Source organism: Pseudophryne corroboree, chromosome 6 (assembly GCF_028390025.1).
Source record: "Pseudophryne corroboree isolate aPseCor3 chromosome 6, aPseCor3.hap2, whole genome shotgun sequence".
Classification (NCBI taxonomy): Eukaryota; Metazoa; Chordata; class Amphibia; order Anura; family Myobatrachidae; genus Pseudophryne; species Pseudophryne corroboree.
In genome coordinates, this window is record NC_086449.1 from 690967412 (window position 1) to 691111590 (window position 144179).

Here is a 144179-nt window from a genome sequence, read left to right on the forward strand (position 1 = left end):
AATAATATGTATGCTAATAACAAGTGGTGGCTGCTGCTCCTGTGCTGTAGAGAAGATCACACATGGATTGGATGGGGGCGGTTAAAATATATAAACATACCTTTAATGTTACATGGAATATGCGTGATGGCGGTCTGTTCCTGGGGATCAGCAGCGCTGTCTTTCCCAGCCGTGGCTGCATTCAGGATGTAGGTATCCGCTTCAGTTCTCTAGCCAATGGGAGTCTGGAGGAGGGCTTATACAGGAAGGATGACTGACGCGGAGTGCTGCCATGGCTGAGAAACACACAGCACTGCTGATCCCCGGGGTCAGGCAGCCATCACACATATTACATGATAACATTAATGGTATGTTGTTTATATGTTTTAGTAGGCCTCCCCCATGCAATGTGTGCAGAGGAAACAGCCGCCACTGATATAAGTTTGATATAAATGATCAGGGTAATGAAATCTTCTACTGAAGGCAGAATGACACAGGGTGACAGAAGATACTGAGTACAAGGATCTACTCGTTATTAGTGTAACATAAATTATGTATTGCTGCATACTAGAGATGAGCGCCTGAAATTTTTCGGGTTTTGTGTTTTGGTTTTGGGTTCGGTTCCGCGGCCGTGTTTTGGGTTCGACCGCGTTTTGGCAAAACCTCACCGAATTTTTTTTGTCGGATTCGGGTGTGTTTTGGATTCGGGTGTTTTTTTAAAAAAACACTAAAAAACAGCTTAAATCATAGAATTTGGGGGTCATTTTGATCCCATATTATTATTAACCTCAAAAACCATAATTTCCACTCATTTTCAGTCTATTCTGAATACCTCACACCTCACAATATTATTTTTAGTCCTAAAATTTGCACCAAGGTCGCTTGATGACTAAGCTAAGCGACACTAGTGGCCGACACAAACACCTGGCCCATCTAGGAGTGGCACTGCAGTGTCACGCAGGATGTCCCTTCCAAAAAACCCTCCCCAATCAGCACATGACGCAAAGAAAAAAAGAGGCGCAATGAGGTAGCTGACTGTGTGAGTAAGATTAGCGACCCTAGTGGCCGACACAAACACCGGGCCCATTTAGGAGTGGCACTGCAGTGTCACGCAGGATGTCCCTTCCAAAAAACCCTCCCCAAACAGCACATGACGCAAAGAAAAATAAAAGAAAAAAGAGGTGCAAGATGGAATTGTCCTTGGGCCCTCCCACCCACCCTTATGTTGTATAAACAAAACAGGACATGCACACTTTAACCAACCCATCATTTCAGTGACAGGGTCTGCCACACGACTGTGACTGATATGACGGGTTGGTTTGGACCCCCCCCCCCCAAAAAAGAAGCAATTAATCTCTCCTTGCACAAACTGGCTCTACAGAGGCAAGATGTCCACCTCATCATCACCCTCCGATATATCACCGTGTACATCCCCCTCCTCACAGATTGTCAATTCGTCCCCACTGGAATCCACCATCTCAGCTCCCTGTGTACTTTGTGGAGGCAATTGCTGCTGGTCAATGTCTCCGCGGAGGAATTGATTATAATTCATTTTAATGAACATCATCTTCTCCACATTTTCTGGATGTAACCTCGTACGCCGATTGCTGACAAGGTGAGCGGCGGCACTAAACACTCTTTCGGAGTACACACTTGTGGGAGGGCAACTTAGGTAGAATAAAGCCAGTTTGTGCAATGGCCTCCAAATTGCCTCTTTTTCCTGCCAGTATAAGTATGGACTGTGTGACGTGCCTACTTGGATGCGGTCACTCATATAATCCTCCACCATTCTTTCAATGGTGAGAGAATCATATGCAGTGACAGTAGACGACATGTCCGTAATCGTTGTCAGGTCCTTCAGTCCGGACCAGATGTCAGCATCAGCAGTCGCTCCAGACTGCCCTGCATCACCGCCAGCGGGTGGGCTCGGAATTCTGAGCCTTTTCCTCGCACCCCCAGTTGCGGGAGAATGTGAAGGAGGAGATGTTGACAGGTCGCGTTCCGCTTGACTTGACAATTTTCAACCCCAGCAGACTTGTGTCTGCCGGAAAGAGAGATCCAAGGTAGGCTTTAAATCTAGGATCGAGCACGGTGGCCAAAATGTAGTGCTCTGATTTCAACAGATTGACCACCCGTGAATCCTTGTTAAGCGAATTAAGGGCTCCATCCACAAGTCCCACATGCCTAGCGGAATCGCTCCGTGTTAGCTCCTCCTTCAATGTCTCCAGCTTCTTCTGCAAAAGCCTGATGAGGGGAATGACCTGACTCAGGCTGGCAGTGTCTGAACTGACTTCACGTGTGGCAAGTTCAAAGGGCATCAGAACCTTGCACAACGTTGAAATCATTCTCCACTGCGCTTGAGACAGGTGCATTCCACCTCCTATATCGTGCTCAATTGTATAGGCTTGAATGGCCTTTTGCTGCTCCTCCAACCTCTGAAGCATATAGAGGGTTGAATTCCACCTCGTTACCACTTCTTGCTTCAGATGATGGCAGGGCAGGTTCAGTAGTTTTTGGTGGTGCTCCAGTCTTCTGTACGTGGTGCCTGTACGCCGAAAGTGTCCCGCAATTTTTCTGGCCACCGACAGCATCTCTTGCACGCCCCTGTCGTTTTTTAAATAATTCTGCACCACCAAATTCAAGGTATGTGCAAAACATGGGACGTGCTGGAATTTGCCCATATTTAATGCACACACAATATTGCTGGCGTTGTCCGATGCCACAAATCCACAGGAGAGTCCAATTGGGGTAAGCCATTCCGCGATGATCTTCCTCAGTTGCCGTAAGAGGTTTTCAGCTGTGTGCGTATTCTGGAAACCGGTGATACAAAGCGTAGCCTGCCTAGGAAAGAGTTGGCGTTTGCGAGATGCTGCTACTGGTGCCGCCGCTGCTGTTCTTGCGGCGGGAGTCCATACATCTACCCAGTGGGCTGTCACAGTCATATAGTCCTGACCCTGCCCTGCTCCACTTGTCCACATGTCCGTGGTTAAGTGGACATTGGGTACAGCTGCATTTTTTAGGACACTGGTGACTCTTTTTCTGAGGTCTGTGTAAATTTTCGGTATCGCCTGCCAAGAGAAATGGAACCTAGATAGTATTTGGTACCGGGGACACAGTACCTCCAACAAGTCTCTAGTTGGCTCTGCAGTAATGATGGATACCGGAACCACGGTTCTCACCACCCAGGATGCCAAGGCCTCAGTTATCCGCTTTGCAGTAGGATGACTGCTGTGATATTTCATCTTCCTCGCAAAGGACTGTTGGACAGTCAATTGCTTGGTGGAAGTAGTAAAAGTGGGCTTACGAGTATGACTTCCCCTCTGGGATGACCATCGACTCTCAGCAGCAACAACAGCAGCGCCAGCAGCAGTAGGCGTTACACGCAAGGATGCATCGGAGGAATCCCAGGCAGGAGAGGACTCGTCAGAATTGCCAGTGACATTGCCTGCAGGACTATTGGCATTCCTGGGGAAGGAGGAAATTGACACTGAGGGAGTTGGTGGGGTGGTTTGCGTGAGCTTGGTTACAAGAGGAAGGGATTTACTGGTCAGTGGACTGCTTCCGCTGTCACCCAAAGTTTTTGAACTTGTCACTGACTTATTATGAATGCGCTGCAGGTGACGTATAAGGGAGGATGTTCCGAGGTGGTTAACGTCCTTACCCCTACTTATTACAGCTTGACAAAGGGAACACACGGCTTGACACCTGTTGTCCGCATTTCTGTTGAAATAGTTCCACACCGAAGAGCTGATTTTTTTGGTATTTTCACCAGGCATGTCAACGGCCATATTCCTCCCACGGACAACAGGTGTCTCCCCGGGTGCCTGACTTAAACAAACCACCTCACCATCAGAATCCTCCTGGTCAATTTCCTCCCCAGCGCCAGCAACACCCATATCCTCCTCATCCTGGTGTACTTCAACACTGACATCTTCAATCTGACTATCAGGAACTGGACTGCGGGTGCTCCTTCCAGCACTTGCAGGGGGCGTGCAAATGGTGGAAGGCGCATGCTCTTCACGTCCAGTGTTGGGAAGGTCAGGCATCGCAACCGACACAATTGGACTCTCCTTGTGGATTTGGGATTTCGAAGAACGCACAGTTCTTTGCGGTGCTACTGCTTTTGCCAGCTTGAGTCTTTTCATTTTTCTAGCGAGAGGCTGAGTGCCTCCATCCTCATGTGAAGCTGAACCACTAGCCATGAACATAGGCCAGGGCCTCAGCCGTTCCTTGCCACTCCGTGTGGTAAATGGCATATTGGCAAGTTTACGCTTCTCCTCCGACAATTTTATTTTAGGTTTTGGAGTCCTTTTTTTACTGATATTTGGTGTTTTGGATTTGACATGCTCTGTACTATGACATTGGGCATCGGCCTTGGCAGACGACGTTGCTGGCATTTCATCGTCTCGGCCATGACTAGTGGCAGCAGCTTCAGCACGAGGTGGAAGTGGATCTTGATCTTTCCCTAATTTTGGAACCTCAACATTTTTGTTCTCCATATTTTAATAGGCACAACTAAAAGGCACCTCAGGTAAACAATGGAGATGGATGGATACTAGTATACAATTATGGACGGACTGCCGAGTGCCGACACAGAGGTAGCTACAGCCGTGAACTACCGTACTGTGTCTGCTGCTAATATAGACTGGTTGATAAAGAGATGTCGTAGTATGTATGTATGAAGAAGAAAGAAAAAAAACCACGGTTAGGTGGTATACAATTATGGACGGACTGCCGAGTGCCGACACAGAGGTAGCCACAGCCGTGAACTACCGTACTGTACTGTGTCTGCTGCTAATATAGACTGGTTGATAAAGAGATGTAGTAGTATGTATGTATAAAGAAGAAAGAAAAAAAAAACCACGGGTAGGTGGTATACAATTATGGACGGACTGCCGAGTGCCGACACAGAGGTAGCCACAGCCGTGAACTACCGTACTGTACTGTGTCTGCTGCTAATATAGACTGGTTGATAAAGAGATGTCGTAGTATGTATGTATGAAGAAGAAAGAAAAAAAACCACGGTTAGGTGGTATACAATTATGGACGGACTGCCGAGTGCCGACACAGAGGTAGCCACAGCCGTGAACTACCGTACTGTACTGTGTCTGCTGCTAATATAGACTGGTTGATAAAGAGATGTCGTAGTATGTATGTATAAAGAAGAAAGAAAAAAAAACCACGGTTAGGTGGTATACAATTATGGACGGACTGCCGAGTGCCGACACAGAGGTAGCCACAGCCGTGAACTACCGTACTGTACTGTGTCTGCTGCTAATATAGACTGGTTGATAAAGAGATGTCGTAGTATGTATGTATGAAGAAGAAAGAAAAAAAAACCACGGTTAGGTGGTATACAATTATGGACGGACTGCCGAGTGCCGACACAGAGGTAGCCACAGCCGTGAACTACCGTACTGTACTGTGTCTGCTGCTAATATAGACTGGTTGATAAAGAGATGTCGTAGTATGTATGTATAAAGAAGAAAGAAAAAAAAACCACGGTTAGGTGGTATACAATTATGGACGGAATGCCGAGTGCCGACACAGAGGTAGCCACAGCCGTGAACTACCGTACTGTACTGTGTCTGCTGCTAATATAGACTGGTTGATAAAGAGATGTAGTAGTATGTATGTATAAAGAAGAAAGAAAGAAAAACCACGGGTAGGTGGTATACAATTATGGATGGACTGCCGAGTGCCGACACAGAGGTAGCTACAGCCGTGAACTACCGTACTGTGTCTGCTGCGACTGGATGATAAATAATGATATAAAAAATATATATATATCACTACTGCAGCCGGACAGGTATATATATTATATAATGACGGACCTGCTGGACACTGTCTGTCAGCAGAATGAGTTTTTTATAGAATAAAAAAAAAAACACCACACAAGTGAAGTCACACGACGAGTGTTTAACTTTTTCAGGCAATCACAATATAGTATACTACTAACTATACTGGTGGTCAGTGTGGTCAGGTCACTGGTCAGTCACACTGGCAGTGGCACTCCTGCAGCAAAAGTGTGCACTGTTTAATTTTAATATAATATGTACTCCTGGCTCCTGCTATAACCTATAACTGGCACTGCAGTGCTCCCCAGTCTCCCCCACAATTATAAGCTGTGTGAGCTGAGCACAGTCAGATATATAATATATACATAGATGATGCAGCACACTGGGCTGAGCAGTGCACACAGATATGGTATGTGACTGTCTTGTACTCCTGGCTCCTGCTATAACCTATAACTGGCACTGCAGTGCTCCCCAGTCTCCCCCACAATTATAAGCTGTGTGAGCTGAGCACAGTCAGATATATAATATATACATAGATGATGCAGGCATGCAGCACACTGGGCTGAGCAGTGCACACAGATATGGTATGTGACTGAGTCACTGTGTGTACCGTTTTTGTTCAGGCAGAGAACGGATATATTAAATAAAACAACTGCACTGTTGGTGGTCACTGTGGTCAGTCACTAAACTCTGCACTCTCTTCTACAGTATCAGCCTCAGGTCAATCTCTCTCTCTCTCTCCTAATCTAAATGGAGAGGACGCCAGCCACGTCCTCTCCCTATCAATCTCAATGCACGTGTGAAAATGGCGGCGACGCGCGGCTCCTTATATAGAATCCGAGTCTCGCGAGAATCCGACAGCGTCACGATGACGTTCGGGCGCGCTCGGGTTAACCGAGCAAGGCGGGAAGATCCGAGTCGCTCGGACCCGTGAAAAAAAACATGAAGTTCGTGCGGGTTCGGATTCAGAGAAACCGAACCCGCTCATCTCTACTGCATACCTCAGTAATGTAGAATGAAGGTGTGCCTGCCTCAATAATTCCAAGGGGAACACCAGCAAGAACCATGTTCCTATGTGGAAGTTGCCAGTGCTCATAGAGATTTGACCTGGAAGTAATCTAGTAAAGGCTGATGACGATATGCGAAAATGTTTGCACTTACAGTAATAAAGAAAAGATATAGCATTTTCCCATCTCCCTTATGGATTCTGCTGTAGCATTATCCCCCACCCATGTAGAATTATTAATCCTCACACCATGTCACCCCACTTGCCATAGATGGGCAGTGTGGATGGTGTAATGGTTAGCATTACTGCCTCACAGCACTGTGTGGAGTTTGTGTATTCTCTCTGTGCTTGAGTGGGTTTCCTCCAGGTACATCGGTTTCCTCCCACAATCCAACTACGTATATACTGGTAGGGTAATTGGCTTCCAACAAAAATTAACCCTAGTGTGTAAGTATGTGTATGTACATGTGCTAGACTAGATGGGCCAAGTAGTTCTAATCTGCTGGCAAATTCTATGTTCCTATGTATTTTTAAGGCACTGTGCCATCCTATATGGGGTTAGCAAGTGACACAAAGCTAGGCTTTTCAATTGACTAATATCCCTGTCTCCACAGAGGTAATTTCTCAGTGCATAACCTCTTCTTAAACGGAGATAAGATATTTGCTAAATGTCAAGTGAAAATTATGGAGATTGGGTTTCTCTTCCAAGAAAAACTATAGCTCTATTTTCTGCACTCTGGTATGGGGCAAAATAGTTTCCAGATATGATAACATAATGGACACGGGGGGTTTTTCAGACCTGATCGCTCGCTAGCAGTTTTTTGCAGTCCAGTGATCAGATAGTCGCCGCCTATAGGGGAGTGTATTTTAGCTTTGCAAGTGTGCGATCGCATGTGCAGCCGAGCGGTACAAAAAAACTTTGTGTAGTTTCTGAGTTGCCCAGAACTTACTCAGCCGCTGCGATCACTTCAGCCTGTCCGGGGCCGGAATTGACATCAGACACCCGCCCTGCAAACTCTTGGGCACGCCTGCATTTTTCCAACCACTCCCAGAAAAAGGTCAGTTGACACCCACAAACACCCTCTTCCTGTCAATCACCTTGCGATTGACTGTGCGAATGGATTCTTCGTAAAACCCATTGCACAGCAAAGATCTGCTATGTACCCGTGCGACGCGCCTGCGCATTGCGGTGCATATGTATGTGCAGTTCTGACCTGATCGCAGCACTGCAAAAAACGCTAGCGAGCGATAAGGTCTGAATTACCCCCACAGTCCAATATGCTGATATAATAATCTGCACTTCCATCTGCAAGGTAGGTTATTTTGGCTCCCTCCTTGGTAAGACAATACTGGAAAGTGGTATAAATACAATAGTGGAGCTTTCTTACAATGATTATTGTAATAAACCCAAAATTAAATGTGCTCTCATTATTGTGTCTGCCTGAGATGAAGAATAATAGGAATCATGTGGCATCTGCTACTCATTACATCTGCTACAACCCACATGAGACCTGTTTATATCAGATGATACCTGTTTATATGGGTGTAGCTAAAGGGCCCTACACATTGATCGATCCGCCGCCGAGCGGGGCCGCGCATCGTTCATCGCTGGTGCCTCCACACTCAAAGATATGAACGGTATCTCATTCATTAATGAACGAGATCGTTCATATCTTTGAGTGATATCGCCCAGTGTGTAGGACCTATAAGACACGGTTCACACAAAGCTCCTTTTCAAGGCCAACACTTGCATGCAACTTACATAGCCAAGAAAGTAAACTAGGGACAACTATATGACATTTCCTCTTACAACCAGAACCACCAAGAACGGCCACAGGCCCAGGTACTGAGGGCAAGTGGTCAGATCCAGGGAGATGTGACCATGCCCCTTCAAAAGTAAAAGAATCATTGCACTGGTGACCACAGTCCTGGGTCCCTCCAACAAGAATTAGCACCCCCCCCCCCCCCCCAATCTCTCCGACCCCGCTTGCAACAGTAGAGTTACAAAATAAATGAATAGCAATAACATCCCAGGTCCTTATGTACTGAAAATCCCTCATCCCCAGGTCATATTTGAAACACTGAAGTTACAGGTGAAATGTTTTGAACTGTGAGGTCCAGGACTACCGTTGCAAGCACCCCTAATTTATTCTACCGCTGGGTATGGACATCTTACAAAGACTGCTTTCTGTAATGAGATGAGATGACATAACGGGGGTCATTCCGAGTTTATCGTAGCTGTGCTAAATTTAGCACAGCTACGATCAGGTACTCAGACATGCGGGGGGACGCCCAGCACAGGGCTAGTCCGCCCTACATGTCAGTGACGGCCCCCTGCAGAAGTGCAAAAGCATCGCACAGCGGCGATGCTTTTGCATTTCAGGAGTTACTCCCGGCCAGCGCAGCTCCTGCGGCTGGCCGGGAGAACCTCTTCGCTGCCCCGGGTCGCAGCGTCTGTGTGTAACATCACGCAGCCGCCGCGGCCCACCCCCAATGGTCCGCCACATCTGCGTTGGCCAGACCGCGCCCCCTAAACAGCGGCTTAACGCCGCCGTCCAGCCCCATCCTGCCCAGCGATCGCCTCTGCCTGTCAATCAGGCAGAGGCATTCGCTACAGTACAATGCCCTTTGAGCGTCCAACATGCGCCGGCGCAGGCGCCGATCTGACCCAATCGCTGCGATAAACTGCAGCGAGCGATTGGGTCAGAATGACCCCCAACATCTTCCTCTGATGCTGTGTGCTTGCTCTTCACTGGGTACAGTGCTGAACTGACTTCTCTCTTCCTAGAAGTCACCTCCACTTGCCTTCCAAGATACTGTACAGTGAGTTTCCCAGTCCTAGCCTGCCTAGTTTGTCCATTTATTACTCTTTGTTGCTGCAAAGGGGATGTAGTTGATTTGCTGGCAGTCAGGATCCCGGTGGTCAGGATACCGACGCCGGAATCCCGACCGCTGACAATGGCGAGAGCCGGAATGTCAGCTAACAGGGTCTGTTCACACTCGTGGGTGTCCACCACACCCATAGAGTGGGAATGGAACCTGTGGCGAGCGCAGCAAACCACGAGCCTGTAAGGGGCTTTGTTGTGCTCGCCCCCCCAGGCCGGCTTTTTGGTGTTGGTATGCGGTCCTCTGGGATTCCAACCGCTGGCATTACATACCCAACCCCTCCAAAGATATGGTAACCAACATTTACTGTACCATTGACATGTCAGTTTCTCCATACCTCTATATTCAATGTATGGCACTGCAGAAGTTATGTGGTGCAGGAGTTAAAGTGGGGGGGGGGGGGGGGGGGGGACGAGGTGGAACTGAGTTCCACCACCTGTAATGGTAGGGGGAACTAATTCCACCACCTCAATTTCCCTGCACAGTAAATCCAACAGAAAAAAACAGCCCCATCACCTACATTAATAGATGATGCAGGCAGGGCTAGTGTTACTGATGAGATGCAGCCACTTCCCCCTTCCTCAGGTCCTGGTGGCTCCATAGTCCTCTTCCATTTACAGCCCACCCCTCCTGGTACTCACACATGCTGTGTCTGTTGTACAGCATTCATCCGCTCCTCAGGTCCCAGTGGATTATTTTTCGGCACGGCATATGTGATGTCATGCTGTCACCGCTGCTGAAGTGAAGATGAGCCATGAAGAGGAGCAGGCTCTGTGCATCTTGAAGACAAGATAAGAGGGGGCTGGGGGGACAAGAGAGGTGGGAAAGCTGCTGCAGGGATACAGGGCATGGAGCTACTAGAGGGACACAGGCAGTGAGCTGCTGGAGTGGCAGAGGCAGAGATGTGAATAAGGGGCACGCTGTGGGAATTATGTCAATAAGCGGCACTATTGTGGTCATTATGTGTAAGGGGCACTTCTATTGTGGGCATCGTGTGTAAGGCATTACTATTGTGGGCATTGTGTGTAAGGGTCATTACTATTGTGGGCATTGTGTGTAAAAGTGGCACTACTGTGGTCATTATATGTAAGGTGACAACTGTGGGCATTATGTGTAAGGGGCAGTACTACTGTGGGAATTGTGTATAAGGGGCACTAGTGTGGACATTTATCTAAGGGGCACTACTGTGTGGCATAACATGCCTAGAGGGAACCATTGTGTAGTGCATATGAATAAAGGGCACTACTGAGTAATGTAACCTGAATAAGGGGCATTACTATGTGGTGTAATATAAATCAGGGGATACTATTATGTGACCATGCTGCTTCTTTGTGAGATCAAAGGCCCTCATTCCGGGTTGTTCGCTCGCTAGCTGCTCTTAGCAGCATTGCAATCGCTAGGCCGCCGCCCTCTGGGAGTGTATCTTAGTTTAGCAGAATAGCGAACGAAAGATTAGCAGAACTGCTACTAAATAATTCCTTGCAGTTTCTGAGTAGCTCCAGACCTACTCCTAGATTGCGATCACCTCAGTCCGTTTAGTTCCTGGTTTGACGTCACAAACTCGCCCTGCGTTTGGCCAGCCACTTGCCCCACTTCTCCAGCCACTCCTGCGTTTTTACCTGGCACGCCTGCGTTTTTTAGCACATTCCCTGAAAACGGCCAGTTTCCGCCCAGAAATACCCACTTGCTGTCAATCACACTACGATCACTCGAGCGATGAAAAAACGTTGCTCGAGCTTGTGCAAATCTCCAAAGTTTTGTGTTAAATTACGGAACGCATGCACGCTGCGTACCATGCACATTTTCCACCTAATTGATCCGTTGCGAAAAACAGCAACGAGCGAACAACTCGGAATGACCACCAATGTCCTTTTATTAAGTATGAGAAGTAGGGCGCTCATTTTTAGTTTGGAGGGGGGTCCTGAAAATACTATCACTGGCCCTGGCTCCAAGGGGGATGGGGGGAAGTAGAAGGTGAGGACCACTTTAAGCCCTGATGTGGTGCTTTAAAAATAAAAGGCATTAATCATGATCTTAGACAGATCAAAGAGCAGGCAGGAGAAAGCCACCTTTGACGTAGGAAATCCTATTAACTCTAATGCACTAACTAGACACTATCTAACTTTCATACCGGAACCAACCAGATTTATAACTGATTGGTGTTTAAAATTTTGCCTTTTCTGCTTTTAGTACAAGTTGAATGTGCAGCTTAGCCTTATCTCAGTGACTTCAATGACAACTTTCAGAATAGCATTAGAGTTAATAGGATTTCCTACGTCAAAGGTGGCTTTCTCTTGCCTGCTCTTTGATCTGTCTAAGATCATGATTAATGGTGTCGGTATGAAAGTTAGATAGTGCTAGACAGTCAATAGATAGACACCATATGTTAAAGACAGAAATTAGATCGACAGGGTCAAAAGGTCGTCATGAAAAAGGTCGACAGGGTCAAAAGGTCGACATGAAAATGGTTGACATGAAAATGTAGACACCATGTTTTCTGCATTTTTGTGGTTTGTGTGGATAGTTTTGTCATCTGGGACCCCCAATTGTAGAAAGGCTTCGCTCGCCACGCTTCGGGCACGGTGGCTCGCTGCGCTCGCCACAAGTTTTATAACCAACTCTATGCCGACATGGATAGAGAAAGTATGAAATAATCCAAAAACATGTTACATAAAAAAAAAACATTTGTCTATCTTTTTTATGTTGACCATTTTCATGTCGACCTTTTGACCATGTCGACCTTTTGTACTGTCTACCTTTTTCATGACGACCTTTGACCCTGTCGACCTAATGTCTGTCTAACATATGGTGTCTATCTATTGACTGTCTAACTAGACACTGTCTATCAAACGGATACCATCTGGTTTTGCCTTATAACTGATTGCAGCTTTAAATCTAGCAGTGAACTTGCCAAAATCACGCGGGTTCCGTATTCTTAGAACTTATTACATAAGCACCATATTATGTCTGTGGATCAATGCCGTCTTCAGGACTTGCAGTAAAATCTGCAATGAAGATGCATTTTTCTTTAGTTTGAGTCAAAAGTAATTCCACGTTATAATGGCTCATGTGTTTAAAAATATAATACTAAAAACAACATTTCGATAGGCCTGTCTGCTATGTGAGTAATTCTGCCACAGTCTCCTTGACAAACATGGATGGCAATGAAAGCAAGCCGTTAAGCTATAAAAACTTGTAGGTGTATTCATCGCCTTTCACGTCTATTGGGAAACATTAATTACACATGATTTTCACCACTGGTTGTCTTCCAAGCTTTACCACATAAATGTTACTAAACTTTGAACATACAGTATAACATACATGGAATAATTGCTACAGTTGATGTGATCACATAAGGTTCAGAAATAAAATGAAGCACTAGAAATGTTTCCACTACACAGGAGATGATTAGAGACTTTCACTTTATGCAAACTGCAAGCAATTTACCTGGTTTCCTTAGTGAACATAACAACCCCCCCACGCTGTGATAATTTAATTTGTTCATGTTTCAAAGAAAAGTGTAAAAAGTATTTTTAAAGTGGATAATTTTACCCCATGCTTTACACATCAGCATACTGTAAGCTCAATTGTAATGCAAACCCTTTTTATTTCATTTACTCCAATGTATTTATAAACAGACTTCATATAGTTGGGCACAATCATTCTCTGACAGAGAAAATATACCTATAGGCAGTGGCGTAGCTACCATAGGTGCAGGGGATGCGGCTGCTATGGGGCCCAGGCTGTCACAGGGGCCTAGGACCCGCCGCTCCACCTGCACCTAGTGAGTCACGCTGCAGCTCTGTGTGTGTATTTACGTTCTGTAGCAGAACGCAGTGTGGAGTATGAGCAGCAGCCGGGAGCGATCAAGGTGACATCGAAGCCAGTGCTGGAGTAGTGTGTGAGGCAGAGGCGGAACTACTGCCAGTGCAACCAGTGCGTTGCACTGGGGCCCGCCACTGTCCAGGGGCCCAAAGCATGTAATGACTCATTATATGCCGCTGTGTGCTGTGGGCAACCGCTGCCCACAGCACACAGCCACCCAGAGAAGAGAGGAGCGCAGCGGACATGAGGGAAAAGGAGGAGGAGGGAGGTGGAGGAGGGAGCCGCAGCAGCGCAGTGTTATAGGTTGAGGCGCTGCTGCTGCTGCTGTCCCTCTTACTGGCGCACACATACCCAGAAACCCCCCCCCCCTTCCTCCGATTAACTTAAAAGATTTTTTTCTGATCGCGGGTCACGATCGTAGCTCCGTCCACTCGTGACATTAGGCTCCGCCCACTTGCGGCATTTTACCCGCGATTCGTGGGCCTGTGGGGAGGGGATGTCATCATTCCAGGCAGGATCCCTAGTGCTGGAGAGAAGATTCAACGGGCTTCCTAGCCCTGCCAATAAGAGCCATAAAAGCAGGTGAATTAATCCATCAAAGCAGCAGTGTACACTGTGGTTGCTAACTTTTGTATGTGTGTGTGTGGGGAGGGGGGTGGGGTGGTAAAATAGGTCTGTGCATTATGGTATAGTTCAGTTATACACCCAGAATACGCACATGTGCACAGATGTTCATTATGCTCAAATCTGCCTATTTGTCCTAGAGCTTGTCACATGGGCCCTGAAACGTTGGTTATTTCATGACACCTCAATATACGATCGATTATTTGCAGGGGGTGCGTGTTGTGGCTGGGGAGGGTCATATATAAAAATACATTTTGGCGCTTCCCCCACGATTATCCACCCCAGCCCACGCGGGGAGCACTTACCCCCCAGATCACAGCGGAGAATCTGATTCAAAACTCCGGCACCGCAGCATGCTGCTCCGTGTCCTCCTGTCCTAGCCAATGCTCAGATGCATTACTAGGAGGAGGCGTGGCCATGCTGAGCCTGCCGGTACATCCCGGCCTCCTCCCAGTAATGCTGTCTGCCGTAATGTGTAAAAAGAGGGACGCTGTCTGCCGTAATGTGTAAAAAGGGAACGCTGTCTGCCGTTATGTGTAAAAAGGGGACACTGTCTGCCGTTATGTGTAAAAAGGGGACGCTGTCTGCCGTTATGTGTAAAAAGGGGGACGCTGTCTGCCGTTATGTGTAAAAAGGGGGATGCTGTCTGCTGTAATGTGTAAAAAGGGGAATCTGTCCGCCGTAAGGTGTAAAAGGGTCTCTACCTGGTGTAGTGGTGCTACTGTGCGACGTAATTTGAATAATGGAGACTACTGTGCACCGTTTTATGAATTGGTATTATTTTGTGGCCACACCCCTTCCCCATGAAGCCACACCCATATGTATTTTTGCGCGAGCCTACGGCGCGCACTGCCCCTGTTTTGAATGCAGGGGTGGGGCTCCGATGCTGTTTCTTGCACACGGTGCTAAAATGTCTAGTTAGTAGTTACGGCACTGTTGCTAGGTATACATTTCTCTGGCCCTGAGCAGGTCCCCCCTCACCAGATCCTCTCCAGGGGTGAGGGGGTGGACTTGGATGGGATGAGGGGGGGGGGGGGGGGGGGGGGCAAAGCATTTTGTAGCTTGCTAGTTCCGCCACTGGTGTGAGGGGCAGTCAGCACCTTGTTTCCATCGCTGCCAGGTGTCTGGCTGCTGGGCGCCGCGCACCCCCTTCCCGGGACACAGTAGCAGCCTCTCCCTGCCATGAGAGTTCCCAGGCCGCCCGTGACACAAAGCAGCAGAGCAGAGACTAGCAGTCAGGAAACAAGCTCCGCCCCCTCTCAGCCAGTCTGCATGTTCCCAGGAGGAGGATGCAGCAACAGCATTGTAGAATGGCGTGTGAGGAACTGTATGAGTCTCAACTGTCAGCACGCCATCCGTTCTGTCCTGCTTCCATTGCAAAGTACTAAGAAGTTTGGTAGCAGAAGCAGAACTCACATGATACAGTCCTCGTACACTACATTAATCACCATTCTAATGAGAGGTGAGTAACCCCTGAATGGTACAGCTAATAATGCTGCTTGAAGCTGCTGGTAGAGAATGGATGGTGATTGTTTTACTGTTTTACATTGTTTATTGTAATGTAAATACACTAAAATAAGCACAGCTCTTGTTGTTACCTACTCTTCTGTGACAGTTCCTGATTGGTTCATTTCAGACCCAAGTAATGCAGCAATGTCATCCAGGGGCGGATCCAGAAAAAAATTACAGGGGGGGCACCATAAGGGACGTGGCTTCGTTGGAATGGGCGTGGCTTCGTTGGAATGGGCGTGGTATTGCAGGAAAAGACTACCTTATACCCCAGTTTTGCAACCTGCACGCCCAGACGTTGGCCACCACAGAAAAGAAAAATAATCCTGATTCATGCCCCTTACATTATTTGTCATTTTTCCTCCTTATAGTAATGCCCAGTATACATTATTCCACATACTGCAATGGCCCTTAGACATTATTCCACACACAATAATGCACATGACACAATATGCACACACTGTAATGCCCCAGACACATTATGCCACACACCGTAATGCCTGTGACACATTATGACAGGAATCGCAATGCCCGTTATACATTATGCTACACACTGCACTGCCCCTGATACATTATAGCACATACAATGTCTGGGACACATTATGCCACACACTGCAATGACCTTGAGACATTATACCACAATGCCCGTGATATAGTATACCATACACCGTAATGCCTGTGACACATACCGCAATGCCCGTTATACCCTATGCCACACACCGCAATGCCCGTTATATATTATGCCACACTGTAATAACCCTGAGACATTATACCACATACCACAATGCCCGTGATATAGTATACCACACACCGTAATGCCTGACACATTATGACACACACCGCAATGTCCGTGATACATTATGCCACACACTGCAATGACCCTGAGACATTATACCACATATCACAATGCCAGCGATAGAGTATACCATACACCGTAATGCCTGCGACACATTATGACACACACCGCAATGTCCGTGATACATTATGCCACACACCGTAATGCCCATTACACATTAAGTCCTACAGTAAGGCTTCTAATTACTTTTCAAATACCTGCTCGTTGTCAGGGGTTTCATGCACTGGGTGTCATGCTCGTTGCCAGGGGTTTCATGCTCTTGGTTCCATGCACGGTGCCAGGGGTTTTCATGCTCAGGGTGTCATGCTCGTTGCCAGGGGTTTCATGCACTGGGTGTCATGCTCGTTGCCAGGGGTTTCATGCACTGGGTGTCATGCTCGTTGCCAGGGGTTTCATGCACTGGGTGTCATGCTCGTTGCCAGGGGTTTCATGCACTGGGTGTCATGCTCGTTGCTAGGAGGTAGTCCTTGTTGCTAGGGCTGTGCTCCCAGTGCCACATATGTCCCCAGTGCCAGATATTCCCCCACGGTGCCAGGTACTCACATGCCCCCAGTGCCAAATATAGCCCCCCCATGTGCCAGGTACACATATACCCCCAGTGCCAGATATTCCCCGACAGTGCCACATATGCCCCCAGTGCTATATATGCCCCCATTGCCACATATGCCCCAGTGCCAGATATCCCCCCCCAGTGCCACATATGCCCCCAGTGCCAGACAATGCCCCAGTGCCAGATATCCCTTCCCTGCCAGTTATTCCCCCCCAGTGCCAGATATCCCCCCCCCCAGTGCCACATATGCCCCCAGTGCCAGATATCCCCCCCCAGTGCCAGATATGCCCCCAGTGCCAGATATTCCCCCCAGTGCCATATATGTCCCCAGTGCCAGATATTCGCCCCCCCCCCCCCTCCCTGCAAATATGCCCCCAGTGCCAGATATTCCCCCCCAGTGCGTCCCCCGTCCCCCCCCTTCCTCCGCCGCCGCCGCTGCTCCCCCCGCTCCCCTGCTGTTAGGAGGGACACGGAGGGCACAGTGCACGCCTCCCTGTGTCCCTCCTGGGTCTCCGGCGGCCGCGGGTCACTGTAATAAAGGAAGTGCTCACGAACGGCACTTCCTTTATGAGACCAGCGGCCGCCGGAGACACAGGAGGGACACAGGAGAGGCGCGCACTGTGCCCTCCGTGTCCCTCCTAACAGCAGGGGACGAAACGAGACCGCAGACTGACATGCGGACACTCGTCCGCATGTCAGTCTGCACTAAAAATGACAGGGGGGGCACGTGCCTTGGTGCCCCCCCCCTAAATCCGCCACTGATGTCATCTGTTTTGTACAACAGCCATGCTTGGCACTGTACTAGCCTAAGTGCTTCCTGCAAAGCTATCTTTGATTCTCCTTATTAAACTACATTTAATATAATATTTAAACTGCTCATTGACACCCCCTGTCTCCATGTCTCACTCCCTGCCAGCCAGTGGTGCAAGTAGAAAAAATGTCTTACAGGTACTGTGTGCGCGCGCCCAGAAAATGGGTGTGGCCACATGCCACATGGGGTGTGGACAATGAAAATGGGGGTGTGATACACAAGGGGGGAGGGGCAGATACACATATGACCCCAATAGTGCCAGATACACGTTACCCCACAGTGCCAGATATACATTGCCCCACAGTGCCAAATATACATTGTCCCACAGTGCCAGATACACATTGCCCAACTGTGCCAGATACACAGGGGCGGATTGGGAAACAAAAGTGGCCCTGGAAAAATTTCTAGAAGCGGCCTCATGTGGGCGGCACCAAGCCAACTTTAGGCGGAGCCAATAGCAAAGTGGGCGGGATTACTTCAAAATGTAATGTAGGCGGAGTTACACCAACAAAAGGCAGAGCATGTCAAATTAGCTGCACCTAACACATTAAAAGTTTAGAAAGTATTATGCTGTATCAGGAGTAGTTAAGAAATTAAAACTGGGGTGACATTTAATCCTCTGCACACTCACTAAATATCTCAGTCCATTTCCTGAAGGCTTCTCCTCTCTCTCAGTCCATCTCCTTCACTTGTCTCTCTGCTTCTTAGGGGTCAATTCAGTTCAACGCGGATTGAATAGCGCTGGGAGGGAACTCCCGGAGCTATTCAATTCAGAGTGATGTTGTCCCTGTCTAGAGGATTTCTTCTTGCAGCCTTCCAGGGGTGCGAGCAGAAATCCAACAAAACTAGGCTCACAATGCTGTTTTGTGACTTAACGCCATGGAAACAGCACCACGGCGAGGCAGTTTAGTCGGAGAATGCCCGTTCTTGTGACTAAACACCTTATTTAGTCCGGGAATACAGGCATTCTCCTACTTAGCATCACGCTGAATTGAATAGCTCCAGAAGCTCCCTCGCGGCGCTATTCAATCCGCATTAAATTGAATTGACCTCTTAGGGTGTGTACACACGGTGGGATCCTTGCTATGGCCGATTTTCACTTGCGATTTCCCTTGAACTCCCTGGAGCCCAAATAGCACAGATTTTGACTACATTTTTTTGAGATATGGACTATGGGGGTAATTCCAAGTTGATCGCAGCAGGATTTTTGTTAGCAATTGGGCAAAACCATGTGCACTGCAGGGGAGGCAGATATAACATGTGCAGAGAGAGTTAGATTTGGGTGGGGTGTGTTCAATCTGCAATCTAATTTGCAGTGTAAAAATAAAGCTGTCAGTATTTACCCTGCACATAAACAAAATAACCCACCCAAATCTTACTCTCTCTACACATGTTATATCTGCCTCTCCTGCAGTGCACATGGGCCCTCATTCCGAGTCGTTCGCTCGGTATTTTTCATCGCATCGCAGTGAAATTCCGCATAGTGCGCATGCGCAATATTCGCACTGCGACTGCGCCAAGTATCTTTGCTATGAAGATAGTATTTTTACTCACGGCTTTTTCCTCGCTCCGGCGATCGTAATGTGATTGACAGGAAATGGGTGTTACTGGGCGGAAACACGGCGTTTTATGGGCGTGTTGGTGAAAACGCTACCGTTTCCGGAAAAAACGCAGGAGTGGCCGGAGAAACGGGGGAGTGGTTGGGCGAACGCTGGGTGTGTTTGTGACGTCAAACCAGGAACGACAAGCACTGAACTGATCGCACAGGCAGAGTAAGTGTGGAGCTACTCTAAAACTGCTAAGTAGTTTGTGATCGCAATATTGCGAATACATCGGTCGCAATTTTAAGATGCTAAGATACACTCCCAGTAGGCGGCGGCTTAGCGTGTGTAACTCTGCTAAATTCGCCTTGCGACCGATCAACTCGGAATGAGGGCCATGGTTTTGCCCAATTGCTATCAAAAATCCTGCTGCGAATACACTTGGAATTACCCCCTATGTGTGCTTATGATTTTGGCTTATGTGAGATGTCATTGACATGTGCGATGAACTAGATAGTACACCGATCTAGCAAGGATTGACTTGCCTGCACAGTCTATCTTTTCTTGCCAGGGGCAAACGCAGGATCTAGCAAGGGGGGTTTCCGTGGGTGGGTGTGTATGTATATGTGCATGTATGTGTAATATATATATATATATATATATATATATACATACATATACATATATATATATATATATACATATCAGGAACGTGCAGTCAGGGGAGGCAGTGCCTCCCCTGTCATCAATGATTCAAATAATACAAAGAAGATACTTATGACACATATTCTGTGCCATAAGTATCTGCTTTAGCCTTTGTATTATGTTAATCATTTTTTACCAACTAAAAAACAGTGTCAATGTGTTTTGGAGGCACTGATCGCGGTGCCTCCCGCTGTCTGTGATGAAGGGCTGGAAGCGGGGGGCAGGGCCAAGCATCGGACAGTCATATACCTGGCACTGTGGGGGCATCTGTATACCTGGCACTGTGTGGACATCTGTATTCCTGGCACTGTGGGGGCACTTGTATACCTGGCACTGTGGGGGCATCTATATACCTGGCACTGTGAGGGGCATTTGTATACCTGGCACTGTGGGGGCAATTGTGGATCTGGCACTGCACTATTGGGGGCATATGTGTATTACGTCCCATTTTAACTGGCCACACCCATTTTTTTGGCGCGCGCGGGGGGTCCCCCGAAGGATTTTATAAATATCCAAATGGCCCTCGGTAGAAAAAAGGTTCCCCACCCCTGACCTATGTCTACCAGCAGGGCCACACTGGTCATCTGACAGTCTGATCCAGTCAAGCAGCAGATACACCTCCTGGCGATGCGCTCTGTGGGTGCGGGTTTTGTACAATTTGTCATGCTGTGTCATGCTGTGTCATGACGTTACTTTGCACAGCAACATATTTGGTAACACACTGGGACGAGAAGCTGAGGAGTTGTGAGTGGCATTACAGCTCTCCTGGTGCTGCCTTCTCCTGCTCTCCCGTCTCCCACTATTCCTCTTCTCTACCTCTCCCACTATTCCTCCTCTCTACCTCTCCCATTAGTCCTCCTCTCTACCTCTCCCATCTCCCACTATTCCTCCTCTCTACCTCTCCCATTTCCCACTATTCCTCCTCTCTACCTCTCCCATCTCCCACTATTCCTCCTCTCTACCTCTCCCATCTCCCACTATTCCTCCTCTCTATCTCTCCCATCTCCCAGTATTCCTCCTCTCTATCTCTCCCACTATTCCTCCTCTCTACCACTATCATCTCCCACTATTCCTCCTCTCTACCTCTCCCATCTCCCACTATTCTTCCTCTCTACCTCTCCCATCTCCCACTATTCCTCCTCTCTACCTCTCCCACTATTCCTCCTCTCTACCACTATCATCTCCCACTATTCTTCCTCTCTACCTCTCCCATCTCCCACTATTCCTCCTCTCTACCTCTCCCACTATTCCTCCTCTCTACCACTATCATCTCCCACTATTCTTCCTCTCTACCTCTCCCATCTCCCACTATTCCTCCTCTCTACCTCTCCCACTATTCCTCCTCTCTACCACTATCATCTCCCACTATTCTTCCTCTCTACCTCTCCCATCTCCCACTATTCTTCCTCTCTACCTCTCCCATCTCCCACTATTCCTCCTCTCTATCTCTCCCACTATTCCTCCTCTCTACCACTATCATCTCCCACTATTCCTCCTCTCTACCTCTCCCATCTCCCACTATTCTTCCTCTCAACCTCTCCCATCTCCCAGTATTCCTCCTCTCTACCTCTCCTATCTCCCTCTATTCCTCCTCTCTACCTCTCCCATCTCCCAGTATTCCTCCTCTCTACCTCTCCCATCTCCCACTATTCCTCCTCTCTCCCGTCTCCACTATTCCTCCTCTCTCCTGTCTTCCGCTATTCCTTCTCTCTACTTTAATTTTACATACCAGCACTTCTATTTACTAACATCAATGACTGATTTACCCCAACTATAAGTGGGGTGTGCATTTGCTATACCATTTGGCATAACAACTTTAGGAGGACATTGTGTGTTTACAGCAGACATGTGGGACTATATCCCTACTCCCCTATCTTGCCGCACCAGCAACTGAGCTTCCCCAGCTGCAGTGCCTCACCAGCCACTGACCTCACCGCACGCCACTGATACATATATACACACACACATACATATATATGGAGACAGAACGGCACTCATAGAGACTGGTAAACCATAGAAAATCGGCACAGGACGCTGTAGCTGTTTGTCGACATTTCAGGGTCTACAGTAACTCTGAAACGTTGTCAAACAGCTACAGTGTCCTGTGCCGATTTTCTATGGTTTACCGGTCTCTATGAGTGCCGTTCTGTCTCCATACATATTATCTGACTCTGCGGTATTAGTCAGGAGTGCCATTCATTATATATATATTATATATATATATATATATATATATATATAGTCCCGGACAATCTGCACTCCATCCATACATTAATAAATACCCAGGTATCGGCTAGAATACAGTTCAGATATGCGGGTGGCACTCTCGGGACGTAATTTACAGCAAAATAAATCCAGTAGACGGCGGTGCTTACTATTTTCAAACTGTTTTCAAAGATACAAAAAGACAACCATACATGTTCTTACCTTTATATGATAACATCCAGTGATCTCTGACGTCATCGAGAGTGGACGGCGTTTGCAGGGACAGCGGCATAGAGATCACTATATGTTATCCTATAGAGGCAGTGGCGGAACTAGCAAGCTCCGCTCAGGTGCGACAAAATGCTTTGGCCCCCCCCCCCATCCCATCCAATTCCACCCCCTCACCCCTGGAAAAGATCTGGTGAGGGGGACCTGCTCAGGGCCAGAGAAATGGCATCGGAGCCCCACCCCTGCATGCAAAATAGGGGCAGTGAGCGCCGTAGGCGCACGCAAAAATACATAGGGGCGTGGCTTCGTGGGGAAGGGGTGTGGCCACAAAATAATACCAATTCATAAAATGGTGCACAGTAGTCTCCATTATTCAAATTACGCCGCACAGTAGCACCACTACACAACGGGTAGAGACCCTTTTACACCTTACGGCGGACAGAATCCTCTTTTTACACATTACGGTAGACAGTGTCCCCTTTTTACACATTACGGCAGATAGCGTGCACTTTTTACACATAACGGCAGACAGCGTCCCCTTTTTACACATAACGGCAGACAGCGTCCCCTTTTTAGACATAACGGCAGACAGCGTTCCCTTGTTACACATAACGGCAGACAGCGTGCCCTTGTTAAACATAGCGGCAGACAGCGTGCCCTTTTTACACATAACGGCAAACAGCGTCCCCTTTTTACACATTACGGCAGACAGCGTGCCCTTGTTACACATTACGGCAGACAGCGTCCCCCTTTTTACACATTACGGCAGGCAAATTCCCCCTTTTTACACATTGCGGCAGGCACATTCCCCCTTTTTACACATCACGTCAGGCAGATTCCCCCTTTTTACACATTGCGGCAAAGATTTCCCCTTTTTACACATTACGGCAAAGATTCCCCCTTTTTACACATTACTTCAGGCAGATTCACCATTTTTACACATTACATCAGGCAGATTCCCCCTTTTTACACATTGCGGCAAGCAAATTCCCCCTTTTTACACATTGCGGCAGGCAGATTCCCCCCTTTTACACATTGCGGTAGGCAGATCCCCCCTTTTTACAGATTGCGGCAGGCAGATTCCCCATTTTTACACATTGCGGCAGGCAGATTCCCCATTTTTACACATTGCGGTAGGCAGATTCCCCGTTTTTACACATTGCGGCAGGCAGATTCCCCCTTTTTACACATTGCGGCAGGCAGATTCCCCATTTTTACACATTGCGGCAGGCAGATTCCCCATTTTTCCACATTGCGGCAGGCAGATTCCCCATTTTTCCACATTGGCCGCTGCAGTGCGCTCCTCTCCTCTCCGGGCGGCTGTGTGCTGCGGGCAGCGGTTGCCCGCAGCACACAGCGGCATGTAATGAGTCAGTTTGACTCATTACATGCTTTGGGCCCCTGGACAGAGGCGGGCCCCAGTGCAATGGTAGCAGTGTCCCTTATACACATGTCCACGGAAGCAGTGCCGCTATTACATATAAGAAATGTCGTCGTCCCCCACCCTACTTGCCTTATCTGTCACTGGTGTCTGATCTCAGTGTGCCACCGGTTCCTTATCCCCTCTGCACCATCGGAAGTGGGCCAAAGGCGTCAGTTACAGTCTAGCGCCGCCTGCCCACCCGTCCATTCTATTTGTGCGGGAGCTGCGGCTACACTACAGTGCTGCATCACAGAATTCTCATGGCTGGGCAAGGTGGGCTGGAGGATATAGAACTGAGCTGCATACTGTTATAACACTCTCCCCCCCAACCCCCCCCCCCCTTCCTCCCGCCTATCCAGATCTCCATGTAACACTGGCACTGCAGCTCTCAGTCTGCAGTGCCTGATAGTGAGTGGTACATGGAGATCTGCCTGACTGCAGCAATCAGGGCAGGCTTCATGTCACCATTTCTCCGGGCTGCGTCCTCCCTCCCTGCAAAAGGCTGTTGTTAGTCTGGTGGTGGAATGGGAGTGCAGTGCAGGCAGAGGTCAGAGTACACTTATGCTCACCTCTCCTGCAGAAAGCGCACCCGCCGCAGCCGCACCATCTCTCCACCCGAGGTCCGCGCCGGTGACATCACTGGTTTGGCGCGCGGACCTCCTCCTGTCAGCTGTGTAGCGCCTGTGCTCCCTATAACGGCAGGGGGCCACGGCGCACACCGCAGTATTTCTGTTAATTAGCCGGCGCGTGATGTGGGGGGGCGGAGCTACATACGAGAGGTGGCCCCGCTGTCCGAACGGCCCACCGGGGAACTGCCCGGTACAGGCAATGGCCAATCCGGCCCTGCAGATACACAAATGTCCCCAGAGTGCCAGATATACATTGCCTCACAGTGCCAGATACACAAATGCCTCCACTGTGTCAGATATACATTGCCCCCCAGTGCCAGAAACAGAAATGCCCCCACAGTGCCTGATATGCCCCCAGTGACAGATATGCCCCCAGTGCCAGATACAGAAATGCCCCCAGTGCCAGGTATGACCCCAGTGCCAGATACACATGTCCCCCCAGTGCTAGATATGCCCCAGTGCCAGACATGCCCCCAGTGCCAGATACAGAAATGTCCCCACAGTGCCAGATATACCCCCAGTGCGATATGCCCCCAGTGCCAAATACAGAAATGTCCCCACAGTGCCAGATATACCGCCAGTGCGATATGCCCCCAGTGCCAAATACAGAAATGCCCCCACAGTGTCAGATATGCTCCTAGTGCCAGATATGCCCCCAGTGCCATATACACATGTCCCCGCAGTGCCTGCCCCCAGTGCCAGATACACATGTCCCCCCAGAGCCAGATATGCCCCCATTGTGAGATACACATGTCCCCCCAGTGCCAGATATGCCCGCAGAGCCAGATATGCCCCCAGTGCCACCACTGCTGCTGTCCCGTGTGTGAGGGGAGGAGAGCGCAGCTTGCGCCTCTCCTGCCCCTCAGTCTCCAGCGGCGATGCAGGTGTCTACCTTCAATTCAGTGCCGATCCGTGAGCCAAGCAAAGCTGGCGGTCCAGCAGCCAATCAGGAGCCTTGGCTGCCGGTCCACAAGCTCTGATTGGCTCACAGGCCGGTGCTGAATTGATGGGAGACACTGAGGGGCAGGAGAGGCGCACGCTGCGCTCTCCTCCCCTCAAGCAGCAGCGGCGGTGAGCAGCAGCATCAGAGAAAGGGAGGGAGGGAGCGACAGGGCCATCTTTTCATATGGGCTCAATGGGCTCTTTCCCAAGGGCCCCAGGAGTATAAGTGCCCTAGGCTGATAGCTGAGGGTCCCCTCTTTCCAGGGGTACCAGATTTCTTAAAATCGGCCCTGGGGAACCAGAGATATCTGACTTGAAAGCAGTGGTCTCCATCCAAGCCTGTTAATTGCTCTTCCCAGCCAGATATCTCGGGTTCTGTCTGACTTAGAGTTTTTCTGAAAGTATAATCCAAAAGTTGTGACTCTCCCCTTTTGGTGGACACTGGCAGCTTGTCTCTATTATGCCCAGAACCAGAGATATCAGCCTTCAAGCAGCTGGTCCCTGCTCCAGCTCCACACGCCTAATATGCAGTTTTAGATTTTCGTTGGTGAATTGCTCTGGCTCCTGGACTCTGACCCCCAAGTCCCCAGAACATTCTGAAAGGTGTGACGCTCTAGTTTTTTTTTTCTAATTCAAAGCTAAGAAATATATTTTTTTATAATGAGAAATAAGCTTGTTTTTTAACAATTTCATTAGGAACACTATTTTACATGTCTAAGCAGTATATTTATATTATTTTAAAGCAGCTTTATGATCAGCTATTTCCCCAACAGGAAGTGATGTCACAATTAATTCCTGATTATCACCACTATAAATTATCATTCAGTCCCACTCCATTTCAACCCCTTGATGAAGTCTATATGACGAAACGCGTTGTAAGACCTGTATTGACCTTATAACCAGATAAGGAAAAACCTTTTTTAATAGTTTTATTGTAGTTTTTTACTCATATTTTAAGTACTTTAGCTCAGCTCTGTTTGTGTCTATTGTCCCATTTTTTACTTGTGTTTTATGTGATATAATTTGTGAATAAATTGTATTTATTTTTATATTAACTTGGTATACTACCTTATTGTTATACACCAGTGGTCGCTATATATCCCTCATCTTTTTTACCCATTTCATTTATTCAGAGAAATTACCATCTCTGTTTATTTGAGGGGAAGAGCTGATGCCTCATAAGTAGCAGTGGGGAGGGTCTGACTATTAACAATTGTAATATACACAACATATCTAATACGTATTTCCCATCACATGTGGCGCAATATTAATCCTATATATATATATATATATAGATAGATAGATAGATAGATAGATAGATAGATGCAGTGTATAAGCGGCACTCACCAGACTGAAGAGTTTAAGGTAAAATGTCCTGTATTGGAATCCTACGTTTCGTGGACAATCCCCCGTCATCAGGGACAGCATGAATCACAACAATGTAACATATACACATATATATACCCATACCAACCAACAATAAGTGATCACAGGAGTACTCATCCGTTTATTTCAGCTGTACTGTTGCTAGGTGACCGTGACTCTTTCCCGGCGGACGCAATCCGATGATGTCACGGTGATGAAACTGAATTCAGACGCGAGCTCTGTGTGGTGTCTTACGGGCGCCGCCGGCCGGGGGAGTACTCCTGTGATCACTTATTGTTGATTGGTATGGGTATATATATATATATATATATATGTGTGTATATGTTACATTGTTGTGATTCATGCTGTCCCTGATGACGGGGGATTGTCCCCGAAACGTAGGATTCCAATAAAGGACATTTTACGTTAAACTCTTCAGTCTGGTGAGTGCCGCTTATACACTGCATCTACAAATAGCTTTTATGGCTTAAGAGGGCACCGCAGCACGTAAAGTTGAATTAACCAGTTGAGTGTCGGACAACTGGACTGTATTGGACTATTTCTTGTGGAGTGCTGGGGGGCCCTTTCAGAATTTTGCTATGGGGCCCACAAAGGTCTAGATACGCCCCAGCCTATAGGGTTCAATCCAATTAGCCATGATTTACTCACGGGTGCGAGTAAGTGAGGCTACATATATGCTCAGTGATGTGCGGTTAGGTAGATAGCTGGGGAGGCACTGGCCAGCATCAAAGCCAGATTTACACACACATATATGAACCTGATAGAGGATCATGTTGGGGAGGGCTGCACTATGATGTACACTGTGCACACTATTGGCATATGCCACAGGGGATGCATCTCTTAGCGCAAGTAACCGCACTACTACTGGTAGGTGCAGTACATACTGGCCAGTGGGCCTAATTCAGACCCAATAGCTGCAACGGCAGCGGTCGCAGCCTGAAGCCCTTTTGGTTGTGCACAGGTGCAGTGGCCGCACTGTGTGTGTGCACACAGTGAGATGCGAAAGCCTGATTTACAGGCAGAGGCGGTCGCGGGGTGGAAGTGGGTGTGCCAACGGCGTTAGAATGCTGTTGAGGGGGTCGCGGTCTGGACAACGCAGGCGTGTCCGGACTATTGCTGCGGCGGCTGCGTGACGTCTCACCCAGCTGCTGCGACCCAGAACATGGCGGGTAGCCGCCTGCTAGAGCAGCTAGGATGCGCAGGCAGGGAGCTATTTGGTGGGTGCGAAAGGGGGGTGGTAGGGCCTGACATGCGGGGCGGACTAGCCCTGTGCTGGGCGTTCCCCTGCATGTCAGAGAATCTGATGGTAGATGTGCTAAATTTAGCACATCTACCATCAGCTCTGAATCACCCCCAGAGTTTGGGGAGCAGTAAAGGTTAGACCATATTGAAGATGCCACTAAAGCCATGTTCTTGCCCACACGAATAAACCAATGTACACCATGCTTTTCACAAACATGCTTCGCATCCATAATTATAATAAGTAATAAAACAAATTAGTCAACACTGGTTAGTGTGCACAGCAACTACATTTTAGGGGTATCCGGTCTCTAGGTCAACCACACTTAGGTCGACAATGTCTAGGTCGACCACTATTGGTCGACAGTAACTAGGTCAACAGGGTTTCTAGGTCAACAGGGTCTCTAGGTCGACAGGTCAAAAGATCCGCATGAGTTTTTAAATTGTTTTCTTTTTTTGAACTTTTTCATTCTTAACGATCCACGTGGACTACAATTGGGAATAGTAACCTGAGCGTAGCGCGCCATGCAAGGGGACATGGTGCACTAATTGGGGTTCCCGGTCACTGTACGGAGAAATTGACACAAAACAAAAAACAAAAAAATTAGGTCTACCTTTTGACCTGTCTACCTAGAACATGTCGACCTAGAATCCCTGTCAACCTAGTTACTATCGACCAATAGTGGTCGACCTAGACACTGTCGACCCAAGTGTGGTCGACCCTCCATACCACACCCCACTTTAGGATACATGCATAAACGAACCAGAATTCTGCATTAAACGAGAACTAAGGCCTAATTATGGATCTCTATTGAGGCTGAGATAGTGATTTTCACAAATCTGCTCTTGCTAAAAATGGCATGTGAAGAGCCACCCAGAAAGGATAAAAGACGCCCACAGATGCATTCTCTCATCTGACCAGACATTTGCAGATTTCCAATGTATACGCAAAAAATGAGCACCATCGACATTAGCGGATGACCCCAGCATACTCAAATCAATAAGAATGCAGTCACACTGGGCACCCTTTTTTTGAACACAGCATTTGCAGATGACTTCAGACACACGCCCCGAAAACGTCCATGATATGCCTACGTTTTCCCAACCACTCACCACAAACACCATGTTAACACTCACAAACGGTCACTTCCTGTCAATCAAAATACGTTCTCTTTACAATTAGGCTGCATGCAGTCGCATTTTGCCCTTTGTAGATGTGCAATGCGTTTGCAGCGCATGCTCAGTCCGCCGATAATCGCTCACTGCGTGCAATCTCACATTTGAAAATGGTAGTAAATCATTCTCCTAGTGGGACCACTGCAGTATGCGTTGTACCACAGCTTATGATTCCACCAAAGCCACAAAGAATGTTCCAGAAGCAGAGCTGCAATATATTCTTCTATGTTGATTAAAATTAACATATTAGCCTTAAATATTGAACATTTGCTTGTGGTTCTCATACAATGATTGTAACAGTGTCATGAAAAAATTTACTTAAAATTCAGAAAAAAATAATAATGAGATACTGTATTCAGATGGAAACAACCATGAAGTTAGTGTTCTGTAAGACTGCCTGAGCCGCTCTCAGTAAAAGCCAGCCGCAGTGCTCTAAGATGTGTTACAGATCATCTCGGTAGTACAAGTGTGACCGCCACCAATTTAGATAGGTGCTGCCTTCCCTGTAATACTGTACCTGTACCCCTGCACAAATTCTTCTCACAGCTAACAACTTCACATCAAGCTGGGATAACACATATGGCAGTGGGTGTCCAAGGCAAAAATAAGACCCATTTAGATTATTTGAGGGGTCTGCACAACGCCATGTAACTGTCACTATAGTCTAGAAATGTCAGTGTCAAATATGGTCCTCACCCCCTCCCCCCCATCACCTCATGCTTTCAGGATTTCTGAGTCACCTTTACATGATTAAAAAAAATCCTGAGATCATGAGCTGTTAGCAAAGACAACAACTTATTTAGACCTCAGATCTCAGGTACTGGACCCTCAGTTGCTGGGGGAGATAAGAGAGAGATGTTGTGAGAGTCCCCAGTTCACTCGATCAGTGGGGAGATCAGGCAGCAGGGAGAGGATGATGGATGATCTTACCATGGCCACGTTCCTGCAGTACAGTAGTACACGTCTCCAGCCCAAGCCAGTGGGAAAGAAGGCTGGTGAGTGGTGAATAGCACCAGTCAGGGGAGGTAGCTATTACTAAGCATCACGGTGGAAGAGGCGTGCCTTGAGGCCTAGGGTGACCATAATATCCCTTTAATCTGGGACGCCTATGATTTACACAGGTTCTGTGGCTGGCTAAACTCTAGACTGAATTTCACCTGGTTTTAGCCAGCCACAGAACCAGTGTAAATCATAGGTGTTCCAGATTAAAGGGATATTATGGTCACCCTACTTGAGCCCCCATCAAGGCACGCATGTCTGAGCTGCCTCTTCTGGCATAGTTACAGCATGAGGTGCGGCTCTGCCCCCAGCTTTAAGCAGTTTCTGGTTACCAGAGGAAGGCAGAGCTATTGCTGCCTCTCCTCTGTCCCTATGTATGAGAAGTGAGCGCGGCAACTTCATACTGCAATGGAAACAGCTGATTTTTACACTGATCTGTATTATAACACAGGTCAGTGGAAAATCAGCTATTTTCATTGTTGTATGACAGGTGAGGCTCTGCCTCCCCTGACTGCACGTCCCTGATATGCAGTACTTAAGGTGCCTACACACTTAGTGCTCATTTTGCCCCTCATGAGCGATATAGTTTATTATATCGCCCAGTGTGTATGCAGCCGACGACGATAGATGTGCGGCCCTGCGGATCATTAACGGCCCTTGGTCTTGGCCGTGCATGCAGCTCAATTTGGACTCATCGTTCAAAGATGCATGCTCCGCTGGCCGTGGCATGATGTCACTGTGCGATATTGCTAGTGATATCGTACAGTATATATGCCAGCCGACGGGCGGCCCGGCCTGGGAGGGGAAACACTAGACAATGTCACTCACTGAGTACAATGCCTAGTGGGTACCCACCTTTATAGTACCACTGGATTGACAGATTTTTGTCCACAGTACAATAAGGCTGCAAACAAAAATCTTAAGAATCTTGGTCGAGATAGGTCCGTTTGGGGGGTATGTTCAGATGCCGTTGTTTACATGCTGACACAGCAGCAACTCCCCTCCCCCCCCCCCCCCCCCCCTCACGTGCGGGTGCGAGTTAATTGGAATAAACCCATAGTAAACTAAATAAATGCAGGATATGTATATAGTGTATGTCAGGCATGCCGAATTTTCAGGATGCTCCCTCTGGGAGGGAGCAGCCAAGTTGGCTGAACAGGGGACAGGGACCTGGAATAGGGGGCAGGCTGGGGTCATGGAACGCGATCGCCACGCTATGCAATGCCCACAATACCAGAATTGCATAGCGTGGGGTGGGGCTACAATGATGTGGTTCACCGTGAATCACGTCATCGCCCTCCCCAGATTGCCCACTTTCAGGGGCGCTGTGTGGGGCTACGGCCGGCTGCAGGAAGCTTGCCTACCTTTCTGGGGGAAGCGGGAACACCACCTGATTTTCTTGAGCCTCCCGGCCTATCTGGGAGCGTAGGCACTATGGTGTATGTTATAATAACAATTTAAGGTCTCTTTGGTGTCAGAAATTGAATCAATACATTGTGTGTCCGATAGTTTTGCTTACTCCAAATATTGTTCATAATATGTTCATACATGTTACCTTAGGTATTTATTTACATTCCTCAATCTTATTAATAAAGAACATTACATTTGTGGAGCATTGTTTATAGTGTTGTTATCACATAAACTCTTTTGAACAAGTTCCTGATCCATCTGTGGATTTAACATTTAGTTTTAATGCAGTTTAGACAATAAGGGCTATATTTACGAAGGAGAAATTTAAAGTGGCACTAACATTAAGTGTAAAGCACACCAAGAAATACACTTAATATTAGTACTGTTTTACATGTCAATTGACCTGCAGATATATCTACAGATGGACCAGGCAATGTGTTGAGCATATGTGATAACTTAGCAACGCCAGGTCCATCCATCTTTTTAAAACGTTGCACAAAAGGCCGTCTCATCACATAAGCAAGCAGTTTATTCACAGTTCAGACAGGGTTATCACAACAGTAACATTTGACTCCTTGTTCTCTTCTCTCCAGCATAATATTCTTATTGGTTACATCAAGTTAGCATTTCCTTTAATTTGCTTCAATGGCCATAACAGCATTAACAATGATGGGACAGCATTACAGTACATACCAGTGCAGTCTCTGGGAATCAGTAGTGTGGCGTCCGCAAACTGAGATTCATTTCGGTGGGTTTTCTCCCAATTTGCTTGGGTATAACTATATCTGCAGTCTGTAAAAATGGGATTTCTCATGGACTCATCACTGGGGGGACTTCTGCCACACGTGGTTTCCAAACACTCACCCAGGTATTCCTTTCCCAAAGATTCACACCTCCCGTCCTGATCCCCTTTGTTTCTTCCACTGATTGCTCATGCTGTTGCTGCTCTCACACTGCAAATATGAAAAGCTCTTGCTCTTCCTAGCAGCACCTACATGCTGTTCCATAATGCCAGGGGCTGTGGAGTACCATGCCTGTTCCACAGCCCTAGGATGGGGATCTCATCCCTGGTCACTTAGCCTGTGTCTTCCATCCTCAGTCCTCAGCTCACAATGAAATCTATCCTGTCCTTTGTTCTTTGTCCTAAAAAAAACCTACACTTCCTTTCCTAACCCCCTACATGTGGCAGGGTCTGTCAGAACTGGTTTTGGGGCCATAAACTCCCCCACTCCCTGATAAGAATCAAATGGCTTTTGGAACTTTCCAATACAGTATCTCTTGTTTCCTAACATTCCAGTATGCCACACATACACACTGCCCTGATCCGTCGGGACTGATGTCACAAACTGGGCGGCCGTTTTCATGCGCTCGCCCAGTTCAGCTGTCAGTCACCGCCGGCATCTGCAGCAAGTGTAAGGGCAGTCGGCTGACCACCCGTACATACAGCTCGATGCGCCAATATGTACATACAGCTTGATGCGCCAATATATCATTAGATATATTGGCCATCTGCTGTGCTGCAGGGCTGACGGAATATGTCTGTGAACGACGACGTTCACAGACATATCGCTCCTACACACTGGCCGATGGACCCGCAATATATCGGCCAGTGTGTACGCACCTTTAGGGGTCCATGAAGACCAAGTGGTCAGGAAAGGTTAAACAACCCATAATTATTATACATAAATAATATCACCAGTAGGAGACAGAAGTGAGCATTCTAAGCACACATTGTCTCTCCTCATGTTAAGTTGCCTGTCTCTTCCTGTTGGCCGCTGCTGTTTGGACTGGTGCGCTGATTGAGTGCTCAGATCCACACACCACAGGCCTGGTGGGTTGAGGATGGCATCCCGGTGGCAGGGATACCGGAGGCCAGTATAATACTGACACCGGGATCCCGGCCATCAGAATGCCATCAGCATGATGAGCGCTAGAAAGCCCCTTGCGGGCTTAGTGCACTCGCCATGCTGCAGGCTCAGTGGCTCACCACAGGTTCTATTCCCACTCTGTGGATGTCACGGACATCCACAAGTGGCAATAGCCCTGGCACAGCTGTTGGCTTTCTCGTGATCGGGATCCCATCATCTGTATTCTGACCGCCGGGATCCCAACCGCTGGGATATTAACTACATCCAGGCCTGGTAGGAGAAGCTGCTGCCACTAGGCATGCACAACTGCTCCATTCTGCCCCTTATATTGCAGGTTGTGGCTGTCGCTCTAGTAAAACCATATGATACTGCTGTTGTGGTCACGATTGGAACCACTGGATGAGCCAGGGATCTGGGAAACTAGAAACCCACTTGCTTTTGCCTATGCCCATATCATAAGTAATTGGAGCACAAGTCAGGATGCTAGTTAATACAGATCACCATCTTCCTCCAACATAAAGGGGGGTACTCAGGGAGCGATATTCTAAGCAATCTGACTAGATTGCTTAGAATTTAAGCAGGATCACTCCGTGTGTACCCCATACAGCGATAGCGATGCGCAGCCCCGCGCATCGCTAACGCTGCTGCATGCAGGCCAATCTAGCGGGTCGCTCACTTCACCCGCTGGGTGAAGTGAGCAGCCCCCCCATCTCCCCCCGCACGCTCAGCACAGATCGCACTGTGCTGAGCGGCGGGAGAGATGTGTGTTGAGCGGTTCGCTCAGCACACATCTCTCTCCTGCATCGGCCCGTCTATATGGGCCTTAACTGTAGTCAGCCCCAATGTCCTTCAGTACACGTGCATCACTTTGAGTATTCCAGGATATGTGAAATATACAGTATTGTTCAATACTACTCCACACATACTGTATATCAACTGCACTTTATCTGTGGATATTATTGAATGACTATATGCTATTCCACTGTTGGACGAGAGTGTTAAAATCTACTGATTGAAATCTGATTTCTCAGAAGCATACACTGGGTCTTTTTTATTGAGAAGAGAACAGTCCTTCACCAGAGAAAGAGCTTTTCTCAACTTATTACCGGTAAATGGTTATTATTTAAGTAGCAGTACTTACCCCCATTGCCCTAGATAGGGGTGCTTTAAGAGTAGAGGAGGCCCGTGTGCTGCCTCCTCCATTCGGGCCTCCTCATCTCTGCCGTCAGGGCTGGAGAGTCTGAGCACTAGAGGGCTCAGACTGTACTACCCATGCGCAGATCACTGGGAAAATGGTGCAGCGGCCATTTTCCCAGTGATTTCTCTACAGCACATGCGCAGAACACTGGGAAAATGGCCACTGCGCCATTTTCACAGTGATTCCACAGCGCTGCTGATGTCGGCGTGGGGACTCCGGAGGGGTAAGTATTAAAAAAATGGGTGCAGCGTGTGTGGTGGGGCCCCCCTCTGGACTCAGAGGCCCGTGTGCACCACACACTGCACTTATTATAGATACGCCAGTGGCCCTAGACCTCTGAGGGAATGGAGGTTTACTACAATTTAGCTTTTCGCCACTGGGTAAAACGATCTTGTTATGGTGTCACCCTATACCCACAAAGGGGCACGTGAAAGCCTAGAGAGGCCTTGCTTCCTCACTGCCAGGTCATACTACTGTGTACATGTGCAGCTGCATTTTACTTAGAGATAGAAAAGCCATGTAGAAGTGCTGGTATTTTGCGATGCAGCTACAATCTGTATGGCTGCAAGGAGCAGCAATACATATTTTTATTTAACGCATCATCTACTTGTTGGTGTGCATATTCCCTTGCGGCCAGGCCATCTTGACAAATAAGCACACTGGGCAGCTACCCAGGGCCCCACAATTCTAGGTTCTTTTCAGCAGGGGTGGGTGGTGGTTATACAATCAGAGCGGCGTGGCAGCATGCTCTACCTGCCTCCCAGCGTGCAGCCAGACTGTGAATGGCTGTCAGCATGCCGATTGGTGGATGGCTGGAGCTATTCACCAGAGTGCTGACAGCCATTCACTGTATAGAAGCATGTGGAGAGACAGCACAGGAACACAGGAGGAGCATGTTATCATTTTTTCAATTGGTTCCCATGAATGGGTGTGTAGGGGCCTCAATCCATTGCTTGCCCAGGATCTACATTGCTATTAAAATGGCCCTGCTTGGGGCTGATATATATTAGTTATGTTGTGTTGCATGGTAACATAAGAACATTAATTAGATTTGTGTATTACTTTACAGTTACACTATATCAGTTACTTTATTCTGGCTGCATCAACTACACAATTTAATTGTTATTCATTTTTAAATTGTGTATTGTAAATTTGTATCAGTTGCCTCCTACAGCTTCAGTCATATTCTTTTGAACAGCTTTGCTCTTTAGAGATGTTTTGCCCCATGCTGATCAGTACAAAGTATAGCGATTGCTTATGCCAATGCTTCATACCGGGGTCCGGTCACGGCTGCTCTACTGCAATGTGGAATCTCCTTAAGCCCACAAGATGGCAGGGTTGCTCCTTTCAATGTAACAGGCTAGAGCTATCTGAAAATGATATTAGCGCATGCACGCAAATACAGTAAATACCATCCACATAGGAATGTACAGTATGGAGGAGGGCCTCTATGAGCACTGGCTACCAGAAAGTAGGAGAGCTATATCTGATATCTCATGCTTTCTATTACATACTAGGGACACTTAATTAGGGGCCTAATTCAGATCTGCAGCTGCAAATTTGTTAGCAAATGGGCAAAACCATGGGGGTCATTCCGAGTTGTTCGCTCGCAAGCTGCTTTTAGCAGCTTTGCACACGCTAAGCCGCCGCCTACTGGGAGTGAATCTTAGCTTAACAAAATTGCGAACGAAAGATTCGCAATATTGTGAAAATACATCTCTGTGCAGTTTCTGAGTAGCTCGAGACTTACTCTGCCAGTGCGATCAGTTCAGTGCTTGTCGTTCCTGGTTTGACGCCACAAACACACCCAGCGTTCGCCCAGACACTCCTCCGTTTCTCCGGCCACTCCCGCGTTTTTCCCAGAAACGGTAGCGTTTTTTCACACACACCCATAAAACGGCCAGTTTCCGCCCAGAAACACCCACTTCCTGTCAATCACACTCCGATCACCAGAACGAAGAAAAAACCTCGTAATGCCGTGAGTAAAATACCTAACTGCATAGCAAATTTACTTGGCGCAGTCGCACTGCGGACATTGCGCATGCGCATTAGCGACTAATCGCTCTGTTGCGAGAAAAAAATAACGAGCGAACAACTCGGAATGACCCCCCATGTGCACTGCAGGGGGGGCAGATATAACATGTGCAGAGAGAGTTAGATTTGGGTGGGGTGTGTTCAAACTGAAATCTAAATTGCAGTGTAAAAATAAAGCAGCCAGTATTTACCCTGCACAGAAACAAAATAACCCACCCAAATCTAACTCTCTCTGCACATGTTATATCTGCCCCACCTGCAGTGCACATGGTTTTGCCCATTTGCTAACACATTTGCTGCTGCAATCAGATCTGAATTAGGCCCTATATCATTAAACATTTGGAAACATATATTTTAAGTTCAGAATTGTTTGAAAAATGGAGCCCCATAAATAGTATCAGAGCCGGATTAAGGGAGGGGCAACAGGGTCCCCACAGAGCAGGGTAATCTGACTTGGCAACTGGGACAATGCCTGCCACTGCTCAGGCTGCATACAGTGCAGAGCAGAGTGGCTCCCCTCATCAGCGGCACATGACAGATCACATCCGCACCGCTGATGAATGGACTGGGGAGCCACTCTGCGCTGCATGCAGCCTTAGCAGCGGCAGGCATTGTCTCAGTTGTTGGGTCACAAAGTACAGGAGGTGAGTAAGGGGTGACACGAGAAGGGAGGGCGAAGGCGTTGGAATAACAGAGGCGCAGATGAGTGGAGGCGCTTTCCTCCGTATCTCTGTGAGCGGCTTCTCCTTTAAAAGTAGTCTGCTGCTGCTGCAGTCTGCTCCCCATGTCCTGTCCTAGGCGGCTGTCTATCTTCACAGATGCATTACTGGGAGGAGGCGTGGCCATGCTGAGCCTGCTGGCACATCTCCGCCTCCTCCCAGTAATGCATCGGTGAAGAGAGACAGCAGCCTAGGACAGGACATGGGGCATAGCAGACTGCTTTTAAAGGATAAGCCGCCCATGGGGACCTGGAGGTAAGTGCTCCGCCGCAATGGAGGGGGCGGTACGCTGGGGAGCACTGTGGCCATATTGGGGGAATGTGTGTGTGTGTGTGGGGGGGGGGGTGGCAGGGCAAGGGATCATATTATTAGAGAGGGTCTGCACAATTTGGTTGTGCTGGGGCCCCCGCACCACTTATTCCAGCCCTGAAAGGTATGAGACATTGATGATTGTTTGACCACTTGGGATTCTGCATTGTAAAGCCACCAGAGACTCACTGGAATGCTGTTTGTATAGTATATCCTTCTCCAAGATATGATTTCTGTGTTTAAATGTCCTTAGAATGTTGTCGGCAGATGCACTTTCAGTGGGCATTTCTGGGTGGTAATTGGGGAGGCTAACCAGATGCGGGTGTGTTGTGGGTAGCGACTGCATCTAAAAACATAGTTGCACTGATACAAGCGGCATTGTTTAGGCAGAGATTCTGCTTCTCCATAGGGCAGGTGCAGTCTTCGATGGTGTGAAAGATGGTGCATCTTTATATGTGATGGATTAGCAATGCAGCCAGTGGCCATCTCACTAGGAAGACCATCGGTTGCGACACTAGCATGAAGATGAAATAGCTGCAGCAAAAGACACAATTTACCACTGCTAATTGACCCCTTCCAAGGCTATTCAATTAGCCCCAGAGCTGGCACTGTCCAGGAAATTTTTTTCACCTGCCTTAGGCAGGTGGAAATAAATTCCCTATAAATAGCCCTGTTTCTCTTACGTCCTAGAGGATGCTGGGGACTCCGTAAGGACCATGGGGTATAGACGGGCTCCGCAGGAGATAGGGCACCTAAAAAGAACTTTGACTATGGGTGTGCACTAACTCCTCCCTCTATGCCCCTCCTCCAGACCTCAGTTAGATCTTGTGCCCAGAGGAGAATGGGTGCACTACAGAGAGCTCTCCAGAGTTTTCTGTGGAAAAAGAATTTTGTTAGGTTTTTTATTTTCAGGGAGTCCTGTTGGCAACAGGCTCCCTGCATCGTGGGACTGAGGAGAGAGAAGCAGAGCTGGCTTGTGAAGTTGGGCACTGCTTCTAGGCTACTGGACACCATTAGCTCCAGAGGGAGTCGGAACACGGGTCTCACCTGGGGTTCGTCCCGGAGCCGCGCCGCCACCGTCCTCCTCACAGATGCAAAGATAGAAGCCGGGTGAGTATTGAGGAAAAGACTTCAGGCGGCAGAAGACATCAGATCTTCATGAGGTAAGCGCGCAGGGGTAAGCTGCGCGCCATTGCTCCCTGTCACACACACAATGCAGGCACTGATGGGTGCAGGGCGCAGGGGGGGGGGGGCGCCCTGGGCAGCAATAAACCTCGTTTTGGCCATAAATAAGGTGGATTAGGCTGGGGGACAGTAAATCTGCGGATCCCCGCCCAGAGCCGGCCCTAGGCATAGGCAAACTAGGCAAATGCCTAGGGCATTTGGTATGCTTAGGGGCACCAGCAGCTTCTGCTGATTAAAATGATATGCGGCATGCCTATATTCTGTGTGCGACTGCGGCTGTATCTGCATACGAAATGCTACGTTGCAGTGTATTACTGGAAATCACTGTAATGTAGCATTTCTTATGCAGATACAGCCACAGTCAAACACAGAATATAGGCATGCTACATATCATTTTAATCAGCAGAAGCTGCTTGTGCATCCTAGCCACATAGTAATGCAAATAATATGATGCATTTTCATAAACAAAAGGCGCCCAACGTTAGCAGAGCTGCCAGCTGACTCATGCCAGGCATCTCCTGCAGAGCTAGCGGCGGTGCTAGGGGGCACCAGCCAAAATCTTGCCTAGGGCATCATATTGGTTAGGGCCGGATCTGCCCCTGCCATTTTATGAATATATGATGAAGGGACCGAAGCCCGCCGTCGGGTGGGCGGGGCTTGATCCTCAGCACTAACCAGCGCCATTTTCTCCACAGAGGCTGCATACGAAAACGCTGGCTCCCTGTTCTCTCCCCTGCTGAGCTTCACAGGTCGGAAAAAGGAGGAGGGGGGCACTTTGGCGACGCAGTGAGTGGAAATTACGATTATAAACATATAAAAGCGCTATCTGGTTGTATATTCCAGTGTTTTTAAGCGCTGGGTGTGTGCTGGCATACTCTATCTCTCTGTCTCTCCTAAGGGCCTGGTTGGGGTTTTGTCCCCTTATAGGTAAATCCCTGTGTGTGTGGGGTGTCGGTACGTGTGTGTCGACATGTCTGAGGCGGAAGGCTTCTCCAAGGAGGAGGTGGAGCAAATGAGTGGTGTGTCCCCGTCGGTTGTGCCAACTCCTGATTAGATGGACATGTGGCATACGTTGCATGCAAGTGTGGCATCTTTACATAAGAGGCTTGATAAGGCTGGTTAGGGGGGACATCAGGCGGCCAATCCTGGACTGGACCGACTCACAGGGCCCGTCGGGGTCTCAAAAGCGTCCCTTAACACAAGACACTACTACCGACACGGATTCTGATTCCAGTGTCGACTATGACGAATAAAATTGCACCCTAGGGTGACTAAAACTATTCAGGGTATGATTGTGGCAATAAGGGATGTCTTGCATATTGTGGATGAACCCTCGGTCCCCAACACAAGGGTACACATGTTTAAGGAAAAGAAACAGATTATTAATTTTCCCACATCTCATAATTTAAATGAGTTATTTGGAAAAGCTTGGGAGACTCCGGATAAGAGACCGCAGATCCCCAAAAGAATTTTTATGGCATACCCTTTCCCTAAGCAGGACAGGGAGATTTGGGAATTACCCCCCACTGTGGACAAGGCCCTGACGCGCTTATCCAAGAAAGTGGCGCTACCGTCTCCTGACACAGCGGCCCTTAAAGACCCAGCAGATCGCAGGCAAGAAACTACCTTAAAGGGTATTTATTCTCATACGGGTGCTGTGCTAAGACCGACGATTGCGTCGGCATGGGTGTGTAGCGCAATTGCAGCTTGGACAGATGAGCTGACAGATCAATTTGATACTATGGATAAGGACACTATATTCCTAACTCTAGCCCATATAAAAGACGCAGTCTTATTTATGAGGGATGCTCAAAGGGACATTGGATTGCTAGCTTCTAGGGCCAATGCCATGGCTATCTCAGCGAGAAGATCCTTATGGACTCGCCAATGGACGGGTGATGCGGATTCCAAGAAACATATGGAAGTACTACCCTATAAGGGGGATGTATTGTTTGGGGATGGGCTGACGGACCTGGTTTCCACAGCTACAGCAGGTAAATCAAATTTTTTACCATATATTCCCCAACAGCAAAAGAAAGTAACACCCTATCAGATGCAGTCCTTTCGGTCGCACAAGTCTAAAAGAGGTTGGGGATCCTCTTTCCTCGCCAGAGGTAAGGGCAGAGGCAAGAGAGCACCTGCTGCAGCAGGTGCCCAGGAACAAAAGTCCTCCCCGGCTGCTTCAAAACCCACAGCATGACGCTGGGGCTCCCCTGAGGGAGTCCGAACCGGTGGGGGCATGTCTTCGACTTTTCAGTCAGGCCTGGGTCAGTTCGGACCTGAATCCCTGGGTGCTGGAAATAGTTTCCCAGGGTTACAAACTGGAATTCGAGGAGGTGCCCCCGCGCCGATTTTTCAAATCGGCCCTACCAGCTTCCACATCGGAAAGGGATGTAGTGTTAGCTGCAATTCAAACGCTGTGTATACAGCAAGTGATAATCAAGGTTCCCCTGCACCAGCAGGGAAGAGGTTACTACTCAACCCTATTTGTGGTCCCGAAACCGGACGGTTCGGTCAGACCGATTTTGAATCTGAAATCCCTAAACCTGTACATAAAAAGATTCAAATTCAAAATGGAATCACTCAGAGCGATAATAGCCAACATGGAGGAGGGGGAGTTTATGGTGTCTCTGGACATAAAGGATGCGTACCTTCATGTCCCCATATATGCCCCCCATCAGGAATACCTGAGATTCGCTGTACAGGATTGTCATTACCAATTTCAGACGTTGCCGTTTGGACTTTCCACGGCCCCGAGGATTTTCACCAAGATAATGGCGGAAATGATGGTGGCCCTGCGCAAGCATGGTGTTACAATTATCCCATACTTGGACGATCTCCTGATAAAAGCAAGATCAAGAGAGATATTGCTGAGCAGTGTGGCGCTCTCTCTGAGAGTGCTCCAGCAACACGGTTGGATTCTAAATCTACCAAAGTCACAGTTGATTCCGGCAACTCGACTGCCGTTCCTAGGTATGATACTGGATACGGAACAAATGAAGGTCTTCCTCCCAATAGAGAAAGCCCAAGACATCCAGAACATGGTCAGAGAACTGCTAAAACCGAAAAGGGTGTCAGTTCACCAATGCACTCGAGTTCTGGGGAAAATGGTGGCGGCCTACGAGGCCATTCCCTTCGGCAGGTTCCATGCAAGGACTTTTCAATGGGACCTTCTGGACAAGTGGTCTGGGTCCCATCTGCACTTACATCGGAAAATAACTCTGTCCCCAGGGACCAGAGTGTCCCTCCTGTGGTGGTTGCAAAGTGCTCACCTCCTGGAGGGTCGCAGGTTCGGAATTCAGGATTGGATCCTGGATACCACGGACGCGAGCCTCCGAGGATGGGGAGCGGTCACACAGGGAAAACATTTTCAGGGTCTGTGGTCAGACCAGGAGTCCTGTCTACACATCAATGTGTTGGAACTCAGGGCCATTTACAACGGCCTTCGACAAGCGGAGAATATTCTTCGAAACCTACCGGTTCTGATTCAATCAGACAATGTCACAGCAGTGGCTCATGTGAACCGCCAAGGCGGGACAAAAAGCAGAGTCGCGATGGCGGAAGCCACAAGGATCCTTTGCTGGGAGGAAAATCATGTAAGCGCTCTGTCAGCTGTCTTCATTCCGAGAGTGGACAACTGGGAAGCAGACATCCTCAGCAGACACGATCTCCATCAGGAGAGTGGGGACTTCATCAAGAAGTCTTTGCAGACGTAACACGTCTTTGGGGAACTCCTCAAATAGACATGATGGCGTCACGTCTCAACAAAAAACTTCAGAGGTACTGCGCCAGGTCTCAGGACCCTCAGGCAATAGCAGTGGACGCTCTGGTAACACCGTGGGTGTTCAAATCGGTCTATGTGTTTCCTCCTCTTCCTCTCATCACGAAAGTGTTGAGGATCATAAGACGAAGAAGAGTACAGACGATACTCATTGTCCCAGACTGGCCTCGAAGGGCTTGGTACTCGGATCTACAAGAGATGCTCACAGGAGACCCCTGGCCTCTTCCTCTGAGGGAAGACCTGTTGCAGCAGGGGCCCTGTGTATTTCAAGACTTACCGCGGTTACGTTTGACGTCATGGCGGTTGAACGCCGAATCCTAGCAAAAAAGAGGATTCCGGAAGAGGTCATCCCTACGTTAATAAAGGCTAGGAAGGAGGTGACGATAAAACATTATCACCGTATCTGGCGAAAGTATGTGTCTTGGTGTGAGACCAAGAATGCACCTACGGAAGATTTTCATCTGGGTCGTCTTCTCCACTTCCTACAGACAGGAGTGGATATGGGCCTGAAATTAGGCTCTGTTAAGGTACAGATTTCGGCCCTCTCGATTTTCTTTCAGAAGGAATTGGCTTCTCTTCCAGAAGTCCAGACGTTTGTAAAGGGAGTGCTGCACATCCAGCCCCCTTTTGTGCCTCCAGTGGCACCATGGGACCTGAACGTGGTGTTGCCGTTCCTAAAATCACACTGGTTTGAACCGCTTAACAAGGTTGAGTTGAAATTTCTTACCTGGAAGGTGGTCATGTTGTTGGCCTTAGCATCAGCAAGGCGAGTGTCAGAGTTGGCGGCTTTGTCACACAAGAGCCCCTACTTGATTTTTCATGTGGATCGAGCTGAATTGAGGACACGTCCGCAATTTTTGCCTAAAGTGGTTTCTTCGTTTCATATGAATCAACCTATTGTGGTGCCTGTGGCTACAAGTGACCTGGAGGATTCCAGAACCCTGGACGTAGTCAGGGCCTTAAAAATGTATGTAGCCAGGACGGCTAGAGTTAGGAAAACAAAGGCTCTGTTTATCCTGTATGCGGCCTATAAGATTGGCGCTCCTGCTTCGAAGCAGACTATTGCTCGCTGGATCTGTAATACGATTCAGCAGGATCACTCTACGGCTGGATTTCCGGTACCAAATTCGGTTAAGGCCCATTCCACTAGGAAGGTGGGCTCTTCTTGGGCGGCTACCCGAGGCGTCTCGGCTTTACAACTTTGCCGAGCGGCGACTTGGTCGGAGTCAAACACTTTTGCTAAATTCTACAAGTTTGATACCCTGGCTGATGAGGACCTAGCGTTTGCTCAGTCGGTGCTGCAGAGTCATACGCACTCTCCCGCCCGATTGGATGCTTTGGTATAAACCCCAGTTTCCTTACGGAGTCCCCAGCATCCTCTAAGACGTAAGAGAAAATAAGATTTTAAACCTACCGGTAAATCTATTTCTCCTAGTCCGTAGAGGATGCTGGGCGCCCGTCCCAGTGCGGAAACTCTGCAAGACTTGTATATAGTTGTTGCTTACATAAGGGTTATGTTAAAGTTGACATCGGTCTTGGACCGTTACTGTTGTTTTGTTCATACGGTTAACTGGTTATGTATGTTCCAGGTTACATGGTATGATTGGTGTGGGCTGGTATGAATCTTGCCCTTGGATTGCTAAATCCTGCCTTGTATTGTCCATCTCCTCTGGGCACAGTTCTCTAAATGAGGTCTGGAGGAGGGGCATAGAGGGAGGAGCCAGTGCACACCCATAGTCAAAGTTCTTTTTAGGTGCCCTATCTCCTGCAGAGCCCGTCTATACCCCATGGTCCTTACGGAGTTCCCAACATCCTCTACGGACTAGGAGAAATAGATTTACCGGTAGGTTTAAAATCTTATTTTTTGGGTTCACCGCTGGAAAAACATATAGGTCCGGGATTTATCCAAAATCCTATGTGTCTTTGCGAGAAAACAGGACATTTTTCGGGAGAACATAAACGAGCTCAAATTGAATTGCCCCCTCCTGATAAACTTTTTGGGGCTAATTGTATTCCCCTCATAGTTTTGCACTCAAATAATAAAAGCTAAAAAAAATAATGGGTCCTCTTTGCCATGCAAATATCCAGCGAAGGAAAAGGAAGCAGTGAAAAAGAGTGGAGAAGTGAGCCAGTGGAGATGTTGACCATGGCTACCAGTCAGCTGCTACATATAATTTTATAGCATGCACTTTGTAAATGTTATCTCAACACTGATTGGTTGCCATTGGCAACTTCTCCACTAGCTAACTTCTCCATTCTTTTTCACTGCTTAATGAATAGACCCCAAAAGCTTCTCATGAGAAACAAAAAGTTTCAGTTCTCTGAAAGTTTGACTCCCTATGGCCCAGATGTGCTAGCCTTGAAAAGTGGAGTGATAAACTACCAGCCAATCAGCTCCTAAATGCCATGTTGCGGGCTGTGTTTGAAAAATGACAGTTAGTAGCTGATTGGTTGGTATTTTATCACTCTCCACTTTATCACTTTTCAAGGCTTAGTACATCTGGCCCACATGTATCTTTATGTCCAGACCACCATTGTTGCTGGGAGACAATCCTTGTTAATAAAATCCCTTTTACACTGACAATTTTATCCCGGGATTTTGCACGTGAATGCGCATCATCCCGGGATTTTTGTCAGTGTAAAAGGGTACACTTACAATTTCCCAGGACAAGCATCCCAGGATTTCAACCCAGGTCTCGACCAGGGTTGAATCCGGGACCATCCCGGGAAGCTGTGCAGTGTGAACGGGTATACCGGGTCAAGGCGACCCGGCACCCGTTCTCTGCATAGGAGGAGGCGGTGCTTGGAGAAGATCATCTCCAAGCACCGCCTTCGGTAGGGTCAGCGGTGATGTCACCGACCTCGGGCCGCTAATGTAAAAGGGTCATTCCCGGGAATATGTCCCGGGAAATATCCCTGGACACATTCCCGGGAATGACCCGAGCCTGCGGATGTAAAAGGGGTATTAGTGATTGCAGTCATCCCATTATATGATCAATATAAAAATCTCTCCCCCAGGCAGCCACCTCACCTGCAGCTACCTCGTTCAGTCCATCGGAGTACAGCAAGACATTTACAATCTGCATATAAATATTCGTCCAGTGGTTATACCCATCAATTTTTGTAACTGCAGGAGCTACTTTATAAGGGGCTTATTGTCACTAGGTTGACATGTCGACCTTGTTCATGTCGACCTAGTGCATGTCGACCAATAGTGGTCGACCTAATGACTGTCAATCTAAATCTTGTCGACCTAATGACCCATACCCTTATAAGGAACAATGGTGCGGGACATTTGAGTTCCAGAGTAAATAACAGGGATTGTCACATATTTGCCCTACCTCAGCAGTCTTTATGCTTTGCTTCTGAATCCCTAATTGCTAAGAGGTTCCCAGTATTGTATTGCCGGTGTGCTGTGTGTGATTCCTAGCACATGTTTATCTTACGCTTTATAAATGAGATTTATACTATTTCAGATTGGGTTATTTCTTCCATGTTGGAATTAATGATTATAGCACAACGCCACCACAACTGCTGAGAGATTATTCCATGGATCTACAGTATCACCCTTGTATGTTATCTTTCCTTTCAATAGTCCTCACTTTCATTTTAAAATGTGTCCCATTGTTCTGAAAAGTCTCTTATTTTTATACTGGCTTCATGAACTCCTGTATGTTAATACTATAGTCTCAGCAAAATGCAAATACTATATGGCAAAATCAGCACTATTGTCACAACTGAGGGCCTGAGCTGACGGAAGGCAGCCTCAGTTGTAGGGGCTGAGATGTACCGGAACCTGGGAGGTTGTATCAGACCCCTGGACATGTAAGTAACATGAAGAGAAACCGCCCGAAGGCGTGACCACGACAACTTGAGTAAAAGTCAATGATATTTATTTATGACAAACTCCATGCATCACAGTAGCAGTAAAAAGTAACATAAAAATCAGCAGAGAAATAATAATACAGTTCCTGGGTACTACAGGGTGGCAGGGGCCACAGAGCTCTGGTGGTATGAGACAGTTCTTATTATCTGCAAGTTGGAAAGTCCTTACCAGGCTCAACTGTAGCAATGAGGAAAGCCCAGGGTCGTACCAGCTGGTGTTCCAGGGAAAGCTGGACTGCTGTAGATAAAATGCTGCTGTGAGTACTGGTTAGAACCAGACAGGTGTTGGCACGGAGTGGATACTGGCTGGAACCAGTTAAATAATAAATAAAGCTTGAGAGCGATGCAATGTAGATGAAATGTAGAATTTGAGAGCGGAGAAATAATAATACCGGTGGAGAGTGGTAAACTGCAGAAAGGACACCGGCCCTTTAAGAGAAGCTGTACACTGCTGGAAGCTAAGCTGGAAGCAGGTGATGTTGTAGCTGGAAACAGGTGAGTCCAGAATGGATCGGAGAGTCAGGCTACACCGCAGATGGAATGCTGGTGCGGGTCTCTATAGCAGAAGTCTGGAGACAGGAGCTGGAACCTGGAAGACATTCACAGAAGAGAGACAAACTGGAACTAGGTTTGACAACCAAAGCACTGACGCCTTCCTTGCTCAGGCACAACCTATTTATACCTGCAGCAAGGAAGGCATTGGCTAGGCAATTATGCAAATTAATAATACTGACAACGGATTGGTAGGAATGATCAGCTGACAGAATCCAAGATGGCTGCGCCCATGCAGACACTTGGAGGGAAGTTTGGATTGTAATCCATGTGGTCTGGAAAACAGCAATGGCGGCGCCGGCCACCGGAGACAGGAGACGCCAGGCTGACAGATGCACATCCGACCACGCGTACACAGCGGAGGCCGCGGCCGACGCAATCGCCACTCTGAATGCAGAAGCTCAGGGACGGCGGCGGAGGCCGCGGGAGACGCCATGCCAGATGTATAAGGCGTTACTGTGACTGCGTCCAGAGAGACAGGAGAGGATGCGGGAATGTGCACATCAGGATAACAGATGGGATCTGGTCCTGGAGCGCTGAGCCAGCCTTAGGAGGCATCTGATAGGTAAGAAATGGCGTCCAGATACCCGGATCGTGACAGCACCCCCCCCTTTAGGAGTGGCCCCAGGACACTTCTTTGGCTTTTGAGGAAACTTGGAATGGAATCTCCGGACCTAGGCAGGAGCATGGACATCAGAAGCATTGGTCCATGAACGTTCCTCAGGGCCATAACCCTTCCAGTCAATAAGATACTGAAGTTGACCGTAACGGTGACGTGAGTCCAGGATCTTGGCCACTTCATACTCAACGCCTCGTTGAGTTTGGACTTTCGGAGTTGGAGGAAGTGAGGAATGAAACCGATTTAAGATTAGCGGTTTCAACAGGGAAACATGGAATGTCCTGGGTATCTTTAAGAAGGGAGGCAACTGGAGTCTGTAAGCAACAGGATTGATGACTTGATCAATTTTAAAAGGACCGATGTAGCGAGGTGCAAACTTCATACTGGGAACTCTTAACCTCAAATTCTTCGTGGATAACCATACACGATCACCCACCTTGAGAGCAGGAACTGCTCGACGCTTCTTATCCGCAAACTTCTTGTACCTGAACGATGCCTTGAGCAGAGCTGATCGTACGCTCTTCCAGATATTGGCAAACTGATGCAAGGTGATATCCACTGCGGGAACAGAAGTTGCTGGAAGCGGTTGGAACTCAGGGACTTTAGGGTGGAATCCAAAGTTGGTGAAGAATGGTGTTGAAGAAGATGAAGAATGATACTGGTTGTTATGACAGAACTCGGCCCAGGGAAGTAATTGAACCCAGTCATCTTGAGAGGAGAACACATAGATGCGGAGGAAGGACTCCAAGTCCTGATTCACCCTCTCAGTTTGACCATTGGTCTGAGGATGGTAAGCCGTGGAAAACTTTAGCTTGACTTGGAGGGCTTGACATAAACTTCGCCAGAATTTGGCTGTGAATTGAACTCCTCGATCTGAGATAATTTCTTCTGGAAGACCGTGGAGTCGAAAGATCTCTTGTATGAATACTTGAGCCAACTTGGAAGCTGACGGAAGACCGGTGAGAGGAATGAAGTGTGCCATCTTGGTGAACCGGTCAACTACCACCCAGATGGTATTAAACTTGTTGCACATGGGCAAATCTGTAATAAAATCCATCGACAAATGGGTCCATGGTCGACGGGGAACAGATAGTGGAACCAGTTGCCCCGCAGGCGACTGGCGGGATACTTTATGTTGAGCACACTTTGGGCAAGATGCAATAAACTCCAAAACGTCCTTTTTCAGAGTTGGCCACCAATAAGACCTAGAGATAAACTCCAGGGTTTTTTGGATACCTGTATGTCCGGCAAAGCGGGAAGCATGGGCCCAATGCATGAGCTTCTTCCTTAGTGTCGGCTTCACAAAACTTTTCCCTGATGGGGGCGTAGAGTCCATCCCTACCGTGGAGAATGCCAACGGATTTATAATAGGATGCTTGTCTGAAGACTCTGACTCATTTTCTTGCTCCCATGAGCGGGAAAGGGCATCGGCCTTGCGATTCTGAGAGCCCGGACAGAACTGGAGTTTAAAGTCGAACCTGGAAAAGAAAAGTGCCCATCTGGCCTGACGAGGGTTGAGACATTGTGCGCCTTTCAGATATAGAAGGTTCTTGTGGTCTGTAAGGATGGTGATTGAATGAGAAGCTCCCTCCAACAGATATCTCCACTCCTCTAGAGCGAGCTTGATGGCTAGCAACTCCTGGTCACCAATGGCATAGTTGCGCTCCGCTGGGGAGAACTTCCGTGAGAAGAAACTGCAAGGATGTAAATGGCCATCTTTAGCCCTCTGAGATAACACCGCTCCTACTCCAACGGAGGAGGCATCCACCTCTAGGATGAAAGGAGAGTCGATGTCAGGCTGTTTCAGGACAGGCGCAGAGATGAACCTCTGTTTTAAAAAAGATGAAAAGCTTGCATGGCTTCTTCAGACCACTTGGACGGGTTAGCACCCTTCTTGGTGAAAGCAGTAATAGGCGCCACAATGGTGGAAAAGTCTCGTATAAACTTTCGGTAATAATTGGCGAACCCTAAGAACCTCTGGACCCCTTTGAGGGTTAAGGGTACCGGCCAATTCTGGATTGCTTGTAGTTTCTCAGGATCCATCTCTAGTCCGGAACCGGACACAATGTACCCTAGAAACGGAATGGACTTGACTTCAAAGACGCATTTCTCTAATTTGCAATAGAGATGATTGACACGGAGACGGGACAGAACCTCCTTTACCCAAAAACGATGTTCCTCTAAATTGTTGGCAAAAATGAGGATATCGTCTAGATAGACCACGACATGACGGTATAGAATGTCTCTGAAGATCTCATTGACGAAATGCTGGAAGACAGCTGGAGCATTGCTCAATCCGAAGGGCATGACGAGGTACTCATAATGTCCGTCACGGGTGTTAAATGCGGTCTTCCACTCGTCACCCTCACGGATCCGGATGAGATTGTATGCACCTCGCAAGTCCAGCTTTGTAAAGATGGTAGCTCCGCTAACTCTGTCAAAGAGCTCAGTAATCAGGGGTAAAGGATAGCGGTTCTTAATGGTAATGTCGTTCAAACCTCTGTAGTCGATGCACGGCCGCAGACCACCATCTTTCTTTTTTACAAAAAAGAAGCCTGCGCCGGCTGGAGAAGAAGAAGGTCGAATGAACCCCTTTGCTAGGTTCTCTTTAATGTATTCCTCCATAGAATGCGTCTCGGGCAGAGACAACGGATAAGTTCGGCCTCGAGGTGGAACCTTCCCTGGAACGAGATCAATCGGGCAGTCCCATTCTCTATGAGGAGGAAGGATATCAGCAGAAGCTTTACTGAACACATCCGTGAAATCTTGATATGGAGGAGGTGGAACATCAGACGACCTGGGGGAGGAAGAACAGACAGGCAACACTTTAAACAAACATGTCTCAGCACAGGAGGGACCCCATGCCAGGATTTGCGTAGTCGTCCAATCAATTGTAGGATTGTGAAGACGAAGCCATGGAAGGCCCAGGACCACAGGATGTGTGGCTCTTGGAATCACTAAAAGTGAAATAAGTTCGGAATGAAGAACTCCCACTCTCAGACGAACTGGTAGAGTCCTTAGAGCAATAACTGTATCAAAAATTTTACTGCCATCCACGGCAGTTAAGGAAAAGGAGGAAGGAAGTCTCTCGGTGGGTAGGGACCACCGTTTAACATAGGCTTCGGTAATAAAGTTCCCAGCTGCTCCGGAATCCAGGAGGGCAATGACGTTCTGATAACGTTGAGCAACTTGAAGCGAGACTGGGAGATTACAATCTTGAGGAGATGGAGAGGAGATCATTACTCCTAGCCGGCCCTCTCCTTGACGAGCTAGGACTTGGAGTCCCGGACGTTTGGGACAGGCATTAATGGTGTGAGACGGAGCTGCACAATAAAGACAGAGAGACTCGGAGAGACGTCTTCGGCGCTCAGCAGGAGTTAAACGGGAACGGCCAATTTGCATGGGTTCATCTTTAGTTGGTGACAGTTGGCGAGGAGGAGGAGCAGAAGATTTTGGAGCAGATGATCTTCCACGCTCAGTTGCTCTCTCTCTGAAACGTAAGTCAACTTTTGTACAAAGTGAGATTAGCTCATCTAACTTGGAGGGTAAGTCTCTGGTAGCTAACTCATCTTTAATACGCTCGGATAAACCATGCCAGAATGCAGCATACAGGGCCTCGTCGTTCCATGCCAGTTCAGATGCCAGGATCTGGAACTGTATAAGATATTGTCCTACAGTATGTGATCCCTGGCGTAAACGGAGAATCTCAGACGAAGCTGAAGTTACCCGACCTAGCTCGTCGAAGATGCGCCTGAATGTTGACACGAATGCAGTGTAAGAAGATAGCAGGGTGTCGGACCTCTCCCATAACGGTGATGCCCAGTCAAGGGCTGAGCCACTGAGAAGTGAGATGATGTAGGCAATTTTTGTACGGTCACTGGGAAAATTGCCAGGTTGTAGCTCAAACTGAATCTCACACTGGTTGAGAAATCCCCTGCAGAATCTTGGAGATCCGTCAAATTTTGCTGGCGTTGGAAGATGAAGACGTGGAGCAGAAACGGGTAAGGTGGGTGGGGTTATAGTTGGAGTCACTGTGGTTGACGCCCCAGATGCGCCTGATCCACGGAGAGTTGTCTGAATCCCATCCAGCCGAGTAGAGAGATCCTGGAGACAGCGGATGATGTGGCCCTGTGCAGCCTCCTGATGTTCAAGTCGGGCTGCCAGTTCTTGCATCGGCCTGGCCGCTTGATCCTGGTCTCCGGCTGGATTCATTTGGTCAGTGCTTACTGTCACAACTGAGGGCCTGAGCTGACGGAAGGCAGCCTCAGTTGTAGGGGCTGAGATGTACCGGAACCTGGGAGGTTGTATCAGACCCCTGGACATGTAAGTAACATGAAGAGAAACCGCCCGAAGGCGTGACCACGACAACTTGAGTAAAAGTCAATGATATTTATTTATGACAAACTCCATGCATCACAGTAGCAGTAAAAAGTAACATAAAAATCAGCAGAGAAATAATAATACAGTTCCTGGGTACTACAGGGTGGCAGGGGCCACAGAGCTCTGGTGGTATGAGACAGTTCTTATTATCTGCAAGTTGGAAAGTCCTTACCAGGCTCAACTGTAGCAATGAGGAAAGCCCAGGGTCGTACCAGCTGGTGTTCCAGGGAAAGCTGGACTGCTGTAGATAAAATGCTGCTGTGGGTACTGGTTAGAACCAGACAGGTGTTGGCACGGAGTGGATAATGGCTGGAACCAGTTAAATAATAAATAAAGCTTGAGAGCGATGCAATGTAGATGAAATGTAGAATTTGAGAGCGGAGAAATAATAATACCGGTGGAGAGTGGTAAACTGCAGAAAGGACACCGGCCCTTTAAGAGAAGCTGTACACTGCTGGAAGCTAAGCTGGAAGCAGGTGATGTTGTAGCTGGAAACAGGTGAGTCCAGAATGGATCGGAGAGTCAGGCTACACCGCAGATGGAATGCTGGTGCGGGTCTCTATAGCAGAAGTCTGGAGACAGGAGCTGGAACCTGGAAGACATTCACAGAAGAGAGACAAACTGGAACTAGGTTTGACAACCAAAGCACTGACGCCTTCCTTGCTCAGGCACAACCTATTTATACCTGCAGCAAGGAAGGCATTGGCTAGGCAATTATGCAAATTAATAATACTGACAACGGATTGGTAGGAATGATCAGCTGACAGAATCCAAGATGGCTGCGCCCATGCAGACACTTGGAGGGAAGTTTGGATTGTAATCCATGTGGTCTGGAAAACAGCAATGGCGGCGCCGGCCACCGGAGACAGGAGACGCCAGGCTGACAGATGCACATCCGACCACGCGGACACAGCGGAGGCCGCGGCCGACGCAATCGCCACTCTGAATGCAGAAGCTCAGGGACGGCGGCGGAGGCCGCGGGAGACGCCATGCCAGATGTATAAGGCGTTACTGTGACTGCGTCCAGAGAGACAGGAGAGGATGCGGGAATGTGCACATCAGGATAACAGATGGGATCCGGTCCTGGAGCGCTGAGCCAGCCTTAGGAGGCATCTGATAGGTAAGAAATGGCGTCCAGATACCCGGATCGTGACAACTATTATATTAGAGATCTCTGGGATATTTTGTAGAACAGGTACAGGAAGGATTTTTTTTTCTTGCTAATACCCCTTTCAGACATCCTCCAAAATCCCGGGTTTTTGCACATGAATGCGCATCAACCCGGGATTTTGGCATGTCTGACCCTGCAATGAACAGGGTTTTTCCTGGGACTAAAGACCCAGGTAGACAACCCGGCTAAGGTCTGAAAGGTGTGACCCGAGAATTTGCTCCCAGGTCTCTCCTGATTGGCGTGTGTACTCGTGGAAGGGGCGGGGCTGCTTGGAGGGGGCTGGAGTGAAGAGGGGGCATGCGCCGGCTACTGTAGTCTGTGCTGCTGTGAGTAGTTGAAGCAGCCAGTGCAGCCTAAAAACAGAGAGGCGGCCTGTTGTGAGTGTGTGTGTGTGTGTGTGTGTGTGTGTGTGTGTGTGTGTGTGTGTGTGTGTGTGTGTGTGTGTGTGTGAATTTGGCATGTGTGTGTATATTACATGTGTAGCCTAATATTAGGTTTAGTTAATAAATGTGTAAATACAAATATGGAATTATTTATTCATATAATTAATGTATAAAGATATATATATATATATATATATATATATATATATATATATATATGGAAAACAAAAGGTGAGAATAGGCGCCTCCTAGTGTAATATTATATATATATAGTGTGACCATCACCCTTGATATCACCCTGTAGAGTGGAACTGTACCGTGTGTGGTGGAATTCCAACCACCTTCAGAATAGCATGAAGTCACAATTTGAACGGCGTCATCAGTGATCTCAGTGATCTCCTGTTAATCTTCCTTTATCTTGTTACTCATTTGGTCAGGAAAAAGAGTAAAAAGGACCAATAGTGTAATACCTTTTACACAAACAATACACATTTATTTGGAACTAGTCCGACAGTAAAAACATTGCCCGTACCATATAATAAATTAAAAACAGCTTATCTGTGCTTTAAGTCGTCCATACGAGTTGAACACTCAACGCGTTTCGTCCTACGCCAATAGCCTGGACTTCCTCAGGAGTGTTATCAAGGGTGATGGTCACACTATATATATAATATTACACTAGGAGGCGCCTATTCTCACCTTTTGTTTTCCAGATCTACCACTGGTGGGCTTGAACAGCTAACCACTGGAGAAAAGGGCTGCCACCCCACGAAATATAATAGTGGGGGAGTGTATTTTTAGACATAAGAAATTGACCATAGACAAAAGGATTAGTCATCCTAAGAAGGGTCTAGCGCCATTTACCACCACCAACTTTCCGCATATATATATATATATATATATATATATATAAATAATTATACACTTGTCTATGTATATGAAATAATATATATGAATATATTTAATTGTGGATGTACTAGAAAGGGGGGTTGTGTTGGTTCAGAAGGAGGGGATATGTATTTCTTGTGTACATTGAAAAATAGAGAGGGAGGGCGCTTAAAGCTAAAATGCTGCTGCCTTTGTTATAAGAGAGGTCCCCGTGCCAGTAAATAGAGCCGTGTGCAGAAGGAGGGGGCTGTGTCCAGAGGAAAGGGACCCGCGCGCTCGTAGTATAGGAGGGTATAGAGTGGAGAGGACCCGCGAGCCGGTAAATGAGTGAGGGAGTCCGCGAGCGTGTAGTTCAAGGGATATAAAAGGCGCTCCCGCTAGTGGAAGCCAGTCTGCTGTTCCCCCGGTTAGTGTGCGCACTCAGTTCTCCAGCGCACCGCTGAAGAGCTGTATGCTGTGAACATACAGCGGTGCCGTTGGGACTGAGTAGCGCTACCCACACCGGGCTTACTTGTGGCGGGGCAGAGGCGAAGGTGTGTGCTCAGTTCTCCAGTGCGCCGCTGAAGAGCTGTATGCTGTAGACATACAGCGGTGCCGCTGGAGCTGGGTAGCGCTACCTTGTCTGGGGTTACCTGTAACAAGGGGCGGAGGCGGAGCGAGAAGCGCTGGTGACAGGAGCATGGAGGCGCCACTGACGGGAGCCTACTGGAGGTGGCAGGAGTTGCTCCGGGTGTCCTGTGCTGAAGGTGGCCAAGGGATGCGTAAATAGCTCCATAGCAACCAAAGGGGGCTGAAGTGAGGTCACCTCCTGTCAAGCCCAGACGGGGTGTTGCAGACCAGAGTACCGCCTGCAGCGGGGGCAGATCGGTTCCATTAAGCCTATCAGAGCATTCAGGGAGGAGTTGGGGGAGCACCATACAGACGCCGCTGAGCAGCATGGAAGGTGTAAGTGAAAACAACTAAATACCTACACCACACTCCGCATCAGACTGCATAAGACACTATGCTTTGATTAGTATGAGGCAGCATATGACAGAGATCTGTGGCAGCTATTGATAAGCTTATAGTGGAATTAACTGGGACTATAGTGGGCATATTGTATTTGAAGCCCAGTGACTGGCCAATGCTATATATACCTATATCGGTAAGAAGGAATATTATGTGGGCCACGCTTTGAGCACTATTTAATATAATGACATTTTATGCTCACTGTCTGACATTAGCTTTGATAAGGGAAAAGATATTAATACTCAAGAGATGGTAAAAGATATAGCATCATTCAAGTCATAACTCTGATTTAACCCCTAAGAGACTAGGGGGGTAATTCCAAGTTGATCGCAGCAGGAAATTTTTTAGCAGTTGGGCAAAACCATGTGCACTACAGGGGAGGCAGATTTAACATGTGCAGAGAGAGTTAGATTTGGGTGTGGTGTGTTCAATCTGCACTCTAATTTAGTGTGTAACAATAAAGCAGCCAGTATTTACCCTAAACAGAAACACTATAACCCACTCAAATCTAACTCTTTCTGCAAATGTTATATCTGCCCCCCCTGCAGTGCACATGGTTTTGCCCAACTGCTAAAAAAAATTCTGCTGCGATCAACTTGGAATTACCCCCTAGAGACTATGAACTGAGATTTAGACAAAGGGGTATATTATTTTCTGCATTATATGAGTTATGACGAAAATCCTATGCAGGCAGCTGTTATAAGAAGAAAAGTGCTGCATTAATGTTTAAAAGCACCACTGCACGCACCTATGGGAAAACTTGATACAGTTAACCTAACGCTGATTTAACCCCTAAGAGACTAGAGACTATGAACTGAGATATAGACAAGGGGTATATTATTAGACGTACTGCTAAAAGCACAGGTGGTGGTTTAAATCTACAAGTAAAAAAAACTAATATCTGTACATTTTGCACAGTTTCAGTTATATGTACAGTGGTATCCCAACCAGCCCTGAATAGATAGATCAACAAAGAGTCTACAGAAAATAATAGACAAAATAGCAGGAGCTGGGCAAGACACTATATGCTAAGGAAATGGAAATAGTAATTACCGTATATACATTTTATATACATAATGGTGATGAGACTGCACCAGCTGGAGAGCAAGACTAATTAATACAGATTGGTTACCTTAAAGCAGAGGTTCTCAAACTCGGTCCTCAGGACCCCACACAGTGCATGTTTTGCAGGTAACCCAGCAGGTGCACAGGTGTATTAATTACTCACTGACACACTTTAAAAGATCCACAGGTGGAGCTAATTATTTCACTTGTGATTCTGTGAGGAGACCTGCAAAACATGCACCGTGTGGGGTCCTGAGGACCGAGTTTGAGAACCTCTGCCTTAAAGGAATAATCCCTGGACACATTTAAAGACTATATATATATATAAATATATGTGTAATTAATAACAAGGGAGATATCAGAGTTTTTCCATTCCTACTGGAGGGTTGCTAGCAGTAAGGAGGCTACATTGTGTCTAGTAAAGATACAATTTATCTGGAAGTATCATTATTGTACAAGCACTGGATACAAAATAATCTAAACTACTTCAGACAGAGGAAGGAGACATAATTCAACATTAATAGCATGGAGAGAGGGATTTCAGACTTAAAGTAAAGAAAAATAACCATGCATACGATTTGGATTACAACTATTGTATTAGGCCCCAACTGCGCATATTTTCCAGGTTAAATAGTACCCTGGTAACTCATTATAAAGTTGTTGTAATACACTGTTCAAGGGTATTTATAGAAGTTATAAGAATATGTTGGAGTGTAGTAATGAGGTTAATGGCTATTTTATGTGAGGCTAATCCAAATGTTTTGACATAAAATTGTATAGAGTAATTATATTAAACTACAACTGATGTACTTACCGCAATTGATGTTGGTTGAAACTTCTTGAAGCCCTGAAAGAGAAAAGAAGAACGGGTAAGAGGTAAATTGCAAAGGTTTACACAAATAGAAGGAGAAAACACTTAACCAGAAAGGTACACTACTTAGATAGGGTTTACCCAGGCAAGCCCTAATTAAACACTGGGTCTGGGTGGAGGCACGTTTCATAGATTAGTAGCCCACATATATATATATTTAGATAACAAATATATATGGTGTATTACGGATGGTGTAATGGTTAGCATTACTGCCTCACAGCACTGAGGTCATGGGTTCGATTCCCAGCATGGCCCTAACTGTGCGGAGTTTGTATATTCTCCCCGTACTTGCGTGGGTTTCCTCCGGGTACTCCGGTTTCCTCCCACAATCCCAAAAATATACTGGCAGGTTAATTGGCTCCCAACAAAATTAACCGTAGCGTGAATGTGTCTGTACATGTGGTAGGGAATATAGATTGTAAGCTCCACTGGGGCAGGGACTGATATGAATGGGCAAATTTTCTCTGTAAAGTGCTGCGGAATATGTGTGCGCTATATAAATAACTGGTAATAAATAAATAACAGATAAAGGAGGGTTACACATGTATGTGTGTGTTTGAGTGTGGTATGTGTAAGACATGTACGGGTGCAGGGCCGGATTAACAAAGCGGCTCCAGGCCCACCTTCAAAATAGGCCCACAGCAACTGCATACTGCTGTGCTGCTGTAAACAGGAAAAAAAATTCCTGCTACAGCAGATTGCCAGTGACGCTGTGGTGTGGTGACCACAGCTGCAGAGCAGAGCCACCCCGCCAGCACCTCTGTTTACTGGCGGCTGCAGGACAAGACGATCTAGCCAGCGGCACTAGGACCCAGCGCTGCTCTGCTGCTGCTGACAGTATCTCCGCAGTGGGGATGAGTGGGAGGGGACAGGGCAGGCCCTACCATTACACCGCTGCGCGCCGAGCAGCATGGACTATGACCCCAGCCTACCAGGAAGCCCTTGCTCTATTCCCGGCTCTGACGGCTCCCGCGTTGTTCTTTTCTCAGCCGCGGCTCCCTCTAGATGCCAGACGTGCCGTCCGCGGCTGTGCCGTGATTGGCGGCCGTGGAAGGCCGGGTGTCCCCCTCACACTGTCCGGTGCAAGTAAGTCAGAAACCCCGGAGCCCCCTCTTATAGCATTACTGGAGCCGCCATCTGCAAGTGACAGGTATTGTAATATACAGAATATATTATATAACCCAAAACTCTGCAGCGCTCATTATACACCTTACACTACACAGCAGCCCTCATTATACACCTTACACTACACAGCAGCCCTCATTATACACCTGAAGCCACACAACAGCCCTCATTATACACCTTACACTACACAGGAGCCCTCATTATACACCTTACACTACACAGCAGCCCTCATTATACACCTTACACTACACAGCAGCCCTCATTATACACCTGAAGCCACACAACAGCCCTCATTATACACCTTACACTACACAGGAGCCCTCATTATACACCTTACACTACACAGCAGCCCTCATTATACACCTTACGCCACACAGCAGCGCTCCTCATACACCTTACGCCACACAGCCTCGCTCATTATACACCTTACACCACACAGCAGCACTCATTATACACCTTACACTACACAGCAGCCCTCATTATACACCTTACGCCACACAGCAGCGCTCCTCATACACCTTACGCCACACAGCCTCGCTCATTATACACCTTACACCACACAGCAGCACTCATTATACACCTTACACTACACAGCAGCCCTCATTATACACCTTACGCCACACAGCAGCGCTCCTCATACACCTTACGCCACACAGCCTCGCTCATTATACACCTTACACCACACAGCAGCACTCATTATACACCTTACACTACACAGCAGCCCTCATTATACACCTTACGCCACACAGCAGCGCTCCTCATACACCTTACGCCACACAGCCTCGCTCATTATACACCTTACACTACACAGCAGTACTCATTTTACACCTTACACCACACAGCAGCACTCATTGTACACCTTACACCACACAGCAGCACTCATTATACACTTTACGCCACACAGCAGCACTCATTATACACCTTACACCACACAGCAGCGCTCATTTTACACCTTACACCACACAGCAGCACTCATTATACACTTTACGCCATACAGCAGCACTCATTATTCACCTTACACCACACAGCAGCGCTCATTATATACCTTACACCACACAGCAGCGCTCTTTTTACACATTACGCCACACAGCAGTGCACCTTAAACACCTTACGCAACACAGCAGCACTCCTTACACACCTTACGCCCCACAGTAGTGCTCCTTACACACCTTACACCATACAGCAGCGCTAATTACAAACCTTACACCACACAGCAGCGCTCCTTATACTTGTAATCCCACACAGCAGCACTATTTATACACGTAAAGTCACACAGCAATGCTTCTTACACATGTCCAGCCACTCAGCAGTGCTTCTTATACACGTAACACCACACAGCAGCGCCCCTTATACACATAATGCCACACAGTAGTATGCCTTATACATGTAACGCCACACACAGTAGTGCTCATTATACACGCCACACAGTAGTGCTACTTATACATGTAACGCCACACACAGTAGTGCTCATTATACACGCCACACAGTAGTGCTCCTTATACATGTAACGCCACACACAGTAGTGCTCATTATACACAATGCCACACAGTAGAGTGCCTTATACACGTTGCGACTCACTGTAGTACTCCTTATACGGGTGTAGTATGGTATGCCGGCGGCCGGGCTCCCGGCGACCAGCATACCGGCGCTGGGAACCTGACCGCCAGCATACCGATGGTGTGGCGAGCGCAAAGTAGCCCCTTGCAAGCTCGCTGCGCACGCCACACTGCGGGCACGGTGGCGCGCTATGCGCGCCACGCTATTTATTCTCCATCCAGGGGGGTCGTGGACCCCCACGAGGGAGAATAGCTGTCGGTATGCCGGGTGTCGGGATCCCGGCGCCGGTATACTGTGCACCGGGATCCCGACATTCGGCATACTGAAGATCACCCACTTATACACGTTATGACACTCAGTATGTGAGTGCACTATTTTTATAGACAGATAGTTAAAAACTGTTTAAAAATTTTTCAAAGTCGCGCGCACACACACACAGCACTGGTCCCACCCCCATACCAGTAGCCACACCCCCACCATGCTGGCCACACCCTTTGCGGCGGCACACAGTAGGCCCTTCATAAATTTCAGCTCCAGGCCCATGAGGACCTTAATCTGGCACTGTACGGGTGTTACATCTGTGTGCGTGTGTGTGTGCGTGCATGTGTGTGTGTGTGACATGAGAGTAGCCTGGTCTGCCCTGGCTGTCAGGACAGACCAGGCTTATGACTGAAAGGGGTCGACCTGGGAATTTCCCAGGTCTCAGGTGTAGTGTGAAAGGGGGTCCCAGCAAAAACCTGGGATTTTTCAAAGGTGAAAAACCCGGGTCTGAGCAGGGAAATTTCCGGGTCATATGTCTGAAAGGGGTATCAGACAGCTGACAAACTACATCCCGCGATCCTAGCCCCACCCCCTCACGACTTTATGCAATGATTCATGGGTCTGTGGGAGAAGGTTGAGCAAATACGATGAGATTCAATGAGATACATGGTCTTTTGGTCACTCCCCCTCACCCCATAGTCAAGGAAATTGTGGCTTATTGTATATACAGTATATGTATATATATATATATATATATATATATATATATATATATAGTGTATATACACAGATGTGTTCTCATATAACTCCTCACAATGTGCCAGTTCCCATGTGACTAGTCTTGTGCCGAGCATTTATTTCGTTTGAATGTGCTTCATAGTTGGCAAGACTACTTAACAGCAGTGGCTGCAGCACCTGGGCTGCAGCGCCAATTACCTAGTGCAGAGGGGTGGGGGGCACTAGGGGTGGGGGACACATTTTATAGATATGTGCTGGCAGTGTTTATCACAGCTGCACAGAGCTCGGCATTAGGCTTCACTCTCCTAAGCCCGCCCCCAGACTCCTGTGTAACTAGCCAATGAGAGGCTAGGGGCAGGTTTAGGAGAGTGAAGCCTAATGCCGAGTACCGGGTTCTGTGCGGTGGCTGTGATATAGAGTGCTGCTGCTGCTCCGGATACACTGCCAGCACATATATTGCAAACATGTATATATGTATGTTTGTATGTAGCGCCCCCCCCCCCCCCCCCCAACTCGCAACAAGGTAGTTGACGCCAGGGCCGTAACTACATGTGTGCTGAGTGTGTGCTGCCACAACGCATAGGCACTGTAGGCGTAACTGACACACTCTCGACTCCCACACTCCACCACCCACCCCCGCCGCCGCTGCCCGCCTCCAGCGCAAAGAAGCCATCACCCTCGCTGCTCCCTACACCCACTCTCTCTGCTTCCCTCACTCACTACTCCCTACACTCACCCTCACTGCTTCCTACACCCACTCTCTCTGCTTCCCTTACTCACTGCTCCCTACACTCACCCTCACTGCTCCCTACACCCACTCTCTCTGCTTCCCTCACTCACTGCTCCCTACATCCTTCCTCACTGCTTCCTACACTTACCTACCCTCACTGCTCCCTACACCCACCCTCACTTCTTGATAACCTCACCCTCACTGCTCCCTACACCTTTCCTCACTTTTCTCTGCACTCAACCTTACTCACTGCTCTCCACAACGACCAGGGCCGTAACTAGGTGTGCTCATTTGCCCTGTGGAGGCACCATCTACAGACACCCCAACTGGCCGCCTATTCCCTCATGTGGTCCGCTGATGGCCACTCCTCCCGCTCCCCTGTGCGGTCTGTCTGCAGCAGAGCATCTGCCGTCTATTGCTCCCAAGCTCCCACTCTCATGCCTACAGTGCGCACTGGCCCAATTTTTATTATGGAGGGGGCGATGTGGTTTCTTGTACACAGCGCAAAAATGTCTTTGTTATGGCACTGGTTGACGCTGCAGCTGCTGCTTAATAAGACTGCACTGATTAATTTGATGTTTAACACTTGTACGTCTGTGTGTGAATGAGTATGAATCTGTACACAATGCTTTTTTCACAGTAAGTTCCGTTGTGCTTCATCTGGGACTTTGTACATATTTAACTACTTCTTGTGCTGTTAAAGTCTCAGCCCAGTGTTTCTGGTAGATTGAGTGGTGTTTTGCTGCGTTCGCAGGGCACTACACTGCTTGGCTCACTTGTCCCGGACGTTGTGTAGAGCTGCTGGAAATGTCTTGGACACTTATTTGTGGTTACCATCTCCATATGTCTGTGTGTAGCGCTGCTGCAAAAGCCTCGGACACTTACAGTGTTTACCATCTCCATATGTCTGTGTGTAGCACTGCTAGAAAAGCCTCGGACACTTACAGTGTTTACCATCTCCATATGTCTGTGTGTAGCACTGCTAGAAAAGCCTCGGACACTTACAGTGTTTACCATCTCCATATGTCTGTGTGTAGCACTGCTGGAAAAGCCTCGGACACTTACGGTGTTTACCATCTCCATATGTCTGTGTGTAGCACTGCTGGAAAAGCCTCGGACACTTACAGTGTTTACCATCTCTATATGTCTATGTGTAGCACTGCTAGAAAAGCCTCGGACACTTATAAGTGTTTACCATCTCCTCCATATGTCTGTGTGTAGCGCTACTGGAAAAGCCTGGGACACTCATACCCCTTTTACACCTACGAGCACGGGTCGCAGCCGGGAGCCTGACACGGGAGCTGCCCCCTGCTGCGACCCGTGCTCGGTCCCTTTCCCATTAGCAGTCACAACCCGGCATATGCCGGGTTGGTGACGCTTCTAGCTACACGGCAGGGGCGGCGCAGGGAGATCACATGATCTCCCAGCGCCGCCCATCCATACAGTGTAAACGGGAGCCGTGTCGCATCGACACGGCTCCCGTTTACACTACACCCTACCCGGATCATTCCCGTGTCCTACCCAGGTAAATAGCCGGGTAGGATTCACGGGTCACTTGATCCGGGTTTACCCTTTTCCACTTGCCAAAAACACGGGTAAATGCGCGCCACCGTGCATTTACCCGTGTTTTTTGAGCTAGTGGAAAAGGGGTATTATTTGTGTTTTCTATTTGAAGCCAGAAAGTCTGATACTTTCAAGTACAACACAAACTCTTTACGCCCTTGAGAGAGTTGAGGAATTATAGCAAAAGCTTTTTAATCTTAAATGACACTTTAATATTACATTGGATCCAGAATCGTGGAAGGAGGCAGCTTTTTATTACTCACATAACATCCTACTTGGTATGGTAATTGTGTTTCCTTTCTTATGTGTAAGGGCCTGAGAACTGATAACCTTTGTCAAGATCCTGCTTTCAGCCCATCCTTGTCAAATGGATTTGTGATCATCAGAACACATACTGTGCAAAATTACTTTGTAGACACTATAACGTTTGAAAGCTTTAACCCTCATTTGTGTTTTATGAGAAATCTTTGAACTGGAAATGCAGCTTAATGAAGCAATGTAGAATTGCAGGAAATCTTTCAGACGAGTAATGTCCTGAGTAACACTTAAAAGAATATAAAAATAATCCAGTAATTAGACTCTATTCCTCTTATTATCTTCCCATTCTGATTAGAATAAATGTATAACAATGAGCATTCTGGGTAAGGGTAAATTAATAGACAGACAATTTATGACCATATGCTGCAGCAGTTATTAAGCACCAAAGACCTTTACTCTCTTTTGTAACCTATCCAGGCTTGGACCGAACCACAGGGGTACAGGGGAAACCACCGGTGGGCCCCACTGCCTGGGGGCCCACCTCCTGCTCTAAGGATCAGGTTCCAGACTGTGCACTTGAATTCTACATTATACATATGTTACATAATACTGGACTATGGTGTATTTTCTACAGTGCATTGCTGTTATTAATCTGGTACATTATCATGCATGCAGCAGCTGAATTTACTGTATATATTTATGAAGGGGCCCAGACGTTGCACTCTCTAATGGTTAGTCAAACCAATGAGGTGGCAGGCCACACCCCCTCTGCAGACTGACCACACCCCTAAACATGGGCCCCTACCACTGCATTCCCCGGTGAGCCCTACATGCCCCAGTCCGACACTGGACCAATCCATTGCAATCTCATTGCATCTGAAGTAGAGACGGGCAGTTCGAATTCAACTCAGTTCTCCCTGCTGAGTGTAGATCTAATAACCAGGTAATACTCATTTTCCAGAAAAGCTTGGACCTCACGTGCTTTGGATCGTCATGTATAAATTATTTGTAATTAAAATCACAGAAGATTCCATCTTTCTTAAAAATGCTGTTTTATCTCAGTTCAGATCCAAACTTGCAACGAAATGTAATGGAATCCGAGATCACTGGAGGGGGATCCGTTTAATTTGCTAGCTGTCTGGATCCCGGCGGTCAGGATACCGACACAGAATCCCGCCAGTCGGCAATGCCGCCAGCTGAAATGCCGGCACTACAGGACTGTGTCCACGACACCCACGATCCCACAGTGTGGCGAGTGTAGCAAGCCAGCAAAGGGACTCTTTGCGCTCGCCATGTTGCTGGCATTTACATATAGGGTAAGCATCCATCGGTGTGTTGATGAAAGAAGGTGAGCACTTTAGGATAGGTCTCCAGCAAATGCATGCTGAAGAACGCATAGGGCAGTGCACCCACAAAGATGCCGCCAACTCTGAGTTCCGCCAATCGCATTTATATTTCCAAACACGCAATGTGGCGCGTCTGCGTCCAACTTGCCTGCAACTCAGAATCAGCCTTACTGTTTTCAAACAAGTAAGAAGAATTGGAGTTACCACAATGTGAAGGTCAGCCCCATTTTCTAATGTTGTGCAATCTTTTCCATGTACAGTTTCCACATGCACAACCCAAGGCTGGTTCCCCTTTATGTCGTCAGTAAGCCGCTTTTTACATTCAGTGCCTTCAGACAAGGAAACCATTAGGTGTTAGGCAGACTAAATGGTAACAAGCCTGATTTATATTCTGTGTATTCTGTGCTTTTGCAGTTTTCTCTTTTGTAGTATACTTTAGCTATCTGACTAATATGTATTTATAGTGTATGAGTTTAGGTTTAAAACACAGATTTTCCTTTGTTATATGGCTGAGTATTGTGCCTGTACTGTGTCCGGCTGGGGTCATACTTGCCTACTCTCCCGGAATGGCCGGGAGGCTCCCGAAAATCGGGTGACCCTCCCGGCCCCCCAGAAGAGCAGGCAAGTCTCCCGATTTGAGGGGTCCCCCCACCCGTCTGCCCACTTAGTGTGTAAAGTGGGCGGTACGGGCAGTCGATGACGCGATTCTTGCTGAATCGCGTCATCATAGCCACGCCCCTTGCAGTGTAATGCCAGTGATCGCGGCATTAGAGAGCGGGGTGTGTGGCTTAAAGGAGGCGTCACCGTAACCCTGCCCCCATCCCACCCTTGCTCCGCCCCGTCCCGCCTCCGGTCCACCCCCTCCTTATGTCACAGCACTCCCCTGCCCGCCTGCTTTGCCGACCTGGCTGCTCTCTCCCGCAGAGAGCAGCCAGAATGTCGGTAAGTATGGCTGGGGTGCCAGTGCTAGTGAGTGGTTCGTATGATGACCAGCTGGGCAAGTGGCTGACTATTGTGCCTGTACTGTGTCTTCAGCCCTCTTTAACGGCTTAGTTATTATTTGCTATCTGCCTATTGACCTCTCCAAAAAATGACAGTTAGGAGCTGATTGGTTGGTACCAGTGCCGTAACTAGGTGTGTGCTGAGGGGGCATTGCACACAGCGCAATCGCGCTGTGGGCGCACCTTCAGCATCCACACTGATTAGCTGCTGCGCTGCCCGCTGTAGTGTACAGTATATTAGTAGCGCTGCGCCCGGCTCCTTCCCCGCCGGAGGCAGCGCTGCTAATATAGATCACAGGCAGAGCAGGCAGCGCTGGGCAATCAGTGTGTGAGAGTCTCTCCGTCCTCCGTGTGCTGCTGGGCTCTGCTCCGCCCCCCCCCTCCTCCTGCTCTCCTGCACTGTACACTGACTTCCGGGTACAGGAGAGATGACGGCTGCAGCTGCTGCTTATCACAGCAAGTGAAGTCTCTCCCTCCGTCCCTCCCACCCCTCGTGCAAGTGCTCCTTATATTGTAGGTATGTGCTGCTAGTTACTACTTATTTCAGTAAAACAACATTAAAAAATACTTTTCTTGTGTTTGGAAATTCTGGACTTTCGGTGACTTATTGTACTGTGTAGTTTATCTAAAATAAAGAAAAAAAGATAAACTACTAGTCCAGAGATTTTGTAAAAAAAACAAACCCCAAAACTGCATATACATTTATGTAATGTCCCCTGTAAATTGAATACATAAGATTGTGTGTAAATATTCTTCTGCTATGGTATAAAACTATATATATATATATATATTTGGAGTATTACTGTCTGGTGTAATGTGACTAATGAACGCTGCCGTGCGGTGTAATGTAACTAATGGACGCTAATGTGCGGTGTAATGTGACTGCAGGCGCTACCGTGCGGTGTAATGTAACTGGCGGACGCTACCATGCGGTGTAATGTAACTGGCGGACACTACTGTGCGGTGTAATGTAACTGGCGGACGCTACTGTGCATGTAATGTAACTGGCAGACACTACCGTGCGGTGTAATGTAACTGGCAGACACTACCGTGTGGTGTAATGTAACTGGCAGACACTACCGTGCGGTGTAATGTAACTGGCAGACACTACCGTGCGGTGTAATGTAACTGGCGGACGATACCGTGCGGTGTAATGTAACTGGCGGACGCTACCGTGCGTGTAATGTAACTGGCAGACGCTACCGTGCGGTGTAATGTAACTGGCAGACACTACCGTGCGGTGTAATGTAACTGGCGGACGCTACCATGCGGTGTAATGTAACTGGCGGACACTACTGTGCGGTGTAATGTAACTGGCGGACGCTACTGTGCATGTAATGTAACTGGCGGACGCTACTGTGCATGTAATGTAACTGGCAGACACTACCGTGCGGTGTAATGTAACTGGCGGACGCTACTGTGCATGTAATGTAACTGGCAGACACTACCGTGCGGTGTAATGTAACTGGCAGACACTACCGTGCGGTGTAATGTAACTGGCAGACACTACCGTGCGGTGTAATGTAACTGGCAGACACTACCGTGCGGTGTAATGTAACTGGCAGACACTACCGTGCGGTGTAATGTAACTGGCGGACGATACCGTGCGGTGTAATGTAACTGGCAGACACTACCGTGCGGTGTAATGTAACTGGCAGACACTACCGTGCGGTGTAATGTAACTTACGGACGATACCGTGCGTGTAATGTAACTGGCGGACGCTACCGTGCGTGTAATGTAACTGGCAGACGCTACTGTGCAGTGTAATGTAACTGGCGGACACTACTGTGCGGTGTAATGTAACTGGCGGACGCTACTGTGCATGTAATGTAACTGGCGGACGCTACTGTGCATGTAATGTAACTGGCGGACACTACTGTGCGGTGTAATGTAACTGGCAGACGCTACCGTGCTGTGTAATGTAACTGGTGGACGCTACCGTGCTGTGTAATGTAACTGGTGGACGCTACCGTGCTGTGTAATGTAACTGGTGGACGCTACCGTGCGGTGTAATGTGACTGCAGGCGCTACCGTGCTGTGTAATGTAACTGGTGGACGCTACCGTGCTGTGTAATGTAACTGGCGGACGCTACCGTGCGTGTAATGTAACTGGCGGATGCTACCGTGCGGTGTAATGTAACTGGCGGATGCTACCGTGCTGTGTAATGTAACTGGCGGACACTACCGTGCTGTGTAATGTAACTGGCGGACACTACCGTGCTGTGTAATGTAACTGGCGGACGCTACCGTGCATGTAATGTAACTGGCAGACACTACCGTGCGGTGTAATGTAACTGGCGGACGCTACCGTGCGGTGTAATGTAACTGGTGGACGCTACCGTGCTGTGTAATGTAACTGGCGGACGCAACCGTGCTGTGTAATGTAACTGGCGGACGCTACCGTGCTGTGTAATGTGACCATGCAGTGTAATGTGGCTAACGGAGGGGGGGCAATTCTCTTTCTGGCAGAGGGCACCAAAATGTCTAGTCGCTCTGGCAGTGGCGTAACTAGCGGTGTGTGAATTATAGGAAGGGATGGGGAGGGGGGAGAGGTAGCATTCATTTCAAAACATGACAGGGGGGGGCGCAGTTGCGGTTACTTGCACACAGCGCTAAAAAGTCTAGTTATGGCACTGGTTGGTACTTTATCACTATGCAATTTATCACTCTCCAAGGCTTGATAAATCTTTATCACTCTCCAAGGCTTGACAGTTATCACTGTCTATTTGCATTACTTAATTTACATTTAATTTGAAGCATCTAGAAAACATGTGACAAACAACTTGATCTTTTAACCCCCTTCTCTCCAGAGGCTTTTCTCACCCCGGTGCTGAGCCTTTGTTTTTTACTTATTACACTGGTCACTTTATAACATCAATATTATTAGTAAGAAACACTTCTGGATAAACATATGTGACAGATCCATAAAAACATCTGTATGATGTTTAAAAAAAATAAAAAATAAAAATCGGTATGTATAAAAAACATAAAAGGAAAATTCTTATTCACACCAAGACACTCAAACTAGATTATTTTGAAGTCATATAACAGTAGTAACACTTCTATATAGCTAACTCAGCATTTATGGGCTGCTTGCCTCTGGACCCCATGTGACGGATTTTATTATGTTTTCCATCATATTCTGCCATAGATTTATTTGAATGACTCTACAACTTTTCTGGAACATTAAGACTAAAGTATCATGAAGGAGAATATCTAGTATTTTGAGCACTGAATGTTTAGTATTATTATTATAGTAACAAAAAAAAGTTAGACATTTTTACTTTGTTGACATTTAAAAAAACGGATTGTTAGATATTTAACCTCTGGAGGCATTATGGTATTTCTAAAAGTGCGTCACTGTAATTTGATGATCAGAAACATCATAATAAGGTATGATTAATTAATTACGTACATAACCCCCTTCATTCTACATAATTTGGGGTTTGGTCTGTTCATAGCTTTTTCATAAAGCGCTTAGGTTAGTGGTTCACCCAGCCTGGGTGCAATGGCACCTACAGAGGTGCCACAGGTTGTGGTCCAGGTTCAAATCAAATTACATATGGTCAAAGTGATAGATAAAACCGGTACTGGTGGCTGCCAATCATAAAATATATGGACAAACAAATGTTCAACCCTGTCCACCACTATATAATTGAACCCATGGACAGAGGCGTAACTAGGGTTTTCGGAGCCCAGGGCAAGATGGAAAATGGCGCCCCCCCCAAAAAAAAACGACAGAAAAAGAAGCATGTGCGCGCGCCGAAATCGCGCGCTGAGGAAAAATGGGAGTGGCCACACACCAGAAGGGGTGTGGCTACGCTCCAGAAGGGGTGTGGCCACTGAAAATGGCCCACAGTGCCAGTTACATTGCCCCACAGTGCCGGATACATGCCCCACAGTGCCAGTTACATTGCCCCACAGTGCCGGATACATGCCCCACGGTGCCGGATACATTGCCCCACAGTGCCGGATACATTGCCCCACAGTGCCAGATACATGCCCCACTCAGTGCCAGATACATGCCCCACTCAGTGCCAGTTACATTGCCCCACAGTGCCAGATACATTGCCCCACAGTGCCAGTTACATTGCCCCACAGTGCCAGATACATGCCCCACAGTGCCAGGCCCCACTTGGTGCCAGATACTTGCCCCCCCGTGCCGCCGGACCCCCCGTGCCGCTGGACCCCCCCATGCTGCCGGACCCCCCCGTGCCGCCGGACCCCGCCCCATCACTCACCGGCCGCTGGCTTGTTGTTATGTGAGGGGAGGAGAGCGCAGCGCAGCGCCTCTCCTTCCCCTCACTGCTCCAGGTCTCCGGCGGCTGTCTGGCGCCGGTTCGCTAGCCAATCAGAGCTCGCGAACTGGCAGCCAATCAGGAGCCGGTCCGCAAGCTCTGATTGGCTAGCGCCGGAGACCGGACACAGCAGTGCTGCTGGCAGCGGCGGTGAGGGGAGGGAGAGACGCTTCGCTCTCCTCCCCTCACATTTAGGGTTGACGGGGGCGAGTGGGGCATGATGCCCTGGACGCCGGCGGCGCCCCCCTCTCCTGGGCCTGCCAAGGCGCCCAGGGCACGTGCCCCACTCGCCCTACCCTAGATACGCCTCTGCCCATGGATGACAGGCAAGCACAATTTACTTCATTTAATGATTTTTTTCAGGAACTTCTGCCCTAGGATTGCTAAGAGATAATGCTGATACTTTGTGATTCATAAAAATTTGGGACCCAATTACCTAAGTGCTTCAACATTGGCCCATTTGTATCTAGCCGCTGACCATGCTGACTGCTTACCGCTAATCTAGTCTGTGTATAATATCACTTAAACCTATGACCAGGGCTGTAATGAAGCCATGTAGCCGGTACTGTCACCCAGGGTGCTGTTTGCCCCAGCTCAGCCTTGCTACTCTGCCTAAATGGTGGCATACAGGTGCTGAACGCCCTATGCTATAACTACGTGAGTGTCCACCACTTGTCTGTCTCTGCTCCCACTTGCTCCCTTACTTCACAGGGATATGAGATGTCATGACTCATCCTCCAAGAAGACTACAAGGAACAGGAACCTGGAACTAACTGACAGTAAAGATGCTGGGAGACCTGAGCTGAACCCAGCTTACTTTAGTCAGTGAGTAAAGCTGTATAGATACAGGGTGTAGAAAATAATTATTTATATAGATAAAGTATACTATATTATACTAGTCACCAGCCCGTTTTAATGATGGAACAATATAATAGTAATGTCAGTGCTGTCAGTTGTGCGTGCCAGAAAGGAGCAACACTTTGCTCTGTTGGTGCGCAACACTTTGCTCTGTTGGTGCCATCTAGTGGCTGCCAGGCGGTGCTGAAAACACTTTAATTCCACCCATAGAAGTGAGGACCAGCGTTAGCCTTTTATTACATAGGATAAAGGGTGGGAGTGGGGGTGAAAATCATTAAACATATAAGGGGTTTGGGTGAGTAAGGAGAGAAGATCATTAACATAAATAAGGGTAGGGTGAGGGGGATCAATAAATATATTATTGTGGGGGTGGGGGTTGGTGAGGGAGAGACCAGTAAATATATATACAAGGGGTGCGAATGAGGGGGTATCATTAAACATATTATATAAGGGGTGATGGGAGTGAGCAGACCATTACATGTATTATGCAGGGAGTGTCTTTCAACCAAGATTCTACAACATCTAGCTACGGCTCTGCCTATGGCAGCTGTTTTATCACTGCAGGATTGGATGACAGGAGTACTGCAGTGCTCATGTTCACCTTTACCAATGCTCTATACTAGAGGAGCAGTCAGCGAATGTGTGGAACACCAAGCTTGCATGACTATTGAGCCGAGGATGGGGCAGGCTGTGAGAAGAGAAACTACTGTATGTTTGTCCAGACAGGCTGCTGACTGATTCAATTACCTGCAAGTTCAAATGATTCCCCTGTAAATGCACACGTCAGGCTGTATTACTATTTGTTTATACATTTGTATATTTTTACTCTACATATTTGTCTGTTACCTTTAAAAAATGGAAAACTCATAATGGTCAGAAAAAAATAAATAGATAAGTAAGTACAGTACTTAGCTGGGGTGAGGATTCTGCCTGGAAACACCACTGATGGAAATGGGGGGGATCTATGGGGGTAATTTCAAGTTGATCGCAGCAGGAAATTTTTTAGCAGTTGGGCAAAACCATGTGCACTGCAGGGGGGGCAGATATAACATGTGCAGAGAGAGTTAGATTTGGGTGTGGTGAGTTCAATCTGAAATCTAAATTGCAGTGTAAAATTAAAGCAGCCAGTATTTACCCTGCACAGAAACAAAATAACCCACCCAAATCTAAATCTCTCTACACATGTTATATCTGCCTCCCTTGCAGTGCACATGGTTTTGCCCAATTGCTATCAAAAATCCTGCTGCGATCAACTTGGAATTACCCCCTATGTGCTGTTGTCGAGAAGACCGAACACCGGAGTTGAAACAAGGGCCCTCATTCCGAGTTGTTCGCTCGCAAGCTGCTTTTAGCAGCTTTGCACACGCTAAGCCACCGCCTACTGGGAGTGAATCTTAGCTTATCAAAATTGCAAACGAAAGATTAGCAGAATTGCGAATAGACACTTCTTAGCAGTTTCTGAGTAGCTCCACACTTACTCGGCATCTGCGATCAGTTCAGTGCTTGTCGTTCCTGGTTTGACGTCACAAACATACCCAGCGTTCGCCCAGACACTCCCCCGTTTCTCCAGCCACTCCCGCGTTTTTCCCAGAAACTGTAGCGTTTTTTCGCACACACCCATAAAACGGCCAGTTTCCGCCCAGAAACACCCACTTCCTGTCAATCACATTACGATCACCAGAACGAAGAAAAAACCTCGTAATGCCGTGAGTAAAATACCTAACTGCATAGCAAATTTACTTGGCGCAGTCGCACTGCGGGCATTGCGCATGCGCATTAGCGACTAATCGCTCCGTTGCGAGAAAAAAATAACGAGCGAACAACTCGGAATGACCCCCAATATTAGAAGCAAATTATACTGGACAGTATAGTTGTTGAAGGACAGGAGCATCTATGTAGGCACTGGAGATACGCAGGTACTGGAGAAGTGCACTTAGCATGCTTATTTATAATCGGCTGATTCTCTGTATGTGTCATCCATGCTTGAGGTTAGTAGCAATACCTGAGACAGTGTAGTTACTGTATGTCATCTCTCTAGCCTGAGGCTGAGACCAGTTCGGTTCTGTTGAGAATTCTGATTAGTGGTAGGCCAGCAATCAGTGACCTGCTGAGTGGTTGAAAGCCAGCTAGTCATGTCCATGGCTGCTGAAACTGATAATGACGTGTTTATTGTAGCAGACTTCTACACATTCTGACCAAAGAAGCTGAATAAGCTACAAATATTGTGGCTTTTACTGCATGCAACTACTCTGTGGTAAACAATTTCATACTTTTACTGCTGTGCAGTATATTGTCTGAAAAATGTGTATTTGTATCTTGTGAAAAGGATCACAAACACTGGATAAAGTACAAGCTGTATTCTTTATTTTCTCACTCAGGTGCACAGCATCAGGTAAACTTCCAGCAGCGCAGCCGTACAATATGGCAGTTCACAGGCCGTAGGCAAGGTGTTCACAGGTTATATCAAACAGTTCATAATTTACAGACATACATAATACATACATATGGCCTCCTATTCCCCCCCCCCCCCCCCCCTCCCGGGCCTATTGTCCAGCTTGCTGGTCCAGCATCTGAAGCAATTTGTCCCTACATCCAGTACCGCAACTAGGCATTTTAGCGCTGTGTGCCAGAAACGGCATTGGCACCCCCATGAAAAATTGGGGCAGTGAGCGCCGCAGGAGCACGCAAAAAATATAAGGGCGTGGCTTCATGGGGAAGGGGTGTGGCCACAAAAATAATACCAATTCATACTACGGTGCACAGTAGTTTCCATTATTCAAATTATGCCGAACAGTAGCGCCACTACACCAGGTAGAGCCCCTTTTAGACATTACGGCAGACAGTCCCCCTTTTTACACAGTACGACAGCCAATCCCCCTTTTACACATTACAGCAGAAAGCGTCCCCCTTTTTACACATTATGGCAGACAGCGTCCCCCTTTTTACACATTACGGCAGACAGTGTCCCCTTTTTACACATTATGGCAGACAGCGTCCCCTTTTTACACATTACGGCAGACAATGTTCCCTTTTTACACATTACGGCAGACAGCGTACCCTTTTTACACAGTACGGCAGACAGTGTCCCCTTTTTACACATTACGGCAGACAGAATAGATAGAAAAACAGACAGATAGATAGACAGACAGACAGACAGATAGATACTTTCCATCTCTCCCCACTGGATCAGGCAGTCAGGCTCCTCGGTGCATGTAGTCAGTCAAGCAGATCCTGGGCAGGGGAGAAGGAGGAGAAGGGAGGGGGACTTGAGAGCCGCAGCAGCGCAGTGTAATTAGTGGTGGCACCGCTGCAGCTGTCCCTCTAATTCTGTATTGGCTGGCCGCCGCCACTGTGAATGCTGGGATGAGGGAAGCGCATCCCAGCATTTACAGCAGCTCCGGCCAGCCAATGCGGATAGAGAGGGACAGCTGCAGCAGCGCCGCTACCAATTACATAGCGCTGCTGCGGCTCCAGTCCCGCTCCCTCCTCCTTCTCCCCTGCCTCCGGAGCTGCTCCTATCCTCTTCTCCTCCAGCGCGGCGCACACAGCACAGTCAATTTGACTCATTACATGCCGCTGACATAGAATGCTGGCCGTTGCGCCCTCAGGGCGACTGCGCTGTGTGCCAGGCACACCTGGCACACAGGTAGTTACGGCTCTGCCTACATCCAACACATACTTCAAGGCAGATGACAAGTGCTGGTAATTAATTAGCCTAGTTACTGGCTAACAACTGATTGAGGAAAACCTGGACTATATTCTTCAGTTCTGCTGCTGCTGCTGCTGCTGTTCTAAACCTGGAAAATCTTGATGTTTCACATTGACCTCATGTGGGACTATGCTGTCTCTGCCACACTATATATATATTTTTAAGTAAAGCTTCGTATATCTCTGATACTTTTACTTGAGCTTTGTATCTCTCTAATAAGTACTGTTTCAATTTGAATGCCCCCATGACTGGCAGCACTAAAGATCTCCCTATTATGTGCTCAGCGTGGTGGGTTCCAATCCAAGTTGTGCATGCGCGTTGGAGTTGGTACACCAGAACCTAAAAAACATGAATGGTGAATGTGAGTGGGAGCTACAGTATGGGAAAACACATATGTCCTGTCACTATGTTCTAATGCGGCCTCTTAACTATTCTTATGCCAATTGTTAAATTAACCGATTTAAGGGTTTGGCCATGAATGAACAACAAACATACAGTACATTTCATTTTTATATATTAGTAGGGATGTATTAGAGAGTATTTGAAGTTTTATTGCAGTAGTATCTTATTTCTCTCTAGCTTTCTTACTGTTATATCCAAGAACCGATGTCAAAACCTTTATGAGAGTAAATTTACGGATTAAAGTGCTTTTATCTTATAAAGAGTAATTCATCTGAGGACTTCCGGTTCTGGCGCCCATGTGAGGAGAAGCTGATTGCTGCAGCTCTCCTGCACCCTCGGTAACCGGAGCACACAGCGCCTCCCGCTCGCGGCTTTTCTCCGCACCTGGCGCACACTACCTGTGGGAAAGTGCTGGGGATTGGATGGAAAGGTTTCTGTCCTCCCCCATGCCCCCTAAAGCCCAGAGATCGAGGTCTGAAAAACGGCCGGGGGAATCCAAGATGGCCGCCGCACCTATCTCGCAAACGAGTCTGCAGGCTGCTGGCAGCATTAACCAGGCTTCTGCATACACATTTCTCCCTCAGGTGAGCCTGACTGTTCCCCTGCCTCTCCAGTGACTTATGCTGATGTAGTAAGAGCTGTTAAGGATGCCATGGAGCCTATTATGGATGCACATGCTGCTAAAATGTAGCAGGCAGTAAAAGATCTAAAATCCCAAATCAAGAAGTTATCTAAGACTGTTCTTACAAATGAACAAAGGCTGGGGGAGACTTTTCAGGATGTTGGGGATCTTAAGCACAGATATGATGAGCTCCAGAAATCTCACTTCCAGCTGCTGAACAAGGTTGATGATCTTGAAAATAGATCGAGGAGATCAAATCTTCGGGTGCTGGGGCTCCCTGAGTCACTGAAAGGTCCTGATTTGACTCTTTTTTTTTACAGACGTCCCACCTTGATTTGTTGCGTATCCAAGATGAATGCACTGGCTTAGTTATCGAGAGAGCCCACAGACTGGGTCCCCCACGTCCTTCACCTAATAGCAGACCACGTGTGGTTATATTTAAATGTCTGAACTTTCTCCATAAGGAGGCAATATGGACGGCATCCAGGAGGCATAGGAATTTACAATGGGAGGGAGCTCGTTTGGCCATTTTCCAGGACTACTCCGCGGAGGTTTCCCGGGCACGTCGGGAATTTACTCCCCTTTGCTCACGTTTGGTAAAGGCGAATAAAAAATTTGCTCTGCTCTTCCCTGCAAGACTACACCTGTTTGATGAAAATTCTTTCCGGGACTTTACAAATCTTGCAGATGCAGAGGCTTATGTTTCTGAGGCATCCAAGGCAGATGACGACTCCTCTCAGGCGGATGACGCCCTGGATCGAGATGGCTGAGTATTGCTCCTGGACTTCTCTGTTTCCGGTTATGTCTGCCAATTTAAATCTGCTGCAGGTGTTTTTTCCCCCAAAGGAGACTTTGGTCTTATACAGCGGGTTGAACCTTTTTGCCTTGTTTTATGTTTTAGATTTTTATTATTCATCTGTTGTCTTTCTGTGGCTATGTAATCTTTCTAGAATGCATATATATGCTTAGCGGAGATATCTCCCCCTTCTTCTTAGGTGACAGGCTGCGTTTTTCTTTCTTTTTCTGTAACATGCTCTGTGTGCTCTGATATTTTCTTGTTATTTTTCCTATGTATATTTTCATTCATTATGTTGCCGAGGGTGGGTAAGGGCGCCCCCTCCCTCATTTTTTCCTCAGGTTTTCATAATTCTGGCTGGCTCATTGGCGGTCTATGACGGCCTCTGTGCTTGCTTGAACCGGTTGTTCTCGTTTTCTGAAGTTATGATTGTCCTTAGCAGGACTTTCTTTCACAATGTTAATGTTATATTTTGTGTGTTTTCTATGTTTCTGTCCCTCTTTTCTTCTCCCCCTCCCCTTCTTCTCCTTATGTGTCCACCCCGGTATGTTTTGTATCCGTTTTTCGGCGGCTGTAGATATTATGGTTACTGCGCAGGTTTTCAGGTTTTCCCAGTTCATTTGATGCATGGCTAGTTTGAGTGTCGGTACGTGGAATGTGGGAGGGATCAACTCCCCAGCTAAACGCAGAAAGATTTTGCTCTATCTTCGGAAGGTGTGGATGGATGTTGTTTTCATTCAGGAATCTCACCTTATGCCAAAAACTGAACACTATGGGTTGGTCTGTGGTAGCCTCTTCCTCCTTCTCTTCTAAGGCTAGGGGAGTGATTATTTTAGCATGGCACACGGTCCCTATCTCTGTCCATGCGATTTTAGATGACACTCCGGGTCGGTATGTACTGGCAGATGTCACATTGTATGCATCCAGGTTCCTACTTTGTAATATTTATGCTCCCAATCATTACTCTAAGCAATTTTATACGAACATTGTCACTAAGCTACTAAGCTACTCTGAAATGCCTATTATCCTGGGTGGAGATTTTAATTTATATTCTTCTCCAACCTTGGATGAATCCCCCCCCCCGCGCTCCCCCCTCGTTACCACGTATTGGTATCCCCTATATTTGCTCGCAGTTGTCCTTAGTGGATGTGTGGCGCGCATGTTACCCATTAGAAAGGGAATTTACATGCCTCTCAGCTGCACACCACACGTTCTCAAGGATTGATTATCTGCTGTTATCTGACTCCTTTTTCTCAAAAGAGGCTGACTCTAAAATTGAGGATATCTGTATTTCGGACCATGCTTTATGCTGGATGAAATTGATGCTCCTCTCAGAAAAATCCCCTTTTCGCTCCTGGCACTTCCCCTCTCATTTAAGTGGCTCTCTGAAATTCCGCTCCTCATTAGATGCAGCGTGGCTGGATTATCATACGCATAATGGAGAAACTCTGCGCGATGATCCTGCTCTTTTCTGGCAGGCGTCAAAATCAGTTATTCGGGGGCACATTATGTCCTATAGTAAAAAAAGGGATTTAGATTTAAACTCACAATATTTGGAAGCCCAGGCAGCTCTTACTCACTCTTTTCAAGAATTTAAATCCTCCCCCTCCCCTTCTACTAGGGAACGGTACCTTACACAAAAAACACTGTTTGATACCCTCCTTTCTCAAATGGAAGCTAAATATTCATTTTCAAGAGACTGGCATTTACAGATATGGCAATAAGTCTGGCAAACTGTTATCTCGTTTGTTAAAAGGCAGACACCCTAAAGTGGTCATTCACTCTCTGCTCACCCAAAGTGGGGACAGTGTTCGGACCTCTGCCGAGATTGCTGAGGTGCTACAGTCTTTTTATACCACTCTTTATGCACGTCCTGTTATTAACCAGACCCACAAGTCTAGCTTTTGGTCTTCTACTGATCTGCCTCAAATGTCAGAGTCGCACTGTACCTCTCTTCTTGCACCTATCACCACTGAGGATGTTTCTTTAGCAATAGCTGGACTGAAGACTGGGAAGACTCCGGGCCCTGACGGTTTCGCCAATGACTACTATAAAATTCTATCTTCTAGACTGTGCGAACCTCTTTCTGTCTTATTTAATTCTTTTATGCAGGGTGCTTCCTTGCCCCAATATTTTAATTCCGCAGTCATAAAGGTTATCCCGAAGCCTGGCCGGGATCCTGAGTCTCCCAGTTCTTATCGTCCGATCTCCCTTCTAAACACGGATTATAAATTGTTCACTAAAATCCTCTCGTATAGACTCAAATTCATAGTTCCTGATATAGTTCATACAGACCAGACTGGATTTGTTTGGGGTCGGCAATCAGTGAGCAATATCCGAAAGGTCTTGACTGTTATGCAGGCCTTTCAGCTTTCCAAACCCACTGACACTAATGTATTATTGTCACTTGATGCTGAAAAGGCATTTGACCTGGTCACCTGGGACCATCTGTATGAAACGCTCCACCGCTTTAGTGCACCTGAGGACTTTGTCTCTCTTATTTCCCGATTATATGAATCTCCCTCCACTCAAGTTTTGGGGAATGGTATCCTCTCTTCCCCTTTTCTCCTTTTCTTATCCAGAGTCACCTTTATTATTTGCCTTAGCTTTAGAAACCCTAGCTGTTTCCCTGAGAAATTCTCCCAGATTTACAGGCATAAAAATAATGGACACCATGGTAAAATTATCACTGTATGCTGACGACATGCTTCTATTTATTTCTCATCCTGATACGTCCATCCCTGCGATTGTCTCCCTGATTGAACAATTTGGTTACTTTGCGGGATACAAAATTAATATATCTAAATCCGAGCTTCTCCTCCTTTCAGGAGACTCTTCCCTCTTTCCATTACACCCGGTCCTGTCCCGATTTCCAGTGGCTCGAGATAGTTTTAGATATTTAGGGGTTCAGATCTCTACTTCCCTCCCGGATCTATATGCGGTTAATTTTGGTCCTATTTTGTCCAAGGTGTCTAAAATCCTTACAGACTGGGCGTCTCTGCCCTTGTCTCTTATGGGTCGCACAGAAGTTATTAAATCTGTTGTTTTTCCCAAGATTGCTTATTTTCTTCTTATGCTCCCTATTGCCCTTGTTGAGAAAGATGTCCTTTTTCTTAAACAGTGTTTCACTAGATTTCTATGGGCAGGTAAACGACCAAGAGTCCCCTACGCTAGGTTGCAGCTATTACGTGAAGAGGGAGGTATGGGAATCCCGCATCCTGTTCTATTTAGTAGAGCAGCGATGTACCGGTATATCACAGACTGGCTTTGGGGCAGATCAGTATTTACGAACTTGCCACTTGAATTGGCTGTATTCCATCCTTTCTCCCCTGCTGCACTCTTACACACCCCAAACTCCTGACTCCCATCTGAGATAAAACACAATATTTTATTTTGGCATACATATCGAGCATGGCAGACCACTCACACTAAAGCCCAGAGAAAACCTGACACCTCTCTTCACACTACGTTTTGGGGCAACCCATGTTTCCTTCCTGGCCTTGATAACGCACATTTTTTGAGTTGGAGAGAAAAGGGGATCGCAGCTATTAGAGACATATACGACCCAGGAGGCAACGCAGTGCTTTCTTTCTCTGATATCGAGATAAAATTTGGTATTTCCCACTGGGAATTTTTTATGTACTTGCAGGCTAGACACTTTGCTCAATCCCAGTCTCACCCAATGATTTCTGAGGCTACCACAGACCCGCTGCACACCTTAATGGTGCTTACTAAAGATTGTCCTTACCATCTTAGTTACTTCAGAAACACCTTTAGGGTCTCATACAGAGACCGGCTCTGGGATTCCGCGTTGTCTTCCTGGTCCAGAGATATCCCCAATATGGGATCGTGCGCTGAAGTGTTAGATAACATTTTACCCACTTTTAGGTTCTTATACTCTGCCTCTTTGCAAGAGGTTCACTTGAAGACGCTCCAAAGGGCATATATAGCGCCTAATCAGAGGGCACACATGGTCCCAGACGACACTGGCTGTTGCATCAAATGTACTGCGCAGAGTGCCACCTTGTACCACAATATGTGGTCTTGCCGGAAAATATCTAAGTTTTGGTACAAGGTGGTCGCTTATCTCAACACAGTATTTAACTTACGGTTAATAAAACGCCCGAAGGCTTGTTTGCTACTTGATTTTAGGGAGTGGTCTCTTGGGCCTGAAGATAGAGATATTGCTCTGGTACTCTCTGTTATCCTGACAATTGCCAAGAAACAAATTCTCAATAATTGGATCAAACCGTCTACCCCTTCTTTGATGGCTGTGAAACACATGACCCTCCGGATTATTTATTTTGAGAGGCGTGCTACTCTTCCTGATATTGAATTGGGGGTCAGGCGGTTTGCCAAGAAGTGGGAGAAGTATATTGATACTCTAGACCCGGATGTACAGTCGTTCATCTATAAACTTTTTGAGACCACAACGTGGTATCTATATAGACAAATCTATAGGGACTCTTGACAACCTAGGCCCATGTACTGTTCCTTTGGGACCTCCTGCTGTTTCCTTAGGAAATGCAATTATATTAATTTTAATACCCCATGCTGTATGTTTAGTCTGATGCCATATGGGTACTGAACCTTCTCTTTAGTTAGAACGGCTAACCATGCCTGAATTACTTCTTTAATAATTTTACTTAGGACTTCTTTGGCCGCTACTCATTCATGATATGATTATACTTGTATTGTTTTCCCCATTTGTTTCTCCCCCACCCCTCCCCTCCTGTCTGTCTTCTTTACTGACCTCTCGGGTATACTGAAGTCCTGTGAATCCTCAGGTAGAATTGTATGCTTAGCCTTAGGTATATGGTGATTTCTTATGCTGTGACGCACGTCGGTAATGTCTTCATCATTTCCTAGACCTCATTTAGGTTAAGATTGTTTATCCTTTACCTCTTACTCAAGCCTACAATTAACGACTATGTATCTGTTGTCTCACTGATGTGGCTTAAAAGCACCTTACGATGGATTATTGTAACTATACCGGTTACTCTCCGGTTTTTGGTATGTCTGTATCATGAAGGTCTTCCCTGTTCTTGTATTTCTATAAAAAATCTAATAAAAATTGTTGAATTAAAAAAACAAGAGTAATTCATCTTTGTTCTTTATTTATTGTCACACACTTAAATGTGTGTTCCCTTGTTTATAAATATCTTTAGAATAATGAGCTAAAATAGAAAATCAAAGTCTAAAAATGTTTTATACAAGACCTAAAACAGTTGGATTTTGCACTCTATAGATCTCTGTACATCTATTTAATTAGCTCTGTTTGCTATGAAGTGTCACATGTCACAAGATTAATTTTCCTATATTTAGCTTTAGTAAAATCCCTCCAGGGTTTTGCACCTTGTTATTAGCACTAATTACAGTTTCCTGGTCTTTATCTTGGTGAAGTGCATGCTTTCCTTTATAGTGTCTATGGGAGATTAACAGATTGAGTGTTGTTAGATTAATACGAGGTCTAATGGAGCTGAAATCATGAATCCATTATCTAGAAGCGTCACAAACGAGGGACGTCCCGGGGGTCAGTGACAGCTACTATACTGTAAAGACCCCTGCTTTGTGGCCCAGCCCTACAGTAGTTTTGATCACTTCTGGGGTTTGCCCAGCATTTCCAGAGATGTTGGGATGGCCTCGGAGACTTGTTGGGCTGCACAGCCGCCTCCTACGCTGTGACAGGAGCCGAGTGCTACACGTAATGTTACAGCACAGCAGCTAGCTACTGTGATGCCAGTGTTACCCTAGGGATGCCAGTGCATAAAGTATACAGAAAACAAATCACTTAGAATTTAGCAGTTTCTAACAAATCTCTTGATTTCACACCATGGGGGTAATTCCAAGTTGATCGCAGCAGGATATTTTTTAGCAGTTGGGCAAAACCATGTGCACTGCAGGGGGGGGCAGATATATCATTTGCAGAGAGAGTTAGATTTGGGTGGGTAATTTTGTTTCTGTGCAGGGTAAATCCTGGCTGCTTTATTTTTACACTGCAATTTAGATTGCAGATTGAACTCACCAAACCCAAATCTAACTCTCTCTGCACATGTTATATCTGCCCCCCCTGCAGTGCACATGGTTTTGCCCAACTGCTAAAAAATTTCCTGCTGCGCTCAACTTGGAATTACCCCCCATGTACAGGTGCATTGCCTGTCAGTGCAGCAGGATAGAATTACAGTAGCGTAGAATTTACAGAAAAAACTAAAATAAAATCAAAATCACCTGTGTATATCTCCCAACAGTTGAAAATCCCCTTTTGGAGCAAATCTATAGTAAGTATTGATCAAAGTACAAATGTATAAATCACATAGATCAAAGAGCCCGTCTAGTGTAATTTGTTCTTTTACACAACCTCCAATTTGTACATGTTGGTGTAAACTGGCCATGCTGAAAGCCTCCATCAATAAGCTCTACTTGTACTTCTAACATTCTGTAGGCAAAGCAGAATATAGTGGTTCTAGAACAGCGTTTCTCAGTCTTGGATAAACTTAGACAAGATTACTTTTCTTACTGCCTCAGTTATTTTTTCTCTGCTGAGGATGAAACCTCTGACAGTGGACTGTATGGGTTGGTGACTTTAGCAGAACAGCTCATGCCCATATGTAGTAATGGAATGTCCTCAGCTGCTTACTTCTTTTCAGGCCTAAACTTTGTTGCCCTTCCTTCACACCTATGGATTTTATTTCTTTACATGGGTGTCTGGATAACCACACTTGTAGCAATGAGATGGGCTAGGGAGCGAAGATCAGAACAGAGGGGCCGGGGATAGAGGTGGGGCAGAGATGGGGGGAGACTGGACTGAAGTGATCCCAAAATACTAGTAGTTAAATAATACATCATGTTTCTTATGGATACTCTAATGTAAACCTATTCTTAATTTGACTAATGGAGCTGTCTGGCAGGGCAGGATTGCCCATCTGGCACTTCTGGTCACACAGAGAGCCGGGAAGGCCGCGCGCAGTGCAGCTTTCAGCTCTCTGTTAGTCCTCCCCGCCGCCCGAAGTGCTGGTTGCTAAGAAATACAGGGGCGTGCAGCGAGGCCATGCCCCCTGACTCACGGCATGTACTGTGAATAGTGACCGCTCGCCCATATCACGTGTGCGCAAGGCAGGGCCCCAGTCCGTCCCTGCTGCCGTATATGATATAGTGTAATATCCCGTGTTTGCCTCATATCTGCGTTCACACTACACACTGTTATAGCTACTTTTACATTGTCTATCTAAATATATTTTGAGTACTTTTACTTTTGTTTTCTTGGAGACATCTCTAAACATTAGCCCAGTGATTCATAGGCATGGGTACTGCATTTCTGTGACACCCTAGAGCTTTAGATTGTCTCTCCGGGAACAGACACCACCACGTCAGACAGGTAAGGGTTCAGGCTGCGGGGGAAGTCGGGTTAGGTTTGGGCGCACCGCAGGGAGGGTTAGGGTTAGGCTGTGTGGAGGGAAGGTCAGGTTTAGACTGTAGGTAGGGGGGTTAGGGATAGGCACCACCGGGGAGGGTTATGGTTAGGCGGTGGGGGGAGGGGGGTGGTTAGGTTTACGCTACGCAAAGGGAGGGTTAAGGTTAGTGGGCAAGGGGGATATCATTGGGATTCCGTGGTCAGTATTCTGACCGCCGGCATTCCGACCGCCGGCGTGTTATACCCAACCCTTCTCTCCTACTGATTTGAATTGGCAGTAATGCAGTTAATGTCCCTCTGCATGATCATAGGAGAGTGTCTTTGACTGACTTTGGTTAGTCTGACAAAGCAGACCAAGCCGAAGAGAGGATCTCCTTCCTGCCACGGAAGGATCCACCAAATAAGCGTACTGTCAGAGATACTGCAGGCTACTCAGAGATAAGTTTTTTTTTAAATATTATGTATATAATATGCCTCTAAATGTAAATGACTGTTTTGCTGATGAGGACGCTGAAATTTACTGAATGGTTAACAATCATTTTACAGTTTTCTGAATATTCATTATTCAAATTATTCATTTTCTGATAAATCATTAATGTGGAAAGGACTCATCTCGCTAGGCTTACACATTTATGTATGCTGGAAACTTTGTAATCATTAGTGCCTCTTACAGAACCATAACGAAGACATTAAACTTGTCATGCATCACGTTGTTGATGCTTTCTAAAGTGGTTGAGTGCGATGTGCGGTAATTGGATATGTGATGTGCACTAGCGGTGTATATTGCTCTTTATACCCTATAGTATATTCATGATGTGTGGTAGTTGGGATATATTGGTTTCTACTGTATAAATCAGTAGTAGAGCTGAGATCTCCACATAAGTGATTGCATATTCTTAGGGAAAAGTGTGTAATATAGTGCAAAATCATCTGCAGCCGCATAAAACAAATTGTTACGCACACCAGTGCTAACAGGAGTATACCGGTGTATGAACAGAGAGGGAAGCGAAGCAAACAAACTCACAGACAGTATAACATAACATACACAGGAGGTGATGGAATAACTAATAAACACAAAGTGAACGGAGAAGCCCAAAGGCTCAGGAATTGGGTGTCTCCCTAGTGTCAGGAATGCTCAGATGGAATAGAGCGGACAATGAAGCGAGGTGTAGTGATTTAACATGTGGAGCACCTGAAATGATGTTGCTAAGAGCAACAGAAAAAAACACAAAGGGTTACCAACGGGTGTGGGAATAAACTCCTTGGTCAGAGATAGAAATATAGACACAAGGAGAGTATCCACAATCCTAACCCCCACTTGCAGGGCACAGGTTCAGCTTACTGCCACTAAACTGACACCTGGACGCCCTGCACAGTAAGGGAGGATTAAGCAAGCAGGTCTGAGAGTACAGCAGCAAACCTGCTGGGTTCACAGAATAGCAAAAGAACCCCAGCAGGTCAAACAACTGACTCCAGTCTTACTGCTAGGTCCGGATTGGCAGAATGAAGTACCGAATCCCAAGGCCTATTCGCAGTAAGCAACAAGTAAATACAAAGTCACACAGTACTAGCTAACTCTCTGGAACTGACTAACAAACAAAGATTCAGCAGCATTTGCCTAGCCTGAGAGGATGGTTTATATAGCAGGTGCTGTCCATGCCCCACTCAGACCTCACAGACTGTGAGCACAAAACCAGCGCCGGATTCCCTGCCGTGCACAGAGCCTGTAACCACTACACAGTAAAAACCCGGACCGGAGTATCAGCTGCGCTCAGGTTACTTCGCTAACACTTGCCTCCCAGTTGCCATGGCGACGTGGCAGCACAGAGCAGGAGATCCTAACACAAATGCGTCCTCCTAACGGGATGTGACGCCGGGATTCCATAGTAACCCCTCCTAACCACTAGAGTGGAGACATTTATTTATTTATTTGTAAACAAGTAGCAACAACTCACAGATTTGGTCACATTATTTAAAGCTCCCTTTATAACAGACAGTTGCACTACGTGCAATTACCAATGCTATATTTTCAATAAATCTGCCAATAACAACTTTTATTGCCGACATGCTGGTTTCGGATATAAAGAAGTAATGATAGCAAATACAAAACAATCTGATTTTGTATCTTCTCCTAGCTAGGATACCCGGCATTGCCCAGGATGAAGATTTTAATTGACCTTGATGTTCACCAGCAGATGTCCTGTCACCATGGATGATCACTCTAATGCACCCTACACACTGGGCAACGGCATCAGTTTGGACGATGAACGATCTGAATGGTGATCGTTATCGTCCAAATTGTTTTAAATTGAAATACAACGGGAAACCAACGATGAATGACCGCGGGGACGCGCATCATTCATCGATGGAGCCTACACACTAAAAGATATGAACGATATATCATTCATTTTTGAGCTATATTGTTCATATCGCCCGTCACCGTCGCCCAGTGTGTAGGGCGCTTTAGATCATCTCATGGCATCTACTAAGCTTTTGATATAGTTATTTGTGGCTTGCAACATTTCCTGCACCTGAAATACTATGTGGAAATCGGGGTTGTGGATCATACGATCTACAGTAAAAAGGTCCATGACAGGGTGAAAAGGTCGACTACAATAGGTAGACAGTGGAAAAGGTCGACAGGGTCAAAATGTTGACATGAAAATGGTCACCACAAAAAAGTCAACCCTTTTTTTGTGTATTGTTTTGTCACTTTTCTGTCACAAAAAAAAATGCCATTAATGCACCACGTCCTCTCACATGACTCGCTTCACTCGCCATACTTCGGGCAATGTTACTGTTCCCAATCATAGTTCATGTGGATGGTAAAGCATAAAAATAGTTAAAAAAATAAAATAAAATAAAAAAAATCCTAAAAAAAACCCACTTTTGTTGACCATATGTGTGTCGGCCATTGTCATGTTGACCATTTGAACCAGTCAATCTTTTGTACCTTTTACATGTTGACCTTGATGTCGACCTAATTCATGTCAACCATTAGTCAACCACGTTAACCTATTGACTGTCGACCTTTTGTCCGGATACAATGGAAATCAATGGCAGGAATATTTTCATATAGTCTTTTTGCTTCTTGGTTCCCATCTCCAATGAAGTAAAGCAGTGAGCCTACTTGATGGTAGGCTTGACCTTGAACTTTAGATTTTCCATACATGTATGGTGAATCATCCACTGGACCTATTGCTCCAAAGGATGTCATTGGAGACAAGAGTTATTTTTTTGTTTAAGCAAAACACTTTTTATTTTGTGTTCCAGCAACCAGAGACATAAGTGGCTCAGGTGAGTCTAAGGGGGTCATTCCGAGTTGATCGCTAACTGATTTTGTTCGCTGCACAGTGATCAGGCAAAAAAATGACACTTCTGGGCATGCGTATGCACCGCAATGCGCACGCACGTCGTACTATTACAATGAACGGTGTAGTTTCACACAAGGTCTAGCGAAGCTTTTCAGTCGCACTGGTTGCCGCAGAGTGATTGGCAGGAAGAGGACGTTTCTGGGTGTCAACTGACCATTTTCAGGGAGTGTTCGAAAAAACGCAGGCGTGCCAGGAAAAACGCAGGCGTGGCTGGGCGAACGCAGGGTGTGTTTGTGACGTCAAAACAGGAACTGAACAGTCTGAAGTGATCGCAAGCGCTGAGTAGGTCTGAAGCTACTCTAAAACTGCACAAAAATATTTTGTAGCCACTCTGTGATCCTTTTGTTCGCACTTATGCTAAGCTAAAATACACTCCCAGTGGATGGAGGCATAGCGTTTGCACGGCTGCTAAAAACTGCTAGCGAGCGAACAACTCGGAATGACCCCCTAAGAGTGGTGATAGTTTCTCCCTGCTCTCACAGCAACACATACCAGGTGCTTCTCTGTCCCATGTCTTAGCATTGCAGTGCATGCATTGCCTGGGCATGTTCCCAAAATTGACCTTAGGCTGTTCAGCGGTTTTTGATATACAGTAATGCTATTTTTATTTATGCCATTTGCTCATTTTACACTTTTAAAATTCAATCTTATGCTGAGCGTTGTCTTCGCAGTAAAAGCAGGAAGGAAACCCTGGACATTCTTCCCAGACTGGTACCTGATTATCTCATCCACTAGTGCCCTGCATCAGACAACAGAAATCAGATACCTCCTGACGTTTATGAAATCAATACTTTTACAGTTATCCGTGTCAGTTTAGCTTTAAGAACCTTTCCAATTGGTAATGTCAATGTATGAAATATCCTGTTTTACAGTATAAAAGTCAGATCCGAATGGAAAATTCATATTTCTATTTTAGTAGTACTGTCGTTTCCTTATTCTGTATGGAGTTTCATCTTTTAGATTGTATAGCATAGTAAACACACCAAATACAGAACAAATGGAATCATGCATTTTTAATTTGTTTTATTCATTTTTAATCTCAATTGCATCGCTTTATCCTAGTAGTAGTCAGTTTGCTAGCTGGGATCCTGATCTAATGGATTTTTATGATCTATTCTTAAAAAAATGAAAATGAGTATCCTGTAGTTAATATTCTGGAATATATTCCTGATTATTTTTTTTACTACTAGAATGCAAATCAAGTATTTGTCCTCTTGACTGCTAAACAGTGATGCTGCATGTGTAAGAGGGCAGCGGTGCGTGTGGTGGTGCCTGCTGCCGTGCAGGTGTAGTTTCGGTACTCACCAGGCGCCGCTCTCTCTCACCTTCAGGTACCGGAACCTTCAACGGACCTGGCAATCTTCAGTCGGATCCGGACACGGCGATTCCCTCTCGGAGCTGACAGACGAACGAGCTGAGAAGAAAATAGTCTACCTTAAGGGGGGTATCAACCCTTCTTCCACCGGAAAAGGGGATACCCCAGGGGTGACGGCGACCTTCACCGGTTGGGTGAAAGGTCATCACTGGCACAAAGCCTCAGCCACCCAGATTTCACACACTCGCACTCTCGCGCGTAGTGTGATGAAGGGGATTCTCACGTCCGTGAGCAATCCCTATTCCGGCGCTCGGGGACAGACAAGGGACAAACGTACACAGATGCTACTCACCGTCAGTTCCGCACTGCGAACGTCTTCTTCTCTTACAGGTCCCTGTAAGGAGACAAACAAACAAGCAAACAGCAGTGCAGGGCCTAACTCTAACCTAGTGTCACACCCCTATACTAACTACAACGGCAGAGCTCTCAAACTAGCTCTGTGGGTGTGGTGCAACAAAACTAAACACACTTAACAAGCTCACACTTTGCCCCGCACGGTAAATACATACATCACGATACACAGTGCAAGCAACTACCACGGTGCTGTCCCTTTAAGAACCCGACTCAGAGCACCAGGTAGTGGGGGCCGCACAGCTCACCCACCTCCCATACTCTGTCTTTCCAGGGGCCCAGGCCGAGCGGGCCTGCCTGCCTAAACACCTTGGGGTGGATTGGGCCTAGTGCCCAGTGCCACCTCTATTCACTTCGAGGGAACCGCTTATTTATTGGGCCTAGCGCCCCCCCTATTTGCGCACGGACCCGAGGCCCGACATTACCCACGGGCCTAGCGCCCGCCTAACTGGTCCCTCGTTGGGCGACCTGGGCCTGGTGCCCAGGGTCACCTTACGTCCCTAAGCCAAAAGGAACTAGGGCCTAATGCCCTCTAATGCTCCCACAGGCCTAATGCCTGAATTGCCCACGGGCCTAATGCCCGCCTATCATGCGCCATGGGCCGGGGGCCCGACTATGTGCCCACGGGCCGGGGGCCCGACAAAGTGCCCATGGGCCGGGAGGGCCCGACTATCTGCCCACAGGCTGGGAGGGCCTGACTGTGCCCACGGGCCTAATGCCCGAACACCCAGTGGTCTAAGGAGGAGAGAGAGGGTACAGGGGCACCTGATAAGGGCCTACCTGACCCGGTGGGAGAGGCACCAGGGGGGAGCTTCATCAGCTCTCTTCCTTCCCACCCCTGGTGGCCTCTCCGGCGCTCCCCTTCACTCTTTGGCCGCTGGCCCGTCCTGGCCAGCGGCGCCGCCGTCGCCTCGCCGCGTCCAGCCGCCGCTGGACATCTTCTTCCCGGAGCCTGGAGTCTTCTGGCCTCTTCTGCGGCCACCGAAGCTCTTCAGTGCTCTTCCGCTCGCCCTCCATCCTCGGCTCCTGCCCGGCGTCTTCTTCTTCCTCTGCGCTCCGATTGGCCGGCGCCCCGCGAGCTGCGATTGGCTCGCGGACGGCGCCGGATTTGAAAAGCCGCGGGCGGCGCTTCTGATTGGCGGCCGGAATGGCGCCAAGTTTAAAGCGCCGCTGCCGCGCCGCTACCCGCCGCCAACGACAGCCTGGTGCAGGGAAACGTCCGATCCCTGCACCAGACACCCGCCGCCGCCGCACACCCAGCGCTGGGGACAGACAAGCTGCCACAGCGCTGTCCACCCTCACGCTCTGCAGGGGACACAGATCCCCTGCACACTGTTGTGGTGATGTGCCCTGGGACACAGGGCACATCTCCACATTTCCCCCCCCTTTTTCCTTTGTAGTCCCTACAAAGGTCTCCACGACGTCCAATGTCCGCGAATCAGGGAAATCCAAGGTCCCAGCCCGGACAGACTGTGACCCCACACCCTTCCCCCTCCAGCTCCCTCTTCTTACGTCCTGACCTCCATCGGCGGATCCTCTGGGGGAGTGGCACCTCCTCACGGTCGCTCGACGTTGGCCACCAAGGGGAATCTTCCTCCACGGGGACAACAGTCACCCACTCTTGACCTCCGATATCGTCCGTGGCTTCGTCCATGTCTTCAGGGTGTGGTACCGACCACCACCCAATAGCGGAATCCTCCGGGGCATCCGTTTCCTCCCGGGCAACAACCACCATCTGTCGCATCTCCTCGTGGGGCATCTCCAAAGGTCCCATGTCTTCCTCTGGAACGGGTCCTCCCACGGCATCACGATCCTCTCCCCGTACGTCCGTCCATTTCGGCACTTCCGGCAGGTGTTCTTGCTCCAGGACTATCTCCTCCTCTTCACGGAGGGCAATCAACTGGGAGCACGACTCCACCCGATCCTGCCAGTCCCACTCGTCGGCACTCCCGATGCCCGAGTCGTCCTCCATCTGCTCTTGGAGGGATTCATCGGCGGACATCTCACCGTAGTCCGAGTCCTCCTCCACTGATACCTGGACTAGGGGATTATTTTCCTCCTCAGCGTACTTGGTCCCTTCCGCTGGCATCTTTACTTCCTCAGCGTACTCCTTCGCTTCCGCTGGCATCTCTTGGTACCCAGGGCACACCTGTTCCACACGTCCTGGTCGTGGACAGTTCCATCGCGGGGAGATTCCGGACGTCCCCGTCACTGGGTCTTCACGCTTTTCTTCGCAGCGTGGTCTCTTCACCTCCCAGTCGTCCACCTCCGCCTTATGCGGGAAAGGATTCTGCCTTACTGGGGTCGCTTTCTTGGGACAGAGTAGGTCCGCGGCATCTTCCCAGGGGCACTCACTCGCCGCATGTCCTGGTCGCCGACACTTCCAACAAGGGAGGGCCACTGCCACCTTCTCCAAGACGGGTTCCTTGGGCACCTCCTTCACTGAGGGATCTTCACCCGTTGGTTCCGGCTCAGAGGAAATGGGCACCTGCGAACTAACTTCAAGCAGGGTCTTCTGCTCCATTTCCCTGGTTTCCTCCTCCCATCTCTGGGCACGACCATCCGCAATCATCCGGTCTTCATTCCACGGACAATCGGGAAGCGCATGTCCCCTCTCCTCGCAGAGCGCACACACGGGCTCTGCAGCCACCCGGTCCCAAAGTTGCTGACGAGACTCCGTCAGCTGCTTCACAGTGGCCTCGTAGTCTGTCCTGTTTTCCGTCCATGGACACTGCAGGAGCTGATGTCGGGGATCTCCACAGCTTTCACACCAGGAATCAACCTCGTCTTTGCTCAACTCTTCATCCCAGGGACAACTGTTATGCTCATGCCCGTAGTTTCCGCAGAGCAAACACCAGGACTCTTTCTTCGCTTGGCCCTTCTGAAGTCTTCGGTCCGCTTCCTGGACCACCTTCTTTGGGGACGTCTCTCGCCAAGTACACTCTTTGTCAAAGTGCCCTATTTGCCGACATTTCTTGCAAGGGCGTCACAGCGGCCTTCTTGCGCCCCTTCTCCCAGCGCTCTTCCTTTTCACTCTGGACCGACCGCTGCACCATCTTCAGGAGGTCTGCCCCAGACACCGTCACCCAGTCGCTCTGGTCTGCACACATCCGGGGGTGGGTCTGTTCCGGAGCCATCCGCAGGGAGGTCTTGGTGACGTTCCACATCGTGTCCGTGATCCTGTATCCTTGATCCTGCCGACTACGCCAAAATGTAAGAGGGCAGCGGTGCGTGTGGTGGTGCCTGCTGCCGTGCAGGTGTAGTTTCGGTACTCACCAGGCGCCGCTCTCTCTCACCTTCAGGTACCGGAACCTTCAACGGACCTGGCAATCTTCAGTCGGATCCGGACACGGCGATTCCCTCTCGGGGCTGACAGACGAACGAGCTGAGGAGAAAATAGTCTACCTTAAGGGGGGTATCAACCCTTCTTCCACCGGAAAAGGGGATACCCCAGGGGTGACGGCGACCTTCACCGGTTGGGTGAAAGGTCATCACTGGCAAAGCCTCAGCCACCCAGATTTCACACACTCGCACGCTCGCGCGTAGTGTGATGAAGGGGATTCTCACGTCCGTGAGCAATCCCTATTCCGGCGCTCGGGGACAGACAAGGGACAAACGTACACAGATGCTACTCACCGTCAGTTCCGCACTGCGAACGTCTTCTTCTCTTACAGGTCCCTGTAAGGAGACAAACAAACAAGCAAACAGCCGTGCAGGGCCTAACTCTAACCTAGTGTCACACCCCTATACTAACTACAACGGCAGAGCCCTCAAACTAGCTCTGTGGGTGTGGTGCAACAAAACTAAACACACTTGACAAGCTCACACTTTGCCCCGCACGGTAACAACATACATCACGATACACAGTGCAAGCATCTACCACGGTGCTGTCCCTTTAAGTACCTGACTCAGAGCACCAGGTAGTGGGGGCCGCACAGCTCACCCACCTCCCGTACTCTGTCTTTCCAGGGGCCCAGACCGAGCGGGTCTGCCTGCCTAAACACCTTGGGGTGGATTGGGCCTAGTGCCCAGTGCCACCTCTATTCACTTCGGGGGAACCGCTTATTTATTGGGCCTAGCGCCCCCCCTATTTGCGCACGGACCCGAGGCCCAACATTACCCACGGGCCTAGCGCCCGCCTAACTGGTCCCTCGTTGGGTGACCTGGGCCTGGTGCCCAGGTTCACCTTCCGTCCCTAAGCCAAAAGGAACTAGGGCCTAATGCCCTCTAATGCTCCCACAGGCCTAATGCCTGAATTGCCCATGGGCCTAATGCCCGCCTATCATGCGCCACGGGCTGGGGGCCCGACTATGTGCCCATGGACGGGGGCCCGACAAAGTGCCCACAGGCCGGGAGGGCCCTACTATCTGCCCACAGGCCAGGAGGGCCTGACTGTGCCCACGGGCCTAATGCCCGAACACCCAGTGGTCTAGGGAGGAGAGAGGGAACAGGGGCACCTGATAAGGGCCTACCTGACCCGGTGGGAGAGGCACCAGGGGGGAGCTTCGTCAGCTCTCTTCCTTCCCACCCCTGGTGGCCTCTCCGGCGCTCCCCTTCACTCTTCGGCCGTTGGCCCGTCCTGGCCAGCGGCGCCGCCGTCGCCTCGCCGCGTCCAGCCGCCGCTGGACATCTTCTTCCTGGAGCCTGGAGTCTTCTGGCCTCTTCCGCGGCCACCGGAGCTCTTCAGCGCTCTTCCGCGTGCCCTCCGTCCTCGGCTCCCGCCCGGCGTCTTCTTCTTCCTCCGCGCTCCCGCGCGCGGTCTTCTTCTCTCGTCCCCGCCCGGCGTCTGACGTCAGACGCCGGGGGCGGGGTCCACCTCCGATTGGCCGGCGCCCCGCGAGCTGCGATTGGCTCGCGGACGGCGCCGGATTTGAAAAGCCGCGGACAGCGCTTCTGATTGGCGGCCGGAATGGCGCCAAGTTTAAAGTGCCGCTGCCGCGCAGCTACCCGCCGCCAACGACAGCCTGGTGCAGGGAAACGTCCAATCCCTGCACCAGACACCCGCCGCCGCCGCACATCCAGCGCTGGGGACAGACAAGCTGCCCCAGCGCTGTCCACCCTCACGCTCTGCAGGGGACACAGATCCCCTGCACACTGTTGTGGTGATGTGCCCTGGGACACAGGGCACATCTCCACACATGAATACCCATTATATAAATTATTTTACTGCATCAGATTACAAATAGAACTGCAGACAGTTCTTTTCTGCAATATGGTGGTCATTCCGAGTTATTCGCTCGGTAATTTTCTTCGCATCGCAGCGATTTTCCGCTAATTGCACATGCGCAATGTTCGCACTGCGACTGCGCCAAGTAAATTTGCTCAGAAGTTTGGTATTTTACTCACGGCATTACAAGGTTTTTTTCTTCGTTCTGGTGATCATAATGTGATTGACAGGAAGTGGGTGTTTATGGGCGGAAACTGGCCGTTTTATGGGAGTGTGTGAAAAAACGCTACAGTTTCTGGGAAAAACGCGGGAGTGGCTGGAGAAATGGAGGAGTGTCTGGGCGAATGCCGGGTGTGTTTGTGACGTCAAACCAGGAACGAAACTGACTGAACTGATCGCAGTGGCAGAGTAAGTCCCGAGCTACTCAGAAACTGCAAAGAAATTTCTATTCGCAATTTTGAGAATCTTTCGTTCGCAATTTTGCTAAGCTAAGATTCACTCCCAGTAGGCGGCGGCTTAGCGTGTGCAATGCTGCTAAAAGCAGCTTGCGAGCGAACAACTCGGAATGACCACCTATGTTTCATAGCTGCTTCTTGTCTGCTAGATAAATTAAAATATATAACTCTTCCTAGATGGTTATTGCTAATTCTTCTTTATGACATAGGACTTAACGGATATACATTTATCAAAACGTAAGGTTCAGTGATTTCAAATCTAACTTACTGTAAGGTAAATGGATATACTGTAGCAGCAAGTTAAACTTGTCTTAGTTGCCCTTTATGGCAGATACTTAGGGGCTGATGTGATTACTGTACCAATTTGTGTAGCGCATTATGCACGAAATCACTGTGTAAAGGCCCAGGAAGCTAATGCGCAACTGCATCAATACAAAATTGCGTAATTCTGACACTTGGGCCAGGAAAATGGATAAGTACACTCCACCACTGAACTTTGACAGATACACGTCTGACCCGTATTACCTTTTGTCCGATTGGTGATTGCCACTGCATCATCTTGTGGAACCAGTATAAGTTCAGTAGTGTTCCTTACAATTATCCATTTTCCTGGCCCAACATAACTGTTGGTCATCATATATAGCAGTTCCTTTTAAGGATATTATTTTTTGGAAGATTTACCTATCCAATTTTAAGTCGATGTTTTTACTGATATTCCATATGGGAAACCCAATGTTTTCAGATTGTTCCAAACCGGCACTTTTAGTGACATTTCTCTGTTCATCATGTGTTCCATAATTATTGATACTTACCCCTGAAGAAGTCATTGGGATGAAACGCGTTGGGTTCTGTGTCTTTTCGATATCCGTATCACTATTTGAACAACTGTTCAGCAAAAAATGTTTGCCTCGTTCAACTGGAACAATTTCTTATGCAATTATATGTCTATATATACAGTATATATTCAAACGTATCATGCACTCTCATCTCATATTTAGTCAGCTTGACGGGTGCTCCCAATAGGCCATTGGGGGTCATTCCGAGTTGTTAGCTCGTTATTTTTTTTCGATACGGAGCGATTAGTCGCATACTGCGCATGCGCATTGTACGCAGCGCACCTGCGCCAAGTAAATTAGCACAAAAGTTTGGTATTTTACTCACTGCGTAACAAAGTTTTTTCATCGCTCTGCTGATCGTAGTGTGATTGACAGGAAGTGGGTGTTTCTCTTGGCGGAAACTGGCCGTTTTATGAGAGTGTGCGGAAAAACGCAGGCCTGCTAGTTGAAAACGCAGGAGTGTCTGCAGAAACGGGGGAGTGGCTGGGCGAACGCTGGGTGTGTTTGTGACGTCAAACTAGGAACGAAAAGGACTGAGCTCGTCACACTGGCAGAGTAAGTCTGGAGCTACTCAGAAACTGCGGGGTAATTGTTACGAGAAAATTAGCGAACCCTTCGTTAGCAAATCTGCTATGCTAAGATACACTCCCAGTAGGCGTAGGCTTAGCGTGTGCAATGCTGCTAAAAGCAGCTAACGAGCGAACAACTCGGAATCACCCCCATTGTCTGGTCCACTTGTATATCACAAATTCCACCAGGTGGAGGGTGCACTTTCGCTTTAAATAACTTCACTTCAGGAGTTTAGTCAATTGTTTATTGTAGTCACAGCCTTATAGTCGACATTTCGGTTCGGTGACAAACCTTTTTCAAGACAGGCAGTACATCAAATTACATAGACACAACTGTCACTCGGGTATATAATACATATATACAGAATATACAATCATGACTATTGCCTCCCAGGCCCCAAAGCGAACCACAAACATAATAGTAAAAAGAACCATCACCAAAGTCTACTAACAGTGTGTGCTGAAATTAGAACAAATACACCATGTAGGTCAAACTACAAAGATGGTATACTCTCAGAACTCACTTGGCAGCCATCATTAATACCCACATCTTCCTTAGATGGAGGAGAATTGGGGGAATTAAAAAATGAATGGCACTACAGGGAACCAAAGCGTGATGAGGTATGTATCAATTAGAGATGAGCGGGTTCGGTTCCCCCGAGATCCAAACCCCCCCGAACTTCACCCATTTTACATGGCTCCGAGGCAGCCTCGGATCTTCCCGCCTTGCTCGGTTAACCCGAACGCGCCCGAACGTCATCATCCCGCTGTCGGATTCTCGCGAGATTCGTATTCTATATAAAGAGCCGCGCGTTGCCGCCATTTTCACTTGTGCATTGGAGATTGAACGGAGAGGACGTGGCTACGTTCTCTCCCTGAAAAGCTCTGTAATCTGTGCTGAGTGTGCTGCAAATATCTGTGCTCAGTGTGCTGCAAATATCTGTGCTCATTGTGCTGAAAATATCTACGTTCTCTGCCTGAAAACGCTCCATATCTGTGCTCAGTGTGCTGCAAATATCTGTGCTCAGTGTGCTTTACTGTGGGGACTGGTGACCACAAGTATATAATTATACTTATAGTAGTACAGTACAGTAGGCCATTGCTGTATCTTGCAGCTCTGTGTCACTGCAAGTATCCATTCCATATCTGTGCAGCATTTTTGTGAGCAGTATATATAGTAATACAGTGCAGCATTTTGGTGACCCAACAGTATATAGTTGTGTACAGTAGGCCATTGCTGTATCTTGCAGCTCTGTGTCACTGCAAGTATCCATTCCATATCTGTGCTGCATTTTTGTGAGCAGTATATATAGTATTACAGTGCAGCATTTTGGTGACCCAATAGCATATAGTTGTGTACAGTAGGCCATTGCTGTATCTTGCAGCTCTGTGTCACTGCAAGTATCCATTCCATATCTGTGCAGCATTTTTGTGAGCAGTATATATAGTATTACAGTGCAGCATTTTGGTGACCCAACAGTATATAGTTGTGTACAGTAGGCCATTGCTGTATCTTGCAGCTCTGTGTCACTACAAGTATCTATTCCATATCTGTGCTGCATTATTGTGAGCAGTATATAGTAGGACAGTGCAGCATTTTGGTGATCAGCAGTATACATATATAGTACAGTACAGTAGGCCATTGCTCTATCTTGCAGCTTCTAGTATCCTGATCAGTGCTCAATAAATGCTGCATTGTTGTGACCAGTATGTATACTGTACTGTGCGACTTGTGTTATACACCTGGTGATTATACATCCTGTAATCTGTACTGAGCGATGTGTGAGATACACCTGGGGATTATACACCCTATATACTGTACTGTGTGATGTGTGAGATACACCTGGGGATTATACACCCTATATTATTATTATTATTATTATTATTATTATTATCCTTTATTTATATGGCGCCACAAGGGTTCTGCAGCGCCCAATTACAGAGTACATAAATAATCAAACAGGAAAACAGCAACTTACAGTTGATGACAGTATAGGACAAGTACAGGGTAAATACACATAGTTATATCAGCAGATGACACTGGAATAAGTATCAGGTGGCAGAAGACTGCTGGATGTGGTACAGTTGAAGATTATTAAAGGGAAGAGGGCCCTGCTCGTGAGAGTTTACAATCTAAAGGGGATGGGTAGACAGACATGGGTGACACAGATGGGGTACATAGAGAACGTGGAACAGAGAGTTAGGATGATATTTGGCTGGGTTTGATAAAGAAGTGGACCCCCAGAAGGCACAAGTCAATACTTAACATTGCAACATTTTACTGGGCTATGCAGGAGAAAATTAAAAATAGGGGGAAAAAAGAATAAAAAAAAAAAAGAATCGATAACTTCTACCACTTTCAAAAAGGTCAATGGAAGCTGAAATAATGGACAACTACCTCATGGAAGCCAGATACAGTATACCAAACAGTACTTAGCAGAGTTAGGAATGAGTGCTTATGAAATACAGTAACATTTTGTCATAATATTTCGGAAACTGCATGGCTGGTCTCTTGCACTCTTTTGCTTTAATACACCACCTGCTTTAGGATTTATATTCAAAAACATTATGTCTCCATAATCCCAAAAACGTCAGTCTTCTTGGAAAGTGGTTTGTTCCTTTGTAAGGGAAAGAGAACAAACGTTCTCAAACAACGGTTTCTCAATTTCTTTTTCCTCTGGGAAGGGATTGTGGATTCGCAGGAATATCTGAGCATTTCTGTAATCAGAAAGCAGCGACTTTCTACAAATGTTTACGAATAATTCCAGTGATTTTGTCATTTTCTTCCAGTGATTTGGACCAATAATACCATTGATTAGAACGAATAATTCCAGTGATTTTGTCATTTTCTTCCAGTGATTTGGACCAATAATACCATTGATTAGAATTAATAATTCATGTGATATTGAGGTGTTTGTGTCGCTTAGCTAGCCGTCCTGCGACCACAGTGCACCTCTTTTTCTCTTTTCTTTGCATCATGTGCTGTTTGGGGCCAATTTTTTGAAGTGCCATCCTGTCTGACACTGCAGTGCCACTCATAGATGGGCCAGGTGTTTGTGCCGCCCTCTTGGGTCGCTTTGCTTAGTCATCCAGCGACCTCGGTGCAAATTTTAGGACTAAAAATAGTATTGTGAGGTGTGAGGTGTTCAGAATAGACTGGAAATGAGTGGAAATTGTGGTTATTGAGGTTAATAATACTATAGGATCAAAATTACCCCCAAATTCTATGATTTAAGCTGTTTTTGAGGGGTTTATGAAAATAAACACCCGAATCCAAAACACACCCTAATCCGACCAAAAAATTTCAGGGAGGTTTTGCCAAAATGCGCCCGAATCCAAAACACGGCCGCGGAACCGAATCCAAAACCAAAACACAAAACCCGAAAAATTTCCGGTGCACATCTCTAGTATCAATACAGACAATCCATTCAATTCAACAGTATAATACTACAGATGGAGCCCTCCTCATCTATCCCTTTAATAGGATTAACTGAGCCAGGGCAGTCATACATAATCCCCTGCTGTAATTACTTAATCCCCTGCTGTATTGTTCTCTTGTATTGCATCTGAGAACAATAGATGAAAGGCTTACGCTGTTGTCCTCAGCCGGACCGGAAGTCCATGTGTTTCACCGGACCGGAAGTGACTGTGCGTGTTTTCCACGCATAGGGAAGCATTCCACTTAACAGGAAACAAACTTCTCTTGCGTTCCAACAGACCCTGTGCCCTACTAACATCATATACAATGGGAAAATGTATTAGATCACTAGAGGCCTGGGAGGAAGATACAAAAGGGATGTTTTGAGACTGAGAAACAACTTAAATTAAATAAAAAATATATCACAAACAAGTACATATACTCAGTACAATAAAATGACTACACAAAAAATGAAATAAATATAGTGCGTGCACATCACAGACCATATCAAAACAATGAATCAAGTCATTTGTAATAGAGTCTTAGGTTGTACCAGTGTGAAAAATGTAATGGATGCAACAAACTTATACTGTTGGTGGTCTTATTATAGGATGGCTGCTAACTCTGTAACATCATATCTCCAGAAGGTTACATAATCGTATAGAAATATCTAAACTCATCTGGTATATACAAGATCTCCTTATAAAATTATATTGAGTGGATTAGCCTCATTTAGCCCCCTAGGAGCCACTGTATTAAGTTTATGAATCCAAAAATATTCACGCTGTTTGAGAGCTGTGGGGGTATCCAGTCAATAAGTTTACATTTAAGACTGGCAACTTCGTGCTTAGCTGTCAAAAAATGTCGGGCAACTCGTTTGTCAGATTGTCCTGCCAACAAAGCTGTATGGATGGTGCCAATGGTTGAAGTAATGAACCTTCGGCTGCTATAATTGGTCTTCCAACCATTGGCACAATTTATCGACAGCATCTTACAACCATTAGTTAACAAGACCAGTAGGTAACTTAGAGACATAGGAGATTTTTTAAAGCATTTGAGTGAAACCCAAACCCCTAATAGTGTCATTTTTCTAGCCACGATGGATGTCTGTTCTTTATATACAGTTATCCTACATCAGGATGGCTTAAACACCCTAAGAAATGTGCTGCAGGGATCGCCCTGTAAGGATTTTCTCAAGGAATTCCTGTTAGAACTAACTGAGTTAGTGTTAAAATTGAACCATTTTCTGTATAAGGACAATTTTTTCCTGCAAGTATCTGGCACAGTGATGGGGTCAAATTTGATCTCATCCTATGTCAATTTATACATGGCATGGTACGTTAATACACATATTCTTCCCCACTATGGTTAAAATATAAGGGTATATTCAATTAAAGTCGGATCCATTCCAACATGTAGTTGTCGGAATGGATCCGACAACCCCTATTCAATCCCATCTAAAATTCGACTTTTTCAAGTCGAATTTAGATGGGACCCAGAGGAGGCGAGGGGGGGCGAGCCACGGGGGGACAGCCGGCGGCATCCAGAGGAGAGCAGCGCTACGGAGTAGCGCTGCAGCTGGATGTCACTCAGCCTCCCGACCTCACGACAGCTTCCACCCGGCTCCAGCAGCGTGCTGGAGCCGGGTGGAAGCTGCAGTGAGGTCGGGCGGGTGACATCCAGCTGCAGCGCTACTGTAGCGCTGATCTCCTCTGGATGCCGCCGGCTGTCTCCCCACGGCTCGCCCCCCCTCGCCTCCTCTGGGTCCATCTCATTCCGACATCATTTTGAAACCTGTCGGATTTGGCCCCGTTTTCGACATCAACACGTGGATCGTCAGCTATTCCGCCGATCCACAAGCTTTTCGACAAGTCGAATGCATCGACTTGTCGAAAAGCTTTGAATAGGTCGAATCACGTTTCGACCTTAAAAAGTCGAAAACTGCCGTCTTTTCGACAGATGGCAGTTTTCGACTTTAATTGAATATACCCCATAAGCTTTTATTGAAGATTTATTGATGATATCTTCCTCCTGTGGCAAGGAACTGAAACTGAATTTAATACTATGGTCACTGAAATAAGTTCTCTTGTTTGCCTGATACAATTCACTAATACGATTTCTGCTACTGAAGTTAACTTTTTGGAGTTACTGTTATTAACACTGGAACAAACCTTGTTGTTTCATAAGCCCACTGATCGAAACATGATGCTACAGGCTAGCAGCCATCACCCTCCTGCTCCTTAATATTTATCGAATTGCAGTGCGATCGCATGTGTTTTTAAAAACACATGCTATATATCGCACTGCGATGTGCGATGGGCACCCGCCGGGGCCGCTCCCACTTGGCGGTGACGTGCCCTTCACGTGATTACCATGTGATCTATTGCATGATCGCATGGTAATCACTTTGGCAGTTCAGGTGCGATTCATCGCACCTGAAGTGCCGGTGCGATGCGCGCGGGGCATCGCACAAGTGTATGGGCACCATTTCACAGACATATTGCTTGTACTCACCTGCAGATCAGCAAAAGATATATTGGACAACCAACTGATTGGCCAATACATCTGCCAGTGTGTACCCAGCATTAGTGTAGTCATAATGTACAGATAGACTGTCAATAAGTTGACACCATCTGGTCGACATGCATTAGGTCAACATGGTCAAAATGTTGACAGATAAAATGTAGGCAGTGCTTAATGTCGACATGTACAAAAGGACGACAGGTACTTTTTTGGCATTTTGTTCACGTTTTTAAACTTTTACTTGATTTAACATCCACATGGATTACGATTGGGAAAAGTAAAATGTTCCGAGCACAGGGAGACATCTTACCCGAAGCGTGGCAAGGGTATTTATTTGCAACAATTGTGGTCACATATGATCAAACAGAAAATAACACCTCAAAAAACTTAAAAGACACGTGTCGACCTTTTTAGTGTCCACTATTTCAATGCCAACATTTTAACCCTGTCAACCTTTTGCACTGTCGACCATTTCTACTGTCTACCTTGTCCATATCAACCTTTTGACCCTGTTGACCTAATGCTTGTCACTCATATGGGGTTGACCTAAGGCCTGTCTATCTAATTACTATAGATCTTTTATACCACACCCAGGGCTGAAGCTACCCGCTTAGCAAAAGGATGCAAAGCAGGTAGGCGCCTGATTGGAGAGGGGCCTTCCTGCTCTGCCTCCCTGTGCTGCACCGCCCTGGGCCTGGCCTGTCCCCCTGCTGCTGCCGCCAGCAAATGCAAACTGACAGGCAGCAGCGCCATCAGTTTAAAGCCCTCCCTCCTTCCCTACTCCCGTGACAGTGGCATGATGTTCGGATGAAAAGTAGGCGGAGCTACATGGTCTAAAAGGGGTGGGGCTACACAAAAGAAAAGGGGCGGTGCTATGTGGGACCCCCAAGCTGAGGCAGATCCCCTCCAGTCAACCAAACTGTGGTACTGTAAGTGGATGGAAAAAAGGTGAGATAAAGTGTGTGTATGTACTGTGTGTATGTATTGTATGTATGTATATGTGTGTATGTATGTATGTATATGTGTGTATGTATGTATATGTGTGTGTGCATGTACATATGTATGTATGTATGTATATGTGTGTATGTATGTATGTATGTATATGTGTTTGTGTGTGTATAAGTTTTACTTCTGCAGGCACTAAGGGTAGATGGCAGAGGTGTAACTTTCGCCGCAGCAGCCAGTGCAATGCATCGGGGCCCACAGCACTTGGGGGGCCCTCAACCAGCGGATCAGTCAGCAGGACTAATAACGGTGCGCTGCTGCTAGCCATATGCCACAAGGAGAAAGTAGGTGGTCTCCTCCCCTCCCTGACCTGCCCCTCCTGTAACACGCTCAGCGAAGGGATGCAAAGCATGGAGCACTGGGCTGGAGAGGCGCTCTCCCTGCTCTGCATCCCTGCTGCTGTAACACTGAAGCATCCTGGCATCGGCTACCTTACTCCCTCTTCTCGTTGCGTCTTCGGCAACGAGAAGCGGCTCTTCTTCACCGGTCCACACGGCTCTCTTCTCTGGTGAGGTCACGGTCTCCCTCCCCTCTCCTCCCCACCTCTTAATTAATTGTTCAACACCGCACTGCATCCGTCCTCTCCTGTGGACGGTATGTATAATGTATGTATAATTATGTATAATGTATGTGTAATGTATGTATGGAAGTTTTTTGTTTTTATTTTACTAATAGCAGTGTGCAGACCATAGGCATCATGGCACCCCCCACTCACAAGCTTGCCGCCGGTTAATGTGTTCCCCCATGCTGCCGATTAATGTCGCCCCCGAGGCGCCCAGTCAGGTCTCGTTCGTGTGCCATGCAGTGTCTCCACGCTTCTCCTGTCGACTCCCCGGTATAAGGCTCCTGGAGCACAGGAGAGCTGCTCTGTTGATGGGACTATTGAGGAGACAGAGGAGCAGGACACGACGGGAGCTCTAGTCACACTTGCTCTGGCTATCTGTCTTAGCGCCGCGGCTCCTGTGTGAGGCTGCTGCCACTGTCCACAGAGGGAACAACGGCGGCCGGGACCCGGGAGCTGTGGGGAGCAGGTGACATTCTTGTTTAACTTAGCGAGCGAGAGCGAATACCTTTCACTACCATCCTGCCCCCCCTGCTCCGCACCACTGCTCCCATCCTGCCCCCCTGCTCTTCACCACTGCTCCCATCCTGCCCCTCCTGCTCTGCACCACTGCTCCCCCCCTGCCCCCCCTGCTCTGCACCACTGCTCCCATCCTGCTCCCCTTGCTCCGCACCGCTGCTCCCATCCTGCCCCCACTCTTCTGCACCACTGCTCCCATCCTGCCCCCCTGCTCTGCACCACTGCTCCCATCCTGCCCCCCCTGCTCTGCACCACTGCTCCCATCCTGCCACCCCTGCTCCACACCACTGCTCCCATACTGCCCCTCCTGCTCCGCACCACTGCTCCCATACTGCCCCTCCTGCTCCGCACCACTGCTCCCATACTGCCCCTCCTGCTCCGCACCACTGCTCCCATACTGCCCCCCTGCTCCGCACCACTGCTCCTAACCTGTCCCCCCATGCTCCACACCACTGCTCCCATTATGCCCCCTCCTGCTCCGCACCACTACTCCCATCCTGCCCCCTCCTGCTCCACACCACTGCTACCATCCTGCCCCCTCCGGCTCTGCATCACTGCTCCTCACCACTGATCTTATCCTGCACCCTCCTGATTGGCTGCAGGTCCACGGCGGATTTGAAATAGTGGTGCTGTGGTCATAGGAGCCGCAGTGCCGCCGACCACAGCTTCCTCCTCCTTGCACCGCCACCGCCCTCTGCTTCCTCCTCTGCTACACCGCCGCCGCCCTCAGTCCTTCTCTGCACTTCCGCACCATGCCAACCACAGCCTCCTAATCCACCGCACCGCAGACCACAGCATCCTCAGCACCGCCGCTGCTAAATAGGTAATCTTACCCTGCTGCCTTTCTCTCTCCCTAGTCCCTATTGTATGCCATTGCTATCCCTCTCTCTGTCACTCTCCCTGTCCCTATGTCCCTGCTGTCACTTTCCCTGTTCCTCTGTCACTCTCCCTGTCCTTATGTCCCTGCTGTCACTCTACCTGAATTTTGTCTCCATGTGGCATAATTAGAATTTTGGCTCATTCTGTGTGCTATAATGTAAAATTTTGGCTCATTCTATGAGCTATAATGTGAATTTCTCATACGTCCTAGAGGATGCTGGGGACACCATTAGAACCATGGGGTATAGACAAGATCCGCAGGAGACATTGGCACTTTAAGACTTTCAAAAAGGGTGTGCACTGGCTCCTCCCTCTATGCCCCTCCTCCAGACTCCAGCTTTAGAATTGTGCCCAGTGAGACTGGACGCACTACAGGGGAGCTCTACTGAGTTTCTCTGGAAAAGACTTATGTTAGGTTTTTTTATGTTCAGGGAGACTGCTGGCAACAGTCTCCCTGCTTCATGGGACTTAGCGGAGAGAAGTATGACCCACTTCCAGTGAGTTCAAGGGCTCTGCTTCTGGCTACAGGACACCATTAGCTCCTGAGGGTGCAGATCGCTGGGTACGCCTAGATGCTCACTCCCGCAGCCTGCCGTCACCCCCTTACAGAGCCAGAAGTCAGAAGACAGGTGAGTAGCAGAAGAAAAGAAGACTTCAGTGACGGCATTTCTGAGGTACCGCGCAGCAAACGGATGCTGCGCGCTAGGCTCCTACACACACACAGCACTACAGGGTGCAGGGCGTGAGGGGCGCCCTGGGCAGCTTGAAAAAGATCTCATCTCCACTGGCAAGAGGGGACATTAGTGCCAAGGCACTGTCCAAACCCCCGCCATTATAATTATTTATTAAAAAAAGCGGGACTGAAGCGCGCCATTAAGGGGGTGGAGCTTCTTCCTCACAGCTCACCCAACGCCATTTCCTCTCCGCATGCTGCAGAGACGCTGGTCCTTCCTCACACTGCTGACAAGTATCAGGGTGCAAAAAGGGGGGGCACAGGATAATTTGGTGCAATATACTTGATATTAAAAGCGCTACATGTCTGGGGCATTTTATTAGTCGATTCAGACCCGTTGATTTGGCGCTGGGTTGTGAGCTGGCAAATTCCCTCTGTGTCTCTCTGACAGACTTTACTGTGGGTCTGTCCCCTATTTGCCCAGTGTGTCTGTGGGTGTTTGGTACACGTGTGTCGACATGTCTGAGGCTGAGTGCTCTTCCCAGAAGGAGGCTGTATTAAAGACACAAAAGGTTGTGGGGGTGACCCTATCGGCACCGCCGACTCCTGATTGGGTAAATGTTTTGAATGCTTTGAATGCTAATGTGGCTCGTATTAGTAAGAGATTAGACAAGTCTGAGTCTCAGACCCAGACATGGAAGAAATCTGTGGAGGATATGTTATTACAAGTCCAGGGCCCCTCGGGCAGAGCTGGATTAAGGCATTGGGGGGCCCGGGGTTCTTAAGACGGGGGGGCCCTAAGGTCTCAAATTATATATATAATAAGATTTTACTTACCGGTAAATCTATTTCTCGTAATCCGTAGTGGATGCTGGGGACTCCGTAAGGACCATGGGGAATAGACGGGCTCCGCAGGAGACAGGGCACTTTAAGAAAGAATTTGGATACTGGTATGCTCTGGCTCCTCCCTCTATGTCCCTCCTCCAGACCTCAGTTAGAGAAACTGTGCCCGGAAGAGCTGACAGTACAAGGAAAGAATTTTGGAATCCAGGGCAAGACTCATACCAGTCACACCAATCCCACCGTATAACTCGTGATAAACTTACCCAGTTAACAGTATGAACAACAACGGAGCATCAGATCAACCCTGATGCAACCAAATATAACCCTTATTTAAGCAATAACTATATACAAGTATTGCAGAAGAAGTCCGCACTTGGGACGGGCGCCCAGCATCCACTACGGACTACGAGAAATAGATTTACCGGTAAGTAAAATCTTATTTTCTCTAACGTCCTAGTGGATGCTGGGGACTCCGTAAGGACCATGGGGATTATACCAAAGCTCCCAAATGGGCGGGAGAGTGCGGATGACTCTGCAGCACCGAATGAGCAAACACAAGGTCCTCCTCAGCCAGGGTATCAAACTTGTAAAACTTTGCAAAAGTGTTCGAACCTGACCAAGTAGCCGCTCGGCAAAGCTGTAATGCCGAGACCCCTCGGGCAGCCGCCCAAGAAGAGCCCACCTTCCTTGTTGAGTGGGCTTTTACTGATTTTGGAAGCGGCAATCCAGCCGCAGAATGAGCCTGCTGAATCGTGTTACAGATCCAGCGAGCAATAGTTTGCTTTGAAGCAGGAGCACCCAGCTTGTTGGATGCATACAGGATAAACAGCGATTCAGTTTTCCTGACTCTAGCCGTTCTGGCTACATAAACCTTCAAAGCCCTGACCACATATAGTAACTCGGAATCCTCCAAGTCACGAGTAGCCACAGGCACCACAATAGGTTGGTTCATATGAAAGGATGACACCACTTTTGGCAGAAATTGTGGACGGGTCCGCAATTCTGCCCTATCCATATGGAAAACCAGATAGGGGCTTTTATGTGACAAAGCCGCTAATTCTGACACACGCCTAGCAGAAGCCAAGGCCAATAGCATGACCACCTTCCACGTGAGAAATTTTAACTCCACGGTTTTGAGTGGTTCAAACCAGTGTGACTTCAGGAAACTCAACACCACATTAAGATCCCAAGGCGCCACTGGAGGCACAAAAGGGGGCTGAATATGCAGCACTCCCTTTACAAACGTCTGGACTTCAGGAAGAGTAGTCAGTTCTTTTTGAAAGAAAATGGATAGAGCCGAAATCTGGACCTTAATGGAACCCAATTTCAGGCCCAAAGTCACTCCCGACTGTAGGGAAGTGAAGGAAACGGCCCAGCTGGAATTCCTCCGTAGGGGCATTCCTGGCCTCACACCAAGCAACATATTTTCGCCATATACGGTGATAATGCTTAGCCGTCACGTCCTTCTTAGCCTTAATCAGCGTAGGAATAACCTCATCCGGATTGCCTTTTTCTGCTAGTATCTGGCGTTCAACCGCCATGCCGTCAAACGCAGCCGCGGTAAGTCTTGGAACAGACAGGGCCCCTGTTGCAACAAGTCCTGTCTTAGAGGCAGAGGCCATGGGTCCTCTGTGAGCATTTCTTGCAGATCCGGATACCAAGTACTTCTTGGCCATTCCGGAACAATGAGTATTGTTCTCACTCCTCTTTTTCTTATGATTCTCAGCACCTTTGGTATGAGAGGAAGGAGGATATACATAAACCGACTGGAACACCGACGGTGTCACTAGTGCATCTACAGCTATCGCCTGAGGGTCTCTTGACCTGGCGCAATATCTCTGTAGCTTTTTGTTGAGGTGGGATGCCATCATGTCCACCTGTGGCAGTTCCCACTGCCTTGCAATCTGCGTGAAGACTTCTTGATGAAGTCCCCACTCCCCCGGGTGGAGGTCGTGCCTGCTGAGGAAGTCTGCTTCCCAGTTGTCCACTCCCGGAATGAACACTGCTGACAGTGCTCTTACGTGATTCTCAGCCCAGCGAAGAATTCTGGTGGCTTCCGCCATCGCCACCCTGCTCCTTGTGCCGCCTTGGCGGTTTACATGAGCCACTGCGGTGATGTTGTCTGACTGAATCAGCACCGATTGGTCGTGAAGCAGGGTCTCCGCTTGACTTAGGGCGTTGTATATGGCCCTTAGTTCCAGGATATTGATGTGAAGGCAAGTCTCCTGACTTGACCACAGACCCTGGAAATTTCTTCCCTGTGTGACTGCCCCCCACCCTCGGAGGCTTGCATCCGTGGTCACCAGGACCCAGTCTTGAATGCCGAATCTGCGGCCCTCTAGAAGGTGAGCACTTTGCAGCCACCACAGGAGAGACACCCTGGCTCTGGGGGATAGGGTGATCAGCCGATGCATCTGTAGATGTGATCCGGACCACTTGTCCAACAGATCCCATTGAAAGGTCCTCGCATGGAACCTGCCGAAGGGAATGGCCTCGTATGATGCCACCATCTTTCCCAGGACTCGCGTGCAGTGATGCACCGACACCTGTTTTGGTTTTAATAGGTCTCTGACCAGTGTCATGAGCTCCTGAGCCTTCTCCATCGGGAGATAGACCCTCTTCTGGTCTGTGTCCAGAATCATGCCCAGGAAGGGCAGACGAGTCGTAGGAATCAACAGCGACTTTGGGATATTTAGAATCCAGCCGTGCTGTTGTAACACTTCCAGAGAGCGTGCTACGCTGATCAGCAACTGCTCTCTGGACCTCGCCTTTATGAGGAGATCGTCCAAGTATGGGATAATTGTGACCCCTTGCTTTCGCAGGAGCACCATCATTTCTGCCATTACCTTTCTGGAATTGGTAATGACAATCCTGCACCACAAATCTGAGGTACGCCTGATGAGGTGGATAAATGGGGACATGAAGGTATGCATCCTTTATGTCCAGAGACACCATAAAATCCCCCCCTTCCAGGCTTGCGATGACCGCTCTGAGCGATTCCATCTTGAACTTGAACCTTTTCAGGTATGTGTTCAGGGATTTTAAATTTAATATGGGTCTGACCGAACTGTCCGGTTTCGGTACCACAAACATGGTCGAATAATAACCCTTTCCTTGTTGAAGGAGGGGAACCTTGACCACCACCTGCTGAAGATACAATTTGTGAATTGCAGCTAACACTATTTCCCTCTCTAAGGGGGAAGCTGGCAGGGCCGATTTGAGGTATCGGTGAGGGGGCATCTCTTCAAATTCCAGCTTGTATCCCTGAGACACAATCTCTATCGCCCAGGGATCCACCTGGGAGTGGACCCACTTGTGGCTGAAATTTCGGAGACGCTCCCCCACCGGGCCTAGCTCCGCCTGTGGAGCCCCAGCGTCATGCGGTGGATTTAGTGGAAGCCGTGGAGGACTTCTGTTCCTGGGAACTAGCTGTGTTGTGCAGCTTCTTTCCTCTGCCCCTGCCTCTGGCAAGAAAGGACGCATCTCGGACTTTCTTGCCTTTTTGTGATCGAAAGGACTGCATTTGGTAATACGGTGCTTTCTTAGGTTGTGAGGGAACATATGGCAAAAAATTTGACTTTCCAGCAGTAGCTGTGGAGACCAGGTCCGAGACACCTTCCCCAAACAACTCCTCACCCTTGTAAGGTAAAACCTCCATGTGCCTTTTTGAGTCGGCATCGCCTGTCCATTGCCGAGTCCACAGGACCCTTCTGGCAGAAATCGACATTGCATTTATTCTAGAGCTCAGAAGGCTAATGTCTCTTTGAGCATCTCTCATATATAGGACAGCGTCTTTTATATGCCCCAGGTTCATTAATATAGTATCCTTGTCCAAGGTATCAAGTTCCTCAGATAAGGTATCCGTCCATGCTGCTACAGCACTACACACCCATGCCGACGCAATTTGCCGGCCTTAGTAAGGTACCTGAATGTATATAAATGGACTTCAGGGTACCCTCTGTCAAAGTCAGAAAAATATCATGCTACATGTTGCCATATAATCACCTCATGCGCGTGCCTGCTGCACGTGCACATTCTCTCCCGTGCGTGCGGATATACGCAGCCGCGTGATGGCGCCCCGGCCATGCGCTCGAGCGCGTGGTATGTGCATTTACGGTAAAGTTTGTGTGCGTCTAGCGGGCGACTCAATCGTTTAATAATAAAACCAAATAGTATGTTTTATAGATAATGTTCCCCTTAATAATGACTGTAAGTTTGGTTAATGTAAATGGTCGCTGGACAGAGGAATTCCTCTTTGTATGGTACGAAGGGTCAGACAGGGTTTGAACAGCTGTGTCTGGTACCTAACTAAAGAACATTTTAATAGCAACAATCCGGTGTTGGTTAGGTAAAGATTAATCGCTCCTGCGTATAGTTATGGCCATTAGTAGATTCTGGACATTTCATATATTTGCGATTCATTACCCATGCGGCGGGAATCTTCAGATTCCCTCCCACTTGAGCAGTTTGATATAGTCACAGCCCACCTGTTCAAACTAACCTATGACCTTTTGTTATGATACGAGGAGACATTCCTGTGTCCAATGAACAATGAGATTATAGGTCCCTTTGTAGTATACTGTACTCAGTGTATATAAGATCAGCCAGCCTGGGCAGCTCTCTCTCACTCCACAAACGGTTTTCATATTGACTAACTCGGAGCTGGTACCAGGCTGCGCAGCGATCGTTCCCAGTGTGTGTAAGTAATTCTCTGCAAACCAACTTATTCTCTGTGTGTATTGGCCATTCCCTTTCTCTCTGTTATAGTATAAGATTGTAACGTTATTGTATATTTCTGTCTAGATAATCTGTTAGAATTATATGTTAGTCTGTAGTGTATGACTTGTGAACTGTTTACCTTTTTCGATATAACTTAAAAGCTTGTTAGTAAAGGTGTTGGAACCTTAGCACGGTATCGTGTGTTCATTACATTGCAGTGGGTAATAGGAGCGTCTCGATCGCTCAAACAGCTTTAGTGTTAATCAGGTTAAGCAGCGTTATATCGCTACAGTGTTTCAGTACAAGGTTTACAGTATAAGAGTATCCTTTCTGTGTGTTACATTCCAGGTTTACTGATTGTCATCTTGTGAGCGTCTGCGCCGCTCGTGATCTCCTCGTGGTCTCGAGCGTCCGCTACGCTGGTAGCGTAGCATTACGGTAGTCGCTCGCCTATAGCGTGCTCGACACCAAGCGTAAGCTGTGAGCGAGCGTGCCGCATGTGCGTCTCGATCACGGCCGAGCGTATGCTACACTAAGTGCGTACCCTTACGGTACCCCATACGCCAATTGCGTATTGAGTCTCTTACCCATTATTGTGAAGGTTATAAGGTAATCAAATCAGCATTATCAATTGGCGGCTCGTCCGTCCTCCACATATCCGCACTAGCGAAAACAAACGTTATCTGTCAGCAAGGGCGGGAAGGCAGTAGCCCTTCGTATCGGGATACAGTAGTGCTGGCTAGATAAGCGTCTGTTTCGCTACGTTGAAGGAGTGCTGGTGGAATCCGGAACCGGAGGTAAGAACAATACGCTAGTGTCTTTTAAAACTGTTTATTTCTGTTTTGCGTACACATGCACGCACACACCTGTATTTCTTTTCACTTGTGTATTTTCACATATCACTTTCCTGGTTGCCATTTCACAATTGATAACGTGCTGAGAAAGATTTGTTGCTATCGGTAGTTAAAGAGTAAAAATAATACGTTAAGGTTTAATTTGTAATACACGCGCACGGCTTGCCTAAGATACAAGGAAGTTTGGTGTGGTGTTCAGTAGATGATTACAGTTAAAGATCATCTATATTGATATAAACGTGTTAAATTGTATTTCTGTGGATATACCTGGCTGGCGTACACGTGTCTCTAACAAAGGGCGGGACTAGGGTACGCGACGCGAGGGCCGACGCATGGAGCGTATATTACGCAACGGAGCGTCTGGGTACGCCCACATAATACAAATCACACGATAGTATTGTTTTAATTAGGCGATAAGGAGGCAACGCGAAAATAGCGCAAATCGATCTCAGTGTCCAAAATTTTAAGCTAATACATCCTTCTCTAGTTGTAACTCCTCGGGATTAGCCTGCGATACTGAATGAAAGGGATTTCTGCGCAGAAACGAAAGTAAAGAGTACATGAGGTGAAAGAGTGTGTATACATATATATATAAGTTTCTAATTTTTGGGGTTTGAACCAAGGAAATCATCAAGTTCTCGTGAAGGTACATACGTGTAAGTGACTGCATGGTGGCTTGGGAGGCATCCCTTGTTAAACATTTAAAAAAGAGCATTAGAGTATAGCAGACCAGGAGGTCTACTGTAGCACAGACCAGGAGGTCCAGACAGACCAGGAGGTCCAGGTACAGCAGAATAAGAAGTCCGCTATAGATAAAAAGTAAAGGAGCACAACACCAGGAAGGGTTGGTGCGGTACCCATCTAGGCCATTAAGCTCAGGCTGAAGGAATTCGCAGCCACAATTTTCGATTCCACTGGTCGCTCCGCACATAAGATTAGTTGCTTATGTGCAGAACGATTGTACCGCACGTAATTGTGTGCATTAGTTAGTAATTTGACCCAGTACCATTTGCGTACGCTAGAGGGGTCATAAACGCTATTTGTACATTCTAACGTGATTTGTGTAATTTTTTTTATTTTAAGGGAAGTTCGCTAGTCACTTGGGAACTATCCAACAACCAATAGTTACTGGAAAGGGTTAAGTGCTCTTCGGATCACACCCACATGTTCCAGTAGATAGAGGTTCAGGTCGCAGGGGCCCTAGGTCGAGTACGCCAGCACTAGTGCAGTGTGTGGGCGTATTGGTCGACGTGGGCGAGTGAGTGGAGTACTCGGTAAACAGCCACCGCCGGCCTACCCCGGACATCTTGGTTTTTGTAAGGGTTCGCTGAAGACCCTGATTTGAAGGTCAGAGGTAGTGAAAGCAACACCTGCAAAGATGGGGGCCAGTTGTTCAGGTAGGGGGCGATCAACCTCGGTTCGGGTTGATTCAGTAAACCGACCAATCGGGTCGGCAAGGTATGTAATGTGTGAGAAATACGGTTCACACACAGAAGTTTTGTGCGATGAATGGGAAAGAATGACTGTGCACGATGGGGAAAAGTTCCCACGGGTAGGCAGTTTTAGTCCCGAGGTGTTACAGAACCTAAGGAGAAGGATATGTCTCATTAAATCTGCAAAGAGACGGATCAAACATTATGATTATTTACAGTTATGGCAACAGGAAGGTGAAATACAAAGAGGATTGGCTCAAGCGGGTGGATCTAACCCTATCAGAAAACTGATAGCCACCGCGCCGCCACCACCACCATACATAACGGGAGAGAGGGTGGTTGCAGAGAATGGCACACTGGTGAATGATAAACATGCACTTAGTAATTGTATAAATGTTAAGCCTAATGTAACCAAGATTGTTGATGCAAATGTTAACCCGTGCAAGCTGTACCCTGTTTTAAACTTTCCCCAGGATTGTGACCAAGAGGATGAACCAGCAACAATATCGGCACTCTCTCTAGCAGCCACCATAGCAGAAACAACAGTGGGCACGGCCCAACCCGTAAGATTAGTATCAAAGGCCCCTAGTGGAGGGACAGGTGAGATCGTATCAGCTGGTAAGTACGGCACCATACAATATACTGAAACCATTTCCCCACATGCTGTAGAATCTACTCAGAATGATGTTATTGGACTTAGGGTAATTGCAGTGCCAAATGGGAAAACTGACACTTCAGGAGTCACTCCTCTCAGACACATTGCCATGCACTGCCCCTTTACCCGAATGGAATTAAGATCAATGGTGTCTGAATTCCCTGATCCTAGGAAAGATCTAGTTGCAAGCCAGGAATACATTAGAGAGCTAGGAAATACTGTAGAGCCCAATAACAAAGACTGGCAGATATTGCTGAGGGCATGTTTACCCTCCAATGTCGACTCAGCGAAATTTTTAGCTGACTGTAAATTAGATGAGGATGTACCCCTTACGGATGTGTACAACCAAGATAATGTAAAGAGAATAAATTTAGTTAAAAGAGTATTTTCCAGCTGTTGTCAGATGGAACAAAATTTTCTCCATCAAACAGAAAGAGGGAGAAACAGCAGCTGATTATTTTCATCGGGCGCTACAGGATATGGCTAAGTATACAGGCATAGAAGACATTAAGACAAATGTGAATCATAGAGAAGTAGCAGTATCTGTGTTAATGGATGGTTTAAAGGAAGTATTGAGGACAAGGGTACAGACCACCCAACCATGTTGGCGAGGTCTGTCGGTGGCTACTTTGAGAGAGGCCGCTGTTGATCATGATCGGAATATCACCAGACACAGGGAGATTCGCAGAGTGATAAGTTAATGGCCGTAAGTATACAGGCCCTGACTACCAGGCAACCTCTGTATAAATCTCCGACCCCTGTGGGTAAGTCAAATGTGGTAACTTGTTATTACTGTCATAAAGAGGGACACTATGCACGAGACTGTAGATCAAAGAATGCACAAAAATCATATCAACCCCCTAGACAACGACAGGACACACGAAATTGGGATCAAGGACCGCAGAGACGGAGTTATGAGCCACACGCAGGGGAAACAAAAAGGTATCCCCCAAAAAGAGACTGGCAAGTCACTGATAGATCCCATTTACTCCCTTCACAGGTAATAGCTGCCAGCGCAATGCAGGGAGGCCACCACGCACCATAGGGGCGAGGCCACACCTGTAATCTGCAGCCAGTGAAATTAATTGCGAACCTTGGAAGTGAACCCGAGGTCACAATTGATGTAGCTGGTAAATCTCCTTGTAGATACGGGAGCGGCCAAGTCAGTGATAAATTCGACCGTGGGCATGAGAACCACTGGTAAAACAATTCCAGCCATGGGAGTAACAGGAGTAGTACAGCACTACCCTTTAAGCAAACCTGCAGAGATTACGATAGGGCCTTTGCATACCAAGCATTCTTTCCTGCTGGCTGCATCGGCTCCGACTAATCTCTTAGGGAGAGATTTACTGTGCAAAATGGGATGCGTCATATACTGTACTCCTGAAGGTGTGTTCTTGGATATACCCGAAAACCACGCTCAGGAAGCGCAGGATATGCTAGACTCCCCAACAAGATTAATCTCACACACTGTTGTTGTAAATAGGTGTCCGTCCAAGGTAGAGGAAATGATTTCCCAGATACCGGAATCACTTTGGACCAAGGATGGACAAGACACTGGATTAATGGCAAACGTAGCCCCAGTAGTTGTGCAAGTAAAAGATGGTAGGATAGCTCCAAAAATCCCACAATATCCTCTGAAGCCAGAGGTGGAGTTAGGAGTTTTCCCTGTAATAGAGCGCTTGCTACAACAGGGCATTCTGGTAAGGACGTCCAGCACTGCAAATAGTCCCATCTTCCCTGTTAAAAAGAGTGGGGGGAGGGGTTACAGATTAGTGCAGGATCTAAGAGGGATCAACAAAATAGTTGAGTCAATTCCCCGTAGTGCCAAATCCAGCTGTCATTCTTATGCAAATCCCTCCCACTGCCAAATTTTTCACTGTGATTGACCTCTGCTCCGCTTTCTTCTCGGTACCTCTGCACCCTGACAGTCAATACTTATTTGCATTCACATACAGAGGAGTTCAATATACATGGACTCGCTTACCACAAGGTTTCATAGACAGTCCAAGTATTTTCTCACAAGCTCTGCATGATTGTTTACAGTCTTTCCAACCAGAGAGTGGATCAGTATTGATCCAGTACGTGGACGATTTACTACTGTGTTCAGATTCACTGGAAGCGTCCCTGAGAGATACGAAACAGCTCCTGTTTCATCTTTCAGACACAGGACACAAGGTTTCCAAAGACAAGTTACAATTATGCCAGACCCGTGTGAAGTATTTGGGACACTGTCTAACACAAGGACTGAGACACCTTACCGCTGATAGAATTCAAGCAATTCGTGACATGACCCTGCCACAAACCCAGCAACAGATTAGAACGTTTTTAGGAATGTGTGGGTATTGCCGTAACTGGATCCCAGGTTTTTCCATACTGGCCTTACCTTTGCAGGAAATGGTCTCATCAAGCAAACCTGATCGGATTTCGCACACAGACGAATCTGAGATGGCATTTGAGAGACTTAAACAGTGCCTAACGCAGGCACCAGCATTAGGTATGCCAGACTATGGGAAACCCTTTGAGCTGTACGGAACAGAGAGTGCTGGGTGCGCAGCAGGTGTCTTAACCCAGAAGCATGGTGATGCCAGCAGGCCGGTAGCTTACTACAGCGCTCAGCTAGATACGGTAGCGCGATCCCTCCCCACATGCTTGCGAAGTGTTGCAGCAATAGCATTGCTAGTCACAAAAAGCGAAGATGTAGTGCTAGGACACAACCTCACAATTCATACACCACATGCAGTGTCAGCCTTACTGACTTCTGCCCAAACCAGACACGTCTCATCAGCGCGGTTTACAAGATGGGAGTTGGCATTGATGGCCCCCGTAAACATCACCATAAGGAGATGCAGCGCATTAAATCCTGCAACGTATCTCCCAGGTGTGCCTGGACAGGCACAAAGGGTGGAGGATGAGAGTGATGGTGAAGGAGGATTTAATACAGGGGATGACACGCATGATTGTATGGAATATTTGACCAAAATTTCACGGCAAGGCCTGACATCAGTGACAACCCACTGGAAGATGTAGATTTTACTTTCTACACTGACGGTAGTTGTCACAGACAGACGGACACGGGAGACTTGTGTACTGGATACGCAGTCGTAGATGACCAAGGTACCATAGAAGCAGAACCGCTAGGCCCACCTCACTCAGCACAAGTTGCTGAACTGGTTGCCCTAACCAGAGCATATGAATTGGCTAAGGGCAAGTCAGCCAATATTTACACAGATTCTAGGTACGCATTCGGAGTAGTCCATGATTTCGGAGCCCTATGGCGCCTCAGAAATTTCATGACGGCAGCTGGCACACCCGTAGCGCATGCAGCCCACATCAAAAGACTTCTAACAGCGATACAGGAACCCGACAGAGTGGCTGTTATCAAGTGTAAAGCTCACACATATAGCCAAGACCCGGTATCACTTGGTAACAGCCGAGCAGACGAAGCTGCTAAATCAGCAGCTGGTAACCCCATACAAACAGATAGTACACGACTGATGGTATTTAATACTGTAAACACACAGAAATTGTGTGAAATGCAAAATTTGTGTTCACCACAGGAAAAGGCAGTCTGGAGGTCAAAAGGATATGGCCAGGAGTCCTCAGGACTCTGGACAGATGGACATGGTAAACCAGTGGCACCCAGAGCATACCTTCCAAGTCTAGCGGAAGCAGCACACGGGCTGACTCATTTAGGCAAAGAAGGGATGTGTAAGCTAGTAAGAGCTTATTGGTGCGCCCCAGGATTTTCTTCCCACGCGGGTAAAAGAGCGATGACATGTCTCACCTGCTTGAGGAAGAATATCGGAAAGGCAATACCGACAGAGCCATCCCATATCCCTCCGACAGATGGTCCTTTCCAGGTAATACAGATTGATTTCATACAATTGCCACCTTGTAGAAATTTAAAGTATGTTTTGGTCTGTATAGATGTGTTTTCAAATTGGGTTGAAGCATTTCCTGCGGCCACAAATACCGCTGTATTTACTGCAAAGAAAATTGTGCAGGAATTTGTGTGTAGGTACGGTATCCCTAGAATAATTGAAAGTGATAGGGGTACCCATTTCACAGGTGAAGTCTTTCAAACAATGTGTAAGTTGATGGGAATTAATAGTAAGCTGCATACTCCGTACCGCCCCCAGGCGAGCGCGAAGGTGGAAAGAGTAAACAGCACTATTAAAAATAAATTGAGCAAGGTAATGACTGAAACAGGACTGTTATGGCCGGAAGCTTTGCCAATTGTATTATACAGCATCAGAACCACCCCCAGGTCCCCTCTTAATCTGTCTCCTTTTGAAATTCTGTTTGGTCGACAACCCCATGTTATGATTAACCCCCAGGATGATTTGAAATGTAACAATGAAGTAACCGTAAAGTACTTGGTTAAGATGAGTAAGCAATTGAGGAATCAGAATGATAATCTAAAGTTGGTGATTCCTGATTTGCCAGACAGTAATTGTCATGACATTGAACCTGGGGATTATGTAATGATACGGAATTTTCTACGCTCAGGTTGCCTTATTGACAGATGGGAAGGACCATATCAAGTCTTGTTGACCAGCACAACTGCTTTGAAGGTTGCAGAGAGAGAGACTTGGGTCCATTCGTCTCATTGTAAAAAGGTCACCGACCCAGAAAGGTCCCGTGATAAAGAACAGACGGTAGAGGTTGTATCACTAGAGTGTCTGTTCAGGGAGGATTGAGACGACACCTGAGCGCTGAGAATAACAAGACCGGAAGCTTGTCGAGCCAGATTTCTTTTTCCCATTTGTTATTTTCTCCAGCTCCCACCTCCCTCCTATTTCCTTTCCCCCTTCTTAGTTTTCTCCTTTTACTCCTCTAAGATGGACTTGCCCCAAGAGACTGTGATCCGGATTTTCCTGTTGACCATGATGTTGACCAGAGCAGTCTGTTTCGGTGAGAGTACCATGGAGGTCGAGAAAGGATCGGGAATGGGTTCTGATGACCAGGATGCAGGCGTAGATTTCCAAGAACAACATAATCTCCGAGTAAAGGCGAGTATCAGAAAACGATCTGGTAGCATTGACAATAGAAGGAATTGTGAAGGATTGTTAGCTGAAGAGAACTGCATCTGTAGGCATTGTGACAATATAGTTGAGGATGGGTGCATAAAGAAATGTCAGTCCAGTTTTAATGTCCACATGGACCGGCATCCATTGAGTGACTATCACTCCTTAGTGGGTAAAGTGTTAAATCAGACAGACTGTTGGGTATGCTCTCAAGTACCTCAAGGCCATAGCAAATCAGGACTAGTACCATTCCCTTTAACGGTAGGAGAGGTACTTGAGCTAAGTGGTTGGAGGCCGGTGGACAAGAGGTTTAATATCTCTAGCCCTCCTAGTTTGAAGCTCCACCAATATCATGTGGATAGGTCCTTAGTGTGCTTTAACATTTCCAATCCCTGAAAGCCGGGAAATTGGGAAGTGTCATGGAGTAATCAAACCATGACATTCTCACATTGAGCCGACAGATTGCCCATAGACACAGAACTTATACGCCAGATAGCCGACCATAGGAAATTCTTTCGGTATAGGTACACCTTAGGAAGTAGGATCATGCGAGTTGGAGAAGTATCACCAGGATACTGTGCACAGGTCGTACAAACTGATACGTGTACTAAACAGATGGGAGAATTAGGGTTAGGAGAGTTCACATGGAAAATTTGTAATATGGTTATGTCACACTCCGTCCCATATGTTCTCCCCGATGATGCATATTTCATATGCGGGAGGAAGGCGTATAAGTGGCTTGCCCCAAATACAGAAGGGTTATGTTATATTGGAAAAGTACTGCCAGAGGTAATGACTGTATCCCACACTAAAATGAAAGATATTCACCGCAGTGCCCAAGCTCCTTATACTCACACTCATTACGAGCACATCGTTAAACGGCAACTGATAGAAAGAACAGAGCATTCGGCCTCTGACCTGATCCATGAATCCACCGGGATTCAATTCCTACTCGCGTTAGATATCACTCGTACCGTCAGAGGAGTGATAAATTACAAATATATATCTGCGCTTGCAAATTTATTAGACAATATCACCGAAATGTATGACGACACATTTAGGTACACTGGGAAAGAGTTACAAGCCTACAAAACAGAACTGGTTCAGCATAAGATGATTCTCAATTACCTCACAGCTGTGACAGGCGGGTATTGTGTTACCCTGGCAACTCAATATGGAATAAAGTGCTGCACGTACATTACAAACAGCACGGAGGACCCAGCCGAGGTCATAGACCAAAAGATGGATGACATCTTACAATTAAAGTGGGAGTTTCGAAGGAAACACAATCTCACACTCGCTGCTGTGGGTAATGAGCTGACCAGTTGGGTGTCATGGTTGAACCCACGAAATTGGTTCTCTGGTTTAGGAGAATGGGCCCAAGGTATTATTATGGATGTAGGGAAATTTCTTTTGTGTATTCTGGGTGTCATCATATTGGTCGGTCTGATATTTAGATGCGTTCGGGTTTTAGCGAAGCGTAAAAGTAATACCAGGGTGATGAGTCTGAGGAGCGAGGACACTGTACTAACAACAACAAATTTGATGTATGACCCAATGATAGAGACAATGTTGTGATGAAAAATGTGATTCCACGGTCCGTTTCTTTCACCCGTTTCTCCTTCGTTTTTCTCCAAGGTACAAAGACTCGCTTGGAAGAAGGATTTGAAGACCACATTTATACAAAGATTTTTTTTATGGACTATGTTGCCGGCCCCCAATATCCCTAGTGACTTTAATGAAAATGCCAGCCCAGAACTTTAGTGATTTAAAATTTTATGGACATTGAAACGGCTTTGCTTGCATTATAGCAAAAGCCCAAAGAGACTACAGTCAACATGTACATAGAGACAAGACACAAGACAAGACCTCAATCAACAAATGTATATTAAACTCACATAGTTTATGACTGCATTTACCATAATTGCTTCTTATCTTCATTTCTACAACCTTCAGGTAATGACACACATAGTCGATAGGGAACATAGGCACAGATATCAGCACTCACATATCCCCCCATTCATGTATCATCAACTAAAATGTGCTCCCCCATTTTGTTACAACAAAAAGCCGAAAAGAGCTCAGTAAAGTTTGACAGCCCATCCACAGGCCCATAATACGGGATAAGAAGGAATTCAAATGTATACTTCGCAATACCTCGAAGCTTGATTTAAAACACGTACGGCACGATGATACATGACCCCTCAAACATGGACTCATACACACATGCTTCTACTATCTCACTAGGTCATACCTTTTTCCCACCTTCCTCTCTTCTCCCTTACCCAATCATAGAAATGTATTTATACATGACATATATTTTTCTCTTTTTGAACTGTTTTAGGAAGTGGCAATTATTGATGACTGCCAAAGGGTGGACTGTCAAAGTCAGAAAAATATCATGCTACACGTTGCCATATATTCACCTCATGCGCGTGCCTGCTGCACCTGCACATTCTCTCCCGTGCGTGCGGATATACGCAGCCGCGTGATGGCGCCCCGGCCATGCGCTCGAGCGCGTGGTATGTGCATTTACGGTAAAGTTTGTGTGCGTCCAGCGGGCGACTCAATCGTTTAATAATAAAACCAAATAGTATGTTTTATAGATAATGTTCCCCTTAATAATGACTGTAAGTTTGGTTAATGTAAATGGTCGCTGGACAGAGGAATTCCTCTTTGTATGGTACGAAGGGTCAGACAGGGTTTGAACAGCTGTGTCTGGTACCTAACTAAAGAACATTTTAATAGCAACAATCCGGTGTTGGTTAGGTAAAGATTAATCGCTCCTGCGTATAGTTATGGCCATTAGTAGATTCTGGACATTTCATATATTTGCGATTCATTACCCATGCGGCGGGAATCTTCAGATTCCCTCCCACTTGAGCAGTTTGATATAGTCACAGCCCACCTGTTCAAACTAACCTATGACCTTTTGTTATGATACGAGGAGACATTCCTGTGTCCAATGAACAATGAGATTATAGGTCCCTTTGTAGTATACTGTACTCAGTGTATATAAGATCAGCCAGCCTGGGCAGCTCTCTCTCACTCCACAAACGGTTTTCATATTGACTAACTCGGAGCTGCGACCAGGCTGCGCAGCGATCGTTCCCAGTGTGTGTAAGTAATTCTCTGCAAACCAACTTATTCTCTGTGTGTATTGGCCATTCCCTTTCTTTCTGTTATAGTATAAGATTGTAACGTTATTGTATATTTCTGTCTAGATAATCTGTTAGAATTATATGTTAGTCTGTAGTGTATGACTTGTGAACTGTTTACCTTTTTCGATATAACTTAAAAGCTTGTTAGTAAAGGTGTTGGAACCTTAGCACGGTATCGTGTGTTCATTACATTGCAGTGGGTAATAGGAGCGTCTCGATCGCTCAAACAGCTTTAGTGTTAATCAGGTTAAGCAGCGTTATATCGCTACAGTGTTTCAGTACAAGGTTTACAGTATAAGAGTATCCTTTCTGTGTGTTACATTCCAGGTTTACTGATTGTCATCTTGTGAGCGTCTGCGCCGCTCGTGATCTCCTCGTGGTCTCGAGCGTCCGCTACGCTGGTAGCGTAGCATTACGGTAGTCGCTCGCCTATAGCGTGCTCGACACCAAGCGTAAGCTGTGAGCGAGCGTGCCGCATGTGCGTCTCGATCATGGCCGAGCGTATGCTACACTAAGTGCGTACCCTTACGGTACCCCATACGCCAATTGCGTATTAAGTCTCTTACCCATTATTGTGAAGGTTATAAGGTAATCAAATCAGCATTCTCACCTCTTGCTTTCTATCCGCAGCATCTTTTAGGGTGGCCGTATCCTGTGACGGCAGGGCTACCCTTTTGGATAAGCGTGTGAGAGCTTTGTCCACCCTAGGGGAGGATTCCCAGCGTAACCTGTCCGTTGGTGGGAAAGGATACGCCATAAGCATCCGTTTGGAAATCTGCTATTTTTTATCTGGAGATTCCCAAGCCTTTTCACATAACTCATTTAGCTCATGTGAAGGGGGAAAGGTCACCACCTGCCTTTTTCCCCCATACATATGAACCCTCTTGTCAGGGACTGGGGTTTCCTCTGTGATGTGCAACACATCCTTTATCGCTATAATCATATAACGGATGGCTTTAGCCAATTTAGGCTGCAACTTTGCATCATCGCCATCGACACTGGAGTCAGAATCCGTGTCGATATCTGTGTCAACAATTTGGGATAGTGGGCGCTTCTGAGACCCTGACGACCTCTGCGACATAGGATCAGGCATGGGCTGAGATCCCGACTTTCCTAAGGTTTCAGCTTTATCCAACCTTTTATGCAAGGAAGTAACATTATCATTTAAAACTTTCCACATATCCATCTAATCAGGTGTCGGCGCCGTCGGCGGCGACCCCACATTCATTTGCTCCCGCTGTGCTTCCACATAGCCTTCCTCGTCAAACATGTCGACACAAGCGTACCGACACACCACACACACACAGGGGATGCTCTTTTTGAAGACAGTTCCCCCACAAGGCCTTTTGGAGAGACAAAGAGAGAGTATGCCAGCACACACCCCAGCGCTATATGTCCCAGGAATCACACAGTAACTTAGTGTTAACCCAGTAGCTGCTGTATATAATGTTTTTGCGCCTAATTTATGTGCCCCCCCTCTCTTTTTACCCTCTTCTACCGTGTTTCTGCAGGGGAGAGCCTGGGGAGCTTCCTCTCAGCGGAGCTGTGGAGAGAAAATGGCGCTGGTGAGTGCTGAGGAAGAAGCCCCGCCCCCTCAGCGGCGGGCTGCTGTCCCGCGTTTCTGTGTAAAATTATGGCGGGGGCTCATGCATATATACAGTGCCCAACTGTATATATGCCCAACTTTTGCCAAGAGGTCTCTAATTGCTGCCCAGGGCGCCCCCCCCCCCCCCCTGCGCCCTGCACCCTACAGTGACCGGAGTATGTGGGTTTAATGTGGGAGCAATGGCGCACAGCTGCAGTGCTGTGCGCTACCTCAGTGAAGACTGGAGTCTTCTGCCGCCGATTTCGAAGTCTTCTTGCTTCATTCACCAGCTTCTGTCTTCCGGCTCTGCGAGGGGGACGGCGCCGCGGCTTCGGGATCGGACGACAAAGGGTGAGATCCTGTGTACGATCCCTCTGGAGCTAATGGTGTCCAGTAGCCTAAGAAGCAGGACCTATCTTCAGTGAGTAGGGCTGCTTCTCTCCCCTCAGTCCCACGCTGCAGAGAGTCTGTTGCCAGCAGATCTCTCTGAAAATAAAAAAACCTAACAAAATAAATTCTTATAGCAAGCTCAGGAGAGCTCACTAAGTAGCACCCAGCTCGTCCGGGCACAGATTCAAACTGAGGTCTGGAGGAGGGACATAGAGGGAGGAGCCAGAGCACACCAGTATCCAAATTCTTTCTTAAAGTGCCCAGTCTCCTGCGGAGCCCGTCTATTCCCCATGGTCCTTACGGAGTCCCCAGCATCCACTAGGACGTTAGAGAAATATATATATATATATATATATATATATATAGTCCCACGGATCCGGCTCTCCTGTGATAGCCTTTCTGCACCGGGTGCCTCCGTAGTTGAAGAGATAGAAACACAGCAGACGCGGCACTCCAAGTGACTTTGAAAATAACAACTCTTAGGCCAGGCAGATAAGTAAAAGACGACGTTTCAATGCCGCTTTATTCAGGCATTTTCCTCAGGTACCTGAGGAAAATGCCTGAATAAAGCGGCATTGAAACGTCGTCTTTTACTTATCTGCCTGGCCTAAGAGTTGTTATTTTCAAAGTCACTTGGAGTGCCGCGTCTGCTGTGTTTCTATATATATATATATATATATATATATATATAAAAAATACACAATGTATCGTTTGAACTAGGGGAGTATCGGGTAGTTTAGATAAATTAGCTATTTTACATCTACACATATATATATATAAATATATACACACACACATATACATATATATATATACATACACACATACATATATATATATATATATATACACACACTCACCACAGCCTAACCCTAACACTCCCACTGCAACCTAAACCTAATCCCCCCCCCCCCCCCCCCCCACCGCATGTTACCTCTCTGTGGGCCTGGCAAACATTTATAGGGGATTCCAGCGGTCAGGGATCCGAACAGTGTCAGGATCTCCACCCTGCTCATATATATATATATATATATATATATATATAATATTACAGAATAAACAGTGGCACTCAGAGTCTTCTGTGTCCAAAATAACTGTATTGAACAAGTCACATACAACTGACGTTTCGAGGCTCGCAGACCCTTTTTCAAGGTGTGAATAAGGGGAAAGAAGGTGCGAGCCTCAAAACGTCGGTTGTATGTGACTTGTTCAATACAGTTTTTTTGGACACAGAAGACCCTGAGTGCCACTGTTTATTCTGTACTATACCTCCACCCCACATTGTAGCACCCGGTAGGAGCCGAAATTCACCTTGTAGCACACTGAATGAGCCGAAATTCACCTTGTAGCACACTGAATGAGCCGAAACTCACATTGTAGCACACTGAATGAGCCGAAATTCACATTGTAGCACACTGAATGAGCCAAAATTCACATTGTAGCACATTGAATGAGCCAAAATTCACATTGTAGCACACTGAATGAGCCAAAATTCACCTTGTAGCAAACTGAATGAGCCGAAATTCACATTGTAGCACACTGAATGAGCCGAAATTCACCTTGTAGCACACTGAATGAGCTGAAATTGTGACAGCAGGGACAGCCAGAGTGACGACAGGGAGAGAGAGTGATGACAGTGATGACAGGGAGAGAAAGTGACGATAGTGACGACAGAGAGAGAGAGTGACGACAGGGAGAGAGAGTGACGACAGTGACGACAGGGAGAGAGAGTGACGACAGGGAGAGAGAGTGATGACAGTGATGACAGGGAGAGAGAGTGATGACAGGGAGAGAGAGTGACGACAGGGTGAGAGAGTGACGACAGGGAGAGAGTGTGACGGCAATGAGAGAGACTGACGACAGTGACGAAAGGGGGAGAGAGTGACGACAGGGTGAGAGAGTGATGACAGGGAGAGAGAGTGACGACAGTGACAAAGAGTGACGACAGTGACAGAGAGTGACGACAGGGAGAGTAACGACAGTGACAGCAGGGAGAGAGTGACGACAGGGAGAGAGAGTGACGACAGGGAGAGAGAGTAATGACAGGGAGAGAGAGTAACGACAGTGACAGCAGGGAGAGAGTGACAGTGGGGACGGTAACGACAGGGAGAGAGGTGACAGCAGGGGAACGTTACCTCATTTGTTGCTGGTGGCTGGCGGCGGTGAGCGGTGGGCTGCTGGCGGCTGTGAGCGGCTGGTGGCTGGCGGCGGTGAACGGTGGGCTGCTGGCGGCTGTGAGCGGCGGGCGGCTGGTGGCGGTGAGCGGTGGGCTGCTGGTGGCGGTGAGTGGCGGGCGGCTGGTGGCTGGCAGCAGTGAGCGGCTGGCAGCGGTGAGTGGCGTGCGGTGGGCGGCTGGCGGCGGTGAGCGGCTGTGAGCTAGTACAGTGCTCTACACAGCCGCCGCGCAGGGACGGGGAGCACCATGTGCAGCAGGATGGCCACTTCCCTCGCCTCCTGCTGCACTTTTAGTTCCTCATTCCCGGGTCAGTGGAAGAAATGGTGGTATACCATACCGCCGTATACCGCCCCACTTCAACCACTGTGTGTATGTATATATATATATATATATATATATATATAAAACAATCTGGCACTCCCTCGTATGCCACAGAAATAACCTGCCAGTGTGCCCTCCTAGGGGCCAGAAAAGCCCATCCATTATGCAAACAGCAGAGGCGGTACTCCCGGACTCAGTACTTGGTGAAAGATAAAGTGCTTTACTGCAACGTTTTGAGGTAATCCCCCCAACCATCACCAGGACACACTTGTCCTGATGACGGGGGAGGGGGGGGGGGGGAAGTATCCCGAAACGTCGAAGTAAAGCACTTTATCTTTCACCAAGTACTGAGTCCGGGAGTACCGCCTCTGCTGTTTGTAACATATATATATATATATATATATATATATATATATATATATAGTGTGTGTATATATATATATATAGATATAATATATATATATATATATAAATTATATATATATATTGTGTGTGTGTGTGTGTGTATATATATATATACACACACAACCCAGAGCCTACGTTTAAATTTAATATATACTTTAAAAAAAAATAAACAACCCATCCTGACCTTACATCAAGGATGGAGCCTGTCTCTAGTCTTCACCCGGCCAGTACACACTCGCTGCCAGGGAGCTTCCTTCTTTCCTGCAGCCTGTGTGCTCAGCCAGTCGCTGAGCAGCAGGCTTGCAGGGTGACACACTATTGGGCAGCTGAGCCGTCACTCAGCAACCAGCCCAGGAAGCGCTCAGCGGCGCCGGCGGCTCTGTGAGCGACGGCTGCTGCTGGGCTGATAGTGGGGATGGGAGCGCAGCGCAGTGCCGCGGATCGGATTACAGATCCGATCTGTGGCGTGTGACGGGGGGCCCTTTCAGACAGGGGGCCCCGGGGTACTTAACCCCGGAGCCCCCCCCCCTTAATCCGGCTCTGCCCTCAGGGTCACAGAAACGTACGTTTACCCAGTTGGCAGACACTGATACCGACACGGACACTGATTCCAGTGTCAACTATAGCGATTCCAGATTAGATCCAAAATTGGCAAAGAGAATTCAGTACATGATTGTGGCGGTTAAAGAGGTATTACATATCACTGAGGATCCTGCTGTTCCTGATAAAAGGGTCTGTATGTATAATGAAAAGAAACCTGAGATAACGTTTCCTCCCTCTCATGAACTGAGCTCTCTATTTGAAAAAGTCTGGGAAAGTCCTGACAGAAAATTTCAGATTCCCAAAAGGTTTCCGGTGGCTTATCCGTTTCCCTCTGGGGATAGGGAAAAGTGGGAGTCACCCCCCATTGTAGACAAGGCCCTATCGCGTTTGTCAAAAAAGGTGGCTCTTCCGTCACCTGGCACGGCAGCCCTTAAGGACCCTGCGGATCGTAAGCAGGAAAGTACGTTAAAATCCATTTATGCAACCACAGGTACGCTACTCAGACCGGTCATTGCATCTGCGTGGGTGAGTAGTGCTATCGAAAAGTTGGCAGATAACTTGTCATCTGATATAGATACCCTAGATAGGGATAGCATCCTCTTGACGCTGGGTTATATCAAGGACGCTGCAGCTTACCTAAAGGAAACTGCGAGGGATATTGGCCTTTTGGGATCAAAGGCCAATGCCATGGTAGTCTCAGCTAAGCAAGCATTGTGGATTCATCAATGGAATGCTGATGCTGATTCCAAGAAAAATATGGAACCTCTACCATATAAAGGTGGTGTCTTGTTTGGTGACGGCCTACCTGATTTGGTATCTACGGCTACCGCGGGTAAGTCATCATTTTTGCCTTATGTGCCTTTACAACAAAAGAAAACACACCACTATCAAATGCAGTCCTTTCGGCCCAATAAATACAAGAAAGGGCGAGGTTCTTCCTTCCTTGCTACTAGAGGAAGGGGAAAGGGTAAAAGATCACCAGCCGTGGCGGGTTCCCAGGAGCAGAAGTCCTCCCCGACTTCTGCCAAATCCAGCGCATGACGCTGGGGCTCCTCTGCGGGAGTCCGCACCTGTGGGGGCACGACTCAAACTCTTCAGTCAGTTCTGGGTTTGTTCGGACCTGGACCCTTGGGTTTTACAAATAGTATCCCAAGGGTACAAACTGGAGTTTCAAGATGTTCCCCCTCAGTGGCAAACGCAGGATTTCTAAAGGGGGGTTTCCAAATGCAATCCACAATCTCCCACTCTGAAGATCATGGAATACAGCATTAATATTTAACACTATAGATGGTCTATATTATAGGCTGTATCAAACATATTTACATAATATAAATAAGTGGCCAGGAAAAGGTTAATTCTAATAAATAAATAAATAAATAAATATACAAATATAATAGAACCAGTACTGCAGTTTCTAAGCACACATTCTCCCACCTCATGGTAAGGCACCTGTCTCTTCTTCCTGGTAGCTACTCTCTGGTCCAGGTCACTGACTGAGGACTCACATCCACACACACCACAATTTTGTAGAAGCTGCTACCACTGGGCACTTGCAGCAACTATGCTCTGTCCCTTAAACTGAATGATGTGGTGGCAGCTCCAGTAATCATATTATATACCATTGCTATTGTTGTCATAATTTGAGTCACTTGCCAAGAGGAGGGGGGTTTCTGGGCAACCGGAAACCCCCCCCCCCCCCCCCCTGCGTTTGCCTATGCCCTTCGCCGATTTTTCAAATCGGCCTTACCAGCTTCTCTTCCGGACAGGGAGGTAGTTTGCGACGCAATACAAAAGTTGTGTCAAAATCAGGTCATCGTCAGGGTTCCCCAGTCACAACAGGGAGAAGGCTTTTATTCAAGCCTGTTTGTGGTTCCGAAGCCGAATGGCTTGGTCAGACCAATCCTAAACCTGAAATCCCTCAATTTCTACCTAAAAAAATTCAAATTCAAGATGGAGTCTCTCCGAGCAGTGATCTCCAGTCTGGAGGAAGGGGATTTTATGGTGTCGGTGGACATAAAGGATGCCTAATTACATGTTCCCATTTATCCTCCGCATCAGGCTTACCTGAGGTTTGCAATTCAAGATTGTCATTACCAATTTCAGACGTTGCCGTTTGGTCTGTCCACGGCTCTGAGGATTTTCACCAAAGTAATGGCGGAAATGATGGTTCTCCTTCGCAAGCAAGGAGTCACGATTATCCCGTACTTGGACAATCTCCTGATAAAGGCGAGATCCAGTGACTAGTTGGTGAGAAACATTGCACTGTCCCTAACAGTTCTTCAAAAACATGGTTGGCTCCTAAACTTGCCGAAATCACAGTAGGTTCCGGCGACGCGGCTGTCGTTTTTAGGAATGATACTGAACACAGAACGACAGAGAGTTTTTCTTCCAGTGGAAAAGGCTCAGGAACTTCAGACTCTGGTCAAATAAATTCTGAAACCAGCAAGTGTGTCAATCCATCAATGCACTCGGTTGCTGGGGAAGATGGTTGCGGCCTACGAGGCCATTCAGTTTGGCAGATTCCATGCCAGAGTGTTTCAGTGGGACCTATTGGACAAGTGGTCCGGATCCCACCTGCACATGCACCGGAGGATAATCCTGTCTTCCAAAACCAGAATATCACTCCTGTGGTGGCTACACAGTTCTCACCTCCTAGAGGGGCGCAGGTTCGGGATCCAGGACTGGATCCTAGTAACCACGGATGCAAGTCTCCGAGGATGGGGAGCAGTCACGCAGGGGGAAAACTTCCAAGGAAGATGGTCAAGCCAGAAAACTTGTCTCCACATAAACGTTCTGGAGTTAAGGGCCATTTACAACGGCCTTGTGTAAGCAGAACATCTTCTTCGCAATCTGCGCGTACTGATCCAGTCAGACAATGTAACAGCAGTAGCGTACATAAACCGCCAGGGCGGAACAATAAGCAGAGCGGCAATGGCAGAAGTCACAAAGGTTCTCCGCTGGGTGGAAAAGCATACAAGCGCACTGTCAGCGATCTTCATTCCAGGAGTGGACAACTGGGAAGCAGACTTACTCAGCAGACACGATCTCCATCCAGGAGAGTGGAGCCTCCACCAGGAGGTCTTCACAGAAGTGACAAGTCATTGGGGAATTCCTCAAATAGACATTATGGCGTCTCGTCTCAACAAGAAGCTTCAGAGATATTGTTCCAGTTCGAGGGACCCTCAAGCAATAGCAGTGGATGCACTGGTGACACCATGGGTGTTTCCGTCGGTGTATGTATTCCCTCCACTGCCTCTCATTCTAAAAGTTCTAAAGATCATAAGAAGAACAAAGGTTCAAGCGATCCTCATTGTCCCGGACTGGCCAAGGAGGGCTTGGTATCCAGATCTTCAGGAATTACTCCTAGGAGATCCCTGGCCTCTTCCTCTACGCAAGGACCTGTTACAGCAGGGGCCATGCGTATACCAAGACTTACCACGGCTGGCGGTTGAACGCCAAATCCTAGCCAGAAAAGGTATTCCCAGTGAAGTCATTCCCACACTTCTTCAGGCCAGGAAAGGAGTAATGTCTAGACATTACCACCGCATTTGGAGAAAATATGTGTCTTGGTGCGAATCCAAGAAGGCTCCTGCGGAAGAGTTTCAGCTAGGACGTTTTCTCCATTTTCTGCAAGCAGGTGTGGAGGCGGGCCTAAAGTTGGGCTCAATTAAGGTGCAGATTTCAGCCATATCGGTTTTCTTTCAAAAACAATTGGCCTCCCTTCCAGAAGTTCAGACTTTCGTGAAAGGTGTGTTGCACATCCAACCTCCATTTGTGCCCCCAGTGGCACCATGGGATCTTAACGTGGTGTTGCAGTCCCTTCAATCACATTGGTTTGAACCTTTACAGAAGGTGGAGTTGAAGTTTCTCACTTGGAAAGTGGTCATCCTGTTGGCTTTGGCATCCGCAAGGCGGGTGTCTGAGTTAGCGGCCTTGTCCCACAAGAGTCCTTATTTAATCTTTCATGAACATAGAGCAGAGTTGAGGACTCGTCAGCATTTTCTGCCGAAGGGGGTTTCATCTTTCCACATGAACCAACCTATTGTGGTGCCAGTGGCTACTGACGCTTTCATTGAGTCAAAGTCTCTGGATGTGGTCAGAGCTCTAAAAATCTATGTCGCCAGAACGGCTCTGGTAAGGAAAACCGAGGCTCTGTTTGTCCTGTATGCTCCCAACAAGATTGGGTGTCCTGCTTCCAAACAGACCATTGCACGCTGGATCTGTAACACGATTCAGCATGCTCATTCTATGGCTGGATTGCCGTTGCCGAAATCGGTGAAGGCCCATTCTACTAGAAAGGTGGGCTCGTCCTGGGCGGCTGCCCGGGGGTTCTCGGCTTTGCAACTTTGCCGAGCGGCTACTTGGTTGGGTTCAAACACTTTTGCAAAGTTTTACAAGTTTGATACCTAGGCCGATGATGACCTCAAGTTTGGTCAATCGGTGCTGCAGAGTCATCCGCACTGTCCCGCCCGTTCTAGAGCTTTGGTATAAACCCCATGGTTCTAATAGTGTCCCCAGCATCCTCTAGGACGTATGAGAAAATAGGATTTTAATACCTACCGGTAAATCCTTTTCTCTTAGTCCGTAGAGGATGCTGAGCGCCGTCCCAGTGCGTACTGTATCTGCAGTTATTAGTGGTGGTTACACTCAGGTTGTGTTACATTTATTGTCAGCCTGTTGCTAAAAATTGTTCATGCCGTTGACTTGTGTTCTGTTGAATGCCACGTTGTGCGGTGTGCTTGAGGTGTGTGCTGGTATGAATCTCACCTTAGTTTACCAATAAATCCTTTCCTCGAAATATGTCCGTCTCGCTGGGCACAATTCCTATAACTGGAGTCTGGAGGAGGGGCATAGAGGGAGGAGCCAGTGCACACCCCTTTTGAAAGTCTTAAAGTGTCCTTGTCTCCTGCGTATCCCGTCTATACCCCATGGTTCTAATGGTGTCCCCAGCATCCTCTACGGACTAAGAGAAAAGGATTTACCGGTAGGTATTAAAATCCTATTTTTTGCTCATTCTGTGGTCTATAATGTAAATATTGGCTCATTCTATGAGCTATAATGTGAATTTCGGCTCATTCTGTGTGCTATAATATGAATTTCTGCTATTTCTGTGTGCTATAATGTGAATTTCGTCTCATTCTGTGTGCTATAATGTAAATTTCGGCTCATTCTGTGTGCTATTATTTGAATTTCGGCTCATACCGTGTGGTATAATGTGAATTTTGGCAATTACCGTGTGCTATAATGTGAATTTCGGCTCATTCTGTGTGCTATAATGTGAATTTTGGCTCTTTCTGTGTGCTATAATATGAATTTCGGCTCATTCTATGTGCAGTGAAATGTGAATAAGATTGTGCTACTGTGTGACATAATTTGAATTGGGGGTACTGCTGTGTGGTCACACCCCGAGGGAAACCATAATCCTTTTTTGCGGCCTTCGGCGCACGCTCTCACTTTATTAACTACAGTATGAGAGGGAGGGCGCAAATTTATAGTTTGCAGGGGGGCGCCGAACACCCTAGCACCGGCCCTGACCACACCTGTGAAAGAAGAACTGTCATAAGGACATTTATCAATTGCTGTAATCAGGGGCGGATTGGGAACAAAAAGCTGCCCTGGAAAAATTTGCACTAGTGGCCCCACATGGGCAGCACCAGCGGTGTAAGGTCTAGCCATGGGCCATGGCAGCAGCACCCTCACCCCAAGTCTTCCCAGATAGTGGGCATGTCCAGCGTCAAGGGGGAAGTTAAAAAGAAATAAAATTAAATATTATGAGCACATTATATGATACACCTTCAGAATTTAGGAAACTATATAATTCTTTAGAAAGATATATTTTATTGCTTATTACACCAACCATATCCCAATCACTTCACTCAATCTTATATGTCAGCCGAGCAGGCAGACAGAGCATACACTAGATCACCTGCAATCACAGGCTAAGTGGCAAAGTCATTTTCATATATGCAAATTATTTTGCATCTTATTCATTATGTCTATAAAAAGGACCACATGTCCTCAAACAAAACAGGCACCACAGGTGCATCGGCCCACCGGGAACCTTCCCTGTAGACCCTATGGCCAATCCGCCTCTGGCTGTAATGATGATACAGTACATGCATTTAATTTATAATCTGCTGGATGGTACCAAGGAAAAAAATACACACTGAGAACTGAGCTATCCCATGATACTAGGCACTGGAAAACTGAGAGTAAGATATAAAACGCCGCAAAATAATTATTTTATGAATACTATATAGGAGTGTTTATAAAGACTGGAAAACTGCATCATCAGCTTCTTTTAATTATATTCAGTGCTTTATTTAAATTCAGAACTTGCTGAAATGAGGATTTGCACAATCTCAGCTGGCTCCTGCAACATTTTGTACAATTTCATCCTTCCCTCATTGAGGGGTTTATTTACCAATTTCCGGCAACAAGAATGATTTTCTGTAGCCACCTACAATACTTCAGCTATAAAAAACCTGTGTAATAAGAAAAGATTTTGGGGAATAGCTGAGCGATATTTAACTGACCCTCTCCTGGAGTGTCTTGGATGGCATACCTCCCAACATGACCCTCTCCAGGTGGGACAGAATGCTCTGCTCCTGGACTTCCCTCTTAATTTATAATTGGCATCACCTGTAGTGAAACACCTTTCTTATCCATTAACCTGTTCAGAACAGGTGCCGGCAATCATAAATTAAGAGGGAAGTCCAGGAGCAGAGCATTCCGTCCCTCCTGGAGATGGTCATGTTGGGAGGTATCGGATGGGAAGATCAATGTCTAATGAGGGGGTAGGTGGCTCTGCGATAATGTCATCACAGTTCTACTCTCCACTGGTAAATTCACTGTATTTTACAGTGGAGCCACTAGTGGAGACACCACAGTGACACGATTCATGCAACCAACTCCTGAGTTGCTTACTTTGTGCATGCAGGAGATGGACCAACACTTTTTGTTGCCTGAGGACCCCCTAAAATTCTAAGTTCTACCAGATATTCCGAGAGTTAATAAGTATGCACTCAGTCAGGGCCACCGTCAGGGTGGTGCTAGGGGCACAACTCTCCTGGGTCCGGGAGAGTGAAGGGCCACCTGCTGCTGCTCGCTGCCGCTACCCGCTGCTAAGAGGGCCTCAGCTGGAAGTATTGTAAATGTCCCTCCCAAAATGACCAGAGGAGACAGTTATTTTAAATGATAGAGGAAGTGGTGGCTATTTTCAGAGGGACATTTTCAAAAGGTTGAAGGGGGCAGGCATGTACAGCAGCTCCTGCCAGGACTGCAGACCCATGGCAGGGGCTGCGGAGGGGTTTCCCTGACAACGAGCAAAACCCCTGACAATGAACAGAAACCCCTTTAGAGCAGGTACTGTGCATTGGGGCATTTTTACTATGTGGGCATAATATGTTGGTGACAGGGGCTATAGTGTGGGGTTATAGTATGGTGAAAGGGGTATTACTGTGGAGGCATAATATGCTGTCAAGGGCATAATAAGTGACAGGGGCATAAAAGTGGGGGTGTAATATGGTGTCTGGCATTCCAGTGGGTGCTTAATATGGTGTCAGGAGAATTACTGTGGGGGGCATAATATAGTGTTGCTGAGAGTATGTGCACAGGAATATATATATATTATATATATAATTTTTTATTGAGTGGGGCTCTCTGCCTATTATATCAGTCCCGGCCGCCACAATTTCTGATGGCAGCCCTGCACTCAGGGGCGTAACCAGTACTTTGTGAGACCCATAGCAACATTTTGAATGGGCCCGTGTCCCACTGCTTCTAGAGAGACACCTCTCTGCAGCCGCTGCTAATAGTACTCAACAGTAGTTAATTTTCTGAGCTATAGTAGTGCCTTAGTTAATGTTATTCCCCATAGTAGTGCCCTAGTTTATTTTATGAAACATAGTAGTACCCTAGTTTACATGATATCACATTTTATGGCTGCCAGTACTCATTATGCCACACACTGCCCCCAGTTCACATTATGACAGTGTCTTCATTTCATATTATGCCGCATTACAGTGCCCCAGTCAGGGGCGGATCTAGACTTTTCTTTTAGTGGGGGTGGTTTAAGAATGAATTCCAGCTCCTCCCCTTCCAGTCCCGCCCCTTCCATTTTCACTCCCAACTAAGTTTATCTGTCAGCATTCTGGGTCTAATTGCAACGTGGTTGTTCTAGCGATTCCTGTTGCTGTCGTTTGTCATTCGCAATTGCGATCATATGCTAATATAGACAGAAGCAAACCTGAGCATAGGGATACCTACTGCTTTTGCATAATTTCTGCAGAAGGCGTACAACTGCTGATACATCGGTACCATCGTCACAAACTGAGTAATGTTGCAGAGACTGAGAGCCCTGAAGATGCGCTGGCTGATATTTTAATCAAGATGTGTAGCATCCTTGACCTTTAAAAACGTTAATACGCCACTTGGAATATATGCTTTTGAAGAATTCTGTGGAGTGCTGCCTTCTACTTTCCCATTGAGCTACCAGGTTCTTTTGAGAGAGAGAGATATAATAAGATTTTACTTACCGGTAAATCTATTTCTCGTAGTCTGTAGTGGATGCTGGGGACTCCATAAGGACCATGGGGAATAGACGGGCTCCGCAGGAGACAGGGCACTTTAAGAAAGAATTTGGATTCTGGTGTGTTCTGGCTCCTCCCTCTATGTCCCTCCTCCAGACCTCAGTTAGAGAAACTGTGCCCGGAAGAGCTGACAGTACAAGGAAAGGATTTTGGAATCCAGGGCAAGACTCATACCAGTCACACCAATCATACCGTATCACTCGTGATAAATTTACCCAGTTAACAGTATGAACAACAACTGAGCATCAGATCAACCCTGATGCAACCAAACATAACCCTTATTTAAGCAATAACTATATACAAGCATTGCAGAAGAAGTCCGCACTTGGGACGGGCGCCCAGCATCCACTACGGACTACGAGAAATAGATTTACCGGTAAGTAAAATCTTATTTTCTCTAACGTCCTAGTGGATGCTGGGGACTCCGTAAGGACCATGGGGATTATACCAAAGCTCCCAAACGGGCGGGAGAGTGCGGATGACTCTGCAGCACCGAATGAGCAAACACAAGGTCCTCCTCAGCCAGGGTATCAAACTTGTAGAACTTTGCAAAAGTGTTTGAACCTGACCAAGTAGCCGCTCGGCAAAGCTGTAATGCCGAGACCCCTCGGGCAGCCGCCCAAGAAGAGCCCACCTTCCTTGTGGAGTGGGCTTTTACTGATTTTGGAAGCGGCAATCCAGCCGCAGAATGAGCCTGCTGAATCGTGTTACAGATCCAGCGAGCAATAGTTTTGCTTTGAAGCAGGAGCACCCAGCTTGTTGGGTGCATACAGGATAAACAGCGACTCAGTTTTCCTGACTCTAGCCGTTCTGGCTACATAAACCTTCAAAGCCCTGACCACATCTAGTAACTCGGAATCCTCCAAGTCACGAGTAGCCACAGGCACCACAATAGGTTGGTTCATATGAAAAGATGACACCACTTTTGGCAGAAATTGTGGACGGGTCCGCAATTCTGCCCTGTCCATATGAAAAACCAGATAGGGGCTTTTATGTGACAAAGCCGCTAATTCTGACACACGCCCAGCCGAAGCCAATGCTAATAGCATGACCACCTTCCACGTGAGATATTTTAACTCCACGGTTTTGAGTGGCTCAAACCAGTGTGACTTCAGGAAACTCAACACCACGTTAAGATCCCAAGGTGCCACTGGAGGCACAAAAGGGGGCTAAATATGCAGCACTCCCTTTACAAACGTCTGAACTTCAGGAAGAGAAGCCAGTGCTTTTTGAAAGAAAATGGATAGGGCTGAAATCTGGACCTTAATGGAACCCAATTTCAGGCCCAAAGACACTCCCAACTGTAGGAAGTGAAGGAAACGGCCCAGCTGGAATTCCTCCGTAGGGGCATTCCTGGCCTCACACCAAGCAACATATTTTTGCCATATACAGTGATAATGTTTAGCCGTCACGTCCTTCCTAGCCTTTATCAGCGTAGGAATAACTTCATCTGGAATGCCTTTTTCTGCTAGTATCTGGCGTTCAACCGCCATGCCGTCAAACGCAGCCGCAGTAAGTCTTGGAACAGACAGGGCCCCTGTTGCAACAAGTCCTGTCTTAGAGGCAGAGGCCACGGGTCCTCTGTGTCACAACTGAGGGCCTGAGCTGACGGGAGGCAGCCTCAGTTGTAGGGGCTGAGATGTACCGGAACCTGGGAGGTTGTATCAGACCCCTGGACATGTAAGTAACATGAATAATAACTGCCCGAAGGCGTGACCACGACAACTTAGATAAAAGTCAATGATGTTTATTATGACAACTCCGCATCACAGCAGCAATAAAAGAAAACGTAAAAGTCAGCAAAGAATAAATACAGTTCCTGAGTACTACAGCATGGCAGGAGCCACAGGGCACTGGTAGTGTGAGATAGTTCTTATGATCTTCTAGATGGAAAGTCCTTACCAGGCCCGGCTGTAGCAATGGAGATAACCCAGGATTATACCAGCTGGTGTTCCAGGAAGAGCTGGGTTGCTGAAGGTAAAACAGCTGCTGTGGATACTGGCTGGAACCAGACTGTTGTTAGCACGGAGTGGATACTGGCTGGAACCAGTTAAATAATAAATGAACTTTGGGAGCGATGAAATGATAATTCCGGTGGAGAGTGGTAAAGTGTAGAAAGGACACCGGCCCTTTAAGGGAAGCTGTACTCTGCTGGAAGCTGAGGCTGGAAGCAGGTAGTGTTGTAGCTGGAAACAGATGAATCCACAATGGATTGGAGAGTCAGGCTACACCGCAGGTGGAATGCTGGTGCGGGTCTCTATGGTGGAAGTCTTGAGACAGGAGCTGGAACCTGGAAGACAATCATAGAAGAGAGACAAACAGGAACTAGGTTTGACAACCAAAGCACTGACGTCTTCCTTGCTCAGGTACAGCTTACTTATACCTGCAGCAAGGAAGGGGTTGGCTAGGCAATTATGCAAATCAACAACACAGACAGCAGATTGGTGGAAATGATCAGATGACAGAATCCAAGATGGCTGCGCCCATGCAGACACTTGGAGGGAAGTTTGGTTTGTAATCCATGTGGTCTGGGAAACAGTAATGGCGGCGCCGGCCACCGGAGACAGGAGACGCCAGGCTGATAGATGCACATTTAACCACGCGGGCACAGCGGAGGCCGCGGCTGATGAAAAGACCACTCTGTATGTGGAAACTCAGGAACAGCGGAATCCGGTCCTGGAACGCTGAGCCCGCCTTAGGAGGCATCTGAAGGGTAAGTAATGGCGTCCAGATACCCGGATCGTGACAGCACCCCCCCCTTTAGGAGTGGCCCCAGGACACTTCTTAGGCTTTAAAGGAAACTTTGCGTGGAAATTTCGGACCAAGGCAGGAGCATGGACGTCAGAGGCATTGGTCCAAGAGCGTTCTTCAGGACCATAGCCCTTCCAGTCAATGAGATACTGAAGTTGACCGTAACGGTGACGTGAGTCCAGGATCTTGGCCACTTCATACTCAACGCCTCGTTGAGTTTGGACTTTCGGAGTTGGTGGAAGTGAGGAATGAAACCGATTCAAGATTAGCGGTTTCAACAGGGAAACATGGAATGTCCTGGGTATTTTTAAGAAGGGAGGTAACTGGAGTCTGTAAGCAACAGGATTGATGACTTGATCAATTTTGAAAGGACCGATGTAGCGAGGTGCAAACTTCATACTGGGAACTCTTAACCTCAAATTCTTCGTGGATAACCATACCCGATCACCCACCTTGAGAGCAGGAACTGCTCGACGCTTCTTATCCGCAAACTTCTTGTACCTGAACGATGCCTTGAGCAGAGCTGATCGTACGCTCTTCCAGATATTGGCAAACTGATGCAAGGTGATATCCACTGCGGGAACAGAAGTTGCTGGAAGCGGTTGGAACTCAGGGACTTTAGGGTGGAATCCAAAGTTGGTGAAGAATGGTGTTGAAGAAGATGAAGAATGATACTGGTTGTTATGACAGAACTCGGCCCAGGGAAGTAATTGAACCCAGTCATCTTGAGAGGAGGACACATAGATGCGGAGGAAGGCCTCCAAGTCCTGATTCACCCTCTCAGTTTGACCATTGGTCTGAGGATGGTAAGCCGTGGAAAACTTTAACTTGACTTGGAGGACTTGACATAAACTTCGCCAGAATTTGGCTGTGAATTGAACTCCTCGATCTGAGATAATTTCTTCTGGAAGACCGTGGAGTCGGAAGATCTCTTGTATGAATACTTGAGCCAACTTGGAAGCTGACGGAAGACCGGTGAGAGGAATGAAGTGTGCCATCTTGGTGAACCGGTCAACTACCACCCAGATGGTATTGAACTTGTTGCACATGGGCAAATCTGTAATAAAATCCATCGACAAATGGGTCCATGGTCGACGGGGAACAGATAGTGGAACCAGTTGCCCCGCAGGCGACTGGCGGGATACTTTATGTTGAGCACACTTTGGGCAAGATGCAATAAACTCCAAAACGTCCTTTTTCAGAGTTGGCCACCAATAGGACCTAGAGATAAACTCCAGGGTTTTTTGGATACCTGTATGTCCGGCAAAACGGGAAGCATGGGCCCAATGCATGAGCTTCTTCCTTAGTGTCGGCTTCACAAAACTTTTCCCTGATGGGGGCGTAGAGTCCATCCCTACCGTGGAGAATGCCAACGGATTTATAATAGGATGCTTGTCTGAAGACTCTGACTCATTTTCTTGCTCCCATGAGCGGGAAAGGGCATCGGCCTTGCGATTCTGAGAGCCCGGACAGAACTGGAGTTTAAAGTCGAACCTGGAAAAGAAAAGTGCCCATCTGGCCTGACGAGGGTTGAGACATTGTGCGCCTTTTAGATATAGAAGGTTCTTGTGGTCTGTAAGGATGGTGATTGAATGAGAAGCTCCCTCCAACAGATATCTCCACTCCTCTAGAGCGAGCTTGATGGCTAGCAACTCCTGGTCGCCAATGGCATAGTTGCGCTCCGCTGGGGAGAACTTCCGTGAGAAGAAACTGCAAGGATGTAAATGACCATCTTTAGCCCTCTGAGATAACACCGCTCCTACTCCAACGGAGGAGGCATCCACCTCTAAGATGAAAGGAGAGTCGATGTCAGGCTGTTTCAGGACAGGTGCAGAGATGAACCTCTGTTTTAAAAGATGAAAAGCTTGCATGGCTTCTTCAGACCACTTGGACGGGTTAGCACCCTTCTTGGTGAAAGCAGTAATAGGCGCCACAATGGTGGAAAAGTCTCGTATAAACTTTCGGTAATAATTGGCGAACCCTAAGAACCTCTGGACCCCTTTGAGGGTTAAGGGTACCGGCCAATTCTGGATTGCTTGTAGTTTCTCAGGATCCATCTCTAGTCCGGAACCGGACACAATGTACCCTAGAAACGGAATGGACTTGACTTCAAAGACGCATTTCTCTAATTTGCAGTAGAGATGATTGACACGGAGACGGGACAGAACCTCCTTTACCCAGAAACGATGTTCCTCTAAATCGTTGGCAAAAATGAGGATATCATCTAGATAGACCACGGCATGACGGTATAGAATGTCTCTGAAAATCTCATTGACGAAATGCTGGAAGACAGCTGGAGCATTGCTCAATCCGAAGGGCATGACGAGGTACTCATAATGTCCGTCACGGGTGTTAAATGCGGTCTTCCACTCGTCACCCTCACGGATCCGGATGAGATTGTATGCACCTCTCAGGTCCAGCTTTGTAAAGATGGTAGCTCCGCTAACTCTGTCAAAGAGCTCAGTAATCAGGGGTAAAGGATAGCGGTTCTTGATGGTAATGTCGTTCAAACCTCTGTAGTCGATGCACGGCCGCAGACCACCATCTTTCTTCTTTACAAAAAAGAAGCCTGCGCCGGCTGGAGAAGAAGAAGGTCGAATGAACCCCTTTGCTAGGTTCTCTTTAATGTATTCCTCCATAGAATGTGTCTCGGGGAGAGACAACGGATAAGTTCGGCCTCGAGGTGGAACCTTCCCTGGAACGAGATCAATCGGGCAGTCCCATTCTCTATGAGGAGGAAGGATATCAGCAGAAGCTTTACTGAACACATCCGTGAAATCTTGATATGGAGGAGGTGGAACATCAGACGACCTGGGGGAGGAAGAACAGACAGGCAACACTTTAAACAAACATGTCTTAGTACAGGAGGAACCCCATGCCAGGATTTGCGTAGTCGTCCAATCAATTGTAGGATTGTGAAGACGGAGCCATGGAAGGCCCAGGACCACAGGATGTGTGGCTCTTGGAATCACTAAAAATGAAATAAGTTCGGAATGAAGAACTCCCACTCTCAGACGAACTGGTAGAGTCCTTAGAGAAATAACTGTATCAAAAATTTTACTGCCATCCACAGCAGTTAAGGAAAAGGACGAAGGAAGTCTCTCGGTGGGTAGGGACCACCGTTTAACATAGGCTTCAGTAATAAAGTTCCCAGCTGCTCCGGAATCCAGGAGGGCAATGACGTTCTGATAACGTTGAGCAACTTGAAGCGAGACTGGGAGGTTACAATCTTGAGGAGATGGAGAGGAGATCATTACTCCTAGCCGGCCCTCTCCTTGGCGAGCTAGGATTTGGAGTTTCCCGGACGTTTGGGACAGGCATTAATGGTGTGAGACGGAGCTGCACAATACAGACAGAGAAACTCGGAGAGACGTCTTCGGCGCTCAGCAGGAGTTAAACGGGAACGGCCAATTTGCATGGGTTCATCTGTAGTTGGTGACAGTTGGCGAGGAGGAGGAGTAGAAGATTTTGGAGCAGATGATCTTCCACGCTCAGTTGCTCTCTCTCTGAAACGCAAGTCAACTTTCGTACAAAGTGAGATTAGCTCATCTAACTTGGAGGGTAAGTCTCTGGTAGCTAACTCATCTTTAATACGCTCGGATAAACCATGCCAGAATGCAGCATACAGGGCCTCGTCGTTCCATGCCAGTTCGGATGCCAGGATCTGGAACTGTATAAGATATTGTCCTACAGTACGTGATTCCTGGCGTAAACGGAGAATCTCAGACGAAGCTGAAGTTACCCGGCCTGGCTCGTCGAAGATGCGCCTGAATGTTGACACAAATGCAGTGTAAGAAGATAGCAGGGTGTCGGACCTCTCCCATAACGGTGATGCCCAATCAAGGGCTGAGCCACTGAGAAGAGAAATAATGTAGGCAATTTTTGTACGGTCACTGGGAAAATTGCCAGGTTGTAGCTCAAACTGAATCTCACACTGGTTGAGAAATCCCCTGCAGAATCTTGGAGATCCGTCAAATTTTGCTGGCGTTGGAAGATGAAGACGTGGAGCAGAAATGGGTAAGGTGGGTGGGGTTATAGCTGGAGTCACTGTGGTTGACGCACCAGACGCGCCTGATCCACGGAGAGTTGTCTGAATCCCATCCAGCCGAGTAGAGAGATCCTGGAGACAGCGGATGATGTGGCCCTGTGCAGCCTCCTGATGTTCTAGTCGGGCTGCCAGTTCTTGCATCGGCCTGGCCGCTTGATCCTGGTCTCCGGCTGGATTCATTAGGTCAGTGCTTACTGTCACAACTGAGGGCCTGAGCTGACGGGAGGCAGCCTCAGTTGTAGGGGCTGAGATGTACCGGAACCTGGGAGGTTGTATCAGACCCCTGGACATGTAAGTAACATGAATAATAACTGCCCGAAGGCGTGACCACGACAACTTAGATAAAAGTCAATGATGTTTATTATGACAACTCCGCATCACAGCAGCAATAAAAGAAAACGTAAAAGTCAGCAAAGAATAAATACAGTTCCTGAGTACTACAGCATGGCAGGAGCCACAGGGCACTGGTAGTGTGAGATAGTTCTTATGATCTTCTAGATGGAAAGTCCTTACCAGGCCCGGCTGTAGCAATGGAGATAACCCAGGATTATACCAGCTGGTGTTCCAGGAAGAGCTGGGTTGCTGAAGGTAAAACAGCTGCTGTGGATACTGGCTGGAACCAGACTGTTGTTAGCACGGAGTGGATACT